A 144,179-nucleotide genomic window follows, 5' to 3' on the forward strand; every position below is an offset into this window, starting at 1 on the left:
TGTTACCAGAATTTGTGTATCTTTTACCAAACAGTAATAAAAAGAATAATGCAAAGTGATATTCTTCCTCTCTCCAGACTTCATGGCATCTCACACATTCTCCCAGGCCAAACTCAAGTGCCATTTCTCAACAAATCTTGCCTAAATATCTGCATATGATCTCTCCGTCCCATTTCCATTTTCTATCTGGGTGGAACTTAGCACCTTAGCCTGTACAATCTCCTTATTCAGTGTTGGTCACTTCCCCTTCTATTCAGTTAGTTCCTTTAAGGCAATTTCTACTTGTGATTCACCTTTTCTCCTTCACAACTTTGAGTGTGATGCTTTGCATCTGTTGAGAAATGATACAAAGTACTAGTTAAGAAATTATAAAAAAAATAAAATCCAACAAGGAATTTTAAATATTTTTTTAACAAAGAATGTTTGAAGCAAAGCAAGATATTCAGATTTTCTAAATCTCTGCTGTGATTGCCTGACAACAAAATTAATGTTTTCTCACTGTAAATTATAGAAAAACATACTGAATTTATATACACTGATGTATTATTCATATATATATATATAAACACACACACAGACATACATATATATTTGCTTTCAGTTGAATGTTCTGATATTTTGAGGGTAAGAAGTGTGTATTTTCATCATGTTTTCCCACATGATAGCGATTACAAGAAAGATAATAATCACATCACATCTCTTCTGCCTTTAAAGCCCACACTGAAACTGACTGGTGTCATTTCAGGGGTACTCCAAAGAGCCCTGGTACCATAGTCCTTTATGTCTCAGTGAAGAGAATAATTCAGTGAAAACAAAGTGATAGATAAGAAGTGATTTATTAAAATAGGATGCTTGTGAGACTTACAAGTGAACGGGTGAGAAATGCCACACTCTGAGATCTTAGTGGTCTACACTTTTATAATCAAAGGAAAAGGAGGAAAACACCTTGTTCTTGAGTAGACGTCATGATTTTGTCTTCAGCTTCTCCTCCAGGTTGAGCAGGAGAGTTTTCTTGTCCCTACATGGTCAAGCTAGATCCACAAATTGTTTTTCTGATGTGTGCAGAGAGCATGTCCGACAGACCATTAACTTACTGAGCTCACTTGGCAGGATGTAGCTCTTGTGCCACCACTGTTTTAGGGCATGTCCCATGCCTTTTTTCCCTGCTTTTGTTGCTAAAGAAGTCTGCTTGCATTTGCTGGTTAAGCAAACCTGTATTCTCAAGTAATTATTAACTTACAGGGGTTTCCTATGTTTTTCTACTTACCCCTAGTGGCATTAACTATTGAATTACCTATTGTGTCCCTTCCTTCTGTCCCTATCAACACCTGGCCTCCTCTCCAGTGTCCCCCACTCTCCAATCTACTCCACTACTAGATGGATCTTCTTAATATTCTAATTTCTCTACACTGTGATTCTACTCAAAACCTTGAGAGTCACTCAAAGTGACTCTCTGTTGACCATAATATAAAGCAAAACTCCTTGAGAGCATGGCCCTTCAGTCCAGATTTAATATGAATGACACCCATTGCCTGCTTCTTTTCTACAGGAAACATTACTTCTATCAAATTGACCGACCTATTATCTCACACATGTCCCTTGCATTTCTCTGCTGCTTTTCTCATCCATGGGATAGAATACATGTAAATCTTCCATAGTCTTCATGGGAAAAATCAAAGCCATGCTTTTCTTAACATGCTGGTCAAGAATGTTGCCCCTATTCTCACATTTTCCCCTGTGGTGTCATGCTAGGTTTATTTTATTCCATGTTATTCTTCTTACCTGAGGTGGGATTGTGATGTGTATTGAAATGTTTGCACTCCACTAAATGTCATCTTTCGAAGATTTCCCTCAGGAACTATTCCAATAATCCTCACATCATTTGAAGTATTTCAAGGGCTCTTCCCTGGTAATAGCAGCGCCAGCTTTGCTAGAGACCTCACCATTTTATTTTACAAGCTCTCCTGGCCTCTGTAAAAGAAAAAATATGGCCCAACCTGGCCATCCATCCTTTTTCTCAAAATCAATTTCCAATGATTTTTTTGTTCGTTTTTTTAAAAGTACTTTCTTTCAGAGGGAAGAAATTGACCACAATTGAGGAATCCTAAAAAATGCACCATGGGTCATAAAAGCATATAGTCCTTGCCATGATAAAAAAGAAAACCTTTTCCTTAGATTAATTGATAGAAATAAATAAAGGTCAGGTCTATGAGCATTTACATTAGTAACCAGAAGTTCCAGTCACCCTGTAGAGTCCTTTAGGGTTCGTTTCCATCACTTTGGGCAGTGACTTAGGCCATGGTTTTCCCATTAAAACTTTTTTCCAGCTGGCATGACATGAAAAATTAAACTATTTTGTCATATTTCAGACTGTGCTATAATAAGAGGGCATACTCCATTGCCTGAAATGGCAGACAAATGTGCTTGCAAATTCTTTCTCTGTGGCCAGAAAAGCAATGGAGACTTTTACCATGGAGAGATTGACTATGAATTTCCTCAGTATTTCTGCTACTTCTAAAGGCATCAGCTGCATTAAATATATTAATGTTTTACATCTGTGTATATGTGGATGTAAGACCACTGTCAAGTACATCTTCAGACAGAAGATTAGTGATGGTACATCTGCATTAAATAAAACCTAACTACATTGCCTTTCTCAGAAAGTCTGTGGGAAGATAATATGCTTCTACCACAATTTTCATTTGGTTTCATTTGTGGAAATGAGTGTTTTCCAGCTTTTAGATGATCTCTAACACTACAGAAGCCAAAAGTACAAGTTTAGAAAATTTTCAGCAAGAACTCACTGAATTTTCCATGAAATTTTACTGAATAAAATCTAACAAAAATTCTTTTTTTTTTTTTTTGGTTACTTCTGATTTTCCAAAGAAAATATCTTAATTTTATCCATCATTTCTTTTTCTTTTAATCTATTTGTTACCATAGAAAGAGCTTTAATGAAATCCTTTATGACTCCTGCATCCTATATTCCCAAAATTATTGATATAAAGAAATTATAATGAGAGTTTAGGAAATTGTTTAAAAATCATTAAGGAGATGCAAAATTTTGTGTGTTTTATTTTGATATGTTTTTCTTCATAGCAGGCTGTCACTCTTTACACTCTTACCATACATTATTTCTTCACTACACATCAGTTCATTTCAGTTCAGTGACTCAGTCATATCTGACTCTGCAACCCCATTAATTGCAGCATGCCAGGCCTCCCTGTCCATCACCAACTCCTGGAGTTCACCCAGACTCACGTCCATCGAGTCAGTGATGCCATCCAGCCATCTCATCCTCTGTCATCCCCTTCTCCTCCTGCCCCCTATCTCTCCCAGCGTCAGAGTCTTTTCCAATGAGTCAGCTCTTCGCATCAGGTGGCCAAAGTACTGGAGCTTCAGCTTTAGCATCATTCCTTCCGAAGAAATCCCAGGGTTGATCTCCTTCAGAATGGACTGGTTGGATCTCCTTGCAGTCCAAGGGACTCTCAAGAGTCTTCTCCAACACTACACTTCAAAAGCATCAATTCTTCAGCTCTCAGCCTTCTTCACAGTCCAACTCTCACATCCATACATGACCACAGGAAAAACCATAGCCTTGACTAGGCAGATCTTAGTCCGCAAAGTAATGTCTCTGCTTTTGAATATGCTATCTAGGTTGCTCATAACTTTTCTTCCAAGGAGTAAGCGTCTTTTAATTTCATGGCTGCAATCACCATCTGCAGTGATTTTGGAGCCCAAAAATATAAAGTCTGACACTGTTTCCACTGTTTCCCCATCTATTTCCCATGAAGTGAATGGACCAGATGCCATGATCTTTGCTTTCTGAATGTTGAGCTTTAAGCCAACTTTTTCATTCTCCTCTTTCACTTTCATCAAGAGGCTTTTTAGCTCCTCTTCACTTTCTTCCATAAGGGTGGTGCCATCTGCATATCTGAGGTTATTGATATTTCTCCCTGCAATCTTGATTCCAGCTTGTGCTTCTTCCAGTCCAGCGTTTCTCATAATGTACTCTGCATAGAAGTTAAACAAGCAGGATGACAATATACAGCCTTGACATACTCCTTTTCCTATTTGGAACCAGTCTGTTGTTCCATGTCCAGTTCTAACTGTTGCTTCCTGACCTGCATACAGATTTCTCAAGAGGCAGGTCAGGTGGTCTGGTATTCCCATCTCTTTCAGAATTTTCCACGGTTTATTGTGATCCACACAGTCAAAGGCTTTGACATAGTCAATAAAGCAGAAATGGATATTTTTCTGGAACTCTGGCTATTTCGATGATCCAGCGGATGTTGGCAATTTGATCTCTAGTTCCTCTGCCTTTTCTGAAACCAGCTTGAATATCTGGAAGTTCACAGTTCCCATATTGCTGAAGGCTGGCTTGGAGAATTTTGGGCATTATTTTACTAGTGTGTGAGATGAGTGCAATTGTGCAGTAGTTTGAGCACTCTTTGGCATTGCCTTTCTTTGGGATTGGAATGAAAACTGACCTTTTCCAGTCCTGTGGCCACTGCTGAGTTTTCCAAATTTGCTGACATATTGAGTGCAGCACTTTCACAGCACTTACTAACCTGATTTTATATTCTTTTGTTCTATCTGCTGATAGTCATGTATTATCTAGTTACACTCTTTTGTTCTGTCTGCTGATAGTTACCTGTTATCTAGTTATCTATGCCTCACTAGGATATAAGGAAGCCCCATGAGTGCAGGGAGTTTCTCTTCCTCATTGTGATATTTCTAGCACCAGGAGCAGTATATGTAGGTCCTCACTAAATATTTACTAAATGTAGAGATGATTTAATTTTCAGTAAGTCCTAACTGACATTAATTTGTACAGCATATCAGAAACTGGGCTGTAGTCTTGTAACAGGGGCTCATAACTGTTTATCCCTAATTTTATACAGCAACATTTGTATATATGCATTTCATGATTTGTCATAACATTCTCTCAATAGATCATAAACCCCAAAGGGACAGAGGATTTTTGTTTTAGAGGGGGGAAATGAGAAATTATCAGTTATGCCAGGAAACACGTGGAATTGAGACAATGGAGAGAAACAACCATGGAGCTATAGGACATAGGAAAGAGCCATTTTGCATTCTGTCTGAATTTTCCCCAGTGACGTTTTTCTGGAGATTCAGGACCAGAATAGAAAACGCCATCATGATGGAGACACATAGATGTGAATTATAAAATGGTAGAAGATAGTTTTATATGCTCAAATGAGTTCCCTGTATTTATCTGTCTCTGACATACTCACTGAAATACTGACAACAGCTTATACATTGTCATCTGGAGCCCCAAATCCTCAACTTTAGAATCTTGAAGATAAGTTTACGTTAACTATTTATCTATTTCATACCACAGTATAATTCATTTAGTGTTTTCTGGGACTTTTGACCTTATGTCTTTAAAGGTTGAAATTTGTTTGGGCCAGTATGCTACTGGAGGAGTTTGGCAAATGTTAACAAGAAAAATAAATCATAAGGTGTTAGTTTGAAAATGAATCTGTAATCCTATGTAAGCAATAAAAACTGGAAAAAAAAAATCATATTCAGTACCCAGAAGAGAAATTACTCATTCAAGCAGTGCAAGTAGTGAAATTTAGCTATTCTTTTTAAACAAATTAAAGCATCACCTCAGTTAAATTCAAACCAAAATTTATACATTCTCAACAAGATTACACGTTCTCTCAAAAATTACATTCTCAAAAAGAATCCAAACTTACATATTAGTTCATAAAGCAAGATGTTAATCCAGTACAACCACAGTATGGCTTTTAGCACTTACTATAAATTACCTTGGTGCACACCGAACCCTGGCTCAGGGAAGACTATGGTTTGTTAGATTTATTCAAGCATTATCTCATTTCCTTTGCCAATAGTTTACTGAATTTACTCTTTTTTTAAGTGGGTTTCCTTCTTTTTGGTTGTTTTTTCTCTTTCCCTTGTAATGTCATTTCATTGGATATTTGGGCTAGTAACAGAAGACCCTTAAGTCAGCTTTAAAGAACAAAAGCATCTTTCATTTCACCTTTTACTTACCTAATAAGTAAAGCAATCTTTCATGCTTGTTTGATTAAGCACTTGGATAGCATTGTCAAGGACCCAGGTATTTTCTATCTTTCCATAGGAAGATCATCAGTGTTGGCTTAGCAAGATACCCAGGATAATTACAAATGCTGTATGCAAGCATGACAATTTCAAGAAGAGATAAGAATACTCTGAAGAGAAACTTCCCAGATTACCAATAGCAGGTTCATCCTTGTATTTTTGATGCACTGATTAAGTCGTATTTCTGATCTAACTACACACACCATCTTCTCCTGGTTATGATCGTTATTTTTATTATTGTCAGTTTTTGTTTTCTCATATAGTTTTAATATCTTAATTAGTATTAATAAAAGTGATAGCACTTAGCCTTCAAACTGCAGACCTTTAAATATTTCTAATGTTTGTGAGGAAATACCAGCAAGGTTTAAAAAATATATATCCTCTCTCAGCACAGCTATAGAAAAGCAACTATTATTTTGCATTATAATGTCCATGTTAAATTTAATTTTAATAAGAAAAGTTTTTACAATAGCTGAACTTCAACAATGGTTATATATTATTGTAAAAAAAGACCCTTTAACTTCTAAAGTACTTGTAATTCTGATTGGCTTATTTCATGTTGTCCAGATAATGGTATCAAATTGACGTCACTGTATTCTAAAATGTATAAAAGTTCCTGAGTTTCTTAGGCCACAAGAGAATTAATTGACATTTTCAGGCTTTCCAGGTGGTGCTAGTGGTGAACCCATCTCCAATGCAGGAGACATAAGAGGCATGGGTTCGACCCCTGAGTGGGGAAGATTCCTTTGAAGAATGGTAAAAGGTTGTTGTTGAAACATGAAAGACTCCAGGATTCTTGTCCTCTGGAGGAGAATTCAATCCGGGGCCAGAGACGAGGCTTGATCGCTCAGAGCTTTTGTGTAATAGGGTTTTATTACAGTATAAAAGTGATAGAGAAAGCTTCTGACATAGACGTCAGAAGTGGGCAGAAAGAGTACCCCATTGCTAGTGTTATCAATGCAGTTATGTACCTTTTAATTAGTTATTACAATGAATCAAAAGAACGTCTCAAGTTTGTGAAAATTTACTAGACCTCTCCTATAATATACATTCTAAGATATCAGGAATAGTCAGAAGGCTTTCATGAAGGAGAAACTGTCCTCCAGCAGGATGCATTGTTGTCATGCAATCCCTAGTACAGAGTTTAAACTGAGTTGTGTAATTGACTAAGACATGAAATTAAAAGATGCTTACTCCTTGGAAGGACAGTTATGACCAACCTAGACAGCATATTAAAAAGCAGAGATGTTACTTTGCCAACAAAGGTCCATCTAGTCAAGGCTATGGTTTTTCCAGTGGTCATGTATGGATGTGAGAGTTGGACTGTGAAGAAAGCTGAGCACCAAAGAATTGATGCTTTTGAACTGTGGTGTTAGAGAAGACTCTTGAGAGTCCCTTGGACTGCAAGGAGATCCAACCAGTCCATCCTAAAAGAGATCGGTCCTGGGTGTTCATTGGAAGGTCTGATGCTAAAGCTGAAACTCCAGTACTTTGGCCACCTCTTGCGAAGAGTTGGACTCATTGGAAAAGACCCTGATGCTGGGAGGGACTGGGGGCAGGAGGAGAAGAGGACAACAGAGGATGAGATGGCTGGATGGCATCACTGACTCGATGGACATGAGTTTGGATGAACTCTGGGAGTTGGTGATGGACAGAGAGGCCTGGTGTGTTGCGATCCATGGGGTTGCAAAGAGTCAGACATGACTGAGTGACTGAACTGAACTGAACTATATATATGCTCCTTATGAAAAATAAACATATATAAAAGGACTCAGAAACATATGCTCTACAAGCTCATACCAAAAGAAAACTGATTTTGCTATACCAATATCACACAAGATCTACTTTAAAGCAAGAAATATTCCTAGAAATGAAAGAAATCTTTAATAATAATAAAAGAGTCCATCTACTAGGAAGATATAAAAATTCATTTGTATACACCTACTAATACAATTTCACAATATGTAAAGCAAAATTGACAGGCTTAAAAAGAGGAATTTACAAATCCACAATCAGAGAGGCAGAATTTAACACATCTTTTGGATGTTTCAAAGCAAACATCCAAAAATGCTGTGAAGCTATAGTAAATCTGAACAACACTATTAATAAAATAATAACATTGTTTCATTAAAATGCATAAGAGAATGGCACCATACACAATTTTGGCTAGTATATATATATAGAACATTTACAAAATAGACCATATTTGGGGCCAAAAAGCCGAACTCAAAAAATTTAAAAGAACAAAAGCATCTTTCATTTCACCTTTTACTTACCTAGTAAGTAAGGCAATTTTCATGCTTGTTTGATTAAGCACTTGGATAGTATTGTCAAGAACCCAGGTATTTTCTGTCTTTCCATAGGAAGATCATCAGTGTTGGTTAGCAAGATACCCAGGATAATTACAAACGCTGTATGCAAGCATGACAATTTCAAGAAGAACAAACTAAATGTATTATTTGATCATATTAGAATAAAAGTAGAAATCAATAACTAAAAGAGAAATAAAGTCCTCAAACATCTAGAAGTTAAACAGTATGTTTCTATGTAACTAATGAGTTTAAGATGAAATTATAAAATACCTGAAATGAATAATGACTGAAATAAAATACTTTGAGACATCTAGTTGAGCCATCACTGAGCTTAGAGAGAAATCTATAATTTAAATTCATGTCTGAGGAAAGTAAAAAGTCCAAATACAATTGTTTAGATATTCATCTCAAGAAATAAAAGATACCAAATTAAACTCAAAAAAGGGAAAAATAAATATGAGTAAGGATAAATAATGATAAAAATAATAAAAAGTAAAGGACAAAAATAAGAAACATAGCTGCAAGAAAAAAATCAGTAAGTTAAAAAGCTGATTCTTGGAAAGACTAATGAATTGATGATTGATTTCCTAGCAAGACTTAACATAAATAAATAAATATATATATATTTGTGATATATATCACAAATAATATATATCAAGAGATGTAAGAAGTAAAAAAAAAAGAAAAAGTAAGACCATGGAAGGTGGCAGAAATAAACCTCTAGGCAAGCTAGGAATAAAAAGATTTTCTATTAAAAAAAATTACTGAAAAATGCAAATCAATAAAAGGGAATTACCTTAAACTAACAGAATATTTATTGAATATTTTAGAGCTATCACAAAAGTATACTTAAGTATGAAATATTGAAAACTGACCTCTAATTTTGGGAATGGATGGGAAAATATTGTCCACTATCAGCCTTTGTATTTGACATTGTACTGCAAATAATATCCAGAATCATAAATAGATTATTGTTTGATAGCATCAATAGTTGAATGGATGACTAAATGGTGATATATATTCACACCCCAGAGAAGGGAATGGGAACCCACCCCAGTATTCTTGCATGGGGAATCCCATGGACAGAGGATCCTGGGTGGCCACAGTCCATGGGATTGCAAAGACTCAGACACAACTGAGTAACACACACATATAATCATACAGTGGAATACTGTGCTGCAATGAAAAATAATAAACTATGGCTACACTAAACAATATGAATAAATCTCATAAATAAGGTGATGAACTAAAGAAACCAGACAAAGACAGGTGTACACTGTATTATTTCATTTATATAAAAGTAAAAAATATGTAAAAATAAATTGTTGCTAAATAGAAATAAAGATAATAGTTAACTTTGTGGCAATAATCACTAGGAAGCAGAAAACTGGGACTTCTGGGCTACTTCATTGGTGCTGTGTTTCTTGATCTGAGTATTTGATTACATGGGTTTGCACTTTTAGTTTGTGCTCCTTCTCTCTGTGCGTCTCTCTGATAGTTTTAATGAAAGATTTATTTAGAAACAAAAATGCTTAATACTTATTAGGTGTTCTTGGTTCTTTCCGGATTGTGTGTGTGTGGGCATGCGTATGCATGTATGCATACTCACCTGCTCAGTCGTGTTCAACTCTCTTGGCCCCATGAGCTGTAGCCCACCAGGCTCCTCCATCTGTGGGATTTGCCAGGCAAGAGTACTGGAGTGTGTTGCCATTTCCTACTCCAGGGGATCTTCTCAACTCAGGGATTGAACCTATGTCTCTTCTATCTCCTGCGTTGGTAGGCAGATTCTTTACCACTAGCACCACCTGAAATCCCATGAAAATATGTTTGTTGTGGAAGGCAGATTAAATTTTGTGAGACAACCTATTGAGTTACCATTTGCTTTATATACCTTTTATAATTATATTTTAGAAAGAACATTTCATGTTCATTATTATACATATACAATCACCATTTACTAATAGCTGAAATATAGAATGACCAATCTAGACAGCACATTCAAAAACTGAGACATTACTTTGCCAACAAAGGTCCGTCTAGTCAAGGCTATGATTTCTCCAGCAGTCATGTATGGATGTGAGAGTTGGACTATAAAGAAATCTGAGTACCAAAGAATTGATGCTTTTGAACTGTGGCATTGGAGAAGACTCTTGAGAGTCCCTTAGACTGCAAGGAGATCCAGCCAGGCCATCCTAAAGGAGATTAGTCCTGGGTGTTCATTGGAAGGACAATGGTGAAGCTGAAACTCCAATACTTTGGCCACCTGCTGTGAAGAGCTGACTCATTTGAAAAGACCCTGATTCTGGGAAAGATTGAGGGCAGGAGGAGAAGGGGACAACAGAGAATGAGATGGTTGGATGGCATCACCAACTCAATGGACGTGAGTTTGGTTAGGCTCTGGGAGTTTGTGATGGACAAGGAGGCCTGGCGTGCTGCAGTTCATGGGCTGGCAAAGAGTTGGACACAACTGAGCAACTGAACTTAACTGAAATATAGAAAATAGAGAAAAATTATAAATTCTGTTACAAATTATGTTAAATAACCTTTTAAGCTTTCACTATCACTTCTCACACTAAGAGTCTGGTCTTTAAAATATGCTAGAAAGGATTTTTTCTAGTAGTGAGAAGAAAAGATGTAAAGTTTAGATCCATTATCTGGTGGAGGCAACAGAAATCTTTCAAGTATGAATAAGCTGAGCTAAGCTATTTGCCTAATGAGTACCTCAGTGCTGTTTCAGTAATCTCATTTTATCTTTTTTTGAATGCAGCTTCCACTACCATGTATATATTTATGTAGTTGATGCATAATCTCTTATATATTATACATGTACAATACAGTGATTCACAATTTTTAAAGGTTATATACCAAAGAGCGCAATGAAATAGCAGTCCTCCAGACACTGTTTAGTTATGACAGTGAATACTCTTTTTTTTTTAATAAATAGAATTATTAAAAGTCTTCTTTCCCTCTACTTTTCTATTTTGATGGAGATTCATGTAGGTTGTGGAAAGTCTGTGGAGGCTTGTGGGATGAGTAGAAAGTGTGAGAACTGCTGATTTCTATTGAAGCAGTTGAGGTCTTAAGATGAATGGGGTTTCTGATCTACCACATTACATCACTTCTGGTTGTATCAAATTTACATCTACTAAGCAGCGCAAAATTTTTGTGGCAGACTTCTTTTGCCCACAGTCTAACACAAGAACATATGAAAATTGAGTTAAATATTTTATTTGACTCTAAGCATAATACACACAGAAAAATGAAGCATGAACATATATATAAAAATATGAGCTTTTTTCACAAATCTGTTTCTCAGAAGAAAAAAATCTTATAATAAAATATTTTTGTGCTATAATAAAAGACTTCCTCTCTCTTTGCTTTTCTCTCCTCTGATCTCTCTGTCTTTCTCAGTCTCTCTTGTACACACCCAAACAAAGTCTGATTTTACAAAAAGCAGAAATGCAATTTAGATGGCATGGGAAAACAATAGATAAATGATATCATAAATTTAGAGGATGCTATTGGAAAAATGTCTGGTATAAACAAATAAGGAAGCTGCAATGTATCAAATTAGGCAATTAAGCTCTTGCTTCTCTAAAGCAAAGGGATATCAGAGTGAGGAAAAACAGTAAGTTCTTAGAAATTGAACCACAATAAACATCACCCATAAATATTCATACCATAAGTTCCCTTTAGGACAAAAATGTTTAGAATTTAAACAGAATTTTAAAGGGAACTTGTTTTTAATGCTAAAACCTCTGGAAGGTTTTTGTTGGATGGTTAATCGGTGGTTGAGTAAGTAATACAATAAATAATAGTCTTGAGTCACAACAAACCTTAATAGGCTTTTTCAGTAATCAAATATTAAAATGACTTCAATAAACATTCATATGTTATATACAATGATATATTACTTATTTTTTCTTTAGTCAATTATCTTTTAGTGTAATCAAAATAAGAAAAATGAATTGTATATTTGCTTTCATTTTTACTATTTCCAACATTTTTTTTCTTTGTATAGACACAGGTTTCTATATGATAACATATTCCTTCTACCTAAAATACTTTTTAACATTTCTTATAGTGAAATTTTGCTGATAATGAATTCTTTTGTCTTTCCTTGTCTATAAAACCTTTATTTCTCTCTCATTTTTCAGCGATGGATTAACTGGGCACTGATTTCTGAGGTAATTGGTTTTTTCTCTTTCAGTGCTATAAAGATGCTCCTCCATCATCGTCAGGCTTAGACAGCTTCTAATAAGAAGTCTATTATAACTCTTAGCTTTGTTGTCCTTGTGTGTCTTTTTTGCACTGGTTGCTGTCTAGATTTTATCTTGGTCTTTAGCATTGGTGAGTCTAGGTGTTTTCTTCCTTTCTCTTATGTACTTATCCTCCCTTCCTTACCCTCCCTCCTTTCTTTCCAGTATTTCTTCTTTGGGTGTTCTATGAGCTTTTCAAGTCTGTGATTAAAATCTTTCACTATTTGAGAGGAATGTTTAGCCGTTATATTTTCAAATATATCTTCTCCCCCTTCCCTCTTCTTATTTCGGAATTTCAGTTGTCCCACAGTTCTTGGACCTACTGGCCTTTTTTTCCCTCTTTGTGTTTGAATTTTTTATTTTTGACTGATCTTGATCTTTGTTATTATATCTTTATTTCTGGCATTTCCATTTCATACTTTCTTTGTTTCCATTTCTATGCTAAAATTTTCTATATGTTCTTGTATGTTATAATTCTTTTATACTAGAACCTTTAACACATTACTCAAAGTTTTCTCTTTTAAATATCATGCCTAATATCTCCCACATCTGGGTCCTTCAGATTGTATTGTCTCTTGGTAAAAAGTTACTTTACCTTGAATTTTTGTGAATCACATCATTCTTGGTTGAAAGCTGGATGTCACATTTAGACCAGTAAAGACTGAGTTAGATATAGATTATAGATATATGCCTAGAATTGGGCACATGTCTTTTTCTACTATACAATGGAGAGTTGAGTCAACCTAGTCAAAAATTGGGGGATTCCTGGTGGCTCAGATGGTAAAGTGCCTGCCCGCAATGTGGGAGACCCAGGTTCAATCCAGGGTTGGGAAGATCCCCTGGAGAAGGAAATGGCCACCCACTCCAGTATTCTTGCGTAGAATATCCTATGGATGGAGGAACCTGGTGGGCTACAGCCCATGGGGTCGCGAAGAGTCAGACACGACTGAGCAACTTCATGGAGACAAAAGTTGAGTAGACTTTGGGTTTTGTTAAGCTCAGTGTTTACCTTCTGCATACTATTGACTTCAGATTCCTCTAGAATCACCTTGTACTTAACGGGGAAGTTGAGTTTCCAGAGAACAATTTTTAGCGTTCCATTTCCACTCTCAAGTTTAGTCTTCTTCTGTGAACGTAACCTCAAAGACGGTTTCTCATTTCTTGCCTCTCCTCCAATGATAGACTGCTGTTACTTGTTATTCGGTGTTAGCAAGCCTGGTGGTGGAGGTGGGGGAATATTCTCTGTTTTGCCCTTTATCCTCTCTTAGGCAAGACCTCTTCTCACAGAAAGGGATTTTTTGGTGATTATGCCCCTTGGCTACTTGTAGTTGACCTCTAATAGTCTGGGCCAAGGGGAATTCCTTCCCTTCCCTCGGGAGTTAAAGGTGGTTTTTTGTTTTTGTTTTTGTTTTTTTCTGCTCCCTCCCCTATTTCCAGTGGGTCTCCAATTATGTCTGGGAAAGACAGTATTTGCTGCCAGTCCCCCAGAGGCTTAACGTTTTTATACCATAGAACAAATAGAAGAAATGATCCAGGCACGGGTTTCTATATCCCTCACTGCTGTTCCCCTACCTGAGTCCTGCATTGCCAGGGGTCTCTTTCTGGTCTACTGCCCCAATCTATCTCATGGGAAACCAGTGAAGACCATGGAAAAGAGTCTGGAAGTGGGTACAAAATGCCTTTGTGTCTGTCATTTCAGGTGTTCTACATTAAGGCCAAGAAAATTGGTTTGTGGGCTAAGCACCTGTTTTTGTAAATAAATATTCAATGGAGTGTTCAGTTCAGTTCAGTCGCTCAGTCATGTCCGACTCTTCGCAACCCCATGAATCGCAGCACGCTAGGCCTCCCTGTCCATCCCCAACTCCCTGAGGTCACTCAGACTCGCATCCATTGAGTCAGTGATGCCATCCAGCCATCTCATCCTCTGTCGTCCCCTTTTTCTCCTGCTCCCAATCCCTGCCAGCATCAGTCTTTTCCAATGAGTCAACTCTTCGCATGAGGTGGCCAGAGTATTGGAGTTTCAGCTTTAGCATCATTCCTTCCAAAGAAATCCTGGGGCTGATCTCCTTTAGAAAGGACTGGTTGGATCTCCTTGCAGTCCAACGGACTCTCAAGAGTCTTCTCCAACACCACACTTCAAAAGCATCAATTCTTCGGCGCTCAGCCTTCTTCACAGTCCAACTCTCACATCCATACATGACTACTGGAAAAACCATAGCCTTGACTAGATGGACCTTAGTCAGCAAAGTAATGTCTCTGCTTTTGAATATACTATCTAGGTTGGTCATAACTTTTCTTCCAAAGAGTAAGAGTCTTTTAATTTCATGGCTGCAGTCACCATCTACAGTGATTTTGAAGCCCCTCAAAATAAAGTCTGACACTGTTTCCACCGTTTCCCCATCTATTTCCCATGAAGTGATGGGACCAGATGCCATGATCTTCGTTTTCTGAATGTTGAGCTTTAAGCCAACTTTTTCACTCTCTTCTTTCACTTTCATCAAGAAAGGCTCTTTAGTTCCTCTTCACTTTCTGCCATAAGGGTGGGGTCATCTGCATATCTGAGGTTATTGATATTTCTCCTGGCAATCTTGACTCCAGCTTGTGTTTCTTCCAGTCCAGAGCTTCTCATGATGTACTCTGCATATAAGTTAAATAAGCAGGGTGACAATATACAGCCTTGACGTACTCCTTTTCCTATTTGGAACCAGTCTGTTGTTCCATGTCCAGTTCTAACAATGGAGTGTACTCATACCCAATCATTTGCATAATGTCTATAGTTGCTTTTGTATTATAAACACAGAGTTGAGTAGTTGCAGCAGATACCTTGTGGCCCACAAAGCCTAAAATACTTATTATTTGACCTTTATATATAAGTTTTCCAATCAATGTTCTATACTCTTACACTAACCTAAAGTTAGCCTTTAGCAATTCATTTAAAATTTAGGTAATTTCTACTTACCTACTTTTTGATAGACCCATTTTCTTCCCATGCTCTATCCCAAGTAAACTCACTTCCCCATATTTTAATAAAGCCACCTATCTTTTCTTAGTTTTCAGGTTGCTTGTTAGCCTATGAAACTCAATTCTCTGATTGAAGAAATGTTATAATTTTGTGACAGTGCTGGTGTTTTATGGATTTTTTTTTTTTTTAGGTTTCTCTTACTGTTATGTTGGAAGTGATGCTTCTTTCAGTTTTTTTGTTTTGTTTTGTTTTGTTTTGTTTTTTTAACATTCTAGCTGAAGCCCCTCAGTGAAATTTTAGTTTGGTATGCTATATATATATTTTTTCCCAGTCCTGTGTAAGGTCTGGCAGCTCTATGGTGGGGTTAAAGGTGACCTCCTCCAAAAAGGCTTATGCCATATTCCAGTCTGCTGCACCCAGAGCCCCATCCCGGTGGCAGTCCACTGCTGACCCATACCTCCACAGGAAATGCTCAAACACAGTTCTGTCTCAGTCTCTGTGGGGTCCCTGGGTCCTGGTGTGCAGTTTGTCTGAGCCCTCTTAGCATCTCTGGTAAGAATGGGGTTTGATTCTAAAGGTGAATTTGCCCCTCCTACCATCTTGCTGGGGCTTCTCCTTTGCCTTTGGATGTGGGGTATCTTCTCACAGTCAGTAAAGCAAAGCACAGCTGCCACTCCTGACCTTGGACATGGAGTATCTCCTCTTGGCCACTTGCCAGCTCCAACACCACGCAGTCACCACTTGCTGCTCTTGGAGGACACAAACAGAACCTTGTGCACCAGGACCCAGGAGAAAGAAGCCGCGACCCCACAAGAGACTGAACTAGACTTGCCCATGAGTGTCCAGGCGTCTCCAGTGGAGGCGTGGGTTGGTGGTGGCCTGCTGCAGGGTTGGGGCACTGAGTGTAGCAGTACATGTATAGGATGTTTTGAAGGAGATCGCCATTATCTTCATTACCTCCACCATAGTTTGACTTCACATAAATAGCAGGGAGGGAACACAGCTCCACCCATCAACAGAAAATTGGATTAAAGGTTTACTGAGCATGGCCCTGCCTCTCAGAACTAGACCCAGTTTCCCCTTTAGTCAGTCTCACCCATCAGGAAGCTTCTTCCATAAGCCTCTTAATCCTTGTCCACCAGAGGGCGGACAGACTGGAAATGACAATCAAGCAGAAAACTAACCAATCTAATCACATGAACCTCAGCATTGTCTAACTCAGTGAAACTACGAGCCATGCTATGTAGGGCCACGCAAGACAGACAGGTCATGGTGGAGGGTTCTGACAAAACGTGGTCACTAGAGAAGGGAATGGGAAGCCTCTTCAGTATTCTTGCCTTGAGAACCCCATGAACAGTATGAAAAGATAAAAAGATAGGACACTGAAAGATAAACTCCCCAGGTCTATAAGTGCCCATGCTACTGGAGATCAGTGGAAAAATAACTCCAGAAAGAATGAAGAGATGGAGCCAAAGCAAAAACAACACCCAGTTGTGGGTGTGACTGGTGATAGAAGCAAGTTCTGATGTTATAAAGAGAAATACAGCATAGGACCTGGAATGTTGGGCCCTGAGTCAAGGCAAATTGGAAGTGGTCAAACAGGAGATGACAAGCATGAACGTCGACATTTTAGGAATCAGCGAACTAAAATGGACTGGAATGGGTGAATTTAACTCCGAAATGGAGTAGCCATCATAGCCAACAAAAGAGTCCAAAATGCAGTACTTGGATGCAATCTCAAAAACAACAAAGTGATCTCTGTTCATTTCCAAGGCCAACCATTCAATAGTAGGGTAACCCAAGTCTATGCCCCAATCAGTAATGCTGAAGAAGATGAAGTTGAATGGTTTTATGAAGACCTACAAGACCTTTTAGAACTAACACCCAAAAAATGCAAAAGTAGGAAGTCAAGAAACACCTGGAGTAACAGGAAAATTGGGCCTTCAAGTAAAGAATGAAGCAGAGCAAAGGCTAATAGAGTTTTGCCAAGAGAACACACTGGTCATAGCAAACACCCTCTTCCAACAACACAAGAGAAGACTCTACACATGGATATCACCAGATGGCCAACACAAAAATCAGATTTATTATATTCTTTGCAGCCAAAGATGGAGAAGCTCTATACAGCCAGCAAAAACAAGACCAGGAGCTGACTATGGCTCAGATCATGAACTCCTTATTCCCAAATTCAGACTTAAATTGAAGAAAGTAGGGAAAACCACTAGACCATTCAGGTATGACCTAAATCAAATACCTTATGACTATACAGTGGAAGTGAGAAATAGATTTAAGGGACTAGATCTGATAGACAGAGTGCCTAATGAACGACGGTGGTTCGTGACATTGTACAGAAGAGAGGGATCAAGACTTTCCCTAAGAGAAAGAAATGCAAAAAAGTAAAATGGCTGTCTGGGGAGGCCTTACAAATAGCTGTGAAAAGAAGAGAAGCAAAAAGCAACGGAGAAAAGGAAAGATATACCCATTTGAATGCAGAGTTCCAAAGAATAGCAAGGAGAGATAAGAAAGCCTTCCTCAGTGATCAATACCTAGAAATTGAAGAAAACAATAAAATGGGAAAGACTAGAGATCTCTTCAAGAAAATTAGAGACATCAAGGGAACATTTCATGCAAAGGTGGGCACAATAAAGGACAGAAATGGTATGGACCTAACAGAAGCAGAAGATATTAAGAAGAGGCAGCAAAAATACAAAGAAGAATTGTACAAAAAAGATCTTCATGACCCAGATAATCATGATGGTGTGATCACTCACCTAGAGCCAGACATCTTGGAATGTGAAGTCAAGTGGGCCTTAGGAAGCATCACTACAAACAAAACTAGTGGAGGCAATGGAATTCCAGTTGAGCTATTCCAAATCCTAAAAGATAATGTTGTGAAAGTGCTGCAATCAATATGCCAGCAAGTTTGGAAAACTCAGCAGTGGCCACAGGACTGGAAAAGGTCAGTTTTCATTCCAATCCAAAAGAAAGGCAATGCCAAAGAATGCTCAGACTACTGCACAGTTGTTCTCAATTTTATGTCAGAAAGTGAAGAACTAAAGAGCCTCTTGATGAAGGTGAAAGGAGAGTGGAAAAGTTGGCTTAAAACTCAACATTCATAAAACAAAGATCATGACTTCCAGGCCCATCACTTCATGGCAAATAGATGGGGATACAGTGGAAACACTGGCTGACTTTATATTTTGGGGCTCCAAAATCACTGCAGATGTTGACTGTAGCCATGAAATTAAAAGACACTTACTCCTTGGAAGGAAAGTTATGACCAACCTAGACAGCATATTAAAAAAGCAGAGACATTACTTTGTCAACAAAGTTTGGTCTAGTCATAGCTATGGTTTTTCCTGTGGTCATGTATAGATGTGAGAGTTGGTCTATAAAGAAAGCTGAGCACTAAAGAACTGATGCTTTTGAAATGTGGTGTTGGAGAGAACTCTTGAGAGTTCCTTGGACTGCAAGGAGGTCAAACCAGTCCATCATAAAGGAGATCAGTCCTGAGTGTTCATTGGAAGGACAGATGTTGGAGCTGAAACTCCAATACTTTGGCCACCTGATGCAAAGAACTGACTCGTTTGAAAATAGCCTGATGCTGGGAAAGATTGAGGGCAGGTGGAGAAGGGGACAACAAAGGATTAGATGGTTGAATGGCATCACTGACTCAATGGACATTAGTTTGAATAAACTGGGAGTTGGTGATGGACAGGGAGGCCTGGCGTGCTGCAGTCTGGGGGAGGGGTGGGGGTGGGGTGTCGCAAAAAGTCAGACATGACTGAGTGACTAAACTGATATTTTTTTTATTTAATTATCAAAAGTTGGTAATCAATGTGTCGTATAGATAGGACACATTGATAGGACAAAAAGTAGGACATCAGGAGCTTCTTTAAAAACTTGAGGACAAGTTTAGAGATGACACAACCTGAAACTCATGTAAAAATGGAACAGGTTGGCCGTGGGAGATGGTTTGTATAGCACTGTCAAGCGTGGTAACTATAATCAAAGCATATAATTCTTAAAATGCTACAGGATGTGTGTTACAGTTCCAAACCCTGCTATATAGTTTCTCCATTTTCAAGAGAAATTTTAAAATATTTTGAACTAAATTAAAATGAAACACAATTTATCAAAATTTGTGGGATGTACCATAATCATTACATAGAGAAATTTGTAATGTTGAATGTACTTATTAGGATAGAAGAAAGACATAAAATCAGTAATATCAATTTCCACCTGAGAAAACCAGAAAGAGAATGCTACTAAGTCCAAGCTCAGTTTCCTCACATGATAGGCCAATTAACTAAGAGAGAAGGGTTATTCAGAAAGCTGGCTGACAAAGAAGATGGTGGGCTAATGTCTCAAAATAACCTTCTTATTGGGGTCTGGATGCTAGGTTCTTTTATAGGACAGAGAAGGGGAGGAGTTTAAAGCGGAGACTATTATCTTGCAAATATCTCCTGGAATGGCCAACCTCAGGGAATGGGTGTGTTAATTCTTCAAGCAGAGGGTCAGGGATCCCCGAAGCAGGTAATTATGTACGATTATAATAACAAAGCAATAAAAAATAAAGATTAAAGTCAAAGAAACAGATCCATCATGGAGTCAGTATTGCTCTTTCCTGCAACAAAAAGAGTAAATTAAATCCAAAGTGAGTAAAACAAAATGAATACTAGGAATTAAAGCAGAAATCCATTAGGCTGGAAGTAAGAAATCAGTAGAGAAATCAACAAAACAAAAAGTTAATTCCTTGAGATAAACACATCAATACATCTTTAGGTGGGCTAACTAAGAAAAAATGAAAAAAGAGGATACAAATTACCAGTATCAGAAATGAAAGAGAGCCATCACTATGGATCCCATGAACACTGTAAAGATAACAGAGGAATAGTATGACAACTTTTGAGTCACAAATTTGATAATCTAGATGAATTGAACCAAATCCTTGAAAGACCTAATCTGCTAAAACTCAATAAGAAATGATCTAAATAGGCCTACATATATTAAAGAAATTTTTTAAAATACTTAATAAACTTCCAATAGGGAAAGCATTAGTACCAGATGGCTTCACTCATGAATTCTATCGAATATTTAAGGAACAAATTATACCAATTCTCTAAAATCTCTTTTAGAGGATAAAAGTAGAAGGAAAACTTCCTAACTCATGCTATGAGATAGCATTATCCTAATGACAAAACAGAAAACAAATTATAAGGAAATAAAACTACAGACCAATATCTCTCATGAACATACTTGCAAAAATCATCAACAAATTTTAGGCTGTTGAATTCAACAAAAAGAGTTTTACCCCACAATCAAGTAGGATTTATTCCAGATCTGCAAGCTTGCTTCATCATTCAAAAATCAGCGTAATCCACCACAATAACAGACTAAAAATAACACATCAATTGATACAGAAAAATATTTGACAAACCCAAATACCCATTCATGATAAAAACTCTCAGTAACCTAGAATATTTCCTCACATTAATAAAACATAGCTACAAAACCTACAGCTAATATTGCACCTAAAAATGAGAAATTGAAAGCTTTCCCTCTAAGATCAGATACAAAACAAAGATATCTCCTCTTACCACTCCTTTTCAACATGTTGCTGAAAGTTCTATCCAAAACAATGGGATAATAAAAGGAAATTATTTGTATACAGATTTAAAAGGAAAAAATAAAGCTCTTTGTTCATAGATAACACAGTCACCTTTGTAGAGAATCCAAAAAATTGACCCCCCCCCAAAAAAAATCTTTCAGATAATAAGTAATTATAGCAAGGTTGTAGGATACAAGGTTAATACACAAAAGTAAAGTGCTTCCCTATATACTAGCAATGGCTGAATGGAATTTAACATTAAAAGTATGGTATCATTTAGTTAGCACCTAAATGGCAAACCACTTCACTATTCTTGCCTTGAGAACGCCATGAACAGTATGAAAAGGCAAAAAGATATGACACTGGAAGATGAGCTCCACCTCCCCCAGGTCAGTGGGTGTCTGATATGCTACCAGGGAAGAGTGGGGAAATAACTCCGGAAAGAAGGATGATGCCCAGTTGTGGATGTGTCTGGTAGTGAAAGCAAAGTCTGATGCTGTAAAGAACAATATTGCCTAGGAACCTGTAATGTTAGGTCCATGAATCAAAACAAATACTTAGGTATCAGTCAGTTCAGTTCAGTCGCTCAGTGGTGTCCAACTCTTTGCAATCCCATGAACTGCAGCATGCCAGGTTTCCCTGTCCATCACCAACTCACAAAGCTTGCTCAAACTCATGTCCATCGAGTCGGTGATGCCATCCAAACATCTCATCCTCTGTCATCCCCTTCTCCTCCCGCCTTCACTCTTTCCCAACATCGAGGTCTTTTCCGAGTCAATTATTCTCATCAGGTGGCCAAAGTATTGGAATTTCAGCTTCAACATCAGTCCTTCCAATGAGTATTCAGGACTTATTTCTTTTACGATAGACTGGTTGGATCTCCTTGCAGTCCAAAGGACTCTAAAGAGTCTTCTCCAAAACTACAACTCAAAAGCATCAATTATTCAGTGCTCAGCTTTCCTTATAGTCCAACTCTCACATCCATACATGACTACTGGAAAAACCATAGCTTTGACAAGACAGACCTTTGTTGGCAAAGTAATGTCTCTGCTTTTTAATATACTGTCTAGGTTGGTCATAGCTTTTCTTCCAAGGAGAAAGCGTCTTTTAATTTTATGGCTACTGTCACCATCTGCAGTGATTTTGGAGCTCCCGAAAATAGTCTGCCATTGTTTCCATTGTTTCCCCATCTATTTGCCATAAAGTGATGGGACTGGATGCCATAATCTTAGTTTTTGAACATTGAGTTTTAAGCCAAATTTTTCACTCTCCTTTTTCACTTTCATCAAGAGGCTCTTTAGTTCTTCTCCACTTTCTGCCATGAGGGGTGGTGTCATCTGCCTATCTGAGGTTATCCAGCAATCTTAATTCCAGCTTGTGCTTCATCCAGCCTGGCATTTTGCATGATATACTCTGCATATAAGTATGTATGCAGAGTGTACTTAGGTATAGACCCAACAAAATATGAACAAAATCTATACAAGGAGAACTATAAAACTGATTAACAAAATCAGAGAACTAAATAAATTGAAAGATATTTCAGTTTAGGGATAGAAAGACTCAACATTGTCAAGGTTTTTTCTTTCAATCTGATTTATAGATTCAATGCAATCCTAATAAAATTCCCCAGCAAGTGTGTAGATATTGACAAACAGGTTCTAAAGTTTATAGAAGAGGCAAAAGATCTAGAATAGCCTATATAATATTGAAGGAGAGGACAAGTTTGGAGGACTGACATTACACAACTGCAAGACTTACTATTAATATAAAGCTGCAATAGTCAAAACAGTGTAATATTAATGAAAAAAAGACAAATAGATCAATATAAGCCTAGAAATAACAACTGGATATACATATGCAAAAAATAAAAATAAAGAAAATAATCTAGACACATATTGTACCCTTCACAAAAATTACCTCAGAATGGATCACAGACCAAAATGTAAAGTGCAAAATTAAAGAACTCCTAGAAAATAACTTAGAAGAAGGTATAGATGCCCTTGTATATGGGTGTGACTTTTTAAATATTAATATAGCACCAAGCATAATGGGTAAGATGGGCTTATCAAAATTTAAAACTTCCGTTCTTAAAAAGTAATGTTAGAGAAGAGAATATGAGTCACATATTGGGAAAAATAGTTGCAAAAAACAGCTAATAAAGAACCAAAACTATACAAAATATACAAAACTTAAAACTTAGCAATAAGAAAACAAGCAACCTAATTAAATAATGACCCAAAGACCTTAAGAGACATGTCACCAAAGAAACATAGATGGCAAATAAGCATATGAAAAGATGTTTCACATCATACACGGCAAGGGAAATGCGAAGCAAAATAACAATAAGATATCACTGTAAATCTATTAGAGTAGCTTTGGCCAACAAAGGTTTTGGACAACACCAATGCCAACCAGGAAGGGGAGCAACAGGAACTCTTATTCATTGTTGATGGGAACATAAAATGCTATGCTGAAAGGTGATTTGGTGGTTTCTTACAAAATTAAACATGTTCTTACCATACCAGCCTCGGTGTTTACCTTGGTATTTACCCAAAGGAGTTAAAAACTTCCTGTATTTCCAAACAGAATCCTGCACATGAATGTTTATAATAGCTTTATTCATAACTACCAAAACTTGGAAGGAACCAAGATAACCTTCAATAGGCAAATGGCTAAATCAACTGTTGTACATCCAGATAATGGAATTGTATTCAGCACACACAAAAAAGCTATCAAGCCATGAAGAGACATGGAGGAAGCTTAAATCCATTTTACCAAATGAAGTAATCAATCTGAAAAAGCAACATATGTATGATTCCAACTATATAGCATTCTTGAAAAGACAGAACTATGGATTCAGTAAAAGGATCAGTGATTGGAGAAATAGAAATAAGGATGAATAGGAAGAGTGTAAAATATTTTCAGAGCAGAGAAAATATTCTGCATGATAATCTGATAGAGGATACATGTCATTATACATTTGTCCAGACGCATAGAATATACAACATCAGTAGTTAAGTAAACTACAGACTTTGGGTAATAATGATGTGCCAGGATAGGTCTATTAATTGTAACAAATACACCACTCTGATGGGAGATGTTGATTTAATGGGAGAGTGTATGCATATATGGGCACAAGGAGTACATGGAAAATCTCTAGCTTCTCAACATTTTTTGTGAACCTGTAACTGTGGTTTAAAAAATAGTATTTTAAAAATCATCCTAAATACCAAAATAAATGCCAAGAAAAAAAAAAACAATTCTACACACTACAAGTATGTGTGTCTTACATATACTTCTATATACAGAAACATATGCATAGAATAAATATAAAATAGCATGATTAAACTGAGCCAAAGGTATTGGTTATTTAATTAAATGCGAATAGGATATCATACCTATGAAAATTTCATATGGGCAGTCAAAACAAGTACAACTCTTCCCAAAAAAGACTCAGAAAGATGATGATGCAGATTCAGTTCAGTTCAGTTCAGTTCAGTCGCTCAGTCGTGTCCGACTCTTTGAGACCCCATGAATTGCAGCACGCCAGGCCTCCCTGTCCATCACCAACTCCCAGAGTTCACCCAAACCCACGTCCATCGAGTCGGTGATGCCATCCAGCCATCTCATCCTCTGTCGTCCCCTTCTCCTCCTGCCCCCAATCCCTCCCAGCATCAGTCTTTTCCAACGAGTCAACTCTTCGCATGAGGGGAGCTTCAGCTTTAGCATCATTCAGATTGGATGATGGCAAACAAAAATGTACATGCATACATAAATAAATAGAAGGAATCAGAATCTTGATTTCAAATAAGGCATAATTTAGCCTCCAAAATATAAAATGAGACCAAAAAGTATACTTCATACATTTTTCATTATGCTAAGGACCAAAATGCATAATGAAAAATTTTATTAATATTTATACATAAAATAGCATAGTAGCTACTTTATAAAGCAGAAATTAAGGAGATAAAGAGACAAAAACTAATAGACTAATGTAACTGTCTTAAATTTAGTAAAATCAAGTGGGAAAAATTAGAAAATATCAGAGCTCTAAATAACACCATAGGGTAGAACATATGGAAAAATCCATGTTAAATTCTGTGCCACAATGAAAGAGAACATCCTTTTTATTCAAATGGACATGCAACATTTGTGATACCTAAGTCTACAACAAAGCCTATTTTAAATTTTTAAAAATAGGTGTAGTATCATGATCATTTCAAAACATATTCACAAATTCTTTCATATTTCTAAAATTCAGGAATAGAGTCTATATACCCTACCCCTGAACCAGAGCAGGCCTTTGTGACTGCATTTGAAATTGTTAGGCCTTTAGAAACAGCCTTTGTGTCTGGATGATAAGGCATTGTAATGTCCTGATAAATGTGGGACAAATCATTTTAACATGCAGCATCACTTCTGTGCCTTTTATACTGTCCTCGGGGGTCATAGGACTGGAAGCTTGAGAACGACATTTTCCATGGAGCTTTCCTACTAGAATTTATTAAAGCTAGCAAATGAGAGGCAATGGTGACACTCAACAGGTGTACTCTTGCTACAGAAATACCGTGGTAGACCAGCAGTCATTTGCTGAAGCTACCTCAGACTGCACACATTTCTCTCATCCTCTCCCATCTGTCAGCTGTGAGGTGGCTGTGGCTTCATATTAGCTTCCTGTACTTCCTTATGATCTCTCTTTGCCCCGCCCCTATAATTTCTTAAGTGCTGACATTAAATTTCTTTCTACTTGAAACATTTAAAGTAGTTTTGTTTTCATGACTCTACCCTGACAAATACACCTGAGAGAAATCACGAGGGTTCCTTTCCTAGCATATCAGTCTTGTATAGTCCATTCTTGTTGAGCCAGAAAGAACTAATTCAGCATCTGGGAACCCAACTTCTGAGATACACTTTTCTATTTTATACCAACACTAAGTGAGGAAATAAAGAAAACATTGCTGTCCTAAACTCTCCCCTGTCTTGAGGTTCTGGAACTAAAAGGAGGTAAATATTTTCAACAAATTCTATATGTGATTGAATGCCAGGTTATTACAAACAGAAGCAAAGCCATGAGTTTATAGAGAGAGGAGAATTGTGCCATGAGTCTCCCCTGCTGCTAAGTCATTTCAGTCATGTCCGACTCTGTGCAACCCCATAGAAGGCAGCCCACCAGGCTCCCCCATCCCTGGGATTCTCCAGGAAAGAGTATTGGAGTGGGCTGCCATTGCCTTCTCTGAGAGTCTCCCCTCGAGAGAGATGTCAAAATCATGATTCAAGCATTTCCATGTCCCCTAGCCAAATGCTATCTAGGAGTGTCCCAGATCAGTAATTTAATTCTCACAGAGTTGAGGTCATTGTTTTGTTGTCATAGTAAAAGAATGGTAGTTGTCACTGTGTTTGGACTAAAGGAGGAGGGATATATCTGTGTATTTCTAAGTTCTGTCCAAGAGAGAGCATGCCTGTGACAACTGGTATTGATTTTCTACATAAAAATATGCTTAGGAGGATGCTTCATTTCAATGATAATATAAACTTAGGGGAGGAAAGCATATTTCCTTTACTTTTTCTATGTATTTAGCTTACGATTTGAATATCTGAGTGGACCACCTACCAGAACAGAGGGCCCTTACTCTTCAGACAAATAAATCAATAGGTAACCTAAGATGGAGGCCCGGAAGAAAACACACTTGTCTTGTGTGGTAAGACAAACAGAAATGACCATTGTGAAGGATGGAGATTTATCCTCACAGATCCCTAGAAGCAGGAGATGCCGCACACCATATTCAAGGGACCCACATGAGGAAGCACCAGAGTCAATCCAGGATCTAAGGACATGAGCAGAAAGCAGGGGCAAAACCCTTTGTTGTGGTTTTTGTGAGAAGGAAGAGGCAAGGCAGGGGAAGCCAGGATAAGCAGGTTTAAAATTGCATTGTGTCCTCTGAATAATTTTAGCAGGCGCTGGAGTGTAGGGGCTGTCCTGAGTTGTTGGGCACCTTACCTGGGGTGATTAAGGCAGAGGAACATTGGTCTGGAGTGTAAGATGTAAGTATAAGAGTCTAACACTGGAGGGTTTGGGGTGGGGTTGGGGGAGGCCTCTGGACCGGTTGTTTGCAATCAGAGATGTACTCCCAGGCAAGGTGCTTGCTTTCTCTAGGAACTTAGTAACCTGGGAACTATAATCTCTTCAAAGTCAGTGAGGTCTCAGATGCCAGAGCATCAAGATTACAGAAAATAAGAAAGTTAATAAAAATTCACAGTGAGATTCTTTTCCATCAGTCCCCAGCCATACACCCCAGCATTAATTCTAGAATTTCTACATAGATCTGACCTAGACCAGGGATGACAATCTAGGAAGAGACAGAGTAACTTGGGTTCTCCATTCTTATGGATAAACAAGTGGCTTAAATGAGGATTTATTAAAAGGCTATAAAGCTACCTCATAGAAATGAAGCTGGGCTTCTTGGGGGCAGGAGCTGGGATCTAGGAACCACTGAAGTTGCAAGAAGTTTCTCCTGCACTCTAGTGCTCTCTCTCTTTCTCTAAGAATGGAGAATTCTAGTTACTTTTGTCATGCAGAAATTCTGGAACTCTTTAGAACCACATATAATCCTATATCCCATTTATTCCATTCATCTTCCCTGATGTTTGGCTACACAGCCCAATTTCTCATTGACTTATTTAGAACTGTGATCCTGTCTGAAAATGCCTGCCATAGGCCCAACTCTATAGAAACTTTTAAATCATAGACTCCTCACTATTTCGATTATAAACTCTGTGACTCAGAAAATATGTTTGGTGACAGGTTAGCCAGCAGATTGGCATCCAGTAGGTGTCAATCCCGAGTTCAGTTTGTCAAGGGGAAAGGTGATTACATGTACAAACATGACCAGAGAAACCCATCTCATCAGCAAGGGGTAAGCATGAAGCACAGTGTCCAGAGAAGGGAAGAGGAAACAGGCCCCCTGAAAGTGCCAACTACAATCCTATATCCTACTGCCAAGAGTTTTCCAACTATCTCCATTGTTTAAGGGGATTCGTTTTTCTTGGCACTTAAGAAGATGCTAAAACTCTGGTAGGACTTCTGGCTATTTATTCAGGGAGAAAAGTGGTAGCAATGAATTCTTCTCACTGAATATTTCCAACACTCTGCCTTCTAGGCACAAAGTATATTTTCTCTTTCTGGCTCCCATTGGTTGGTTGAGGACATGTAGTCATTCTGGCCTAAAAGTACAGATAATGTGTGCCACTTTCTGGCTGAACATGAATTTCTTGGTGTGATATCCTTGGAGCTCTCTTCTGTCCCTTTCATGACAGCATGTTCCTGATAGTAACTACTCTATCAGCCTGGGTCCCATATGGGCTCATAGCATGGGCTACAGCAAGAGCAAGAACAATATTCACTCCAACACTTTAAAACAGAGCTAACTGGAACTTCCCTGGTGGTCCAGCGGTTAGGATTCTGCACTTCCACTGCAGGGGGCATAGTGTTCAGTCCTTGGTCAGGGAACAAAGATCCTGCAAATTGGCATCGTGGCCAAGAAATAAATACATAAAACAATATAGAGCTTAACTGTCCAAGTGAATTTTCTGTTTTTGGCAATGACTCCACAGCACATGGATGTATTCTAGCAGAAAAGCAGGTTGTTGTTGAGAGCATGTGTGTATTTGAGTAGTATTAGACTTGATGGCTGCTGAGGTCTCTTTCAGGTTTAAAAGTGGCAATGAAACTTATAGAGAAAACTGAGCTCTCTCCCCAGCGTTCTTAGCTCCTACATAGACACAGGGCCTTCTGAAGCCTACATGCAGACCCATTAAGAAGGCCTGAGTTTTATGGCATTGTTATTCTAGTTAATTCCTGCCCAAAAGCTCAGTGAGGTGTCCTGTGACATGAGAGGCAGATGCATGAACCTTCAGGAGCAGTACCAGGGAGAAGGAATGGAGGGGAAGTTCGTTCTTAAGGCCAAAGTTGTTCCTTCTGTCTCCTAGACCACAGGATGAAGAGGATGTCCCTAGAATTAAGAAGCCTAGGGCTCTAGTCAGGACTTTGGTTCTAACAGACAGTTAACCCTGGGCAAGTATCTTCCACTCTAAGTTCTGCCCCTCAGCCATGAAATGGAGCAGCTTGACCAGATGATTCTCAAGGTCCCTTGAATAGTCTATGTCCCCTTTCTACTAGAAGATGAGCATAGGACAGGGCTTAAAGTCTTGTGTTTAGAGCAGAGGAAGGTCAAAGCTGCACATGTGGCTTACATTTTTAGTGATTTATTTGTTTAATTTAAATAAAAAATATCACCATGTGCTTAAATACTTGAACAGTACAAAAAATTGCATCATAATAATAAAAAAAATTATTCTTCCAACTCTGCCTTCCCCATACCCTGGATTCTTTCCTAGAGGCCATTAGAGATATGCACACATTATGATATCTCCCCCTTTTTTTTAACCGCAAATGGTAGCAAGATATAGGCATTAATATCCTCCTGGCTTAAACAATGAGTAACTTGGAATAAATTCCAGATCAGTACACATCCATCTTCTTCATTCTCTTTAAAGGTCACATATTATTAATATTCTATTACATGTGAGTGAGTGAGTGAGTGAGTGAGTGAAGTCACTCAGTTGTGTCCAACTCTTTGCAACCCAGGGACTATAGCCTACCAAGTTTCTCTGTCCATGGGATTTTCTGGGAAAGAATACTGGAGTGGGTTGCCATGATATAAACAATAAAATTATCCCCCTATTAATGGATACTTGCACTTATATTTACATATATATTTGCATTTATATATATAAAGTAACCAGCCTTCTGCAATCGGAATCAATGCTTTGTACTGATGAACCTTGTAGAGGGAGGAAAATTTTGGTTTTCTAGGGATTCTCAGATTCTTCATAAAACAGGTAAAAAGAAGTAGTATGTTTTTGTCTAAAAGAGTAGATTAAATTCTCATTTAGAGAACTATTTAATCTATGTGCCTAGGACAATGAGATTTTTTTTGCTTTAGGAAAACAAACAAACAAAAAAAAGAACCCACAATTTATCATAAATTTTTAAAGGTCATAACATGTTTCCAAAATTCTCTTTGGGAAGCTCCTTGTCTGTCATTGGTGGGCTGTTGTCAGCCAAATCGTACTAACAGGTTTGACAGGAAACAAATAACAGACAGATTCTTCCAAAAGTGTTAACCAGACTTTATAAAAGAATGTATATCCTCAGGATATATCAGCCTGAAAGATGTTGGCTTATTTTATAGAGAAAACAAGAATTTCATCTTTTTTTCCTTGGAACAACTACAACAAATAGTTTTGTTCATCCTAAACACTTTCCAACAAATAAACTAAGACTCAGAAGCTAATTTTAAACTGTGTTGGGCCAAGAAGCCAACGTGGTTAATAGCCCATGTGAGTCATTTTTTTCCCTCTGATTACTTGCTTTATAACATCTTGTAGCTTAATCAAACAACATACCACAGAGGCTAAAATTTCAAGAGATGGTGTCGATACAAATCAATACACAGCATAGCTTGTTTCCTTTGCTTAAGAGACTGTGGTAGGGAACAGAAGGAAGGACATTGCACTGTTTGTTATAGGTCTGTAACTTGAATAGTCCCAGACCTTACCAGTTCGTGTTTATAAATGGGGTCACATTTACATACTCATTGACTCTAGCCCTTCTTATATAAAACATGTATTTCATGAATCATGTCCACCCCCAATAAAATTCCTGCCCCCAAGCTCAGAAAAATGGCCTTGAATTCTCAGGGAATGCCTTAAATATATTCAGATGTGTCCTTCTGGAGCCTATTGTCATTGTTTATACTGCCTGAGGAGAACTGGTTAGGCTGCAGCAGAGGACATGACTGTGCTAATCCCTGGATCTGTACATACCACTGCCAAAAACCTAAGCAAACCCTTCAGGAATCCAAGAAGTTCTCAGATAACCCCAGTCATGCCCCATTCACACAGTAATTCCTGCAAAACTCTCACTGAGCTCTGAGTTAGAGTTGGGTCATCTGAGCGTCGCATCATCTCCTCATAAACACTGACTTAACATCCTTTACCTGGAGCTCTGTTTTCTGTAACTCATACGACCAAGGACCAACTGGAGCATCCGATACAGACAGATACCAAGCTGTCTTCCCCACCCTACCCTACTACTCACTGGAACTGCTCTGTCTACTAATCACATATGCAGTCTTATTCCTCCACCAAATGCCTTTTGTGACAGCAATTCATCAACCCTATTCAAAGTAGTCTGAATCCTAGTTCAGAAAAGGCTGAGACCACCCCCACTCCACCTCTACCACATACATACTTCTCCAACCCGCCCTTCCAAATCTTTTCAGCCATCACATAATATATCCGATGGCTTTATTTCACTCAGGATTCAGTTCAGTTCAGTTCAGTTCAGTCGCTCAGTCGTGTCTGACTCTTTGCAACCCCATGAAATTGCAGCACACCAGGCCTCCCTGTGGAGAAGGCAATGGCACTCCACTCTAGGACTCTTGCCTGGCAAATCCCATGGACAGAAGAGCCTGGTGAGCCTGCAGTCCATGGGGTCACTTGGAGTTGGACACAACTGAGTGACTTCACTTTGACTTTTCACTTTCATGCATTGGAGAAGGAAATGGCAACCCACTCCAGTGTTCTTGCCTGGAGAATCCCAGGGACAGGGGAGGCTGGTGGGCTGCCATCCATGGGGTCGCACAGAGTTGGACATGACTGAAGCAACTTAGCAGCAGCAGCAACAGCAACAGCAGCAGCAGCAGGCCTCCCTGTCCATCACCAACTCCCAGAGTTCACTCAAACTCATGTCCATCAAGTCAGTGATGCCATCCAGCCATCTCATCCTCTGTCATCCCCTTCTCCTCCTGCCCTCAATCGCTCCCAGCATCAGGGTCTTTTCCAATGAGTCAACACTTCGCATGACGTGGCCAAATTATTGGAGCTCCGGCTTTAGCATCAGTCCTTCCAAAGAACATCCAGGACTGATCTCCTTTAGAATTGACTGGTTGGATCTTCTTGCAGTCCAAGGGACTCTCAAGAGTCTTCTCCAACACCACAGTTCAAAAGCATCAATTCTTCGGCACTCAGCTTTCTTCACAGACCAACTCTCACATCCATACATGACCACAGGAAAAACCATAGCCTTGACTAGACGGACCTTTGTTGGCAAAGTCATGTCTCTGCTTTTGAATATGCTGTCTAGGTTGGTCATAACTTTTCTTCCAAGGAGTAAGCGTCTTTTATTTTCATGGCTGCAATCACCATCTGCACTGATTTTGGAGTCCAAAAAAATAAAGTCTGACACTGTTTCCACTGTTTCCCCATCTATTTGCCATGAAGTGATGGGACCAGATGCCACGATCTTCATTTTCTGAATGTTGAGCTTTAAGCCAACTTTTTGACTCTCCTCTTTCACTTTCATCAAGAGGCTTTTTAGTTCCTCTTCACTTTCTGCCATAAGGGTGGTGTCATCTGCTTTGGTCAAATAAAGCATTTTCCTATGTTTCTGCAATAAGTTAAGAAATGTTTCTAAATGCCCAAAATTATCTGTACAACAAAAACCACTGACTTCTAAAATTTTCAGGTTTTTCCTGGAATTTCCATGTATCAGGTATTCTCCCAGTAGTTGTTTTCTAGCACACTAGTCCCTGTACAGTGTTTGTTCGTGGTTTTACAATAGTCATGAACTTCAGGTTCTTATAGCATTTTTATTCTAAACTCTCAGCAATCAAATATTTTGTTTCGTAGATTCTCAATGTGCATGTGATACCACGATCTGGGGGAACATCACTGTGGGTCTATCAGTCACCATTGACTGAAAATATTCTGCCTTCAGCTACATGTTTACAGTTTCACATGTGTTGGCAAAATACATTAATTAGTAGTTTTGTTTTTCCTTCTTTAATTATTCTTCTAGCCAGCCTAGAAGGCTCCTTCTATCTTGTGACTGTGATTAGCCCAAAGAACCTAGAAGTTGAATTGTTTAATTTAATTGACTTATTCTTCTTAGCAGAATAGAAGCTATCTTTTTCCATTGGATTGGGTTCCTGTAAGTGAAGCCTGAAGGCTTTTCTCATGCCTCATATCATTTTTAAATGAAACTGGGCCAACAATGACTTCATCATTGCATTCCTAAAATTCAGGAGGCTAGAAACATGTGACTATATATAAAGACTGTACATGAAAAATAGAATCTGTCCCCTGGAAATCTCCAAAACTCTTCCTAACAGACCCATTCTGTCTCAGAATGACATCACATGGGTCATGAGTCAGAAGGACACTCTACCAGAGATGACACATTTTCTGGGTTCTGCCAGAGCATGCCAAACATTGTCACTGGCAAACTCTAGGATCTCATGACCTGCCCAGGCCATTTTCTGCCTCAAGTGGCAGGAAAAATATTTATTCATGTGACCTATTTTTCAAGGTAATATGACAGCAATTATTAAACTCCAGAAGTATATAAAGAATATGTGGTTGGAAGCCTCTTAGGTGGGCATTACCTACATGTGTAACATTTCATTCTATTTTTTTCCTGTCAAGGCTGGTAATTCCTATAGAAGCCTTCCTTTGCAAGATTATAAATCACTGAAGTCTGTCTGTCTGTCTCTCTCTCTCTCTCTTACTCTGTCTCTGTCTTTGGCTCCTTCTCTTAATCTATTGAAACTGAGTAGAAGCAAACTCTTGAGAGTCCCTTGGACTGTAAGGAGTCCATTCTGAAGGAGATCAGCCCTGGGTGTTCTTTGGAAGGAATGATGCTAAAGCTGAAACTCCAGTACTTTTGCCACCTCATGTGAAGAGTTGACTCATTGGAAAAGACTTTGATGCTGGGAGGGATTGGGGGCAGGAGGAGAAAGGGACAACAGAGGATTAGATGGCTGGATGGCATCACTGACTCGATGGACACAAGTCTGAGTGAACTCCGGGAATTGGTGATGGACAGGGAGGCCTGGCGTGCTGCGATTCATGGGGTCGCAAAGAGTCAGACACGACTGAGCAACTGAACTGAACTGAACTGAGAAGCAAATAATAAAATATAGCTCGTGGAAATCTATAACTTAGGGATGGAGGAAGGAAGAGAGTAAGGAAAAAAAAGAAGTGAAGAAAGAAAAGCTATAGTCTAACCATTAAATAGGTCTCTAAAATGCAAATAATATACTGAAGAGGTATTAATATTAAACTCAGGGGAGAATGTTTAAACTTAGTAATATAGAGAGAAGTTTTAGCAAGTAAAGATCTCAGTCTAGGGGAGTATCACTATTTTCACACAGGGAAACTAAGGAATGCACTCACTCTTCATGGATTAGAATTCCTTCAGAAACAGGATAAATATAGGGTTTAGATGAATTCTTTCCAGATAGATCTGAGTCTGTCCAGAAAGAGATTAATAAAACCTTTAAAGCCAGCTAGCTAATGTTTCTTTCTCTTACATGTTAAGGAATCTGAGTCACCCCAAGAACTTAAGATCCTCTCTTCATCCTCCCTCTCCCCTCATCCTACCATTGTATTGGCCTCATTCATTTATGCATTAAACAAATATGTGTTTTCTCCCCAAATCCTCACTCTACCCCTCTCTCTAAAAGCATTTCCAGTGCCATTTGTGTAAGATGACTGTAGAATTTATTGTCCAAACTGGGATATTTTAGCTAGGACAAATGGCAAACCAAAGGAGATCCCAGGGCATTAAGTGTAAATCATGACTAGTCCATGAAATTGCTAGGTATTTTGAGAGAGAGAGACCACATTCATATAACTTTCATTACAGTATATTGTTATAATTGTTTTGTCTTATTTTGGGGAGTAGTGGTTTAATCACTATATCATGTCCAACTCTTTGTGACCCTATGGACTGAAGCCTACCAGGCTCCTTTGGCCATAGAATTTTCCAGGCAAGAATACTGGAGTGGGTTGCCATTTCCTTCTCCAGAGGATCTTCCTGACCTAGGGATTGAACCTGCATCTCCTGCATTGGCAGCAAAATTTTTTACTACTGAACCACCTGGCAAGACCTTATTTTATTATTAGCTGTTGTTCATCTCTTACTGTGCCTAATTTATAAATGAAACTTTATCACAGGCATATACATATAGGAAAAAAACATACTATACATAAGGTTCAGTACTATCTGCACTTTCAGACACTTACTGAGGGTCTTGGAACATATCCCCTGTGGATAAGGAGAGACTACTGTAGTTTTTAAGAACCTGTGGTAGGAATTTGTCATAATTGATATTACAGTGTTTTAACACGATGTGGAAAATTCTTAGTTCAATTTTTCAATTATCAAGAGAAAACTTAACAATTAAAGTGATACAATACAGGCATGATCTTATATAGAGAGATAAGCATAGCAGCATAGAGATAAGCATAGCATATACTAGGTAAATGAGAAGAAACCAAATGAAAAGAAAAAGATGCATCTCTTTGTCATTGACTTCTTAGAAAATACTAAAAGTAAAATGGATAAGAATAATTTCCAAAATAATTAATGCAAATTTTATGTAGATACAAGACTATACCCAAGAAAATGTAGTTTTTTTCTTCTCATCTTAATCCAATTTACCAAAACTGATCATACGTTTGAAGGAAAACATCAGAGTCACAAAAACAGAAAAACAATGGAACCTCTGACCTATAGTAGTGTTCTCTGACAGAAATGCCATATAATCCTGCAGTATTTCTAGCAGTATAGGCATGGGGATGGGATTGGTGAGCTGATTGGATTGATACAGGGCAAGAGTCCACAAAGAAGGTGCATTATAGAGAAAAGGTTTCATTTCTCTTTAAATCAAACCTATTTCACCTATCATTTATAATTATTCCCCCCCCCAAAAAAAATCTTTGAAAAGAGCTACAAGTTGTTGTTCAGTCACACATTTGTGTCTAACTCTTTGCCACCCCATGGACTGCAGCACCCCAGGCTTCACTGTCCTTCACCATCTCCTGGAACTTGCTCAACCTCATGTCCATTGAGTTGGTGATGCCATCCAACCATCTCATCCTCTGTTGTCCCCTTCCCCTCCTGCCTTCAATCTTTGGCAGCATTAGGGTCTTTTCCAATGAGTCAGCTCTTTTTATCAGGTGGGCAAAGTATTGGAGATTCAGCTTCAGCATCAGTCCTTCTGATGAATATTAAGGATTGATTTTCTTTAGGATTGACTGGTTTGATCTCTGTGCAGTTCAAAGGACTCTCAAGAGTCTTCTCCAGCACCACAGTTCAAAAGCATCAATTCTTCAGTGCTCAAACTTCTTTATAGTCCAGCTCTCATGTCCATACACGACTACTGGAAAAACCTAGATGGATCTTTGTTGGCAAAGTAATGTCTCTGCTTTTTAATAAGCTGTCTAGGTTGGTCATAGCTTTTCTTCCAAGGAGCAAGTGTCTTTTAATTTCATGGCTGTAGTCACCATCCGCAGTGATTTTGGAGCCCCCAAAAATAAAGTCTGTCACTGTTTCCATTGTTTCCCCATCTATTTGCCATGAAGTAGTGGGATCAGATGCCCTGATCTTAGTTTTTTTAATATTGAGTTTGAACTTTAAACAAGAGGATGTTTAAAATTGTAGAAGAACTAGGTAACAAAGAATATTGTAGAGGAGAATAATTGTGGGATGGAGATATCCAAATATTCCAAACAACTGAAAGACATAAACAATGTCCTCATTGATAACTGACTTAACAGAGTGGAAATTCTGAAATCTTTGCGCCTGCAGAGGAGGATGCTTGTGAATTGTGAGTCAGTTTTCACAGCATTCCAGGATTGAACAGGGTTAGGTTCCCAGGGTCAGGGTGAAAAACAAAGATAACAGTAGCCCTGCTCAAGAGTCTTAGTAAGGAACAATTGGACCCACAGATCTCCTATCTCAGCTAATATGTTCTAATTATTGCATCTCATATACCCCATGTGGAAGACACAGATATATGCAACCCAGATCCTCCTTCAACGAAGCGCTTTTTATCCCCACTATTGGGAGGACTTAGTGGACATCTTCGAGCTCTCAGCAACTTACGGGTTAGCCTCAGCTGCAAAGAGAGTCCTCAAATAAGGCATGCTTCTCCCAAAAGAAGACCACATTCAGTGATACACATGAGGGAATAAGTGTCAGGTGTTGGTACAAGTCCATCATGAGATACCAACCCCAGGATCACATGCAGGGATGAGGAATCATATTAAAACGGCACATATACTCTAATGCATGATTAGTACATGACTCTATGTCACTAATTTAAAAATCATGGATTCTAGCGCTAAAGGCTACACATAGGAGTGGTCCCTCTTTCCATCACACCCAGTGATCCCCTTGAATAATGTGTGTGTTTGTTCCCTTTAAATCTGGGCTTTGTGGGTTTGGATCCTGTGATTCCTACAGGTGAGTGTACACACAAGAAGACACAGCAAAAGTCCCAATCAACTGCAAGTTCAGCTCCACTGGGGCACCTGACATGATAAGAGAACAAAAAGAGAGAAGTCACTAAACTGGCAAGAACAATTCAATCTGATGAGATAGACATGCTTTTCTATAGTAGAGAAATTTTGTGGTTGATCTCCATGGAGTCCAGTAGCACACCTCTTCTGTGGACAATAAGGAAACAGACTGAACCACCAGCTATGAGAAAGACATTGTGACTGAGCTCAGATACCTGAGGGGTAGGTAAGCCACTTAGACCAGCCCAGGTCTAAATTCAATAAAATTGAAGCAGATCTTGAATGTCTGGTAGAAGAGGAGTATGATTAGCATTGGTTACATCCTTGAGAATAACCTGCTCCAGAAATGAACCACGCTTTCACGAGGAATGAGTTTAATCAGCCAGCAGGCCTCAGCTGGGTTCCACTGTAAGCCTAGCCCTTGGTTATGAGATTGCCCAAGCTTATTAACTCTTACCCAAGCAGCCTTTATTTAATAACTGACTCATGCAGTTATGAAGTACCATGTCATTTACCTTCTCACTAAAGAACATCTTTAACTATTATGGGAACCAAAATAGTTCCCACAATTATTGTTTATCTAACAAAGTTTTTATATCCCCTTTTGAGGAATAATTTCAAAAGGGACAAAATTCTTGGTTCATGTACCTCTTTTCCCAATATTTTATTTCATTCCATTCTTTTCTTGTTTGCATGGCTTCTGAAGAGAAGTCTGATGTGACTCTTATCTTTGCTTCACTATAGATAACATGGGGTTTTTTTCCCTCTAGTTTCTTTCAAGATTTTTTTTTTTTTAATAAAATACCTACTGTTGTTTTTCTTTGGAATTTATACAGCTTCATGTTTTCTGAACTTCCTGGATGGGTGGTTTGGTGTCTGACATTAATTTAGGAAAATTCTATTATTATTGTTTCAAGTGTTTCTTCTGTACCGTTCTCTCTCTCCTTCTGGAAGTGCCATTTCTCTTAAGTTACACTTTTTTGAGGTTGTCTTTGGGTAGTCTATTTGGGTTTGTCGGGGTGGGGATTTGTTGTTGTTTGGGGGATTTTGTTTTTTCAGCCTTTGTTCTGTTTACTTTTCAGTTTAGGGGGTTTCTACTGAGATACCTTCAAACTGAGAAATTCTTTCCTCAGCCATGTCCAGGCTACTAATAAGCCCACCAAAGACATTCTTTACTTCTTTTACAGTATTTTTTTAAATCTCTAGCCTTTTTGTGTTTTTTGTAGGATTTTCTGCTCTCTGTTTACATTGCCCTCATCTGTCTTTGTATATTTTATTCATCAGAACCCTTAACATAGTAATCATAGTTGTTTTAAATTCCTACATCCCTGCCCTGTTTGACTCTGGTTCTAATGCTTGATCTTTGTCTTTAAGTTGTGTTTTTCACCTTTAGTATGTCTTATAATTTTATTTTGGTAGCTAGGCATAATGTGCTGAGTAGAAGAAACTGTTGTTAAGTAGGCCTTTAGTAATGTGGCAAGGGAAAGGAAAGTATTCTATACTATAATTATATCTCAGTCTTTTAGGGAGGCTGTGCCTCTGGACTGTGAGCTCCACATTTGCTTATCAGTTCCTACAGAGCCCTTAGACGGGACAGGATGTCTATAGCAGACTAGAATTTGGTATTTCCTTTCCTGTGCCTGGAAGGAAGGCCAGAACCAGCTGGAGTTGCACATCTCCCTTCCCCCAGGTCAGTTAGGCTCTGATAAAATCCCAGCAGATTAGCCTCTGGTTAGTTTCTCCTGGGGACAAACCTTGTTAAACACAGAATGTTCCAGTGTATTTTGAAGTGGTTCCTTTCCTCCTCCCCCTGTCCGAAGCAAAAGGGGATTTTTTCCCCAATATTTACTGTGAGAACTCACTTGAAATCCTAGAGGTAAAACTTATAAAACTGTGAGGGGTTCCTGATGACCAAGTCCCCTTGGAATTTTAATCTCTCATTTTTTTCTTCGATAAGCCTCCAACAACTTGTCAGTTACAGTTCATTTTATTTTACTGCAACACCATCTCCAAAGACATTTCAGCTCATGAGCTTATGCTCCAAGAAACTGTAATTCTCCATATTTGCCTGGCAGTCACTCCAGTTTGGGAGGCAGTGGTTTGCCCTATGACCTCACTTTGCTTTCATATGGAAGAGTTGTCGATTGTTCAGGTTTTAACTTGTCATTAGAATGGAGTGGCAACTTCCAAGCTTCTTATATACAGGACTGGACACTACTTTAGTTCATTCTTTTATTCATTATTTCATTTAACAACACATGTTTCAACCCCCAGCTCCATCCAAAGCCTTGTGCTAGGATATGTAAGAAAGAGAGATCATTAAGATAAAGACCACATCCTCTGGTCTGAGTAGTAGAAAAGATCAGTAAAAGGAAAGCCTACTAATGATACAACATTGAATGTGTTAGAGGCCATTAAAGAGGCAAATCCAAGTGCCCTTTGAGGATGGATCATTTGTACTCTTATTTCTGGAGCAATCAGAAGCATTCAGTTTTTAATCTGATGTTGCAGAGAGTGTGTGCTGTTATTTCAGTGGTGTCTGACTCTTTGCAACCCTATGGACTTTAGCCCAGCAGGCTCCTCTGTCCATGGAATTCTCCAGGCAAGAATACTGGAGTGGGTTGCCATGCCCTCCTCCAGAGGATCATCCCAACCCAGGGATCAAACTGGCATCTCATGTTTCCTGCATTGGCAGGTGGGTTCTTTACCACTAGTGCCACCTGGGACAGGATGACACTAAGCAGGGGCCTCAAATCAGAGGAAGACCATGTGCAAAGGCACAGAGATGAAAAGGTATGCTCTGTGGCTGTGGATGGCAAGAGCCATGGATATGTGAGGGGGAGTGTGTGCTAAGGGTAGTGGAAGAAGTTCAGTTCAGTTCAGTCGCTCAGTGCTGTCTGACTCTTTGTGACCCCATGAATCGCAGCACACCAGGCCTCCCTGTCCATCACCAATTCCCGGAGTTCACTCAAACTCATGTCCATCGAGTCAGTGATGCCATCCAGCCATCTCATCCTCTGTCGTCCCTTTCTCCTCCTACCCCCAATCCCTCCCAGCATCAAGGTCTTTCCCAATGAGTCAACTCTTCGCATGAGGTGGCCAAAGTATTGGAGTTTCAGCTTTAGCATCATTCCTTCCAAAGAAATCCCAGGGCTGATCTCCTTGCAGTCCAAGGGACTCTCAAGAGTCTTCTCCAACATCACAGTTCAAAAGCATCAATTCTTTGGTGCTCAGCTTTCCTTACAGTCCAACTCTCACATCCATACATGACCACAGGAAAAACCATAGCCCAGACTGCAAAAGTGAGCAGAGCCCTACATGCCCCCTTTAGGGAGCAAGTTATTCAGTAGGCAGTGAGGACTTAGAATGGGGCTTCCCTGGTGGCTCAGCAGTAAACAATCCACCTACCAATGGAGGAGGCATGGGTTCAATCCCTGGATCCAGAAGATCCCCTGGGAAATTCCATGGACAGAGGAGCCTGGTGGGCTATAATCTATGGGGTCACAAAGAGTCAGACACAACTGAGCACACACAGGCACAGTAGGAAGATCAGAGCCTGCCCAGGAAATTTTGACTGGCCGATGAGTATACAGTATTATCATTTTAAAAGACCTGTAGGAGTTTCCTCAACTGGTTTGAATTTAACTTTCTGTGGCCACGGGTTTATCCTCAAACTTCAAAACTCCTCCTTTTTGATTTAGCTAAAGTTCATTTCACAGAAAAAACTGGGTGCTTTTTTCCCAGATTTAATATCAGGAGCAGAGGAACAGCAGCTCCAGCCTCTTGATCATGTGGGGCAGCTTCCATGCAGCAATATGCAGTCTGTCGTTGCTCTCATCCCTTATGTTCCAGGTCAATTCCTATTTTTAGTTTTCATTTTTTAATCTAAATAATGGTTTGAGAATTTTGACAATTTTAGTAGCTACTGCTTCAGCATCATAAAGTTTACCTAAATTAGAATTAATGAGTTTAATAATAAAAACTCAAGAAAAATTGTCTTCTTTAACATTAATTTTGTTAGAATTCAGATTATATGAGTTTTGATTATAAAAACATAAAGTAAACCTGCTGAAATAAAGACAAGTGAATTTAATGAAATAAATAGAATTTAATTTTTATACATGTCTTTATTTTATTCATAGTAAAATTACTGAATCGTCTACAAAACATTTAGACGTAACCTTAATAATTTATTTTTCGTATATATATGTATATTTTTTTAAGTGAAGTACAGTTGATTTATAATGTTTTAGTTTCAGGTATATAGCAAGGTGATTCATTCATATACGTATATATGTTTGTCCATATTTTTTTCCCTTAAAGGCTATTATAAAACTTCGAGTATACGTCTTTGTACCATACAGTAGGTCATTGTTGGCTATTTTATACATAGTAGTGTGTTTACATCAAGCCCAAACTCCTAATCTACTCCCCCCAGCCCCGGTAACCTTAAGTTTGTCCTCTATGTCTATGGGTCTCTCTTGTTCTGTATATAAGTTCATCTGCATGATTTTTTTTTTTTTTTTAGATTCCACATAGAAGTGCTATCATCCAGTATTTTTCTCTGGGTTACAGCACTCAATATGATCATCTCTAGGCCCATCCTTGTTTCTACAAATCATGTTATTTCATTCCTTTTTATGGATGAATAATATTCCATTGTATAAATATATCACATATTCTTTGTTCATTATTCAGTTGATGAATATTTAATTTGCTTTCATGTCTTTCAGTTCAGTTTCAGTTCAGTCCCTCAGTCGTGTCTGACTCTTTGCAACCCCATGAATCACACCACGCCAGGCCTCCCTGTCCATCACCATCTCCTGGAGTTCACTCAGACTCATGTCCATTGAATCCGTGATGCCATCCAGCCATCTCATCCTTGGTCATCCCCTTCTCCTCCTGCCCCCAATCCCTCCCAGCATCACAGTCTTTTCCAATGAGTCAACTCTTCACATGAGGTGGCCAAAGTATTGGAGTTTCAGCTTTAGTATCATTCCTTCCAAAGAAATCCCAGGGTTGATCTCCTTCAGAATGGACTGGTTGGATCTCCTTGCAGTCCAAGGGACTCTCAAGAGTCTTCTCCAGCACCACACTTCAAAGGCATCAGTTCTTCAGCGCTCAGCCTTCTTCACAGTCCAACTCTCACATCCATACATGACCACAGGAAAAACCATAGCCTTGACTAGATGGACCTTAGTCGGCAAAGTAATGTCTCTGCTTTTGAATATACTACCTAGGTTGGTCATAACTTTTCTTCCAAGGAGTAAGCGTCTTTTAATTTCATGGCTGCAGTCACCATCTGCAGTGATTTTGGAGCCCAAAAAAATAAAGTCTGACACTGTTTCCTCATCTATTTCCCATGAAGTGATGGGACCGGATGCCATTATCTTTGTTTTCTGAATGTTGAGCTTTAAGCCAACTTTTTCACTCTCCTCTTTCACTTTCATCAAGAGGCTTTTTAGCTCCTCTTCACTTTCTGCCATAAGGGTGGTGTCATCTGCATATCTGAGGTTATTGATATTTCTCCTGGCAATCTTGATTCAAGCTTGTGTTTCTTCCAGTCCAGCGTTTCTCATGATGTACTCTGCATATAAGTTAAGTAAGAAGGGTGACAATATACAGCCTTGACGTACTCCTTTTCCTATTTGGAACCAGTCTGTTGTTCCATGTCCAGTTCTAACTGTTGCTTCCTGGCCTGCATACAGATTTCTCAAGGGGCAGGTCAGGTGGTCTGGTATTCCCATCTCTTTCAGAATTTTCCACAGTTTATTGGGATCCACACAGTCAAAGTCTTTGGCATAGTCAATAAAGCAGAAATTCATGTCTTAACTATTGTAAATAGTGCTGCAATGAACATTGGGGGACATGTATTTTTTCAAATTGTAATTTTCTCCAAATATATGCCTCGGAGGAAGATTGAAGGGTAATATGGTAGCTCTACTTTTAGTTTCCTAGAGAATCTCCATAGTGTTCTCCATATAGGCTGTACAAATCTGCATTTCCACCAACAATATTCTTGTTTTTGTTCAGTCACTAAGTCACGTCCAAGTCTTTGCAACCCCATAGACTGTAGCACACCTGGCTCCTCTGTCCTCCACTATTTCCCGGAGTTTGCTCAAGTTCATGTCTATTGAGTCGGTGATGCTATCTAACCATCTCCTCCTCTGCCTCTCACTTCCCCTTTGCTTTCAGTCTTTTTCAGCATCAGGGTCTTTTCTAATGAGTTAGCTTTTCACATCAGGTGGCCAAAGTATTGGAGCTTCAGATTCAGCATCAATCCTTCCAATGAATACTCAGGATTGATTTTCTTTAGGATTGACTGTTTTGATCTTCTTGCTGTCTAGCGGACTCCCAAGAGTCTTCTCTATCACTACAACTCAAAAGCATCAATTCTTTGGTGCTCAGCCTTCTTTATGGTCCAAGTCTCTCATCCATTCCCTCATAGCTCAGTTGGTAAAGAATACACCTGCAATGCAGGAGATCCCAGTTCGATACCTGGGTCAGGAAGATCTGCTGGAGAAAGGATAGGCTACCCATTCCAGTATTCTTGGGCTTCCCTTGTGGCTCAGCTAGTAAAGAACCTTCCTGTAATGTGGGAGACCTGAGTTTGATCCCCACCCACTCCAGTATTCTGGCCTGGAGAATTCCACAGACTACACAGTCCATGCGGTCATAGTCAGTCAGTGAGTGACTTTCACTTTCTCTCATCTATACACGACTACTGGGAAAATCATACCTTTGACTATATGGATGTTTGTTGGCAAAATGATGTCTCTACTTTTTAATATGCTGTCTAGGTTTGTCATAGCTTTCCTTCCAAGGGCAAGCATCCTTTAATTTCATGGCTGCAGTCACCATCTGCAGTGATTTTGGAGCCCAAGAAAAGAAAATGTTTGCCGTGAAGTGATGGGACCAGATGCCATGATCTTCGTTTTTTGAATGTTGAGTTTTAAGTAAGTTTTTTCACTCTCTTCTCTCACCCTCATCAAGATGCTTTTTATTTCCTCTTTGCTTTCTGCCATAAGGGTGGTGTCATCTGCATATCTGAGGTTATTGATATTTCTCCCAGCAAACTTGATTCCAGCTTATGATTCATCCAGTCCAGCATTTCACATGATTTACTCTGCACTTAGTTAAATAAGCAAAGTGACAATATATAGGCTTGTCATACTCTTTTCCCAATTTTGAACAAGTCCCTTGTTTCATGTCCTGTTCTAATTGTTGCTTCTTGACCTGCATACGGGTTTCTGGTTCCTTTCTCTTCACACCCTCTCTAGCATTTATTACTTGTAGACTTTTTGATAATGGCCATTTTGACCAGGGTAAGGTGATACCTCATTGTAGTTTTGATTGCATTTCTCTGATAATTAGCAAAGTTGAACATCTTTTCATATGTCTTTTGGTCATCTATATGTCTTCTTTGCAGAAATGTCTATTTAGATCTTCTGCCCAGTTTTTGCTTGGCTTGTTTGTTTTTATATTGAGCTGTATGAGCTGTTTATATGTTTTGGAGATTAATCCCTTGTCAGTTGTATTGTTTGAAAATATTTTCCGTCATTCTGTAGGTTGTCTTTTCATTTTGCTTATGGTTTCCTTTGCTGTGCAAAAGCCTTTAAGTTTAATTAAATCCGGCTTATTTATTTATTATCTCCATTACTCCAGAAGAGTTGTGATTTATGTCAAAGAATGTTCTGCCTCTATTTTTCCTGTAGGAGTTTTATAGTATCCGGTCTTACATTTAGGTCTCTAATCCATTTTGAGTTTATTTTTATATATGGTATTAGGGAATGTTCTAATTTCATTCTTTTACATGTAGCTGTCCAGATTTCCCAGTGCTACCTATTGAAGAGACTGTCTTTTCTCCATTGCATATTCTTGCTACCTTTGTGATAGATTAGTTAACCATAAGTATGTGGGTTCGTTTCTTGACTTTCTATCCTGTTCCATTGATCTGTGCATCTGTTTTTATGCCAGTACCATGCTGTTTGGCTCCCCTAATGGCTCAGTTGCAGTTTGCGTGCAAAGTGGGAGATCTGGGTTCAATCCTTGGGTTAGGATGATCCCTTGGAAGAGGGCATGGCAACCCACTCCAGTATTCTTGCCTGGAGAATCCCCATGGATAAAAGAGCCTGGTGGGAAAGAGTCAGGCATAAGTGAGTAACTAAGCACAGCACACAGCACCATACTCTTTTGATTACTATAGCTTTGCAGTATAGTCTGAAGTCAGCAAGGCTGATATTCCCCAGTTGTTTTTCTTTCTCAAGATTGCTTTGGCTAAATCATCCTTAATATGTTGCTAATTTCACTTATATATAAACTATAGATTTATACATAATTTTCTATTTTGTATATGAAGGTATATTTATAATACTTTCATGTCTGTTCAGTCACATGAAAATTATAGCTTTGCACATATTTTATAAGATTATGGCTATGAAAGTATACTTATTTCTCATAAATTAGGGCTGGAATAGGAGCTGGAGATAAAGCTTAAGAAGCCATCAGTGGGAGTCGTAGATCTAGATGAATCATAAAACTGAGGGACTGTTTAGAAAGTACATGGTTTAAATTTCCTCTTAGCAATTATGCTGGATAGAATTATCACCTTGTCAAAAATCAACACAACTTGTTTGAATCACAGCTAAAACTAAAATTCCCAGTTTTTTCAGGTGTTTTCAGATATTTTAATATAGGCTCTAAATTTATAACAACTATCATTAAATTACAAGAAGGTGGCTTCATAAATATTTAAATAGTAAATATAAAATCCCCTAATTCTACACTTTTTTCATGAGAAATGGATATCTCATCAACAAATATGCCTTCAGGTTTCATCTAAAATGGACAGTTTTACAGAGACCAGCAAAATGGCTAAAGTAAGAGCAGGCAAATCCTATAAAAATTTTCTTTGTACTGTCCAGCTCCTTCTAAATTGTGTGTGTGTGTGTGTGTGTGCACATAGATGGCCCTGATCTAAGACATCTTTATATCTTTATATTAAGATATTAATAATACTAAGGTTGAAATTAGTTATTTTCCTTGATAAATGATGAATGTTTCCTCAAGCTAAAATAATTCATTCCCAAAGAAAATACAGTATAATAAGATATTTCTGAGGGTTGTGGCCAAGATGGCAGACCAGGAAGCCCCTAAGCTCTCTTCCTCCTGCAGTCACACCAAAATTGCCACTACTTACAGAAGAGCTATGACCAACCTGCATGTTAAAAAGCAGAGACATTACTTTGCCAACAAAAGTCCATCTAGTCAAGGCTATGATTTTTCCAGTAGTCATTAATTTGTGAGAGTTGGACAATAAAGAAAGCTGAGCTCTGAAGAATTGATGCTTTTGAACTGTTTCATTGGAAAAGACTCTTGAGAGTCCCTTGGACTGCAAGGTGATCAAACCAGTCAATCCTAAAGGAAATCAGTCCTGAATATGCATTGGAAGGACTGATGCTGAATCTGAATCTCCAATACTTTGGCCACCTGATGCAAAGAACTGACTCATTGGAAAAGACCCTGATGCTAGGAAAGATTGAAGGCAGGAGAAGAGGACAACAACTGGTTGGATGGCATCACCAACTCAATGGACATAAGTTTGAGCAAGTTCCAGGAGTTGGTGAAGGATAGAGAAGCTTGGTGTGCTGCGGTCCATGGGTCACAAAGAGTCAGACATGACTGAGCAACTGAAGTGAATTGAACTGACAGAGCAACTATTTATAAGGACAACCTGAAGACTAGCAGAAGAGGTTTTTCACAGATATTGGTATAAGGAAGAAACCACAACAAAATAGGTAGGAAGGACAGAGATGGTATGATCAGGACCCATACTCCTGGGTCAGCAAGAATAAACAGGAGGAATATCACAACTGTAGAGGTTCTTCCCAAGGAGTAAAGGGACTGAGCCCCACCCCACCTCACACTTCCTAGCTTAAGGGCTCTAGACCAGGAAGATGAGTCCTAGGACATCTGGCTTTGAAAATGAACAAGGCCTTATGTTTGTGAGAACTGTAACGCAATAAGAAACAGGCTCTAATTTTAAAAGGCATGCACAAAATCTCACATGCTGTGAGTCCCAGCACAGAGGTAATAGTTTAACAGAAAACTGGGTCAGACCTGCTTGCTGATATTGGAGCACCTCCTGCAAAGGCAGGAGACAGTTGGGACTCCCCTTGCATATTGAGATGCTAGCTGCTGTTGGGAGGCTCAGTACCTCAAAGATACTTTCACTGACAAGCACCATTTTACAATTCACCCTCTATCTTATTGGCATTGAAGGCTTGCCCTACCCAATAGCAAGTCTGAAGCAGTTGCACATCCCCAGGCCAAACAGCCAGCCACAAGGGGACCCAACCCACTAATGGGGTTCATGGCTACCACACAAGCAAAGACTTCATATCCAGCTGATTCAGAGTGCAGCCTCACCTACCATCATGCCCACAGTAGTCACCTCTACCACAACGGAAGGGAAAATGCAACCCACAACCCACAAATGAATAGCTCTTGTGACCGTAGAGGAATGTGCTGCTGGGCCCCGCAAGATGTCTATTTACAAAAGACCACTTCTCCAAGATCAGAGATGTAACTGACCTTCCTAATACATAGAAATAAAGATAGAGAATTAGGCAAAATGAGAAGATAGAGGCATATTCTTCCTTAAAAAGGACAAGACAAAAATCTCAAGAAAAGAAGTAAATGGAGATAAGCAATCTACCTAATAAAGAGTTCAAAGTAATGATCATAAAGATATTCACCAAACTGGGAAGTAGAATGGATGAACACAATGAACATTTTAAAAGTTAGAAAACATAAAAAGAACCAAACAAAACTGGAAAAACACAACAAAAGATTAAAAATATGGAAAGCATCAACAGTAGATTGGAAGATACAGAGGAATGAATCAGTGATCTGGAAGACAAAGTAGTGGAAATTACCCAAATTGAACCAAAACAAAATTTTTAATGGGGATAGTTTAAGAGACCTCTGAGTCAATATCATTTGCATTACACATGGTCCCAGGAGAACAGAAAGGAAAAGGGGCAGAGAAATTATTTGATATAATAATAGCTGGAAATTTCCCTAACCTGGAGAATAAAATAGACATTCAGGTCTAAGAAGCACAGAGTCCAAAACAAGAGCAAACCAAAGAGGTCTACACTAAGACACACTGCAATTTAAATGGTAAAAATTAAAGGTGGATCTTAAAAGCAGCAAAGGAAGAACAACTAGTCACACACCAGGGAAATCCCATAAGGTTATTAAATAACTTTGCAACAGAAATTTTGCAGTCTAGAAGAGAGGGGCACAATATATACAAAGTTCTAAAAGGGAAAAACAGACCTAAAACCAAGAATATTCTTTCCAACAAGGCTATCATTCACATTGGAAATAGAGACAGAATTTCACAGAAAACCAAAAGCTAAAAGAGTTTAGCACTGAACTGGTATTATAAGAAATATCAAAGGGTCTTTTCTAAGTGGAAATGAAAAGGGCACAACTAGAAATACAAAGTTAGCAAAGGAAAAAAAACTCTCATTAGTAAATGCAAACGTACAGTACAGACAATGGATCAACCAAACATGCATGCTGCTGCATATATCAGACTCACCTCATATCTAAATAGACACAGACTGAAAGTAAATGTATAGAAAAATGCATTTCATGAAAATAGAAATAAAAAGAAAGTCAAGGAAACATACTTAGAAAAAATTGACTTTAAAACAAAGTCTGTATAAGAGACAAAGACATTGAATAATGATAATAAATCCATTTAATAAGAGATACAGTGATTTCAAAATATATGCACCCACTATATGAACACCTAAATATATAAAAAAGCAAACATTAACAAATATAAAGGGTGAAATTGACAGTGATACAATAATACGTCAGTTCAGTTCAGTCACTCAGTCGTGTCTGACTCTTTGCTACCCCATGAACCACAGCAGACCAGGCCTCCCTGTCCATCACCAACTCCCGGAGTCCACTCAAACCCATGTCCATTGAGTCGGTGATGACATCCAACCATCTCATCATATGTCATCCCCTTCTCCTCCTGCCCTCAATCTTTCCCAGTATAAGGGTCTTTTCAAATGAGTCAGCTCTTTGCATGAGGTGGCCAAAGTATTGGAGTTTCAGCTTCAATATCAGTCCTTCCAAAGAACACCCAGGACCAATCTCCTTTAGGATGGACTGGTTGGATCACCTTGCAGTCCAAGGGACTCTCAAGAGTCTTCTCCAACACCACAGTTCAAAAGCATCAATTCTTCGATGCTGAGCTTTCTTTATAATCCAACTCTCACATCCATACATGACCACTGGAAAAACCATAGCCTTTGTTGACAAAGACCAACAAAAACCAGAACCTTTGTTGACAAAGTAATGTCTCTGCTTTTGAATATGCTATCTAGGTTGTTCATAACTTTCCTTCCAAGGAGTAAGTGTCTTTTAATTTCATGGCTGCAGTCACCATCTTCAATTATTTTGGAGCCCAGAAAAATAAAGTCTGACACTGTTTCCCATCTATTTGCCAGAAGTGATGGGACTGGATGCCATGATCTTCATTTTCTGAATGTTGAGCTTTAAGCCAACTTTTTCACTCTCCTCTTTCACTTTCATCAAGAGGCTTTTTAGTTCCTCTTCACTTTCTTCCATAAGGGTGGTGTCATCTGCATATCTGAGGTTATTGATATTTCTCCTGACAATCTTGATTCCAGCTTGTGTTTCTTCCAGCCCAGCATTTCTCATGATGTACTCTGCATATAAGTTAAATAAACAGGGTGACAATATACAGCCTTGATGTACTCCTTTTCCTATTTGGAACCAGTCTGTTGTTCCATCTCCAGTTCTAACTGTTGCTTCCTGACCTGCATACAGATTTCTCAAGAGGCAGGTCAGGTGGTTTGGTATTCCCATCTCTCTCAGAATTTTCCACAGTTTATTGGGATCCACATAGTCAAAGGCTTTGGCATAGTCAATAAAGCAGAAATAGATGTTTTTCTGGAACTCTCTTGCTTTTTCCATGATCCAACAGATGTTGGCAATTTGACCTCTGGTTCCTCTGCCTTTTCTAAAACCAGCTTGAACATCTGGAAGTTCACAGTTCATGTATTGCTGAAGCCTGGCTTGCAGAATTTTAAGCATTACTTTACTAGCGTGTGAGATGAGTGCAATTGTGTGGTAGTTTGATCATTCTTTGGCATTGCCTTTCTTTGGGTTGGAATGAAAACTGACCTTTTCCAGTCCTGTGGCCACTGCTGAGTTTTCCAAATTTGCTGGCATATTGAGTGCAGCACTTTCACAGCATCCTTTTCAGGATTTGAAATCACTCAACTGGAATTCCATCACCTCATTGACATAAGGGTGTCAATTCTCAGATCAGACAGAAAATCAATAAGGAAATTCTGGCCTTAAATGACACATTAGACCAGATAAAATTAATAAATAGATACAGTACGTTCCATCCAAAACCAGCAGAACTTTTAAATTGCTAATGAAATATTCTCCACAGTGGATCAGATGCTAGGCTCAATAAATTTAAGATGTCTGAAATCATATCAAATATCTCTTCCAACCACAAAGGCAAGAGATTAGAAACAACCACAAGAAAAAACTTTGAAAATCAAAAACATGTGGTTGCTAAACAATAGGATACTAAACAACGAATGGGTCATTGAAGAAATCAAAGAGGAAATGGAAAATTGCCTGGAGATAGATGGAAACAAAGGCACAACCATCCAACATTTGTGGGATACAGCAAAAGCGGTTCTAAGAGAAAAATTTATAGCTACACCAGCCTACCTCAGGAAATAAGAAAAACCTCAAATAAACTATCTAACCTTATACTTAAGGTTCTAGAAAAAGAACAAACAACAGCCAAAGGTAGCAGAAGGAAGAAAATAACAAAGATCAATGGAGATAAATGAAATAGAAAATAAAAATTAATAGAAAATATCAGTGAAATTAAGATCTGGTTCTTGAAGATATAAATAAAATTAATAAATCTTTAACCAGACTCATCAAGAATTATCATACTAAGTGAAGTAAGTCAGAAAGAGACAAATATCATATGATTAGCTTATATGCAGAATCTTTAAAAAAGGATACAAATGAACTTACTTACAGAACAAACAGACGCATAGACTTAGAAAATGTGCTTATGGTTACCAGGGTATAGGTTGGGGTGTGGGCAGGGATAGATTGGGAATTTGGAAGTGACATGTACACACTGATATATTTAAAATAGATAACCAACAAGGACCTACTGTATGGCACATGGAGCTCTGCTCAGTATTCTGTAACAACCTAAATGGGAAAAGAATTCAAAAGGAATAGATACATGTATACATATAACTGCATCACTTTGCTGTACATCTGAAACTAACACATTATTAATCAACTATGCTCCAATATAAAATTAAAATTAAAAAATATAGAATAAAGGAGAGCAGGCCCCCTGCCAAAATAAAATGAGAAAGAAAAGTTACAACCAACTCCACAAAAATACATAGGATCATAAGATCACCAGAATTATACCCTCAAAAAATTAAACAATCTAGAAGAAACAAACAAATTCCTAGAAACATGCCATCTCCTAAAAATGAATCAGGAAGAAATAGAAAATATGGACAGATCAATTATCAGTAGCGAAATTGATTCAGTATTTTTTAAATTGCCAACAAGCAGAAGTCCGTGACCAGATGGCTTCAAAAGTGAATTCTACCAAACATTTAACAAAGATTTAACACCTATTCTGGTCAAACTAAGATAAGCTTCTAAACTCATTCTACAAGACCAGCATCATCCTAATTCCAAAACCAGACAAAGACACCACAAAATAAGTAGTAAAATAATAGGCCAATATCACTGAAGAAAAAGGATGCAAAAATACTCAACAAAATATTGGCAAATTATATTCAATAATACATTTAAAAGATCATGCACATGATCAGGTGAGATTTATCCCAGGGATGTAAGGATGACTCAATGTTCACAAAACAATCAATGTGATATGTCACACTGATAAATTAAAAGATTAAAACCTATGATTATCTTAATAGATGCAGAAAAAGCTTTAGACAAAAATCAACATAGATTAATGATAAGAACTCTCAACAAAGTGAGTATAGAAGGAACGTATCTCAACATAGCACACACTATATATGACAAACAAATAGCCAACATCATACTCAACAGTGAAATAGTGAAAACATATCTTTTAAGATCAGGAGCAACACAGGGATGCCAACTCTTGCGGTTTTATTCAACATAGCATTGCAAGTCCTAGCCATAGCAATCAGACATGAAAAATAAAGAATGCATACTGGAAAGGAAGAAAAGGTTAAAATGTCATAGTTTGCATATGACATGATACTTTATATAGAAAATCCTAAAGATGCCACCAAAACCTATGAGAATTAATAAATGAATTCAGTGGTATACAAAGTTAATATACAGAATCTGCGGTGTTTCTAAGCATTAATAAAAACTATCAGAAAGAAAAATAGAGATACTATTCTATTTACAATTATATAAAAAAGAATAAATTACCTAGGAGTAAATCTAACCAAGGAGGTGAAAGAGGTGTACCCTGAAAATAAGACATTGATGAAATAAACTGAAGATACAAATGGAAAGATATACATGAAAACAAAAGCAAAAATAAACAATTGGGACTATAAAAATCTAAAAAGCTTTTGCACAGCAAAAGGAACTATCAACAAAATGAATAGGTAGCCTAGTGAGTGGGAGAAGATATTTTCAAATGATGTGCCTCATAGGGGTTACTATTCAAAATATACAAAGAACTCATGAAGCTCAACAATGAAAAGCAAAGAAACCAATTAGAAAATGAGTGAGTCCAGGCAAGAGTACTAGAGTGGGGTCCCATTGCCTTCTCCCGGAAAATGAGCAGAAGGTCTGAAAAAAATTTTTTCCAAAGAAGACATACAGATGGCCAACAGACACATGAAAAGATTCTCAATATGACTAACCATCAAGAAAATGCATGTCCAAACCACAATGAGATATTATTTCACACCAGTCAAAATGAGTGTAATCAAAATAACAACAAACAATTGTTGACAAGAAAGTGGAGAAAAAGGAGTCCTCATGCAATGTTGGTAGGAATGTAAATTGGTACAGCCACTATGGAAAACAGTATGAAGTTACATCAAAAAATTAAAAATAGAACTGTCATATTATCTAGCAGTTTCACTTCTGAGTATTAACCTGAAGAAACATAAACACTAATTTGAAAATATTATGCACTTTAATGTTCATTCTCCAGGCCAGAATACTGGAGTGGATAGCCTTTCCCTTCTCCAGGGGATCTTCCAACCCAGGGATCGAACCCAGGTCTCCCTCATTGCAGGCAGAATCTTTACCAATTGAGCCACAAGGGAAGCCCTTAATGTTCATAGCAGTATTATTTATAGTAGCCAGTGGAATAACCTAAGTGTCCATCATAGATGAATGGATAAAGAAGATGTGGTATAAACATATAATAGAATATTAGTCATTAAAAAAAATAAAATCTTGCATTGACATAGAAACACCAAGAGAGTATTACACTAAATGAAAAAAGTCAGAGAGAGAAAGATAAATACCAAAACAAAATGAAAACAGATCATAGATACAGAGGACAAACAAGTGTTATCAGAAAGGAGAAGGATAGAAGGCTGGAAAAAATAGATAAAAGGATTAAAAGGTAGAAATGTCCAGTTATAAAATAAATAAGCCACAGGGATGTAATAACATAAGGAATATGATAAATAATGTAATAAGTTGGTATGGGGACCGATGGTTAATAGACTTATCATGGGATCACTTTGTAATGTATGCAAATGTCAAATCACTGGGTAGTACACCTGAAACTAACATAATAAGTCAACTATATTTTAATAAACATAAATAGTTTCAGTATTAAAAAAATAAGGTACCACTCAGCTCATCACAGGCTCATAATTATGCATAAAAGGTAGCTGCTGCTAAGCTGCTAAGTTGCTTCAGTCATGTCCGACTCTGCGTGACCCCATAGACGGCAGCCCACCAGGCTCCCCCGTCGCTGGGATTCTCCAGGCAAGAACACTGGAGTGGGGTGCCATTTCCTTCTCCATAAAAGGTAGCTAACTTTTGCATTTAAAGGAATAAAAGAGATGTTATCCATTACACAGCAAGTTACTCTGCTATCCAAAAATCTATTCTTAATCTCTGGTTGCTGGTGGGGTGTGAGTTTGTATGACAGGACCTAGTTAAACCTGGTAACACACAAGCAAAGTGGGCAATCTTGGGTCTAGGTTTTAGGGACCAGACTGAGTCATGCAGGACTATTAGCTGAAGGGTGTAGGCAAGTCCATTCCAAGGAGAAGTCAAGTATGAGCACAAAAGGTGCAGCAGCAGACCTGAGATTTAAGGCGCCTTTTAGCTCAGTCAGTAAAGAATCTGCCTGCAATGCAGGAGACCGGGTTCGATTCCTGGGTCAGAAAGATCCCCTGGAGAAGGAAATGGCAACCCACTCCAGTATTCTTGCCTGGAGAATCCCACGGACAGAGGAGCCTGGTGAGCTACAGTCTATGGGGTCGTAAGAGTCTGACAGGACTAAGCACACATCACATGAAATAAGAGACAGCAGACCAGGCAAGAGGTCAGGAACCAAGAACAGGAACAAATCAGGAAATGGACTACTCCAGGAAGGAAAAAAATGACAAGAACTCTAGAGTCCACGGCTACTACTATATTTGGTACTGGCCATAAGAAATCAGAGATATTAGATTGGCTGAGTTAATGGCTCAGGGCATGGTCAGACAGTGGAAATGCCAACAAACACATAAAGCAAAATCTAAAAACTTCCCTTTTAAAAAATCAGGTTTCTTACTATATCTAGGAAAAGATTTAGTTGGCAGCCGTATGGCCTATCCCCTTTCTCAACAATCAGCCCCTGAAAAAAGGAACATTTTATGTGAAGAGTTGACTCATTGGAAAAGACCCTGATGATGGGAGGGATTGGGGGCAGAAGGAGAAAGGGACAACAGAGGATGAGATGGCTGGATGGCATCACTGACTCGATGGACGTGAGTCTGAGTGAACTCCGGGAGTTGGTGATGGACAGGGAGGCCTGGCGTGCTGTGTGATTCATGGGGTCGCAAAGAGTCGGACATGACTGAGCAACTGAACTGAACTGAACTAAGTAGTCATTATGAAACTAAATCCTCTAAGAATTATCTTCGCCAAGTTGGACACTTTCCTTCACCATATCCCAAGGAAACCTCGTATGCCCTCTTTCTTGTACAACAAAGTTCTTGGAATTTGTTTGTTTTATATTGGCATGTGAACAGTAATACTTTAAAATTCTCAGTTAAAGATTATCAAAGATACTCTAGAAACATTAATTGTCATAATTTCAACTCCTTAATAGCAAATAGAAATGAAATCCAAATGTTTGACCACATAAAATTCAGGAGAAAAATGTTCACTATGCCTGAGATGTTAATAAAGAAATCAAATGGAACATGATTTTATTTGACCTGAGGTAAAACTTTAAGGTTTGTATAATTCCATGAGTATTCATTTTTCTCTTACTATTTAGTAAGGCCAAAATATAAGGCAAATGGTTAATGAGGTACTACAAAATCACTTTTTCTCTTCTCTTTACTGCTAATTTTTTTCTTAATTTTATTTTTATATTTAATTATTACAGTTTCTCAATTCAAAGATTCCTAGTATTTTATACTTTGGCTTTTCTGAAATCAGAGTCTTTCTTACAATCCACATGTACATTTATTGCAAATATTCTTTTTCCTTAGAAGCTGTTACTAATTTGAAATTGCTTCTTAGAAGTGAATTCAGAAACTACAGCATTAAAAATTTTATTAATAGTCTTATAAAAAAAGAAATTTAAGAAGACATATCTAGATTAGTGCATAAATCCTAAATTTTGCTGCAGAGAATCTGCTGATGTGCAGCTTTAGGTAGTTGTTTGGATAGTAGATTGAGTACATACATTTATTTTCTCTGACTCCCTGGATTTCATTAAAATCATATCAAAGTGAAAAAAAACCCTGGTCCAGGGAATCTTCCTGACTCAAGTGTCAAACCTGGGTGTCCTATATTGCAGGCAGATTCTTTACCTTCTGAACCACCAGGGAATCCCTCTAAGAAGCATATCAAATCATTTCTTGACCTCTTGGCTCATATCGAGTGTAAAAAGCATATCACCAAAGGGAAAAGGAAAAAAAAAATGTGAATCACAAAATTTCAGAAGCAGGAAAAGAGATGGATAAGTAATAACTGACTTAGCAGTAGCAAAACTGAATCATAAAAGCTAACTCTTAAGCCAGGTAGGAAAAATAAAGAAATAAAATTCACATTGCAAAACCTTAAAGGCATAGGAATTGAAGACATCATCAGGTTCTTTTAGAGGAAAAAGATCAAGAGTAAAACTGAAGGGTGATTTAGTTAAAGAGGAAAAAAGCAAACAAGCAAACAAAAATTACAGACATTTTATAAAAGAATAAACAATAGGATGCCTGAAAAAAATGTCTTGGAATTAAAACCTTGATAAGTATAGGGAAAACAAAGCTTAGGAAGTATCCCATGAATTAAAACAGAAAGATTAAGAGCTGGAAAATAAGATAAAATAAGTGAGAAAATTAGAGGATTAGCCCAGAAGTTCTGACATCTAAATAATAGGAGCTTCAGTAAAAGAGACAATAGAGGGAAAATATTATGGCTAAAGTAATTCAAGAAAATTCTAAGAAGTAAAGTGTAAAGTAAAGTGAAGTAGCTCAGTCACGTCTGACTCTCTGCAAAACCATGGACTGTATTGTGACCCCATGGACTGTAGCCTGCCAGGCTCTTCTGTCCATGGGGTTTTCCAGGCAAAAACACTGGAGTGGGTTGCCATACTGAATGACAAAAATTTTTTTTCAGATTGAAAGTACACACATAGTGCCTAATATAATGAGTAAAGTGATCATCATAAACTTCCAGAACACTAAAATCAAATGCTGGAGAGGGTGTGGAGAAAAGGGAACCCTCCTACACTGTTGGTGGGAATGCAAACTAGTACAGCCACTATGGAGAACGGTGTGGAGATTCCTTAAAAAATTGCAAATAGAACTACCTTATGACCCAGCAATCCCACTTCTGGGCATACACACCGAGGAAACCAGAATTGAAAGAGACACATGTACCCCAATGTTCATCGCAGCACTGTTTATAATAGCCAGGACATGGAAACAACCTAGATGTCCATCAGCAGATGAATGGATAAGAAAGCTGTGGTACATATACACAATGGAGTATTACTCAGCCATTAAAAAGAATTCATTTGAATCAGTTCTGATGAGATGGATGAAACTGGAGCCGATTATACAGAGAGAAGTAAGCCAGAAAGAAAAACACCAATACAGTATACTAACACATATATATGGAATTTAGGAAGATGGCAATGACAACCCTGTATGCAAGACAGGGAAAGAGACACAGATGTGTATAACGGACTTTTGGACTCAGAGGGAGAGGGAGAGGGTGGGATGATTTGGGAGAATGACATTCTAACATGTATACTATCATGTGAATTGAATTGCCAGTCTATGTCTGACGCAGGATGCAGCATGCTTGGGGCTGGTGCATGGGGATGACCCAGAAAGTTGTTATGGGGAGGGAGGTGGGAGGGGGGTTCATGTTTGGGAATGCATGTAAGAATTAAAGATTTTAAAATTTAAAAAATAAAAAACTAAAATTAAAAAAATAATAAAAATAAAAAATAAATAAAATAAAATATAAAACCCTAAAATCTTGAAGAAAAAAATTGAAAAGTCACATATTTTTCCAGTTACTGGTGTCATGCAACAAATTCTCCCAAAGCTTGGTGACTTAAACAACAATGTTATTATGCATTTTGATTTTGTAGGTCAGTAAATTGGACAGGGTACCATAGAAATGATTGTTTCTTCTCTGCAACATCTGCAACTTCAGCTGGAAAAACTCACAGATAACCTAACAGATGGATGGAATCATCTGAAGTCTCATTCACTCACATATTTAACATTTGATGCTGTCAGCAGGAACCTAGCTGGGGCTGTTGACAGAAACACTGTGGCCTCTCTCTTTGCCCTGATTTCCTTAGAGATAAGTGTCTAGAGTATTCAGACTCTTGTTTTTTTACATTTTTTATTTTTAAAAAATTTAGTGAGGTATAGTCAATGTACAACATTACATGTGTGTGGTAGTATATAAAAGAGAATGACATCCTTTTTCCATGGTGGAAGTTAATTTAAAAATGCATAAAAGTGAAAAATTCTGAAGAAGCAATTTAAGCATGTTATTTAGAATGTGAAGAGAAGAATCAGCCAAAAAATTTAAAGGAAATGTTTCTGCAGAGTGGGAAAGGGGAGACAGAGGATTTCTGCTTTTGTAATAAAACTTCAGGAACAATTTATATGCACATATAATATTGCCAGAACAGATAGAACATAAGCAAGAAAGAAGGGGCTTAGAAATTTCTCAGTTAAATATGTCTCTGAGGGTTTTCAGAGTCTTTCGTTTGTATGGTTGCTGGCAACTGTGGTGGGGTTTTGCTGTGTTGGGTGATAGTGTTTTTTAGTAGGGGAACTTTTTGTACTAGCCTGGCTAAACATTAGAATCACCCCATTCTTGAGGCTCACCCCTAGATATTTTGGCTAATGATTCAGAGTGGGAGATAGTCCTAGGAATGTTTCTAAAGCTTCCAGGTTGAGAACTACTGCGCTTAAAGTGGGTCTGCAAGATTTTTCTGGAAAGAGCCAGGTAATTACTTAGATTTTGGCACATATGGCCTCTATCACAGGTTCCTCTGTGTCTTTGTTTTGGGGTTTGTTTGTTTTTGTTTTGCTTTATAACCCTTTAAAAATGTAAAAACCAGGCTTAGCTCATGGGCCATACAAAAACAGGCCATGGGTCAGATTTGGCCAGCAGGCGGTAATTTTGCTAACCATGGCGCAAGAGATCCCTGCCTTGTTGTCCTTCAGCACCAAGTACTCTGCTTCCTTCTTGTTCATGGCTATTTCAATTAAACATTATATATTCTCCAAATAAGTTTGTTTTTCTTTCCCTCTGGAAAGCTTATGACAGTAAAGTATTTGAACAGGTACAAATATAAAGGCGAAGGTGAGAAAGGTGAGGTGATGGCAGCAGATGAAGAGTATCAATAAATCACTGGAAAAGAAAAACAACTAGCAAGTAGTTGGAAACTGGCACCTGACCAAGCAAAGTGGGGAAAGCTAACATGTGGGCCACTTACTAAGAGGATTACAAATGTGAATTAAGCCAAAATGCTCTCTGGAAACTTATTACAGCCGCAGGACCTGAAGGCACAGCAGAAAACGGGCTAAAGCCACATGTAAGGGTGATAAACGGAGAAGGCAATGGCAGCCCACTCCAGTACTCTTGCCTAGAGAATCCCTTGGACAGAGGAGCCTGGTGGGACACAGCCTGACATGACTGAAGTGACTCAGCATGGCTGCATGCATTGGAGAAGGAAATGACAACCCACTCCAGTATTCTTGCCTAGAGAATCCCAGGGACAGAGGAGTCTGGTGGGCTGCTGTCTATGGGGTCGCACAGAGTCAGACAAGACTGAAGTGACTTAGCAGCAAGGGTGGTAAAAGAGAGCCTATCCCTAACTCCCTCAAAGCTCCAAGGCAGAGGATTATAGGATTTTTCACTGTGAAACTGAACAGCTCAAGAGAATATACTTCATATTTCCTGTAATAAGACCACCTTGTTGCCTTTTTTCTGTCCTACAATGAAGTCTGCTAGCCGACTGTGCTTGCACTTCATGATTCCATTTGCTTCTTAGCATCTCCTTCTAAATATGAGTCAGGAGCCAAGCATTGCCATATACTTGAGAAAGATCTCTAATACAAGAAGAGGCCAAAAACAACAGGAATGGAAGCCAAAGAAAACAAAGCATATGCAAGGAAAAAATTAGATAATATATTTCAATCATGAAATAATAACAGTTTATTTAAAAGGAACCAAGTAAGAAAGCAGTTAAACATAGAATAACTAAAATAAAAATTCAATAGGAAATCTTGAGGATAAAGTAGAAATTTCTAAAAAAACTAGACTAAAAAGACAAATGGAAAATTGTTTTTCAAGTTAAAAAACTTAGAGGATTAGTATAGCAGGCCCAACACCTCAAATGATAGAAGTTCAAGAATGAAAACTCAAAGAAAATAAAGAAAAAATCATTATAGAAGTATTTAATAATATAAGACAGTTTCCAGAATCAAAAGACAAAAATCTCCAGATGGGAAGGGTTTATCTCACTTGTAGTGCATATAGTATATATATCATCATATATGAATGATAACACAACACAATGAAATTTTAGAACCCCAGGATATAAAACAAAGAGCCCCTCCCCATGCCCTACCCCGTAACAAACCTTTTAGGAAGAGAAAACATCTCATTGAATAGAGAAACAGAAAATCAAATAGCAAGACTTTCCACAGCAAGACTAAAATTTAGGGAAAGGGAATATACAGAGCCATGCTTTTTAAATTTTCTGTGAAAAAATGGTTTTTGATTTAAAAGTTTTACTACACCAAATTGTTGGGAGTTGACTCTGTATCTTTAGTTCTGAAATGAGTCTCTTATAAGTAGGATATACAGGGATCTTGGTTTTTTAATCCAATCAGCCATCTTGACTGAGCACATTTGACAAGTATTCAGTCCATTGACATACAAAGTGATTATTGGTAGGTATGTCCTTATTGCCATTTTGTTATTCCTTTTCTGGTTGTTTTTGTAACTCTTCTCTGTTGACTTCTGCCTTTATTCCCTTATGGGTTGATGGTTTCTCTTTAGCAGTAAGCTTGCATTCCTATTCCTAGTTTTTGTGTAGGTTTCTGATTTGTGGTTACCATGGAATTTGTATATGTTGACCTATAACTATATCTACTTGTTTTAAATTTATAGTCATTTAAATTCAAACACATAATAAAAGATCTATAATTTTTACTTCCCTCTCCTTTATTTTGTGTTTTTGATGTCATATTTTACATCTGCATGTTTATCCCTTTACTGATTATTATAGTTATAGTTGATTTTGCATTTTTTGTCTTTTAATTTTTGTAATAGCTTACTTACATTGTTGATTCTCAGTCTTTACTATAAATCTGCTACACTAGTGGGATTTTTCCTTTTCTATAGATACTTACTTTTTGTTATAACCTTTTCTTTCCCATTTAGAGAAGATCTTTCAACATTTCTTTTAGGATCAGTTTAATATTTATGAGCTCTTTTGATATTTGCTTATATGACAGGTTCTTTGTATCTCTTCAATTATAAATAATAATGTTGCTGGTAAGAGTGTCTCATGTTTCAGCACTTTGTATATATCATGCCACTCTTTTTTGGCCTACAAAGTTTCTGCAGAAAAATCAGCTGATTACTTTATGGGGTTCCCTTCTTTATGACTCTTTACTTTTCGCTTGCTACCATTAGAATTATCTATCTTTAATTTTTATCATTTTAATTATGAAATATCTTGGCATAGATCTGTTTGTGTTCATCTTTTTTAGGACCTTCTGTGCCAGAGATCTCTTCAAGAAAATTAGAGATACCAAGGGAAACTTTCATGCAAAGATGGGCTCGATAAAGGACAGAAATGGTATGGACCTAACAGAAGGAGAAGATATTAAGAAGAGGTGGCAAGAATACACAGAAGAACTGTACAAAAAAGATCTTCATGACCCAGATAATCATGATGGTGTGATCACTCATCTAGAGCCAGACATCCTGGAATGTGAAGTCAAGTGGGCCTTAGAAAGCGTCACTATGAACAAAGCTAGTGGAGGTGATGGAATTCCAGTGGAGCTATTTCAAATCCTGAAAGATGATGCTGTGAAAGTGCTGCACTCAATATGCCAGCAAAGTTGGAAAACTCAGCAGTGGCCACAGGACTGGAAAAAGTCAGTTTTCATTCCAATCCCAAAGAAACACAATGCCAAAGAATGATCAAACTACCGCACAATTGCACTATTCTCACACGCTAGTAGAGTAATGCTCAACATTCTCCAAGCCAGGCTTCAGCAATACGTGAACCGTGAACTCCCTGATGTTCAAGCTGGTTTTAGAAAAGGCAGAGGAACCAGACATCAAATTGCCAACATCCACTGGAGCATCGGAAAAGCAAAAGAGTTCCAGAAAAACATCTGTTTCTGCTTTACTGACTATGCCAAAGCCTTTGACTGTGTGGATCACAATAAACTGTGGAAAATTCTTCAAGAGATGGGAATACCAGACCACCTGACCTGCCTCTTGAGAAATCTGTATGCAGGTCAAGAAGCAACAGTTAGAACTGGACATGGAACAACAGACTGGTTCCAAATAGGAAAAGGAGTAGGTCAAGGCTGTATATTGTCACCCTGTTTATTTAACTTATATGCAGAGTACATCATGAGAAATGCTGGGCTGCAAGAAACACAAGCTGGAGGCAAGATTGCCAGGAGAAATATCAATAACCTCAGATATGCAGATGACACCACCCTTATGGAAGAAAGTGAAGAGGAACTAAAAAGCCTCTTGATAAAAGTGAAAGAGGAGAGTGAAAAAGTTGGCTTAAAGCTCAACATTCAGAAAATGAAGATCATGGCATCCGGTCCCATCACTTCATGGGAAATAGATGGGGAAACAGTGGAAACAGTGTCAGACTTTATTTGGGGGGGCTCCAAAATCACTGCAGATGGTGACTGAAGCCATGAAATTAAAAGACGCTTACTCCTTGGAAGAAAAGTTATAACCAACCTAGATAGCATATTCAAAAGCAGAGACATTACTTTGCTGACTAAGGTCCGTCTAGTCAAGGCTATGGTTTTTCCTATGGTCATGTATGGATGTGAGAGTTGGACTGTGAAGACAGCTGAGTGCCGAAGAACTGATGCCTTTGAACTGTGGTGTTGGAGAAGACTCTTGAGAGTCCCTTGGACTGCAAGGAGATCCAACCAGTCTGTTCTAAAGGAGATCAGCCCTGGGATTCCTTTGGAAGGAATGATGCTAAAGCTGAAACTCCAGTACTTTGGCCACCTCATGTGAAGAGTTGACTCATTGGAAAAGACTTTGATGCTGGGAGGGATTGGGGGCAGGAAGAGAAGGGGACGACAGAGGATGAGATGGCTGGATGGCATCACTGACTCAATGGACATGAATCTGAGTGAACTCTGGGAGTTGGTGATGGACAGAGAGGCCTGGCGTGCTGCAATCTATGGGGTCGCAAAGAGTAGGACACGACTGAGCGACTGAACTGAACTGTGCTTCCTATACCTAAATATCTGTTTCCTTCTTCAGGTTTGGAAAGTTTCAGCCATAATTTTATTAAATACATTTTTGACCCCCTTCTCCCTCTCCTTCTGTTTCTGGGACCCCTATAATGTGTTGGTATGGAAATCCCTTGAACTATTTTCAGTTTTCTATTTGCTTTTCTTTTTGCTGTCCTAATTGGATGATTTCCATCATTATATATTCCAAGTCTTTATCACTTAGTCTGCTGTTCATTTCTTCTAGTGTCTTTCATTTCAGTTATTTTATTCTTCAGTTCTGACTAGTTCCTTTTTTATATTTTCTAGTTCCTTGTTAAAATTCTCAATCTGTCATCCTTAATTTTCCCTTAATAACATTTTTATTACCAGTATTTTAAAGTCTTTCTGGTAAATTATTTCTGTTTTGTCCATTATTTTGTCAGGTTTTCCTTGCTCTTTCAGTTGAAACAAATTCCTCTGATTCTCATTTCACTCATCTTTTTCTATCTCTGTAAAATTACATGAACAGCTTTCTGTGCAGTCTTGAAGGCATTTTTCTTGTGTGGGAGTGTTTCTATACAGTCTGGCTGTGCCCTGTGGCTTTGATGGGAGAGCTGGATCTGACATAAACACGAGTCACATCTTTCCCCAGGGTGTGCTGGCAACTCTCAACTTGGTGGGAGATGGGGCTTGAGATGAAGAGCCAGAGCCAGGTGTGAGCTAGGGCTTCTCCTCTGCTCAGTGGCTGTCATTGTTCAGTCTGGTGTGGGAGCAGGTTTCAAGTTTCTGGAGCAAAAGATCTGAGGGTCAAGTTTGAGACTCCCTTTAAGTGTGTTCTCCCCTCTCCCAGTACTGGCATCCTCTCCCTAGAGGTGAACAATGCTGGAGTAAGAGGGGCTGGTACAAGCACTTGGTGTGAGTCTGAACACAGGCTGCCTCAGCGTCAGCTTTAGTCGGCAACTAGAACCACGTCTGATGTGCTGTCTCGTAGGCACCAGTAGTGGCCAGGTCAGAGTCACCTTTGTGCCTCACAGCCAAGCTCTTCCCTTGCACGCAACAGCCCTCGCCACAGTGTGGCGCTGTGACACGAGACAGGTGCAGCCAGAGCAGTCACTAGGCTCAGAGACTGGTACAAGCTGACTGGTCATGGGAAATGTTAGGCGTCGGTCAGCATTAGACATAGTTTCAACACACTTTTCCTGCCCTGTTTCAGGAGTAAACTGGCATGTGTGCGCTCCTCACAAATGGAGTCCAAGCTTCTCACAGTTCTCCTGTTAGTCTTACCAGCTCTCTAATCAGTCAAAGATATTCATCTTCCCAGTGTCAGACCCCAGGGCTGGGATGCCCAACATGTAGCTCAAAGCGCTCACTCCCTAGAGAGGATCTCTACCTATGTAATCTCCTTCCTCTTTTAAGTCCCGTCCCAGGGCACAAATCTTGACCTAATCACTTTTCTTCCCTTCCTATCTGTATCTTTCTTACAGCCTTGGCTGTAAGGAGTCTTTCTGCCAGTATCCAGTTAGTTTTCAGTGAGAATTGTTCCACATATTGATGTGTTCATTGGGGAAGATGAGTTCCACAAGCTCCTGCTCCACCGTCTTGATCTCTTCCATCTTAATCAAAATTCGTATATAATTAGATTGGAAGATTGCAGTAGGGGAATTAGTAGAAGAGGGACTGTGTAAAATGAGGCTAACCATTTCTTTTTAACAAAAACAATATCAATAGATGACATCTAGGATTGGTGAAATAAAATGTAATTTTAAGATGAGCATATTGTCTGGAAACAGAGTGGTACATACTTAAAAAATTAGCTAAAAATGTAAAAATATATGGATTCTAGATAGTAAGGGAAAATATGCATAAATATCTTCAATAAAAAGTATTATTTCAACAAGTATGTAATACAAATTTCAAAGCACTAGTAGCTTAAATACTTACTCCTTAAAAGGATATGTTTTAACAGGATTAAAGTAGGATTAGTTTTAAGAACCCGATGAGAAACCTATAAGCAGTTTCTCTTGCGTAAATTCTAACTATAAATATTTCTGTGCTTATTTTATTTTTAAATATTCAAGTTATTTTGTCAGTGAAAAAAAGCAAGGAACAGGAATATGCACAAATGATTCCCAAACTTTTAGAAGAATATAATGCAGGTTATATATTTTAAGAAAACTATGCATGCATATAAATTTATGTGAAGGATAACTTTGCAAGGATGCAGCTGATATTGGGAATGATGGTTACCTATGAGGAAGAGAAATGTAGTCTGGAGATCAGAAATGATAGGAAAATTTGCTTTTATCTACATAAATTTTTGTATTTATTTTAAAATATCCTTATGAATGAATTTGATTATATTAGAGGAAGGGAGATTTTTACCATGATGAAAAAACCCAGCAAATTAATTACAGTGTGTGCATTTTATAGCATGTTAAATATTATATATAAATAAAACAAATATTTGCATGCATTTCATAATTCTGACATAAGATATACAAGAAAAGGAGAAGTTTGCAGCATGGAAATGTAAAATGTGGATTTCTTTTGGAATTTGCTGAGTTTAGTGCCAATGTGATACCCAGAATCTGGAGTTCATTTGAGCCATTTGAGCTAAAGGTAGTGCTGTGAAAGCCATAAGATCATCCAGGGAACATCTAAAGAATGAAAGGAGTTGGTCAAAGCAATAGTAACTTAAAGGACAGCACAGGAAAAGAGATTGAGATGAAGCCAAAGAATATGTTAAGAATGTCCGTCACAGTTGCTTTCACATACTCTGCCCTTTCTAGGGAAGCTGCCCTGCTTAACGGACTGTCATAAATAATAGCGCTTAACTCTCATTGGCCTCCAGTTCCTCTCCCCTCCATAGCTGATTGGTTCAACATGGCCACCAGACCTCCATCCATCCATCCACCCATCCATTCACACACACACACACACACACACACACACACACATTCTACTTTCTGCTTGAGAGGTAAGAGAGGGGGAAACAGCCATGAATTTCAGAAGAGGGTATGAGGAGATATTAGAAACATGAAGTAATAAGGGAATATAAACACTTTGCAAAAAAAGAACTAAGGCGTATACACAGAGAGAAAAGTCAAAATTAGTAAAAATAGAGAATATAAAATGAGAAATCTCCTCCTCCTTAAAGAAGAGTGTCAACTTTAATGAATGCACAGCTGTGAGGAAATCTCTAAAAGTACTCACATAATGTATTTAAATCCCTCCTATATTGTTATAAGAAAACTGAATTTGTGACCTAGTAAATAAAACAAAGAACTTTGGTGAGCTAACTAATCTCATTAACATAAAGTTCTAAAGTATGATTATATAGACTCAACTCAGCCTTGTATCATTGTAGATATTTTTTAGCCTCCCATTCACTGTAAAGACATTCTGTCTAAAAAAGTTGTTCTGCTTTAGCAGATGTCCGAGTTTCTGATGTGAGGTTCATAAAACATATTTTGAATAATTTTAGAAAATCCAAAATGTGACTGATATTAGAGAACTGACAGTTTGTGAATGTTAATTACTGCTTATCTGTCCATGCTGTGCTTAGTCACTCACTCATATTCGACTCTTTACAACACACAGACTGCAGCCTAACAGGCTCCTCTGCTCATGGGGATTCTGCAGGCAAGAATACTGGAATGGGTTGCCATGCCCTCTTCCAGGGGATCTTCCCAACCCAGGGATCAAACCCAGGTCTCCCACATTGCAGGCAGATTATTTACCGACTGAGCCACCAGGAAAGCTTATTGTGTCAGATATAAATAGTTTTAAAATGTACCCCAGGTGTTCTGAGGGTCTGGGTTTTTTTTCAGTCTTAAACCGAATCATTTCTTCTGTGCACATTATGAAAAACTGCAGCATGATTCCCACTGTCTAGAACCAGAATCCCTCTGCTGTCTCCCCTCTACAGTGGTTCAAATCATTTTTTTCTGATAATCACACTTAAAATGTAGAGCATTGTTCAGGATTTTAAGAGTAAAGAACTGAGAAGATCTTCTGAAAGAAACTGAATTAATAGTGAATTTTCAGTATGTATCTGCAAAGCTTTTTTGCCACAAAAGATAGCATATTTACATGTTATTGGGATTAAGCTGTGGACATTTTGGGAGCCTATGGCAACAGTTTGTGAGGATGTGAAGCAACTGGAAGTCTCATATATTGCTGTGGAAGTGTAAATTAGTAAACATTGTGGGCAATGTCTAGCACCTATGAATGCCAAACAGTTGCCTGCCTCTGAGCCAGTAATAACACTCTAGATATAAGTGTAGGAGAAGACAGGAGAAGTAAGTACATTTGTCCACCAAAAGACATTGAATAAGAATGTTCATATCAGTACTATTCATAGTCATTCCAAATTGTAAAATACCCAGATGCTATCAAAAGTAGAATGGATAACTAAAGCAAGTGTATTCACACAATGAAGTACAATACACTAATGAGAATGGATGATCTACAAATACACATAATACGTTGGATACATATCACAAAAATAATGTCATGCAAAAGAAGCCAGACACAAGAATACATACTGTATGATCCCATTCATAAAAAAGGTGAAAAATTAATATATTATCTTAATTCAGATGATCAGAAGAGAATAAGGGATCAGAAGCGATGGTAATGTTCTATTTTTTGATCTGGTGTTGGTTACACACATATTCAATTTCTGAAAATCTATTGAGCTGTTTTATTATAGGAAATATACAATTCTGTGTTTATATACATTAAAAAATTTTAAACTATGCTGCTTTATTGTTGCAGATGGGATTTCTTTGTACAAATTCATTGAGTACTATGCTTATGATGTGTACATTTATTTTTAAAAAGTCTTCCTCACTTCCACCCCAAATAATGATACTAGAGACACACAGTATAGGAAGAGGAGACTTATTTGTGTCTCTGCGGCTGGGGCTAACAGGTTCTGCCAGAGACTCCTCACTCCAAGTTCCCTCACTGCTCCTCTCCACCCATGGATAGATGTGAGCTAGATAAGTTGCTCGACTCTTTGTGACCCAATGGACTGTAGCCTGCCAGGCCCCTCTGACCATGGGGATTCTCCAAGCAAGATTACTGGACTGGGTTTTGCCACACCCTCCTTCAGGGGATCTTCCCAACCAGGGGATCAAACCCACGTTTCTTATGTCTCCTGTACTGGCAGGCAGGTTCTTTACCATTAGTGCCAACTGGGAAGCCCCCATGCACTTCAGTTCAGTTCAGTTGCTCAGTCATGCCCGACTCTTTGCAACCCAATGGACTGCAGCATGCCAGGCCTCCCTGTCCATCACCAATTCCTAGAGCTTACTCAAACTAATGTCCATCAAGTTGGTGATGCCATCCAACCATCTAATTCTCTGTTGTTCCCTTCTCCTCCCCCCTTCAATCTTTCCCAGCATCAGGGTCTTTTCTAGTGAGTCAGTTCTTCACATCAGGTGGCCAAATATTGGAGTTTCAGCTTCAGGACTCATTTCCCTTAGGATAGACTGGTTGGCTCTCCTTGCAATCCAAGGGACTCTCAAGAGTCTTCTCCAAAACCACAGTTCAAAAGCATCAATTCTTCAGCACTCAGCATTCTTTACAGTCAAACTCTCAAGTCCATACAAGACTACTGGAAAAACCATAGCTTTGACTATACAGACATTTGTTGGCAAAGCAATGTCTCTGCTTATTAATATGCTGTGTAGGTTGATGATAGCTTACCTTCCAAGGAGCAAGCATCTTTTAATTTCATGGCTGCACTTCACTTTCACCTTTCACTTTCATGCATTGGAGAAGGAAATGGCAACCCACTCCAGTGTTCTTGCCTGGAGAATCCCAGGGACAGGGAAGCCTGGTGGGCTGCCATCTATGGGGTTGCACAGAGTCGGACACGACTGAAGTGACTTAGCAGCAGCAGCAGCAGTCACTATCTGCAGTGATTTTGGAGCCCCAAAAAAATAGTCTATCACTGTTTCCATTGTTTCCCATCTATTTGTCATGAAGTGATAGCATTGGATGCCATGATCTCAGTTTTCTGAATGTTGAGTTTTAAGGCAACATTTTCACTCTTCTCTTTCACTTTCATCAAGAGGCTCTTTTGTTCTTTTTTGCTTCCTGACTTAAGGGTGCTGTCATCTGCGTATCTGAGGTTATTGATATTTCTCCTGGCAGTCTTGATTCCAGTTTGTGTTTCATCCAGCTGGGCATTTCTCATGATGTACTCTGCATAGAAGTTAAATAAGCAGGGTGACAATATGCAGCCTTGACGTACTCCTTTCCAGTTTTGGAACCAGTCTGTCGTTTCATGTCCATTTCTAACTGCTGCTTCCTGACCTGCACACAGATTTCTCCAGAGCCAGGTTAGGTGGTCTGGTAGTCCCATCTCTTGAAGAACTTTCCACAGTTTATTGTGATCCACACAGTCAAACACTTTGGCATAGTCAATAAACCAGAAATAGATGTTTTTCTGGAACTCTCTTGCTTTTTCAACGATCCAATGGATGTTGGCAATTTGATCTCTGGTTCCTCTGCCTTTTCTAAATCCAGCTTGAACATATGGAAGTTCACAGTTCACGTACTGTTGAAGCCTGGCTTGAAGAATTTTGAGCATTACTTTGCTAGTATATGAGATGAGTGGCAGAAGCGTGGCAGCTGTAACAGACCTCACAGAAATGCAGCGGCTGTGACGGACTGCACAGATGCGCAGCGGAGAGGAGCTGCCCCACGTTGGAGGTCAGGGGCAGAGGCCGAGAGGAACAACCCCACATCCAAGGAGGGGCGGCTACATGGGCACAGGAGGGCCAAGAGGAGCTACTCCATGTTCAAGGTCAGGAGGGGCAACCTTGTTCCAAGGTAAGGAACAGCGGCTGTGCTTTGCTGGAGCAGCCGTGAAGCGATACCCCACGTCCAAGGTAAGAGAAACCCAAGTAAGATGGTAGGTGTTGCAAAACGGCATCAGAAGGCAGACACACTGAAACCATAATCACAGAAAACTAGCCAATCTGATCACATGGACCACAGCCTTGTCTAACTCAATGAAACTAAGCCATGCTCTGTGGGGCCACCCAAGACGGGCAGGTCATGGTAGAGAGGTCTGACAGAATGTGGTTCACTGGAGAAGGGAATGGCAAACCACTTCAGTATTCTTGCCTTGAGAACCCCATGAACAGTATGAAAAGGCAAAATAATAGGATACTGAAAGAGGAACTCCCCAGGTAGGTAGGTGCCCAATATGCTACAGGAGACCAGTGGAGAAATAACTCCAGAAAAAATGAAAGGATGGAGCCAAAGCAAAAATAGTACCCAGTTGTGAGTGTGACTGGTGATAAAAGCAAGGTCTGATGCTGTAAAGAGCAACATTGCATAGGAACCTGGAATGTTAGGCCAATGAATCAAGGTAAATTGAAAGTGGTCAAAAGGGGATGTCAAGAGGGAACATCGACATTCTAGGAATCAGTGAACTAAAATGGACTGGAATGGGTGAATTTAACTCAGATGACCATTATATCTACTACTGCAGCAGGAATCCCTCAGAAGAAATGGAGTAGCCATCATGATCAACAAAACAGTCAGAAATACAGTACTTGGATGCAGTCTCAAAAAGAACATAATGATCTCTGATCAATTCCAAGACAAACCATTCAATATCATGATGATCCAAGCCTATGCCCCAAACAGTAACACTGAAGAAGCTGAAGTTGAATGGTTCTATGAAGACCTACAAGACCTTTTAGAACTAACACCCCCCAAAATGTCCTTTTCTTATAGGGAAATGGAATGCAAAAGTAGGAAGTCAAGAAACACCTGGAGTAACAGGAAAATTTGGCCTTGGAATACGGAATGAAGCAGGGCAAGGGCTAATAGAATTTTGCATAGAGAATGCACTGGTCATAAAAACACCCTCTTCCAAAAACACAAGAGAAGACTACACATGGACATCACGATATGGCCAACACTGAAATCAGATTGATTATATTCTTTAAAGCCAAAGATGGAGAAGCTCTATACAGTCAGCAAAAACAAGACTGGGAGATATCTGTGGCTCAGATCATGAACTCCTTATTGCCAAATCCAGACTTAAATTGAAGAAAGTAGGGAAAACCACTAGACCATTCAGGTATGACCTAAATCAAATCCCTTATGATTATACAGTGGAAGTGACAAATAGAGTCAAGGGATTAGATCTGATAGAGTACCTGAAGAACTATGGACTGAGGTTCGTGACATTGTACAGGAGACAGGGATCAAGACCATCCCCATGGAAAAGAAATGCAAACCCAAAATGGCTGTCTGAGGAGGCCTTACAAATAGCTGTGAAAAGAAGAGAAGTGAAATGCAAAGTAGTAAAGGAAAGATCAGTTCAGTTCAGTTCAATTCGGTCACTCAGTCGTGTCCAACTCTTTGTGACCCCATGAATCGCAGCACTTCAGGCCTTCCTGTCCATCACCAACTCCCGCAGTTCACTCAGATCCACAAAGGAAAGATATACCCATTTGAATGCAGAGTTCCAAAGAATAGCAAGGACAAATAAGAAAGCCTTCCTCAGTAATCAAAGCAAAGAAACAGAGGAAAAGAACAGAATGGGAAAGACTAGAGATCTATTCAAAAAAATTAGAGATACTAAGGGAACATTTCATGCAAAGACGGGCTCGGTAAAGGACAGAAATGGTATGGATCTAACAGAAGCAGAAGATATTAAGAAGAGGTGGCAAGAATACACAGAAGAACTGTAAAAAAAAAAAAGAAAAAGAAAAGATCTTCATGACCCAGATAATCATGATAGTGTGATCACTCACCTAGAGCCAGGAATCCTGGAATGTGAAGTCAAGTGGGCCTTAGGAAGTATCACTACGAACAAAGCTGGTGGAGGTGACAGAATTCCAGTTGACCCATTTCAAATTCTGAAAGATGATGCTGTGAAAGTGCTGAACTCAATATGCCAGCAAAGTTGGAAAATTCAGCAGTGGCCACAGGACTGGAAAAGGTCAGTTTTATTCCAATCCCAAAGAAACACAATGCCAAAGAATACTCAAACTATGGCACAATTGCACTCATCTCACACGCTAGTAATGTTACAAATTCTCCAAGCCAGGCTTCAGCAATACATGAACCGTGAACTTCCTGATGTTCAAGCTGGCTTTAAAAAAGACAGAGGAACCAGAGATCAAATTGCCAACATCCACTGCAGCATCGAAAAAGCAAGAGAATTCCAGAAAAACATCTATTTCTGCTTTATTGACTATGCCAAAGCCTTTGACTGTGTGTATCACAACAAACTGTGGAAAATTCTGAAAGAGATGGGAATTCCAGACCACCTGACCTGCCTCTTGAGAAACCTATATGCAGGTCAGGAAGCAACAGTTAGAACTGGACATGGAACAACAAACTGGTTCCAAATAGGAAAAGGAGTAGGTCAAGGCTGTATATTGTCACCCTGTTTATTTAACTTATATGCAGAGTATGAGAAGGCTGGGCTAGAAGAAGCACAGGCTAGAATCAAAATTGCCAGGAGAAATATCAATAACCTCAGATATGCAGATGACACCATCCTTATGGCAGAAAGTGAAGAGGAACTAAAAAGCCTCTTGATGAAGGTGAAAGAGGAGAGTGAAAAAGTTGGCTTAAAGCTCAACGTTCAGAAAATGAAGATCATGGCATCCAGTCCCATCACTTCATGGGAACTAGATGGGGAAACAGTGGAAACAGTGTCAGACTTTATTTGGGGGGGGGCTCCAAAATCACTGCAGATGGTGACTGAAGCCATGAAATTAAAAGACGCTTACTCCTTGGAAGAAAAGTTATAACCAACCTAGATAGCATATTCAAAAGCAGAGACATTACTTTGCTGACTAAGGTCCGTCTAGTCAAGGCTATGATTTTTCCAGTGGTCATGTATGGATGTGAGAGTTGGACTGTGAAGAAGGCTGAGCACTGAAGAATTGATGCTTTTGAAGTGTGGTGCTGGAGAAGACTCTTGAGAGTCCCTTGGACTGCAAGGAGATCCAACCAGTCCATCTTAAAGAAGATCAGTCCTGGGTGTTCATTGGAAGGTCTGATGCTGAGGCTGAAAATCCAATACTTTGGCCACTTCATGAGAAGAGTTGACTCATTTGAAAAGGCCCTGATGCTGGGAGGGATTTGGGGCAGGAGGAGAAGGAGACGACAGAGGATGAGATGGCTGGATGGCATCACCGACTCAATGCACGTGAGTTTGAGTGAACACCGGGAGTTGGTGATGGGCAGAGAGGCTGGGCATGCTATGATTCATGGGGTTGCAAAGAGTCGGACTCTACTGAGTGACTGAACTGACTGAACTGATATGAGTTGAGTGCAATTGTGCAGTAGTTTGAGCGTTCTTTAGCATTGCCTTTTTGGGGGACTTTAATGAAAACTGACCTTTACCAGTCCTGTGGCCACTATGAGTTTTCCAAATTTGCTGGCATATTGAGTTTCAGCACTTTCCCAGTATCATCTTTTAGGCTTTGAAATAACTTAACTGGAATTCCATCACCTCCACTAGCTTTGTTCATAGTGATGCTCCCTAAGGCCCACTTGACTTCACATTCCAGGATGTCTGGCTCTAGGAGAATGATCACACCATCATGGTTATCTGGGTCATGATGATCTTTTTTGTATAGTCTGTGTATTCTTGCCACCCTTCTTAATATCTTCTGCTTCTGTTAGGTCCATACCAATTCTGTTCTTTATTGTGCCCATCTTTGCATGAAATATACCCTTGGTATTTTCTTGAGGAGATCTCTAGTCTTTCCCATTGTTTTGTTTTTCTCTTTTTTTTTTTTTTTTTTGCACTGATCACTGAGGAAGACTCTCTTATCTCTCCTTGCTATTCTTTGGAACTCTTCATTCAAATAGGTATATCTTTCCTTTTCTCCTTGCTTTTCATTTCTCTTATATTCATAGCTATTTGTAAGGCCTCTACAGACAACCATTTTGCCTTTTTGCATTTCTTTTTCTTAGAGATGGTCTTGATCCCTGCCTCCTGTACAATGTCACAAACTTCCATCCATAGTTCTTCAGGTACTCTATCAGATCTAATCTCTTGAATCTATTTGTTACTTCCATGTATGATCGTAAGGGATTTGATTTAGGTGATACCTAAATGGTCAGGTGGTTTCCCCTACTTTCTTCAATTTAAGACTAAATTGGCAATAAGGAGTTCATGATCTGAGCCACAGTAAGCTCCTATTCTTGCTTTGGCTGACTATATAAAGCTTCTTCATCTGCGACTGCAAAGAACATAATCAGTCTGATTTTGGTTGACCATCTGATGATGTCCATGTGTAGAGTCTTCTCTTGTGTTGTTGGAAGAGAATGTTTGCTATGACCAGTGCATTCTCTTGGCAAAACTCTGTTAGCTTTTGCCCTACTTCATTTTTTACTCCAAAATCAAATTTTCCTGTTACTTCAGGTGTCTCTTGACTTCCTACTTTTGTATTCCATCCCCTATAATGAAAAGGACATCTTTTGGGGGTGTTAGTTCTAAAAGGTCTTGTAGGTCTTCATAGAACTGTTCAACTTCAGCTTCTTCAGCATTACTGGTCAGGGCGTAGACTTGGATTACTGTGATTGTGAACTGTTTGCCTTGGAAACAAACAGAGATATTCTGTTCTTTTTGAGATTGCATCCAAGTACTGCATTTCAGACTCCTTTGTTGACTATGATGGCTGCTCCATTTCTTCTAAGGAATTCTTGCCCACAGTAGTAGATATAATGGTCATATGAGTTAAATTCACCCATTCCAGTCCACTTTAGTTCAGTTCAGTTCAGTTCAGTCGCTCAGTCGTTTCCATCTCTTTGTGACCCCATGAATCACAGCACGCCAGGCCTCCCTGCCCATCACCAACTCCTGGTGTTCACTCAAACTCATGTGCATCGAGTCGGTGATGCCATCCAGCCATCTCATCCTCTGTCGTCCCCTTCTCCTCCTGCCCCCAATCCCTTCCAGCATCAGGGTCTTTTCCAATGAGTCAACTCTTCACATGAGGGGCCAAAGTACTGGAGTTTCAGCCTCAGCAATCAGTCCTTCTAATGAACACCCAAGACTGGTCTCCTTTAGGATGGACTGGTTGGATCTCCATGCAGTCCAAGGGACTCTCAAGAGTCTTCTCCAACACCACACTTCAAAAGCATCAATTCTTTGGCACTCAGCTTCCTTCACAGTCCAACTCTCACATCCATACATGACCACTGGAAAAACCACAGCCTTGACTAGATGGACCCTTGTTGGCAAAGTAATATCTCTGCTTTTTAATATGTTATCTAGGTTGGTCATAACTTTCCTTTCAAGGAGTAAGCATCTTTTAATTTCATGGCTGCAATCACCATCTGCAGTGATTTTGGAGCCCAAAAATATAAAGTCTGACACTGTTTCCATGGTTTCTCCATCTATTTCCCATGAAGTAATGGGACTGGATGCCATGATCTTCGTTTTCTGAATGTTGAGTGTTAAGCCAACTTTTCCACTCTCCTCTTTCACTTTCATCAAGAGGCTTTTTAGTTCCTCTTCACTTTCTCCCATAAGGGTTGTGTTATCTGCATATCTGAGGTTATTGATATTTCTCCCGGCAATCTTGATTCCAGCTTGTGTTTCTTCCAGCGCAGTGTTCTCATGATGTACTCTGCATATAAGTTACATAAGCATGGTGACAACATACAGCCCTGATGTACTCCTTTTCCTATTTGGAACCAGTCTGTTGTTCCATCTCCAGTTCTAACTGTTGCTTCCTGACCTGCATATAGATTTCTCAAGAGGCAGGTCAGGTGGTCTGGTATTCCCATCTCTTTCAGAATTTTTCACAGTTTATTGTGATCCTCACAGTCAAAGGCTTTGGCATAGTCAATAAAGCAGAAATAGATGTTTTTCTGGAACTCTCTTGCTTTTTTGATGCTCCAGTGGATGTTGGAAACTTGATCTCTGGTTGCTCTGTGTTTTCTAAAACCAGCTTTGAACATTTGGAAGTTCACAGTTCATGTATTGCTGAAGCCTGGCTTGGAGAATTTGGGGCATTACTTTACTAGTGTGTGACATGGGTGCAATTGTGCGGTAGTTTGAGCATTCTTTGGCATTGCGTTTCTTTGGGATTGGAACGAAAACTGACCTTTTCCAGTCATGTAGCCACTGCTGAATTTTCCAACTTTGCTGGCATATTGAGTTCAGCACTTTCACAGCATCAGCTTTCAGGATTTGAAATATCTCAGCTGGAATTCCATCACCTCCACTAACTTTGTTCATAGTGATGAACAAAGGCCCACTTGACTTCACCTTCTAGGATGTCTGGCTCTAGGTGGGTGATCACATCATCATGATTATCTGGGTCATGAAGATCTTTTTTGTAAAGTTCTTCTGTGTATTCTTGAAACTTCTTCTTAATATCTTCTGCTTCTGTTAGGTCCATACCATTTCTGTCCTTTATCAAGCCCATCTTTGCATGAAATCCCTTGGTATCTCTAATTTTTTTGAAGAGATCTCTAGTTTTTCCCATTCTTTTGTTTTCCTCTATTTCTTTGCATTCCTAAAATATCGATGTTCACTCTTGCCATCTCCTCCTTGACTACTTGCAATTTACTTTGATTCATGTACCTAACATCCCAGATTCCTATGCAATATTGCTCTTTACACCATGGACTTTACTTCCATCACCATTCCATAGTTACATGATAAGTGGATAAAAGGCTGTTGCAATCAACTTAGTTGAAAGGATTACAACATGGGAATCATCAAGAATTTCTTCTCATTATCTAAGAACTGGAGAAACTACCAGTTAGGTATTGGGGGAGGATATGTGTTAGATTATGATTTATTTTGATGAAATGAGTTTCATGTGATTGTTATACATTATTCAGTTCAGTTCAGTTCAGTCACTCAGTCGTGTCCAACTCTTTGCAACCCCATGAATCGCAGCATGCCAGGCCTCCCTGTCCATCACCAACTCCCAGAGTTCACTCACACTCACGTCCATTGAGTCAGTGATGCCATCCAGCCATCTCATCCTCTGTCGTCCCCTTCTCCTCCTGCCCCCAATCCCTCACAGCATCAGAGTCTTTTCCAATGAGTCAAGTCTTCACATGAGGTGGCCAAAGTACTGGAGTTGCAGCTTTAGCATCATTCCCTCCAAAGAAATCCCAGGGCTGATCTCCTTCAGGATGGACTGGTTGGATCTCCTTGCAGTCCAAGGGACTCTCAAGAGTCTTCTCCAACACCACAGTTCAAAAGCATCAATTCTTTGGTGCTCAGCCTTCTTCACAGTCCAACTCTCACATCCATACATGACCATAGGAAAAACCATAGCCTTGACTAGACGGACCCTGTTGGCAAAGTAATGTCTCTGCTTTTGAATATGCTATCTAGGTTGGTCATAACTTTTCTTCCAAGGAGTAGGCGTCTTTTAATTTCATGGCTGCAATCACCATCTGCAGTGATTTTGGAGCCCAGAAAAACAGTCTGACACTGCTTCCACTGTTTCCCCATCTATTTCCCATGGAGTGATGGGACCGGATGCCATGATCTTCATTTTCTGAATGTTGCCAACTTTAAGCCAACTTTTTCACTCTCCACTTTCACTTTCATCAAGAGGCTTTTTAGTTCCTCTTCACTTTCTGCCATAAGGGTGGTGTCATCTGCATATCTGAGGTTATTGATACTTCTCCCAGCAGTCTTGATTCCAGCTTGTGTTTCTTCCAGCCCAGCATTTCTCATAATGTACTCTGCATATAAGTTAAATAAGCAGGGTGACAATATACAGCCTTGACATACACCTTTTCCTATTTGAAACCAGTCTGTTGTTCCATGTCCAGTTATACATTATTACTGCATCTCAATTTCTTTAATTATAAAAATAGGGATAATATGTGCCCTGCTTACCATCTAGACTTTGGAAAGGAGTTGACTATGTGAACGCATTCTAAGCCCAAAAGTGTGAAAATATTCCAGAGCAAAACCAACTCTGATTCTCTGATTTTTCAGGTAGAGGGATTTTTCTAGGCAGCAATCTCATGCTCCATCTTTAGCATACTAACTTCCAGGTGGAGTGAATTTACCTAGTTGAAGAGCTCAAAATAAGGTATCAGGCAGGCTACCCCCCTTCTTTTGAGAGCAGACATGAGGAGGTTCACATTTTGAGTCTCCTTCAAGGTTACAGAAGCAAGTCTCCATCAAAGACCTTCAGTTTTGAGGACGGCTTATGACTTCTGTAGTCTCATATGAACTCAAATGGGAAAAGGTAGGAATTAAGTCCCTAATTCTATGGATCTGTACTAGCAGACACACAACTATGTCCCTTTCTAATAGCCAAGAAGCTGACTTTTATCTTGTATCTGCCTTACAGTCCGCATCTGTGTTCAGTCATAATCCCTTCTCTTTCCTTGAATCATTGCTATCTGTGAAATAACTATAATGGTTTTCAGAGTCCAAGATTTAACTTGCATTTTTTTAATCATGTGGCATGTAAACTCAATTAAGCAAACATTTTTATGTGGCTACTAAGTATCTGAAAAGCGTTAGACTTGAGGGATCAAAAGAATAGTGTTCTTAAAACAACGCTTGTATCCTGGTTGTTTTTTTTTTATCAAATTTTGTTTGTGGGAACTCGTTTTATGTTCTGATGTCAGCAATGTTAATGGGGGAAAACAGCATCAAAGGCCTGCTGATTGTGTTTGTTTAATATAAGACCTAGATATTCTTTTCTTGCTACAAAATCTTTATGGTTTCCATTTGGTCCAAGCCTCAGGAGAGTGCTCCAAGGTGGTTAAAAAGCCGCCAAGTGGCTGCAGAGAGGGGTCTTCAGGCAGAAGTCCTTACACCAGAAGGACTCCTCAAAGGCCCCTGGGCTCCAAGCCTCTTAGTTGTGGTTGTGGGTGAGGCTTTAGAAGAGATTCTTGCAGTCTGCGGAGGTTGGTCAGTACCTCCTCACCTAGGAAGTGGCTCTCCAGGAAGTCACAGAGGTGGGGAGTCTGTATGGGCAGAACTCAGGCCATGCAGATCCCAAAGGGCCTGCTTCAGGTTCTTCTCCAGGAGAAGAGAGGTTTCCATAGTATCCTGTTTTACCCCACGCATCTTGAGATGGCTTCTGCGTGTCATGGGACAGGGTGCAGCCGCTGTGCTGGTTTTGCATTTTCAAGAGACTTTGGGTGCCCTCATGCTCCTCCTCATCCAATTCATGGAAAAAGTGTCCCACACCCTACACAGCCACATTGTCAAGGTTGAAATAGAAGCCCAAAGAGAGGGAGGTGTAGGAGGCCTGCAGATGCATGTTGACAAGGCGGTTATGACAGTGGCCTCTACCTTCTTGGTGTAATAATTCTAATGAATCTGGGGGCTCATGGTTGGTCAGTAATAAGGATTTAAGCTCAAAAAATGGTGTTGACTTGTCCTGGTGATTGAGGACAGCTGAGTGGCTAATTCTGAAAGTTGCTACTAGAAGAATAGTTAGAGGATAATCAGAGGCTGGAGTAAGGGGTGTCCCTGGGTATGTCCCATCCAAGCACTGTTGAAGCAAGAGACAGATCCACAGGATCTCTGAGTGCATTGTCTTTTTTTTTGTTTTTTTCACCTTTATATTCCTGTGTATAATCCAAAGATTTAGATTTCTTATTCCAATTAGGCTGTAATCTTAAAGTTTCTTTTACTATTACTTGCTTGTGAAATGAGATATCTAATCATTAGTAATCATTATAATATCAATATTTAAGTGAGAGAGAATAAAAACAAAATGAAATAAACAAGCAAACAAAAACAGTTCAGGTTCTTTTCATTAAGAAATTGGTATCAGGTGGTCTTTTTATTTTGGTAGCACTGCATGTCATGTGGGATCTTATTTCCCCAATCAGGGATTTAACCCACACTCCCTTCAGGGGAAGCATGGAGTCTTAACAGCTGGACCACCAGGGCTTTTTTCTTTTTTTATGATAGATATAATTGACATATATCATTATATTAGGCTCAAGTGTACAACATTCAATATTTGTGTAATATTGTGAAATGACTGCCACAATAAGTCTAGTTAATGTATGTCCATCACTACATATAGTTACACATTTCTTTCTTTTTTGTGATGAGAATTTTTTAAATTTATTCTTAGCGTACCAACTTTCAAATGTGCAATACAGTATCATTAACTATAGTAACCATGCTGTAAATTACATCTCTGGAATATTTTATAACTGGAAGTGTGTACCTTTTGACTCCCTTCACCCGCCACATAATGGCAACCACCAGTCCCTTCTTTGAAACTGTAAACTTTTTCATTATTGTTTTTTTAAGATTTCACACATGAGACATACAGTATTCATCTTTCTCTGACTTATTTCACTTATCATAATGCTCTTAATTTCCATTGATTCTTTTGCAAATGGCAAGATTTCATTCTATTTATGGCTGTATAATATTCCATTGTGTGTATACATATACCACATCTTTATCCATTTATGTGTGTGTGTATACATATATGTAAATATTTGATTTCTCATTCCAAAAACACACACTATACATATATGGCCTGCCCAAGTGGTATGGGCTGCCCAGATGGCTCAGTGGTAAAGAATCCACTTGCTAAACAGGAGATGCAGGTTTAATCCTTGGATCAGGAAGATCCCCTGGAGAAGGAAATGGCAACCCACTCTAGTATTCTTGCCTGGGAAATCCCAGAGATAGAGGAGCCTGGTGGGCTATAGTACATGGGGCTGCAAAAGAATTGGACATGATTTAGCGACTAAACAACTATACATATATATATACACACACACCACATCTTCTTTATCCATCAGTGGACACCTAAATTTTTCTGTATCTTGGCTCTGTTGCAATGAACATGAAAGTGTAGATAAGTTTTCCAGCTGATGTTTTTATTTTCTTTGGATAAATACCCCAACGTGGAATTGCTGGATTGTATGGTAGTTCTAATTTTACTTTTTTGAGGAACCTCGATACTGTTCTCCATGGCGGCTACACCAGTTTGTATTCCCACCAACAGTGCATGAGAGTTGCCTTTTCTCCACATCCTTACCAATGCTTAACATTTCTTACCCTTTTGATAATAGCCTTTCTAATGTGTGAGGTGATATCTCATTGTGGTTTTGATTTGCCTTTCTCTAATGATTAGTGATGTTGAACATCTTTTTATGTACATGTTGGCCATCTGTATGTCTTCTTTGGAAAAAAAGTGTCTATTCAGATCCTCTTCCAGTTTTTCAATTAGATTATTTGGGGTTTTTTGCCAAGGAGTTATGTGAGTTCTTTATATAGTAAATATTTGACATAAGAAGCCCTTATCTGATACATGATTTGCAAATATTTTCTCCCATTTATAGTTTGCTTTTTAGTTTTGTTGATAGTTTTCTTTGCTGTGCAGGGGCATCTTAGTTTCTTGCAGCTGCACTTGCTTATTTTTATTTTTGCTGTCTTTGGTGTCAAATCCAAAAAAAAAAAAAATCATCATCAAGACCAGTGTCGAGTGGCTCACTGCTTTGTTTTCTCCTGGAAGTTTTATGATTCCATGGTTTACATTCAAGTCTCTAAACATTTGAGTTAATTTTTGTGAATGGTGTAAAATATTGTCCAGTTTCTTTCTTTGACAGATAGCTGTCTGGTTTTCCCAGCACTATTTATTGAAGAGGCTTTCTGCCCATTTTATATTCTTGCCTCCTTTGTCATACATAAATTTCTCATAACTATGTGGTTTATTTTTGGACTCTCTTTCATTGATCTGTGTGTCTATTTTTATGCCAATATCACTCTGTTTTGATTACCATAGTCTGTAACAGTATTAGAAATCAGGGAGCATGATGCCTCCAGTTTTGTTTTTTCTCAAGATTTCTTTGGTTATTGGGGGATCTTCTGTGGTTCAAAGCAAATTTTAGAATTGTTTGTCCTATTTCTGTGAAAAAATGCCATTGAAATTTTGATAAGGATTGTGTTAAAATCTGTAGGTTGCTTTGATTAGTATGGACATTTGAACAGTATTCTTCCAATCAATGATCATGGAATCTTTCCACTTGTTTGTCTCCTCTCTAATTTCTTCATTAATGTTTTGTAGTTTTCAGTATATAGATCTTTCAACTTTCTGGTTAATTTCATGCCTAGGTATTTTATCCTTTTTAAGGCAATGTAAATGAGATTCATTTCCTAGTTTCTCTTTTTAATAGTTCATTTTTAGTGTATTCAACTGCTTTTTGTATGCCTTTTGTTGCTGAGTTCATTTATTCTAATAGTTTTTTGGTGGGGTTTTTAGGGTTTTCTATAATTTGTCATCCAAAAATAGTGACAGTTTTACTTTTTCCTTTTCAATTTGAGTGACTTTTCCTTTTCTTGTCTGATTTATGTGGCTAGGATTTCCAATACTATGTTGAAAAAGACTGATAAGAGGCAGCATCCTTGTCTTGTTACTGATCTTAGAAGAAAAGATTTCAGCTTATCACTGTCAAGTATATTATTAGCTGTGGGTCTGTCATATATGGCCTTTATTCTATTGAGGTACATCCCCTCTTTAACTGGTTTGTCAAAGTTTTTATTATAAATAGATGCAAATTCTGTAAAAATACTTTTCTGCATCTGTTGAGATGATTGTGTGATCTTTATCTTACATTTTGTTAATGTGGCATATCACATTGATTTTTGTGAGAATTGAGCCATTACTGCATCCCTAGAATAAATCTCAGTTGACCATGGGGTATGGTCCTTTTATTATTGAATTTGGCCTGCTAATATTTTGTTGAGCATGTTTCAATTCAGTTCAGTAGTTCAGTCATGTCCAACTCTTTGCAACCCCATGGACTTCAGCACACCAGGCACCCCATCCATCACCAACTCCTGAAGTTTCCCAAACTCATGACCATCAAGTCAATGATGCCATCCACCATCTCATCCTCTGTCATCCCCTTCTCCTCCTGCCTTCAGTCTTTCCCAGCATCAGGGTCTTTTCAAATGAGTCAGCTCTTCGCATCAGGTGGCCAAAGTATTGGATTTCAGCTTCAACATCAGTCCTTCCAATGAACACTCAGGACTGATCTCCTTTAGGATGGACTGGTTGGACCTCCTTGCAGTCCAAGGTACTCTCAAGAGTCTTCCCCAAAACCACAGTTCAAAAGTATCAATTCTTCGGGGCTCTGCTTTCTTTACAATCAACTCTCACATCCGTACATGACCACTGGAAAAACTATAGCCTTGACTAGATGGACCTTTGTTGGCAAAGTAAGTTCTCTGCTTTTTAATATGCTATCTAGGTTGGTCATAACTTTCCTTCCAAGGAGTAAGCGTCTTTTAATTTCATGGCTGCAGTCACCATCTGCAGTGATTTTGGAGCCCCCAAAATTAAAGTCAGCCGCTATTTCCACTGTTTCCTCATCTATTTCCCATGAAGTAATGGGAATGGATGCCATGATCTTAGTTTTCTGAATTTTGAGCTTTAAGCCAACTTCTTCACTCTCCTCTTTCACTTTCATCAAGAGGGTCTTTAATTCTTCTTCACTTTCTGCATAAGGATGGTGTCATCTGCATATCTGAGGTTATTGATATTTCTCCTGGTAATCTTCATACCAGCTAGTGCTTCATCCATCCCAGGGTCCTCATGATGTACTCTGAATATAAGTTAAATAAGCACAGTGACAATATACAGCCATAACATACTCCTTTCCAGTTTTGGAACCAGTCTGTTGTTCCATGTCCAATTCCAACTATTGCTTCCTGACCTGCATACAGATTTCTCAGGAAGCAGGTCAGGTAGTCTGGTATCCCCATCTCTTTCAGAATTCCCCACAGTTTATTGTGATCCACACAGTCAAAGGCTTTGGCATAGTCAATAAAGCAGAAATAGATATTTTTCTGGAGCTCTCTTGCTTTTTTGATGATCCAGCAGATGTTGGCAATTTGATGTCTGGTTCCTCTGCCTTTTCTAAAACCAGCTTGAATATCTGCAAGTTCACGGTTCACATATTGCTGAAACCTGGCTTGGAGAATTTTGAGCATTTCTTTACTAGCGTGTGAGATGAGTGCAATTGTACAGTAGTTTGAGCATTTTTTGGCATTGTGTTTCTTTGGGATTGGAGTGAAAACTGACCTTTTTCATTCCTGTGGCCATGCTGAGTTTTCCAAATTTGCTGGCATATTGAGTGCAGCACTTTCACAGCCTCATCTTTTAAGATTCGAAATAGCTCAACTAGAATTCCATCACCTCCACAAGCTTTTTTCTTAGAGATGCTTCCTAAGGCCCATTTGACTTCACATTCAGGATGTCTGGCTCTAGGTGAGTGATCACATCATCATGATTATCTGGGTCCTGAAGATCTTTTTTGTACAGTTCTTCTGTGCATTCTTGCCACCTCTTCTTAATATCTTCTGCTTCTGTTAGGTCCATACCATTTCTGTTCTTTATCAAGGCCATCTTTGCATGAAATGTTCCCTTGGTATCTCTAATTTTCTTGGAGAGATCTCCAGTCTTTCCCATTCTATTGTTTTCCTCTTGTTTCTTTGCACTGATCACTGAGGAAGGCTCTCTTATCCCTCCTTGCTAGTCTTTGGAACTCTGCATTCAAATGGGTATATCTTTCCTTTTCTCCTTTGCTTTTCACTTCTCTTCTTTCACAGCTATTTGTAAGGCCTCCTCAGACAACCATTTTGCCTTTTTGCATTTCTTTTTCTTCAGGATGGTCTTGGTCCCTCTCTCCTGTACAATGTCACGTACAGTGTCATAGTTCATCAGTCACTTTATCAGATCTACTCCCTTAAATCTATTTCTAACTTCCACTGTATAATCTTATGGCATTTGATTTAGGTCATACCTGATTTGTCTAGTGGTTTTCCCACTTTCTTCAATTTAAGTCTGAGTTTGGCAATAATGAGTTCATGATCTGAGCCACAGTCAGCTCTCGGTCTTGTTTTTGCTGACTGTATAGAGCTTCTCCATCTTTGGCTGCAAAGCGTAGAATCAGTCTGATTTCAGTGTTGACCATCTGGTGATATCCATGTGTAGAGTCTTCTCTTGTGTTGTTAGGAAAGGGTGTTTGCTATGACCAGTGCGTTCTCCTAGCAAAACTCTATTAGCCTTTGTCTTGCTTCATTCTGTACTCCAAGGCCAAATTTTCCTGTTACTCCAGGTGTTTCTTGACTTCCTACTTTTGCATTCCAGTCCCCTATAATGAAAAGGACATCTTTTGGGGCTGTTGTTCTAGAAGGTCTTGTAGGTCTTCATAGAACCCTTCAACTTCAACTTCTTAAGTGTTGCTGGTCAGGGCATAGACTGAATTACTGTGATATTGAATGGTTTGCCTTGGAAACGAACAGAGATCATTCTGTTGTTTTTGAGATTGCATCCAAGTACTGCCTTTTGGACTCTTTTGTTGACCATGATGGCTACTCCATTTCCTCTAAGGGATTCCTGCCCACAGTAGTAGATATAATGGTCATCTGAGTTAAATTCACCCATCCCAGTCTATCTTAATTCGTTGATTCCTAGAATGTCGATGTTCACTCTAGCCGTCTCCTGTTTGACCACTCCCAATTTGCCTTGATTCATGGACCTAATATTCCAGGTTCTAATGCAATAATGCTCTTTACAGCATGTTTACATCTATGTTAACCAGGGATATTGACCTGCAACTTTCTTTTCTTTTGGGGTCCTTATCTGGTTTTTGTTTCTGAGTCATGTTGGCCTCATAAAATTAGTTTTAGATTGGATCATTCTTTTCTATTTTTTGAAAGAACTTGAGAAGAATTCATATTAATTTTTCTTGAAATATTTGTTAGAATTCACCAGTGAAGCCATCATGTCGTGGGTATTTGTTGAGAGATGTTTTGACTACTGATTCAATATCCTTACTAGAGATTGGTAAACAACAACAACAAAAGAAGAAATAGACAACAATATTAAAGGATTTAATAGTCCATCTTTCTTTAATGAATAGACCATGTAGACCAAAAAAAAAGATCAATAAGAAAATATTGGTCTTAATAACATGTTATACAAGATACACTCAAAAGACATATACAAAAAATTCTGTTTGAAAGCAACAGAATACACATCTTCTCAAGAGCATATTGGAGAAGGCAATGGCAACCCACTCCAGTACTCTTGCCTGGAAAATCCCATGGACAGAGGAGCCTGGTGGGCTGCAGTCCATGAGGTCACTAAGAGTCAGACACGACTGAGCGACTTCCCTTTCACTTTTCACTTTCATGCATTGGAGGAAATGGCAACCCACTCCAGTGTTCTTGCCTGGAGAATCCCAGGGATGGGGGAGCCTGGTGGGCTGCCATCTATGGGGTCGCACAGAGTCGGACACGACTGAAGCAGCTTAGCAGCAGTAGCAGTAGCAGCAGAAATTGGTTTATTTAAACTTTCTATATTTCATGATTCTGTTTGGTAAGTTTCTGTTTCTAGGCTATTTTTAAATTTTTTTCTTCTAAGTTGTCCAGTTTGTTGGCATATAACGGTTCATAGTAATCTTTTATGATCCTTTATTGTATCCTCTGTAGTATCAGTGATAATGTCCCTCTTTCACTTTGGTTTTATGAGTCCTGCCTCTGTTTCTCAGTGAATCTAGCTAAGGTTTGTCTATTTTGTTTAGCTTTTTAAACAGCCAGTTCTTAATTTTATTGATTTTTTTAATCATGTTTTTAGTCTCTATTTCATTATTTTCACTCCACTTTTGTTTCTTTTTCTACTAACTTTTAGACTAGTTTTTCTTTTTCTAGTTCCCTGAGGTGTGAAGTTATGTGTTTATCTGAGATGTTTCTTGATGTAGGCATTTATCACTAGAAACTTGCCTGTTAAACTACTTTTGGTGCAGCCCATAATTTTGGTATATCATGTTTTCATTTGTCTCAAGTTATGGGTTTTTTTTATTTTTCTTTGACCCATTGGTTATTCACTAGCATGTTGTATAATCTTCACATATTTGTGAATTTTCCAGTTTTATCCTGGTAATTATTTTTAGTTTCATAATGTGGTCAAAAAAGATTATGATTTTAAATCTATTAAGATATTTTTGTGGCCTAAGATATAATTTATTCTGGAGAATGTACTATATATTCTTGCTGCTGCTGCTGCTGCTAAGTCACTGCAGTCATGTCTGATTCTGTGCAACCCCATGGACGGCAGCCCACCAGGCTCCCCCATCCCTGAGATTCTCCAGGCAAGAACACTGGAGTTGCCTGGAGAACTGGGTTGCCATTTCCTTCTCCAGTGCATGAAAGTGAAAAGTGAAAGTGAAGTCACTCAGTCGTGTCTGACTCTTAGTGACCTCATAGACTGCAGCCCACCAGGCTCCTCTGTCATGGGATTTTCTAGGCAATAGTACTGGAGTGGGGTGCCACTGCCTTCTCCAATATACCCTTGAGAAGATGTATATTCTGTTGCTTTTAAACATAATTTTTTGTGTATGTCTTTTGAGTGTACCTTGTATAACATGTTATTAAGACCAATATTTTCTTATTGATCTTTTTTTTCTTTTTTTTTGGTCTACATGGTCTATTCATTGAAGAAAGATGGACTAAAAATCCCTTAATATTGTTGTATTGTTGTCTATTTCTTCTTTTGTTGTTGTTGTTGTTCAGTCACCCAGTCATGTCTGACTCTTTGAGACCCCGTGGACTGCAGCACAATAGGCCTCCCTGTCCCTCACCATCTCCTGAAGTTTGCCCAAGTTCATGTCCTTTGCATCATGATGGTGATACCATCCAGCCATCTCATCCTCTGACACCTTCTCCTTCTGCCCTCAATCCTTTCCAGCATCAGGGCCTTTAAAAATGAGTCAGCTGTTGGCATCATTTCTCCCTTTAGGTCTGTTAATACTTGCTTTAATCTTTAAGTGCTCTGATTTTAGGTATAAATATTTACAAATCCTACAGCTTCTTGTTCAATTGACCTGTTTATTATTGAGTAAAGGCTTTTATTACAGTCTTTGTCTTAAAATCTATTTTTTCCTCTTTTTCTTCATTTTCCTTCTCTTTCTCATATATGCATGAGATAAAACAGTCTCTTATTAGTCTTTTTGTCTTAAATTCTTATTATTATAGTCTTTGTCTTAAAATCTATCTTTTCCTCTTTTTCTTCATTTTCCTTCTCTTTTCTCATATACACATTAGATAAAAATAACCACTTCCTCCAGCCTTGAAGGAGTAGCCTCATACAGGTGATCAGCCTTGTCCTAGCTCTTAATTGTCTCTCAAAGTTCTGATTACCCAAGAAGCCAACTTCATTCCTAATGGCTCCCCATAGTTGAAGGTGTGCAAAGACCTGTCAGTGTCCCAATGGGGAGGAGTTCAGTTGGCACCTAGATTCAAGCTGACTAGAAACCAGACTCTCACAGAGCAGGTTATAAAGTATGCAAATATGGCTTTAAGAGGTAAACCATGAAATGGCATGTCTGTCTCTTCCCACTGCATTGAGCTCTAGGGTAACAGTTAAGAACTGTTTTATTGTTTGTTACCATCCTGTTGAATCTGAGAACACAAAGTCCTACTAGCCACCAAATCTACGCTGTCAAGGGATGTGTCTTCTAGGTGGCAGCCACAAAAACCAGGACACCAGATATGTACACAAGTTCCTTTCTCAGAGATACCAACACCCTGGGTCAGGGCAAAGGGGGAGCACAAAGATCACACTCATCTGTCTCCCCAGTCTCTGGAGAGGATAGTACTAAGTCCTTCAATCTGTATTTAATTATAAACCATCAAGCCACATCTAGAAAGATAAGCTTTCACAGAAAGATTCAGAGTGTATTTTAGTCTACTATCTCTGTGCTGTGCTTAAAAACTGTTTCTCCACTGGCTACAGTGCTCTGGGACTTGCAAACATAGACCCTGCTGGCCACCAGAGCCAGGTGACCAACAGATGTTCCCTGGGTGGAAGCTGCAGAAAGGGGGCACCAGATGTGTGTACAAGTTCCTTCCTGAGATATATTGGTGATGGGCAGTGAGGCAGAAAAAGAAGATGAAGGTATTACCTACTCCCCAAGGTCCAAATGATCTCTGTTCATTTCCAAGGCAAACCATTCAATATCACAGTAATCCAAGTCTATGCCCCAACCAGTAACGCTGAAGAAGCTGAAGTTGAATGGTTCTATGAAGACCTACAACACCTTTTAGAACTAACACCCAAAAAAGGTGTCCTTTTCATTATAGGGGACTGGAATGCAAAAGTAGGAAGTCAAGAAACACCTGGAGTAACAGGCAAATTTGGCCTTGGAATGGGGAATGAAGCAGGGCAAAGACTAATAGAGTTTTGTCAAGAAAATGCACTGGTCATAGCAAACACCCTCTTCCAACGACACAAGAGAAGACTCCACACATGGACATCACCAGATGGTCAACACTGAAATCAGATTGATTATATTCTTTGCAGCCAAAGATGGAGAAGCTCTATACAGCCAACAAAAACAAGACCAGGAGCTGACTGTGGCTCAGATCATGAACTCCTGATTACCAAATTCAGACTTAAATTGAAGAAAACAGGGAAAACCACTAGATCATTCAGGTATGACCTGAATCAAATCCCTTTTGATTATACAGTGGAAGTGAGGAATAGATTTAAGGGCCCAGATCTGATAGATAGAGTGCCTGATGAACTATGCATGAAGGTTCATGACATTGTACAGGAGACAGGGATCAAGACCATCCCCATGCTAAAAATGCAAAATGCTAAAAATGCTAAAAATGCTAGAAGTGCTAAAAATGCTAAATGCTAAAATGCTAAATGCTAAAATGCTAAATGCTAAAAATGCTAAAAATGCTAGAAATGCTAAAAAGCAAAATGGCTGTCTGGGGAGGCCTTATAAATAGCTGTGAAAAGAAGAGAGGTGAAAAGCCAAGGAGAAAAGGAAAGATATAAGCATTTGAATGCAGAGTTCCAAAGAATAGCAAGAAGAGATAGAAAGCCGTCCTCAGTACATCAAGGCTGTGTATTGTCACCCTGCTTATTTAACTTATATGCAAAGTACATCATGAGAAACGCTGGACTGGAGGAAACACAAGCTGGAATCAAGATTGCCGGGAGAAATATCAATAACCTCAGATATGCAGATGACACCACCCTTATGGCAGAAAGTGAAGAGGAACTAAAAAGCCTCTTGATGAAAGTGAAAGAGGAGAGTGAAAAAGTTGGCTTAAAGCTCAACATTCAGAAAACAAAGATCATGGCATCCAGTCCCATCACTCCATGGGAAACAGATGGGGAAACAGTGGAAACAGTGTCAGACTTTATTTTGGGGGTCTCCAAAATCACTGCAGATGGTGATTGCAGCCATGAAATTAAAAGACACTTACTCCTTGGAAGAAAACTTATGACCAACCTAGAAAGCATATTCAAAAGCAGAGACATTACTTTGCCGACTAAGGTCTGTCTAGTCAAGACTATGGTTTTTCCAGTAGTCATGTATGGATGTGAGAGTTGGACTGTGAAGAAGGCTGAGCACCAAAGAATTGATGCTTTTGAACTGCGGTGTTGGAGAAGACTCTTGAGAGTCCTTTGGACTGCAAGGAGATCCAACCAGTCCATTCTAAGGGAGATCAACCCTGGGATTCCTTTGGAAGGAATGATGCTAAAGCTGCAACTCCAGTACTTTGGCCACCTCATGCGAAGAGTTGATTCATTGGAGAAGACTTTGATGCTAGGAGGGATTGGGGGCAGGAGGAGAAAGGGACGACCTAGGATGAGATGGCTGGATCGCGTCACTGACTCGATGGACATGAGTCTGAGTGAACTCCGGGAGTTGGTGATGGACAGGGAGGCCTGGCGTGCTGCGATTCATGGGGTCACAAAGAGTCAGGCACGACGAGTGACTGAACTGAACCGAAGGTCTTTGGAGAGGGTTATAGTAGGTCCTTACATGTATTTTTGGTTAGAAGTCTGCTCTCAGATCATAGTTATGAAGGTAAGCAAATAGAACTCTTTCACAGGAAGACAGAGCATTTTTCAATCAGCTGCCTCAGCTCTGGACCTTGGGAGTAGCCAAATAAGTCTGCGCAAGCCCTCAAAGAGTTGTTTCTCACTAGAGCCTTGTGGGGCTTGTGGACAGATTAGTTTTCAAAGCTAGATGTTTTGGGGACTCATCTCTTAGGATCAGGTCTTAAAGTTGGGATGCCTGATACAGAGTTCAAATCAGTAGCTCCTCAGGGAGAGACAGGGGCTTCCCTGATAGCTCAGTTGGTAAAGAATCCTCCTGCAATGCATGAGAGCTCGGTTCAGTTTCTGGGTCGAGCAGATCCTCTGGAGAAGGAATAGGCTATCCACTCCAGTATTCTTGGGCTTTCCTTGTGGCTCAGCTGGTAAAGAATCCACCTGCAATATGGGAGACCTGGGTTCGATCCCTGGGTTGGGAAGATCCCCTGGAAAAGGGAAAGACTACCCACTCCAGTATACTGGCCTGGAGAATTCCAACTGAGTGAATTTCACTTTCACTTTCTTTTCAGAGAAACACTGACTTGTGAGTTCCCTTCCACTTGTAGGTCTCCATGCCAGGGTGGGGATTACAATGAGACTGTATCTCAGCCTCTCCGACCTATTTAAGTGTGAGGGTTTCTCATTTGCCCAATGTGTAGGAATTGCTCACCTAGTTTTCAGGTTTCTTTCAGAGGAAATTTTTCTACATGTATCTGTAGAAGTGGCATGTCAGTAAGAAAATCAGTTTAGGATACTCCTACATGGCCATCTTGAACTACAACTGCTGGCACCAGGCTTTTTAAGTTTTATGTCATGATTATTAAATAAACAGTTCAGTCGCTCAGTCGTGTCCGACTCTTTGCGACCCCATGAATTGCAGCACACCAGGCCTCCCTATCCATCACCAACTCTGGGAGTTCACTCAGACTCACGTCCATCAAATCAGTGATGCCATCCAGCCATCTCATCCTCTATCGTCCCCTTCTTCTGCCCTCAATCTTTCCCAACATCAGGGTCTTTTCAAAGGAGTCAGCTTTTCACATCAGGTGGCCAAAGTATTGGAGTTTCAGCTTCAACATCAGTCCTTCCAATGTACACCCAGGACTGATCTCCTTTAGGATGGACAAGTTGGATCTCCTTGCAGTCCAAGGGACTCTCAAGAGTCTTCTCCAACACCACAGTTCAAAAGCATCAATTCTTCTGTGCTCAGCTTTCTTTATAGTCCAAATCTTGCACCCATATATGACTACTGGAAAAACCATAGCCTTGACTAGACGGACCTTTGTTGACAAAGTAATGTCTCCTCAATATGCTATCTAGGTTGGTTATAACTTTTCTTCTAAGGAGTAGGCATCTTTTAATTTCATGGCTGCAGTCACCATCTGCAGTGATTTTGGAGCCCAAAAAATAAAGTGTGACATTGTTTCCACTGTTTCTCCATCTATTTCCCATGAAGTGATAGGACCAGATGCCATGATCTTTGTTTTCTGAATGTTGAGCGTTAAGCAAGAAACAGTAAAACAAGCAATAATAGACTTCTGTGGTTTTTGTGCTTCTGGTGATCACAGAAGAGAAACATCACAGTTGTGAGCAACTTCTAACAGTATAAAATATTTTTTATTAGTTGTGTACCAGAATGAGCCTTTGACTCTGCCTCTGAAGATTAGCTGCAGGTCCTTCCAAAGACCTGGAATTAGATATAAACTTTGGCAACTATTAAAGATGTCATAAGCATCTGTCTCTGTTTACTCATAGGATCAGGAAAAATAGGGAGTAAATATTAGAGTTATTTGAAAACTAGGGCAGAAGAAATCATGAGAGAGATTCTAGTTGCTCTGGTTATTTCAAATCCCTTGGCCTGGCTCAGCTACATCTCAGGCAGGCAACATAGAGAATGTATGGTTGTAATTACTGAATCACTGTGGGTAATCATAGGGAAACCATGGAAAACAGGAGAGGTGCCAGGAGACTAAAGAATGGAAAGTGTTGCTCCAGTTTTCAGAAGAGGAAGTTAGATTTATTGAATTACAGAGAACGGGGCTGACAAAAATCCTAGAAGGGATATGTTTTTAAAAAGAATACCTGAACATTTAGAAAAGGAACATGAAGACCAGAATTAGAATGGCTTCATCAAGAACAGGTCACTGCAGACTAACATAAATTTCCCCACCACCCCCCAAACTATTTTACCAAAAAATATCTTTTATCCATCCAAAAATTTTCCTTGGGGGCTTTCCATAAAAAAAATGCATGGAAGTAGACCCAGTCAAGTATTGTCATTGAAAATAGTAAATGCTAGAATAGAAAATAAATTTCTCTAATTTTTTTGCTTTCTGAAATTTTACATTTTTTATTTTACAGTTATTTTACAGTTTATTTTATTTTAGTTATTTTTATTTATTTATTTATTTTATTGAAGGATAATTGCTTTATAGAATTTTGCTGTTTTCTGTCAAGCCTCGATATGAATCAGCCATGCTGCTGCTGCTAAGTCGCTTTAGTTGTGTCTGACTCTTAGCAACCCCATGGACTGCAGCCCACCAGGCTACTCCATCCTTGGGGTTCTCCAGGCAAGAGTACTGGAGTGGGCTGCTATTGCCTTCTGCATGAATCAGCCATAGGTATACATATATCCTCTCCCTTTTGAACCTCCCTCCCACCTCCCTCTCCCATCGCACCCCTCTAGGTTGATACAGAGCCCCTGTTTGAGTTTCCTGAGCCATACAGCAAATTCCTGTTGGCTTTCTTACATATGGTAATGTAAGTTTCCATGTTACTCTTTCCATATATCTCATCCTCTCCTCTGCCCATGTCCATAAGTCTGTTCTCTATGTCTGCTTCTCCACTGTTGCCCTGTAAATAAACTCTTCAGTACCATTTTTCTATATTCTATATATATGCATTAGAATATGGTATTTATCTTTCTCTTTCTGACTCACTTCACTCTGTAAAGTAGGTTCATCCACCTCATTAGAATGGACTCAAATATATTCCCTTTTATGGTCATGTATGGATGTGAGAGATGGACTGTCAAGAAAGCTGACAGCCGAAGAATTGATGTTTTTGTTTTTGTTTTGTTTTGTTTTGTTTGCCAGACAGGACAAATTTATTTAAAAATCCATGCTAAGATATATTGTTCATAAAACAAAAATAAAGAGGTTCTTAAAAACTTCCAAAAAGAAAAGGCATTGTCTGGAACCTTCTTACACTGTTGGTGGGAATGCAAACTAGTACAGCCCCTATGGAGAACAGTGTGGAGATTCCTTTAAAAACCTGGAAATAGAACTGCCTTATGACCCAGCAATTCCACTGCTGGGCATACACACCGAGGAAACCAGAATTGAGAGTGACACGTGTACCCCAATGTTCATTGCAGCACTGTTTATAATAGGCAGGACATGGAAGCAACCTAGATGTCTATCTTCAGATGAATGGATAAGAAAGCTGTGGTACATATACACAATGGAGTATTACTCAGCCATTAAAAAACTGATGCTTTTGAACTGTGGTGTTGGAGAAGACTCTTGAGAGTCCCTTGGACTGCAAGGAGATCCAACCAGTCCATCCTAAAGGAAATCAGTCCTGGGTGTTCTTTGGAAGGACTGATGCTAAAGCTGAAACTCCAGTACTTTGGCCACCTCGTGTGAAGAGTTGACTCATTGGAAAAGACTCTGATGCTGGGAAGGATTGGAAGCAGGAGGAAAAGGGGACAACAGAGGATAAGATGGCTGGATGGCATCACCAACTCGATGGACAAGAGTTTGCGTGAATTCCGGGAGTTGGTGATGGATAGGGAGGCCTGGCGTGCTGCAGTTCATGGGGTCGCAAAGAGTCAGACACAACTGAGAGACTGAACTGAACTGAACACTGCCGGGGTCCAGCGTGAGGAATTCCGCCCATGGCAAAGGTCATGAGGAAGGAGGCTTGGCATACGAAAAGGCGTGATCAAGCCTCAGGAAACCCCCTGTTCCCGAGCATCTAACCCCAAAACCAGAGTCTGTTTTATGCTCTCACCTACACCTCTGACTTTACGGGGGGCTCTCCCCCATAACCGTTTCTCTCGGAGAAGGAGTAAACGTGCAGCTCCAAGGCAATAAAAATTCTTGGGCGTGGCAAGAGTGTTTCAGCTTACGGACTCCTCTGAAGGTTATCTAGCCCGCCTGTATAGGTTCGTCCGGCCACATGTGATTGTTTACAGCCTCCCAACCTGAGAGGCACGAGATGTTTTAGACTTACTAAAGGCAAATTCTTTTGGGGAGTTAGAAATTATTAGTATAGTGTGTTGGTTAGGAATTATATTGGTGAAGGGTTCTTCATTTGTTGTGTCAATAATTGCTGCTAATTCCCTGCGCTGGGTGGGACAAGGATGTTTCAGGTCAAACCTCTCTGCTGACAGACTAGCTTGTGTGACAGGATTATCCATACTGCTGCCACATGATTGTTTACTACCTCTCAACCATAAACAGCACAGAGAGTTTTGGAGTATTTTGAGAGTCTTAATTAGCATAGGACTTTTTCTTCTTGTTGAGTCAATGATTGCCGCCAGGCCTCCATATCCTTAGGCACTTGGGAATATATTAATCAATGTATTTGGAATATAGCAAAGGAAATATAGTAGTTTTTGATGTTAGCAATACTAGACTTTTTGAGTTAATGGATTTTTCTCTTTTGTAATAGATCACTGTACTTTGTTATAAATCACTGTGTCCTTGCTATGTAAGAATGTAACTTTATCATATCTTAAGACTAAATAGATCTTAAGGGGAGCATTGGTGAAAGGATTTTCATTTGTTGGGCTGATGTTTGCTGCTAAATCTCCATGTTCCCTACCCTTATAATGAATATAACTAACATATAGGAGAAATAAGTATTAACCTTTAAGCATATAGGAGAAATAAGTATTAACCTTTAAGACTAATCATGTTAACCTTGGGTTAAATAAATTCCTTTCTTGATTGTAACTCACTACACCCTCACCCTATAGGAATGTAACTTTATTTGGAGGGTGGTGCCTGGTTTAAGAAAAAACACCCTTGGAAGAAATAAGTTTTTTTGGTTATCAGAAAGAAAGGATCATAAAATGTCAGCAGGTCTCACTCATGGCCAGAAGATGATGTAAAATCCCTAAGACCTTTTTTTTTATACATTTATGTGAAGCACCTGATTTTGATAAAGGTCAGGACTGCTGACCCCCACGTGACTCTGTATTCATCCCTATGTGTAACAAAAGGTATATAAGCAAACCCAAAAATAAAGAAATCGGATCAGTTTCCGGAAAGACTGATTCCCCCATGTCGCTTCTTTCTTGCTCCCGTTTTTCTGGCTGAATTCCCATCTGGAGCATGGATGCTATTCCACGTAATCCAAGTTATTCAGCCTCCTTTTCTCCACTAATCTTCCTACTACACTATCCGGTTCTAATCTCTCTCTACCTGTGATTAAACATGTATTTTTCCAAAGACGCCGACTCCGTCCCCCCACCTTCGAATCATCCTGGATCCACCGGGGCTGGACCTCGGCAGAACACCAGCTTTCTTTTGCTTCCTATTTGCATGGAATATATTTTTCCATCCTCTCACTTTCAGTCTATATGTGTCTTTAGGTCTGAACTGGGTCTCTTACAGACAGCATATATACGGGTCTTGTTTTTGTATACATTCAGCCAGTCTGTGTCTTTTGGTTGGAGCATTTGATCTACTTACATTCAAAGTAATTATTAATATATGTGTTCCTATTGCCATATTCCTAATTGTTTGGGGTTGATTTTGTAGATCTTTTTTCTTCTTTGGTATTTCTTGACTATGTAAGTCCCTTTAACATTTGTTGTAAATCTGGTTTGGTGGTATTGAATTCTCTTAACTTTTGCTTGTCTGAGGAGCTTTTTATTTACCCATCAACTTTGAAAGAGATGCTTGCTAGGTACAGTAATCTTGGTTGCAGATTTTTCCCTTTCAGTACTTTAAATATATCCTGCCATTCCCTTCTGTCCTGCAGAGTTTCTGCCAAAAGATCAACTGTTAAGCATATGGGGTTTCCCTTGTATGTTACCTGTTGCTTCTCCCTTACTGCTTTTAATATTCTTTCTTTGTGTTTAGTCTTTGTTATTTTGGTTAGTATGTGTCTTGGCGTGTTTCTCCTTGGGTTTATCCTGAATGGGACCCTTTGTGCCTCTTGGACTTGATTGACTATTTCTTTTTCCACAGTGAGGAAATTTTCAACCATAATCTCTTCAAAATTTTTCTCGTACCCTTTCTTTTTCTCTTCTTCTGGGACACCTAGAATTCGAATGTTGGTGCATTTGATATGGGCCCAGAGGTCTCTGAGATTGTCCTCAGCTCTTTTCATTCTTTATTTTATTCTGTTCTTCAGAAGTTATTTCCACCATTTTATCTTCCAGCTCACCGATTCATTCTTCTGCTTCAGATATTCTGCTATTGGTTCCTTCTAGAGTAGTTTTAATTTCAGTGATTGTGTTGTTTGTCTCTGTATGTTTATTCTTTAATTCTTCTAGGTCTTTGTTAATTGATTCTTACATTTTCTCCATTTTGTTTTCAAGGTTTCTGATCATCTTTACTATCATTATTCTGAACTCTTTGTCAGGTAATTTTCTGATTTCCTCTTCATTTATTTGGGCTTCTGTATTTCTAGTTTTTTCCTTCATTTGTGCAGTATTTCTTTGCCTTTTCATTTTTTTTTTTAAGTTATTGTGTTTGAGGTTTCCTTTTCCCAGACTTCCGGAAAAGTTGAATTCTTTGCTTGAATAAAGTTGAATTCTTTCTTCCTTTTGGTTTCTGCCCTCCTAAAGTTGGTCCGGTGGTTTGTGTGAGCTTCATTCATATAGGGTGAGATTTGTGCTGAGTTTTTGTTTGTTTGCTTGCTTGTTTTTCCTCTGTGGGTGAGGTGGTAATCCTCTCTGCTGATGACTGGGTTTGTGTTTTTGTTTTGTTTCTTGTTTAGATGAAGCATCCTACACAGGGTGTTACTGATAGATGGATGATGCCAGGTCTTGTATTCAAGTGGTTTCTTTTGTATGAGGTCTCACTATCTGATACTCCCTAGGGTTAGTTCTCTGGTAGTCTAGAGTCTTGGAGTCAGTGCTCCTACTCCAAAGGCTCAGGAACGAAGATTCCACAAGTGGTTTGTTATGGCACTGAGATTAAAACAAATATCCAAAAATAAGAAACCAAAGATGAACCCCAGACAAATGGCAGTTACAAAATTAGGCAAATAATAATTAAAATAATGGAATATACACATATACATATATACTCATGAGCAAAGTGAAAACAGCCCAACAAAAATAAAGTATAGTAGATTTATCTGGCAAACAAAGGAAATAACAAATTATATTTACCAGTTAAGAACAAAACTAACTTAAGCACAAATTGGAAAACAAAACTAAAGCAAGGCGCCAAGTTGGTGATAAAGCAGTGAAAACAAACTAACAAATATTTTGAGAGGAAAGGAAAGAAGAAAGAATAGATATGCAAAATTAAACAGAGGTAGATCAAGAAGATTTATATAAAGATTAACTGCAAGGGGAAAAGAACGGTAGGAAAGGCAAACAAAGGAATAAATGTAGAAAAATATAATAGGTTTTTAAAAATTAAAATTATAAAACAGAGAAAAGAGAAAAAAGAGAAAGAAGAATGAAAAAAGGGTACAGTTATTTTAATTCTCATTTTTGTAAGCAATGACATTTTATACAAATAGCTATGTGCCTTCTTCTAATATAAAAATTATTTTTTCTCCTCAGGTGGTTTATTACATCTCACACTTGTTTCTCTTATGTCCTGAAGCAGGCCATAAGAGAGAAAAAAAGCTGATAACCACAACCAGTACTAAACATAATTCTTAACTGTATCTTACATAAATGAGATACATAGATTTTTGCTTTTAAGTGTTGAACTTTATTGTGTTTATTTTTTAGCTTTATTGGGGTATAATTGACAAAATTGTAATATATTTAAAGGGTACAATGTGATAGTTTAATATATGTATACATTGTAAATTGATTCCCATAATCAAAGAATAAATATAATTTCTGTAGTTTTGGAATCTAGCCCTTACTAGGCCTGCTATTTTACAAAAGCTGTAAGACCCAGAATGGCAGTTCTTACAGTCTCAGCAATGAACATAATTTGCCTGTGTTGTAATGTTAAAGAAGCTGACTAACCATAATTTAAGAATTAGACAAAACTAGAAGGATAGTTACTATAATGTATTATAGAATTAAGACTTTAAACAGTCAACAGGTTGGAATAATAAGCCAAATTGAACAAAATGAATTTGAAAGGGGAAAATAAAAAAATAAAACTCCTTTTGATCATCTATTCAAATTGGGTACTTTGGATTCAACATCTCATTTAACAGGAACAAATGTTAAGCTTTATATTAGAATCAGACAGCAGATTTAAAATGGGGCTGGTGAAACTTCAGTTTTCAAGCATCTTATCTTCATAGACTCTTTCCAAGGCTGCCCCTTTGGGCCCCAATGTTAGTGTTGCCAAATAAATACACAATGTCCAGTTAAGTTTGAACTTCAGATAAATAGTGAATAATTTTTTGATTTGCCCCAAATATTGCAGGCATTCTATATTTTTATTGGGTTGGCCAAAAAGTTCATTTGGGTTTGTTTGAAATATCCAATATTTGCTAGTTAAATCCTACACAGGGAAGAATAACTACCCCAGACTGGGGAGCCATCCTCTCTGCCCTATTGGTAGTCTTGGATCCATAGATGAGGTTTTCAAGTTACCAGATCTACCTCAGCATCTTCCAAGCCCCAGTGATAATCCTGTCCCAGAAGGACCTCAAAGAGTTATTTAGGCTCTCTGATGCCAAGGAAAAGCACATGAATGAAATTCTGTCCTGATCCTCACTCGAGGCTTGTTGATAGATTTATGAGATCATGAAGGTACACCACATCCTCCCCTGCCCACAACAGGATTCGTGGAAGAGGTGTGACAGGAAACAGCAGTAGCTAGGACTTGGAGAACCTAGAAACTGAAGCTGCCAATGACATCCAGATTGAGATCAAATGCTCCAATCATCCGAGGATCTGCCCCGTTAAGTAGTGCCATCTCAGTGAAATTGGAGCTGGGGTTCCATGGGTAGCATTATCAGTCATGAGCTCTAAAACTGAAGGAAATGTCACTAAACCATCAATACTTTAAAAATAAACTTGACTGACCATCCTAAGGAAAGACTGGATTAGTTTTTTATTCTCTCCTTTGAAAACATTATGAAACTGCTGTGATAGGATATAGCAACCAAAGAATATACAACCAAAAAAGAAAAAAGTAGTTTAGAAGTATGTCAGGAGTTAATTTATTAAAATTATAATTAATTTTCTGGATTTGTGATATTTCTAAGATTTGTCCATCATTTATGTATTTGTAGTTTATTATAATTTTTAAAATTTAGATATAATTTTCAAATTAATATGTCTCTAATTTTTATTCACAATGTCATATGCTTTCCTCTTTTTTTTTTTTTTTAATTTTTAGTTTTTTATTTTTTAAATTTTAAAATCTTTAATTCTTACATGCATTCCCAAACATGAACCCCCCTCCCACCTCCCTCCCCAGAACATCTTTCTGGGTCATCCCCATGCACCAGCCCCAAGCATGTTGCATCCTGCGTCAGACATAGACTGGCGATTCAATTCACATGATAGTATACATGTTAGAATGTCATTCTCCCAAATCATCCCACCCTCTCCCTCTCCCTCTGAGTCCAAAAGTCCATTATACACATCTGTGTCTCTTTCCCTGTCTTGCATACAGGGTCATCATTGCCATCTTCCTAAATTCCATATATATGTGTTACACCGAGGAAACCAGAATTGAAAGAGACACATGTACCCCAATGTTCATCGCAGCACTGTTTATAATAGCCAGGACATGGAAACAACCTAGATGTCCATCAGCAGATGAATGGATAAGAAAGCTGTGGTACATATACACAATGGAGTATTACTCAGCCATTAAAAAGAATTCATTTGAATCAGTTCTGATGAGATGGATGAAACTGGAGCCAATTATACAGAGTGAAGTAAGCCAGAAAGAAAAACACCAATGCAGTATATGCTTTCCTCTTAAAAGGCCTTCAAAGTTATATAAGCTTTAAGCCCCACAAAAGTTGGGTCAGTCCTTGAATGGAATAAATTAACAGAGTAAAGCAAAATACTACAGCTAAAGGAGAGAATGAACAAAGTGAAAATGGATAACCAGCATCCAAGAGTCTATTAGTATGTTTCAAGTTCATTGCTAATAATGCTAACTGATAAGAGCTTTCTATGTGCAAGTACTATGTAAAGAGCTTAACTCACAGCATTTTTGCATTTCATCAGCGTGATACTGGGAGAAAAGCAGTCTATAAGTACAATCTCCAAGGTGGAGAGAAACTGAGGCTTAAAAATCAAGTAATTTTGTCAGGTTATACATCTATTCATTGCTGTAGATAAAATCCAAAGTGAGGTTACCAAAATAATACGCTTTCTTCTCTTCTGCTCATTCACCTTCCTTTCTTTTACACCAGAAAAAAAAAACAATTTTTTGAGCAATTAATACTGGGACATAAATATTCATGTGCTCCTTTATCAGTTAGCATTTCTATTGAGTATTTACCATGTAAAGTAACTCAGAAGTTACCTTAAACTCCAAAGTATTTACAGGCACATTTAAGTATCTTTTATTTCACTTGTATATAGCAAAGCCATTAGTCACTCTTCAAAAATGTATTGTCCCAGGAGAAATTCTGGGATTTTGTTTTTTCACTGGGAAGGACTGTCTTACAGCCATCTTTGATGAGAGAATTGCCTGTCTGAGAATGGAGGCAGTATGATGATTAAGTGAGCCAAAAGAGGGGTGAATCCAGCTCCCAGTGGTGTCCTCTGGGCTATTCAAGCTAAGTGAGATGAAAATGTTCCTATTTGCCTGATCCAGGTTGGAATGGATTTTCTGTCATTTACATCTAGAAGAATTCTGACAGATACAAGTTTCCTAAGAGGAAAATGACTATTCTGGAATCAGTAGTGGTTTTTACAGCCAGTGGAATAGAGTGAAGCTAGCTATTTTTGTGTTTAAATCTTTTCTACAAATTTTAAAACTTAGATCAGATCTGTACAGTTTAGGTCAGGTCAACAAAAGCAAATTCAGTGACTTAATACTGGTCACTCACTCGCTGTCACCTTCGCACATGCTTGGATGGAGATGACACCTGGAAAGCACATGCATCTTCCATGAAGCACCTGATGCAAAGGCAGAAGGAAGGGCTTTCAGTAGGGATTGGGTGATGGGGACGAGGCATAATCTCATTAGAGATAGCCAGAATGATGAGAATGAAAGAAAGGAAAGGAACACTGAACTAAATCTGGAAGCAAATATTTCTGAAAAGGGAAAAACACATGAGAACGATTAAGAACATCAAGGAAAGAAATGACACTTTTTTGTTTTAGTAGTAGAGGACCTAGAAGACCCTAAAGAACTTATACAGGAAAAAAAAAAAAAAGAAAGAAATTTACAGATAAACCATAGATCAGAAATTACAGGAAGAGGCTAAACTTCAACTGAAAAAGAAAATTTGCAGTAATTATAAAATCTATGAAGTAGATGCTATGAAGAATCATGCAGACTTCAGGGTTTTAAAAGATACTAAACAATTAAAAATAACACAATATGGGGGCTTCCCTGGTGGCTCACAGATTAAAAATCCATCAGCCAATGCAGGAGACGTGGATTCCATCCGTGACCAGGGAAGATCCCACATGCCTCGGAACAACTAAGCCTATGTGCCACAGCTATAGAGCCTGTGCTCTGAGGTCGAGGAACCACAACTACTGGGCCCACGTGCTGCAACTACTGAAGCCTGAGCACCTAGATCCCATGCTCAGCTACATGAGAAACCTGTGCATTGCAACTAGAGAGTGGCCCCCAGCTGCCACAATTAAAGAAAGCCCAGGCACAGCAATGAAGACCCAGCATAGACAAAAATTAACTAAATAAGAATTTTAAAAATAACAAGTGAAGCATATCTATATTATATCAAGATTGTTTGAAGAATTAGTTTGAAATAATTGTATTTCAGTCTAAATTGACAATTGCATGAAAATTACCTGGCTCAGAGGTAAAGAATATACCTGCCAATGCAGGAGATGTGGGTTTGACTCCTGAGTTGGTAAGATCCCCTGGAGAAGAAAATGGCAACCCACTCCAGTATTCTTGCCTGGAAAATCCAAGGCACAGAGGAGACTGTGGGCTATAGCTCACAGGGTTGCAAAAGAGCCAGACATTATTTAGTGACTAAACAATCAAACAAACAAAAACCCAGTTCATTGACAGGGTTACACAATTTGGGAAAAAGAAACAAGAAAGGCAAAGTGAGCCAAACAAGAAAGCCATGGATTGCAGAGCAAGGGGTTAGTGGCTGGTCAAGGGTTTGGGGCCAGATAATCTGAAAGACCAAGGATTTCTTGAAAAAGAACAAGATTTTCAGACATTTCATTTTCTAATGCCTTCGCTCTGCTGTCTAATCCCTTCAGCATGTAGCTTAAACTTTTTCCTTTGAGTTTTGCCAAATATTACATTCAGAACTATTGTGGTCATATGCTAGACATTTTATTCCTTAACACTGAAGTGCTCAAGTGACAAGGGGTCTTGGAGCAACAAAGGGTTAAATTGATCTTGCAGGAAGAATGTTGTAATCCCAAGATATCTTCCCCCAGGTGTATATGCTCTGTATCATCTGCTTCCCTATTGGCTCGGTGGTAAAGAATCAGCCTGCCGATGCGGAAGATGGAGAAGAGGGGATGTGGGTTTGATACCTGATCTGGGAGTAGGAAATGGCAACCCACTCCATATTCTTGCCTGCAGAATTCCATGGGCAGAGGAGCCTTGTGGGCCCCAGTCTATGGGGTTACAAAGAATCAGACTTGACTGAGCAACTAACACAGATTCATCCCCTTTTCTTGATAGTCAGTGAGACAGTGGCTATGACTGAAACAGCTACAATCTGGCTACTTTATATTTTAAAAGATGAAAGAGATTTTTCAGATATAATCAAATCCCAAACCAGCTTGAGTTCTTTAACAGGGAGATTATCTTTGGTAGGTTTGACCTAATCAGATGAGCTTTTAAAAAGGTTGGGTTCTTCCTGAAGAAGGGGGTTAGAAGGGTGAGAGAGTCATGTGGTATCTCAATGTGTGGAGGGAGCCATGTGGCAGGGACATGAGAACAACACCAGGAACTAGGAGAGGTCCCCAGTCAATAGCCAGCAAGAAAACTGAGTCTTGTGTCCTACAACTTCAAAGAACTAAGTTCTACCAGCAATCTGAATGGTGTTGGAAGCAGATGTCTTCCCGAGCCAGCTTCTACATGAAAATGCAGCTGACTGACACCTTGATTCCAGCCCTTATGAGGCCCTTGTGAGTATCTGGCTAAAATGTGCCAGACTGCTCCTGACCAACAAGTTGTGAAATAATAGATTTGTGTTATTGTTCTTAAGCAGCTGAGTTTGTGGTAATTTCTTTCACAGCTACAGAAAACAGATACAATTAGGAAATTTGGCTACTACTGTATTTTTTTTTTTAATCTTGTTTTACTTGTGTTTATCTGTAGCTGCTGGGGTTACTAAATTGGGACTCAAACATATAATATGGATGTATATGAGCCATGTTCTCTAGTGGAGTCTTAGTTGTCCCTCTCTGAACTACATAAAAATATGTCAGGAAAAGCTGTATATAATAAGCATATGTGATGTGCTCCTAGAAATGCAATGTTTGTTTTGTTTTTGTTCAGTTGCTCAGTCATGTCCAACTCTGCGACTCCAAGGACTGCAGCACAACAGGCTTTCCTGTAATTCACCATCACTCCGAGTTTGCTCAAATTCATGTCCATTGGATTGATCATGCCACCCAACCATCTCATCCTCTCATCCTTCTCCTCCTGCCTTCAATCTTCCAGCATCAGGGTCTTTCCCAATGAGCCAGCTCTTTGCACCAGGTGGCCAAATATTTGAGCTTCAGCTTCAGCATCAGTCCTTCCAAATCAGGAATTCAGGATTGATTTCCTTTAGAATTGACTGGTTTGATCTCCTTGCAGTACAAGAGACTCTCAAAAGTCTTCTCTAGCACCACAATTTGAAAGTATCAGTTCTTCAGTTCTCAGCCTTCTTTATGGCCCAACTCTCACATCTATATATGATGACTGGAAAAACTGTAACTTTGACTATATGAATGTCAGCAAAGTGATGTCTGTGCTTTTGAGTACACTGTCTAGGGTTGTCACAGCTTTCCCTCCAAGGAGCATCTTTTAATTTCATGGTTGTAGTCACCATCCACAGTGATTTTAAAGTCCAAGAAAAGGAAATCTGTCACTGCTTCTAGCTTTCTCCCCATCTATTTGCCATGAAGTGATGGGACCAGATGCCATCATCTCAGTTTTTGAACGTTGATTTTTAAGCCAGCTTTTTACTCTCCTCTTTCACCCTCATCAAAAGGATCTTTAGTTTCTCTTCACTTTCTGCCATTAGAGTGGTATCAACCTATCTGAGGTTGTTGATATTTCTCCTAACCTTCTTGATTCCAGCTTGGGATTCATCCAGCCTAGCATTTCACATGATGCACTCTGCATAGAAATTAAATAAACAGAGTGTCAATATATAGCCTTGCCATACTCTTTTCCCAATCTGGAACCAGTGTATTGTTTCACATCTGGTTCTAACTGTTGCTTCTTGACCTGCATACAGGTTTCTCAGGAGGCAGGTAAGATGGTCTGGTGCTCCATCTCTTTAAGAATTTCCCACAGTTTGTTGGAAACATAGTTAAAGGCTTTAGCATAGTCAATGAAGCAGAACTGACTACTTCTTTATTTCAGTTGTTATCAAATTCCCTTGCTTTTTCTATTATCCATCTGATGGTGGCAATTTGATCTCTGGTTCCTCTTCCTTTTCTAAATCCAACTTATACATCTAGAAGTTCTCAGTTCAGGTACTGTTGAAGCCTAGCTTGAAGAATTTTGCACATTACATTGCTAGCATGTGAAATGAGCACAACTGTACCATAGTTTGAGCATTCTTTGGTATTGCCTTTCTTTGGGCGTGGAATGAAAACTGACTTTTCCAGTCCTGTGGCCACTGCTGAGTTTTCCAAATTTGCTGGCATATTGAGGTCAACACTTTCACAGCATCATCTTTTAGGATTTGAAATAGCTCATCTAGAATTCCATCACCTCCATTAGATTTGTTTGTAATAATGTTTCCTAAGGCCCACTTGGCTTCACACTCCAGGATGTCTGGCTCTAGGTGAGTGACCACATCATCATGGTTACCTGGGTCATTAAGACCTTTTTTGTACAGTTCTTCTGTGTATTCTTGCCACCTCTTCCTAATCCCTTCTGCTTCTGTTAGGTTCTTACCATTTCTGACCTTTATGTGCCCATCTTAGAATGATATGTTTCCTTGGTATCTCTAATTTTCTTAAGAGATCTCTAGTCTCCCATTCTATTGCTTTTTGACAATGAGGGTGAATCCATTTCTTCTAAGGGATTCTTGCCCACAATAGAAGATATAATGGTCATCTGAATTAAATTCACTGAATCCTGTCCATTTTAGTTCAGTTGACTTCAAAAATGTCGATGTTCACTCTTGCCATCTCATGGTTGACCACATCCAATTTACCTTGATACAGGGACCTAATATTCCAGGTTCCTATGCAATATTGTTCTTTACAACATCAGACTTTACTTGCACCACTAGACTCATCCACAACTGGGTATCATTTCTGCTTTGACTCAGCCTCATCATTCTTTCTGGAGCTTTTTCTCCACTCTTCCCCAGTAGGATATTGAACACCTGCCCACCTGGTGGGGAGGCTCATCTTCCAGTGTCATATCTATTTGCCTTTTCATACTGTTCATGGTTTTCTCAAGTCAATAATACTGAAGTAGTTTGCCATTCCCTTCTCCAGGGGACCACGTCTTATCAGAACTCTCTACCTTGATGCCTCCATCTTGGATGGCCCTGAACAGCATGGCTCACAGTTTCACTGAGTTACACAAGGCTGTGATCCATGTGATCATTTTGGTTAGTTTCTATGCCTGTGATTTTCATTCTGTCTGCCCTCTGATGGATGAGGATCAGAGGCTTGTGGAAGCTTCCTGAAGGGATTGGCTGTAGGGAAAACTGGGTCCTACTCTGGTGGGTGAGGCCATGCTTAGTAAACTTTAATCCAATTTTTTTCTGACAGGTAGAGCTCTGCTCCTTCCCTGTAGTTTGGCCTGAGGTGGCCCATTCCTTGAGTCTTCAGTCTCCATGATAGTGCTAATGGCACCTCCCCAAGAGGACTTATGCCAACATGCCACACCTCCCAGGACCGCTGCTACCAGTGCCCCTGATCCTAGAGCAGGCCATTGTCGACCCACACCTCTGCAGGAGACTTCCAAACACTCAGAGGTAGCTCTGGCTCAGTCTCTTGTGGGATCGCTTCCCCTTTTTCTTGGATCCTGGAGTCCAGAAGGTTTTGTTTGTGCCTTCCAAGAGTCTCTGCTGCCCCCAGCTCTGTGGAAGTTCTGTAATCAAATATGCTGACCTTCCAACCTGGAGATTCCCAGTCCCTTTACCAGATCCCCAAGTTGGGAAGTCTGAAATGGGTTCTAGAACCTTCACAATAGTGCTTTGGTATAATTCTTCTCCAGTTTGTTGGTCACCCACCTAGCAGTTCTGTGGTATGACTCCAGGATCAATGGTAGTGCTAATGGTGACCTCCTCCAAAAAGACTTATCCCAACACACCATACCTCTCAAGATGGTTGCTGCCAGTGCCCCTGTCCCCATGGCAGGCCACTGCTGACCTGTGCCTTCACAGGAGGCCCTTAAACACTACAGGCATTTCTGGCTCAGTCTCTTGTTGGGGGAGAATGCTCCTTTCCCTTAGGTCCTAGTGTGCACAAGGCTTTTTTTGTGCCCTCCAAGAGTCTCTGGTGGGTTTGCATTTGACTTTAATATGATTGCACCCCTCCTACCATCTCGTTGTGGCTTCTCCTTTATCCTTCAAAGTGGGCTATCTCTTTTTTTGGTGGGTTCCAACATCTTCCTGTCAATGGTTGTTCAGCAGCTAGTTGCAAGTTTGGTATTCTTGCAGAAGAAGATGAGTGAATGTCCTTCTACTCTGCCATATCGAAATAGGATCCAAAAGTCTACAAGCAATAAATGCTGGAGAGGGTGTGGAGAAAAGGGAACCCTCTTACACTGTTGGTGGGAATGCAAACTAGTACGGCCACTATGGAGAACAATGTGAAAATTCCTTAAAAAACTGGAAATTGAACTGCCTTATGACCCAGCAATCCCACTACTGGGCATACACACTGAGGAAACCAGAATTGAAAGAGACAACATGTACCCCAACATTCATTGGAGCACTGTTTATAATAGCCAGGACATGGAAGCAACCTAGAGGTCCATCAGCAGATGAATGGATAAGAAAGCTGTGGTACACATACACAATGGAGTATTACTCAGCCATTAAAAAGGATACATTTGAATCAGTTCTATTGAGGTGGATGAAACTGGAGCCTATTATACAGAGTGAAGTAAGCCAGAAAGAAAAGCACCAATACAGTAAACTAATGCATATATATGGAATTTAGAAAGATGGTAAGGAGATGCTGTCTCCTGTGTGCAAGACAGCAAAAGAGACACAGATGTATAGAACAGTCTTTTGGACTCTGTGGGAGAGGGAGAGGGTGGAATGATTTGGGAGAATGGCATTGAAACATGTATAATATCATATATGAAATGAATTGCCAGTCTAGGTTTGATGTATGATATAGGATGCTTGGGGCTGGTGCACTGGGATGACCCAGAGGGATGGTACAGGGAGGGAGGTGGGAGGGGGGTTCAGGATGGGGAACACGTGTATACTTGTGGTGGATTCATGTTGATGTATGGCAAACCAATACAATATTGTAAAGTAATTAGCCTTCAATTAAAATAAATAAATTTATATTAAAAATAAATAAAAATTTTAAAAAAGAAAAAAAAGGATTGAAAGGGTTTCATCTTAAAGTGGAATGCTGCTGCTGCTGCTAAGTCGCTTCGGTCGTGTCCGACTCTGTGCAACCCCATAGACGGCAGCCCACCAGGCTCCCCCAGCCCTAGGATTCACTAGGCAAGAACACTGGAGTGGGTTGCCATTTCCTTCTCCAATGCATGCAAGTGAAAAGTGAAAGTGAAGTTGCTCAGTCATGTCCAACTCTTAGTGACCTCATGAACTTAAGCCTACCAGGCTCCTCCATCCATGGGATTTTCCAGGCAAGAGTACTGGAGTGGGGTGCCATCACCTTCTCCGTGTATGTATTGGATAATTTGGGCTTTCACGGTGGCTCAGATGGTAAAGAATGTGCCTGCAATGCAGGAGACTTGGATTTGATCCCTGAGTTGGGAAGATCCCCTGGAGAAGGGCACGGCAACCCACTCCAGTATTCTTGTCTGGGGAATCCCTACGGACAGAGGAGCCTGGCGGTCTATAGTCCATGGGGTTGCAAAGAGTCAGACATGACTGAGCGGCTAAGCACACAGCACAGATCAGATAATTCATACATAATTCACGTCTCAGCAGATGTGTGTGACTCATGATAAGGCTCTTATTGTGTCTGATGTGTGATATATTGCTAAAAATAGGCCCATTAAGATTTGTAAGATTGGGGAGGAGATTCAAGACAGAGGGGACATAGGTATACCTATGGCTGATTCATGTTGATCTTTGGCAGAAACCAACATAATACCATAAAGCAATTATCCTTCAATTAAAAATAAATTTTTGAAAAGATTTGTAAGATTAAGTAAATGCGTAGTAAAGAACCAAAATTTCATCATGATGAAATGTTTGATGGAGCTGGGAGATCAATGAATGTATGGTTATTTTTATTAATGGGTGTGATTTTCGAATGTTGGTCATTATGGTTCTTGTAGTTGAATAACAATGATGGTTTTCATATCATTAGCCATGGTTAAATTCCATGAAAGAATAATGATAACATACATTATATTTAGTTTAAGTACTATTTTTGTGATTGGTTTTGTGTGGTTTTCTTCAAAACCTTCACCTGTTTATGGAGGGCTTGGGTTAACTGTAAGTGGTGGTGTTGGTTGTGGTATTGTATTGGATTTTGGGGAGTCTTTTTTATGATTAATGGTATTCCTGATTTATTTAGGTGGGATGTTAGTGGTATTTGGTTATACAATGACTATGGCTACTGAGCAATATCCTGAGGTTTGGGTTTCTGAGAAGACTGTCTTAGGAATATTTCTTTCTGGCTTAGTTATGGAATTTTCAATGGCTTTTCTATACATTGAAGGCTGAGAAGTAGAGGTTGTATTTAAGAACAAATAATTTCAAGATTTGTATGGAAATACAAAAAACCTCGAATAGCCAAAGCAATCTTGAGAAAGAAGAATGGAACTGGAGGAATCAACTTGCCTGACTTCAGGCTCTACTACAAAGCTACAGTCATCAAGACAGTATGGTACTGGCACAAAGACAGACATATAGATCAATGGAACAAAATAGAAAGCCCAGAGATAAATCCACATACATATGGACACCTTATCTTTGACAAAGGAGGCAAGAATATACAATGGAGTAAAGACAATCTCTTTAACAAGTGGTGCTGGGAAAACTGGTCAACCACTTGTAAAAGAATGAAATTAGATCACTTTCTAACACCGCACACAAAAATAAACTCAAAATGGATTAAAGATCTAAATGTAAGATCAGAAACTATAAAACTCCTAGAGGAGAACATAGGCAAAACACTCTCAGACATAAATCACAGCAGGATCCTCTGTGATCCATCTCCCAGAATTCTGGAAATAAAAGCAAAAATAAACAAATGGGATCTAATTAAAATTAAAAGCTTCTGCACAACAAAGGAAAATATAAGCAAGGTGAAAAGACAGCCTTCTGAATGGGAGAAAATAATAGCAAATGAAGCAACTGACAAACAACTGATCTCAAAAATATACAAGCAACTTATGCAGCTCAATTCCAGAAAAATAAACGACCCAATTAAAAAATGGGCCAAAGAACTAAATGTACATTTCTCCAAAGAAGACATACGAATGGCTAACAAACACATGAAAAGATGCTCAACATCACTCATTATTAGAGAAATGCAAATCAAAACCACAATGAGGTACCACTTCACACCAGTCAGAATGGCTGCGATCCAAAAATCTGCAAGCAATAAATGCTGGAGAGGGTGTGGAGAAAAGGGAACCTTCCTACACTTTTGGTGGGAATGCAAACTAGTACAGCCACTATGGAGAACAGTGTGGAGATTCCTTAAAAAATTGCAAATAGAACTACCTTATGACCCAGCAATCCCACTTCTGGGCATACACACCAAGGAAACCAGAATGGAAAGAGACACATGTACCCCAATGTTCATCGCAGCACTGTTTATAATAGCCAGGACATGGAAACAACCTAGATGTCTATCTTCAGATGAATGGATAAGAAAGCTATGGTACATATACACAATGGAGTATTACTCAGCCATTAAAAAGAATTCATTTGAATCAGTTCTGATGAGATGGATGAAACTGGAGCCGATTATACAGAGTGAAGTAAGCCAGAAAGAAAAACACCAATACAGTATACTAACACATATATATGGAATTTAGGAAGATGGCAATGACGACCCCGTATGCAAGACAGGAAAAAAGACACAGATGTGTATAACAGACTTTTGGACTCAGACGGAGAGGGAGAGGGTGGGATGATTTGGGAGAATGCTATCAGAAAATGTATACTATCATGTAAGAATTGAATCGCCAGTCTATGTCTGACACAGGATACAGCATGCTTGGGGCTGGTGCATGGGGATGACCCAGAGAGATGTTATGGGGAGGGAGGTGGGAGGGGGGTTCATGTTTGGGAACGCATGTAAGAATTAAAGATTTTAAAATTAAAAAAATAAAAAACTAAAAAATAAATAAATAAATAAATTTAATGGTCCAGGAGACTGAGTAATTTATGATACAGGAGATTCTGGATTTTTTAGTGAGGAGGCCATAGGGATTGCAGCATTGAATAGCTATAGTACTTGATTAGTGATTGTGACTGGTTGATCATTATTGATCAGTGTTGTGGTTATTATGGAAGTTACTTGTGGAAATTAAATAAGATTATGCAATGAGCAAAGTAATGAGGAAAGAAAGTATTAATTGATTAATCCTTTTTAGTCTGATACTAATGTATGTTTTTATCTGAATAAGGGAGGTGGTTTTTGGTAAATGTTCTCTAATCAGATTAAGTCTAAGAGAGAAGAAGCTGATTTTTGGCTTGTTGTTAAGTTTAAATAAGGGGTTAGGTGGTGTATAATAGTGGGAAATACCTTAGGAGGCTGGAGAACTTGAATGCTTGATGAACAGTTGAACTTCAAGTTCTGTGCCACGTTACTAATTTTGAGTGCCAGAATAAAGCTTAATATAATTACAGCTAGGGCGGTTGGTTTGAGGTGACAGGGTATAGTTATTTGGGGGACTGTTGTTTGGGGAATATTGTTCGAGATATTAAAACCAGTGAAAATACTTCCAATTAGTAGATGTTTAACAGAATTAACTAGGAAGGCGTTGTTCTCAAAAATGATTGATGTAGAAAATCAAGGCTGTCCTTGAGGACATAAATAATATGGGTTTGAAAAAGGTGTGAGTATAGATGTGGAGGAATGCTAGGTAAGGTTGGTTGATGCCAATTGTTACTATTATTAGGCCTAATTGACTGGAGGTAGAGAAAGCAATGATTTTTTGGATATCATTTTGGGTGAGGGCACATATTGCTGTGAATAACGTAGTGATAGCTCCTAAGCACAATATAACTGAATAAATGTATTATTTTTTGTTGAAGGATAGAAGCGAATGAGTAGGATGATGTCTGCTAATACTATTGTGCTTGAGTGGAGTAGGGAAGAGATGGGTGTGGGACCGTCTATTGCTGAGGGTAGCCAGGGGTGTAGACCAAATTGGGCAAATTTTCTGGCTGTGGCTAGCACAAGACCCAGTAGAAGTAAGCTTGAATTATCTATTTGGAGTATAAAGATTTGTTGACATCTCAAGCATTAAAGTTGGGTAAGAAGCACACTATTATTATAATAAAACTAATATCACCAACATGGTTATATAAGATTGCTTATAGGGCTTCTGTGTTTGCATCTGCCTGTCCATATCCTTACCCAGTAAGTAGGAAGGATATCATTCTTACTCCTTCTCAGTAGATTAATAATTGGAAGAGGTTATTAGTGATGACAAGAACTAGTACTGTGATGAAAAAAAGGAGTGACTAGTTAAAGAATCAGTTAATATTGGGATCTAAGTGCATATATCATACTGAGAGTTCTATAACTGATCATGTGACAAGTAGCACTACTGTACAAATATCATTGAGAAATAGTCTATTTTGAAACTGATTGATAGCTTGCAAGTTTGAACTGTAATTCAGTGCCAGTTTGAGATAATTATTTTTTGGCATATATAAACGAATATTATTGTTGTATTAAACTGATGAAGGCATATGAAATAGTTTTTACATACAGTGGATATGTGGTTTTGCAGCTGTTAGTGTCTGCTATTATAATAGGTATTGTTAGTATAAGTAGGGTGGCTAGGGTGAACGAGGAGAATAAGTTTATTATTTGGTTCCTAAGACCAATGGATAGCTACTATCCTTAAAAGTTTGAAAAAGACACATTCTTAGTCATGGGAACAGAATTAACAGTTCTTGCATAATTTTTCAATAAATAAGGCACAGTCTTCTGTTACTAGATTCACAATCTAGTGTTTTTTCTAAGCTATATTTAAGGTAAAAAAAGACCTGGAATGATTTTTGAGTCTAAGGATAGCAGAAGGGGTGCCATCTATGGGGTCGCACAGAGTCGGACACCGCTGAAGCGACTTAGCAGCAGCAGCAACAGCAGAAGGGGTAAAATGTGTAATGATATGAGGGCATTTTCTTGTGTAAAAGATGGAAAGATATTGTTAATACAGTGTGTGTGCTTTGCTCACTGTGTTGTAATTAGTATATATAAAGACAATAGGGCACTGACTACTATATTAACTCCTATTAAAATAATTGTAATATTTGATCATGAGAAAGATAATATTACTCCAAATAGTTCTCCAATTGAGTTAATAGTTGGGGGTAGGGCTAGGTTTGTAAAGCTTGATACAGTGGAAGTGACAGACTGAAGGGACTAGATCTGATAAACAGTGCCTGAAGAACTTTGGACAGAGTTTCCTAACACCGTATAGGAGGCTCTAACCAAAACCATTCCCAAGAAAAAGAAATGCAAAAAGGCAAAATGATTGTCTGAGGAGGCCTTACAAATAGCTGAGAAAAGAAGAGACTCAAAAGGCAAAAGAGAAAAGGAAAGATATACCTATCTGAATGTAGACTTCCAAAGAATAGCAAGTAGAGATTAAAAAAGCCTTGATCAATGCAAAGAAATAGGGGAAAACAATAGAACGGGAGAGACTAGAGATCTCCTCAAGAAAATTAGATACCAAGGGAACATTTCATGCAAAGATGGGCACAATAAAGGACAGAAACAGTAAGGACATAATGGAAGCAGAAGATATTAAGAGGTGGCAAGAATACACAGAAGAATTATACAAAAAAGATCTTCACGACCCAGATAATTACAATGGTGTGATCACTCACCAAGAGCCAGACATCCTGGAATGTGAAGCCAAGTATTACTTGCATACATTACTTCTGAAGAAGTATTACTACAACGAAAGCTAGTGGAGGTGATGGAATTCCAGTTGAGCTATTTCAAATCCTAAAAGATGATGCTGTGAAAGTGCTGACCTCAATATGCCAGCAAATTTGGAAAACTCAGCAGTGCTTACAAGATGAGAAAAGGTCAGTTTTCATTCCAATCCCAAAGAAGGACAATGCCAAAGAATGTTCAAACTACCACAGATTGTGAACTCATTTCCCATTCTAGCAAGGTAATGCTCAAATTCCTTCAAGTTAAGCTCCAACAGTACATGAACCAAGAACTTCCAGATGTACGAACTGGATTTAGCAAAGTCAGAGGAACAAGAGATCATATTGCCAACATCCACTGGATCATAGAAAAAGCAAAGGAATTCCAGAAAAACATCTACTTCTGTTTCATTAACTATGTCAAAGCCTGTGACTGTGTAGATCAAAATAAACTGTGGAAAATTCTTCAAGAGATGAGAATACCAGAACACCTTACCTGCCTCCTGAGAAATCTGTATGCAGGTCAAGAAGCAACAGTTAGAACTGGACATGGGACAACAGACTGATTCCAAATCAGGAAAGCAGTACATCAAGGCTGTATATTGTCACCCTGCTTATTTAACTTGCATACAGAGTACATGACGTAAAATGCTGGGCTACATGAAGCTCAAGCTGTAATCAAGATTGCTGGGAGGAATACCAATAACCTCAGATATGCAGATGATACCACCCTAATGGCGAAAAGTGAAGAGGAACTAAAAAGCCTCTTAATGAGGGTGAAAGAAGAGAGTGAAAAAGCTGGCTTGAAACACAACATTCAAAAAACCAAGATTGTGGCATCTGGTCCCATTACATCGTGGCAAATAGATGGCAAAAAAATGGAAAGAGTGACAGACTTATTTTCTTGGGCTCCAAAATCACTGCAGATGGTGACTGCAGCCATGAAATTAAAACATGCTTGCTCCTTGGAAGGAAAGCTAGGATGAATTTACCATATTAAAAAGCAGAGATGTTACTTTGCCAACAAAAGTCTGTATAGTCAAAGCTATGGTTTTTCCAGTAGTCATGTGTGTAGGATGTGCGAGCTGGACCATAAAGAAGGCTGAGCACCAAAGAATTGATGCTTTTGAACTGTGGTGTTGAAGAAGACTCTTGAGAGTCCCTTGGATGTAAGGAGATCAAATCAGTCCTAAAGGAAATCAACCCTGAGTACTCATTGGAAGGACTGATGTTGAAGTTGAAGCTCCAATACTTTGGCCACCTGATGTGAAGAACAGACACATTGGAAAAGACCCTGATGCTCATCATGATTGAGGGCAGGAGGAGAAGGGGACGACAGAGGATGAGATTGTTGGATTGTATCACTGACTCAATGGACATGAATTTGAGCAAACTCTGGGAGACAGTGAAGGGCAGAGAAGGCATACTGTAGTCAATGGGATCACAAAGATTCAGACACAACTAAGTGACTGAACAACAAGCGTAGTCTTCAGGTTGCTATAGTGGAAGAAACGTTGGTAGGCCTCAATAATTCAGCTAGAATTATTGTTCAGCTGTGGATTCACATGTAGTTTGAATTTTTCAGGCAAAATAATATTAGATGATATAAGGCCATGGGCAATTATTAGGGCAGTGTCTCCTATATAGCTTCAGGATGTTTGGATAAGAATAGCTATAATGACAAGTGCCGTATGGCTGACAGAAGAATATGCAATAAGTGATCTTAGGTCTGCCTGACATAAGCAAATTAAGCTAGTTAGAATTATGCCCCATAAGGACAGTATAATGAATGGATATCCTATGAAGTATGTTTGTGAGCTTAGAATTATTTTAATCCATCATGTACCATAGCCTCCAAGTTTTAGCAATACTGCTGCAAGTACTGTGGAACCTGCAATATGGGCTTCTACACGTGTGTTAGGTAATCAAAGGTAGAGGCCATAAATTGGTAGTTTTACTCTACAGGCCACTGTGCATGCTAGACCTGGATGTTGGTTGAGCTGGATATTGGTTGAGCTCAGTATTGGAGTATTAGGAAATTTAAGGATCCTACTGAATTTTGAATAGTGTTACTAAGAGTGTTATATAAAATAAGGTGAGGTCTGCATTAAGGTGTTCTGTTTGGGTCCCCATCGAATAATGATAAAGAGGATTGGAATTAGTGTGTTTCAAACAGGATATAGAAGAGAATTAATTCTATGGCAGTAAATGTTATAATTAAAAATAGTTGTAATATAATTAATATGTGTGTTAGTCACTCAGTCGTGTCTGACTCTCTGAGACCACGTGGACTGCAGCCCCCCAGGCTCCTCTGTCCATGGAATTCTCTAGGAAGAATATTGGAATGGGTTGTCATTTCCTTCTCCAGGAGATCTTCCTGACCCAGGAATCAAACCCTGGTCTCCGGCATTTCAGGCAGACTCTTTACTGACTGAGCCATGAGCGAAGCACATAACTAACATAGTAATATACAATTTTGGGGGGTTTAGGGATTCTTTTGGAGAAGGCAATGGCACCCCACTCCAGTACTCTTGCCTAGAAAATCCCATGGATGGAGGAGCCTGGTGGGCTGCAGTCCATGGGGTCGCTAAGAGTTGGACACGACTGAATTGACTTAGCAGCAGCAGGGATTCTTTTAGTAAATGGTGTGGGCTTGCCATTAGCATAAGGGGTAGTAATTATGTAGTTAAAATCAACAGTGGAGTTGACAAGGAGTCAGAGGAAAAAAGCTAATGAGAAATTAAGGTTATTGTCATTGAACTGATTAAAAAGAAGAAGTCATGTGATTCTAATTAGTAAGCCGTGAGTGGTGGTGTTGGTCCAGATTATGTTATTTTCTGATAATCAGATTAGGGGTATTAGTATAATTAATAGGAATAATGATTTTTAGCATTGGAGTAGATTGAGATTCTGTGTGTAATCAGTGCCATACATGTTTGATACTATTAATTACTAGTAGAGACAATCTGAGCACTACTTTGCAGGCTGCAAATACTAATAACACAATGGGCATTATATTAGCTAGGGTGAAATGTGTGTTGAGGATTACTAGGGTTGCCATTTAAATAAGGATAACATTATTCTTTCTAATCATAGTAAGGATGATATTAAATGGGATTGATATATTAGCCTATAAGGGATACTGTGAATGCTATGATAATATTGATATATACTAAACACACTTGGTAATTATGAATTTAATGACAATCTAATGAGTCAAAATCATTTGTTTAAACTAAAAACCCTATTCAGTTCTCTCTAATCCTTTTTGAGTTCATTCATAGGCCAGGCTTGCTGCTAATAATATTAGAAAAAAGGCTGTAATAAGTATGGTATTAAGTTATTTGTTTGTGATGCTCAGAGAAGTGGCAGGAGGAGTGCAATTTCTAGATCAAAAAGAAGGAATGTAATGGCTACTAGAAAAAATTTTATGGAGAAGAGAAGATGGCCTGATATTATGGGGTCAAATCTGCACCCCCTAAGGGCTTGTTTTTCCTGAGTAGACATTCAATTGGGGGAGCCAAAATGCAGTAATAACAAGCAGTGTGTCTAGAATTAGATTTGTTAGTAGTGTCAATATTAGGTTTATTATTCTTTTTGGCTATACTAAAACTAATTGATTGGAAGTCAGTTGTGCTATTTAATACTAAAAGAACATGAGCTCCATCAATAGATAGATACATAGAGGCATCGTCATACTATATCTATGAAGTGTCAGTATTATGCGGTGGCTTGAAAGCCAAAGTGATGATTGGATGTAAAAGGAAATCTTAATAAACATAAAAAATAAACAACAAGGAAAGTTGATCCAATAACTACATGTAATCCATGAAATCCTGTGGCTACAAAGAAAGTTGAGCCATAGAATCCATCTGATATGGTAAATGATATTTTGCAGTACTCTGAGGCTTGTAAGTGTGTGAAATAAATGCCCAGGGCAATTGTGATAAAAAGAGCTTGAAGTATGTGATTTTGATTTCCTTCTGTGAGGTTGTGATGGGCTCAGGTGACTGATACTCTAGAGGCTAGTAGTACAGAGGTATTCAAGAGCAGGACTTCTAAGGATTTAGAGGACAAAAGCTTGTAGTAGGTCAGCCTCCATCCAGCTCAGGTGCTGGAGTGAGACTTGAATGATAAAAAGCTCAAAAGAACCCAGCAAGAAATAAGACCTCTGAGAAGATTAAAAAAAAAAAAATCCACAGCAAAGTCCTTTTTGAACAGTTGGTGTATAGTGACACTGAAAGGCACTTTCTTGAATATCTCGTCTCATTGATATATTGTAAGGGTATTTGTTAATAAGCCAAGTAGAAATGGTGTTGTTGAGTTAAAATGGAATAATATAACTAGACCAGATGTTATTAAAAGGACTGAGAGTGGTCAGGGGCTAAGGTTTACTATATGGTAGGCATGGGTTTGGTGGGTCTCACACACACACACACACACACACACACACTCTTTTATGTATCATCATGTAAATAAAGGCTTACTAATAGTGTGAATATTTAGGCTTGAATTATGGCCATGGCAAATTCAAGAATGGTGAGTAAAATTAGGACAAAAAAATGTAAAAGGGCTGTGGTGGTGCTGATGCTTCTTAATGCCAGTTTAATTCCAATTAAGTGAATTAGCAAGCGTCCTGCTGTAATGCTGGCCGTTAGCCCTACGGCTATTGGTTGAATAAAAAGGCTAATAGTTTCGATAATAACTAGAATAGTGATTAGGGGACTGGTGTCACTTGTAGAAAATTGGCAGATGATGCTTTAGTTTTATTGCAGAAGCCTATAACTACGGTTCCTGCTCATAGAGAGATTGCTATACGAGATTTATTGATAGTTGTGTGGCTGATGTAAATGAGTGTGGCAATAATCCTAATAAATTTGTTGACCCAATAAATAGAATAAGTGATATTAGTGTTCAAGTTTGTCCTTTACTGTTATGAACACCTATTATTTCATTGTTCATTGTTCATATTTTCACTGTTCGTTGTTTTGGTGAGTTGGACCAACCATTATTAAAGAGAGATTAAACGATTATTAACCAATTGGTCAGATGTTGCAAATAGTATGCTCTGGAATATAATAATTAGGATGACAATAGGGAGTCCTATAATTGTTGGGGTAATGAAAGAGGCAAATAAATTTTCATTTATTTTAGTGCTTAAGAGGTGTTCGTTTTTGTATTTTAGTAGATGTTGGTTCTAGATTTTAACAGTAATCATATTTTGAAATTTTTAGTTGAAATATAATAAATAAGATAAAACATTGATAAAATATTAATAAATCATGTTGATGTGTCTATCTGTGGCATATTATTAAAGGGAATTTAACTTCCAATGTCCAATTTAAAAGGCTAGTGCTAGCTTAGCTTAATGAATCTATAGCATTGATGCAAATCATTTTTCAAAGTGTTTTAGTGGTACCAACTTGACAATTGGTATAAAACTGTGATTTGATCCACAGATTTCTGAGCATTGTCCATAATATAAGCCTGGTCGTGTTAATAGGGTTGTTTGGTTTAGGTACCCTGGTTTAGGTCTTGAATGTAGCACATCTTCTGAGGAAATTACCTTTTGGATAGTTATTTCCATAGGCAGCACAACCTTATTATCTATTTTCAATAGTCACAACTCTCCTGATTTTAACTCTATTGTTAAGATTTTGTAGGCATCAAAATTTAAGTCTTCATAATCTGTATACTCAAAACTTTAGTACCAATTGTGTCCTATAGTGTTTACTGTAAGAGATGGATTGCTGATTTTGCCTATTATGTATAGAATTCATAGTGATGGAAGGGCAGTTAAGATTAAGATAATAGCCAGTAAGAGTGTTCAAACAGTCTCTACTTCTTGTGCATCTATTGTACTAGTGTAAGTTTTGTTGTTAATATAAGTGAAATAATATATAGAACCAGCAAGCTAATTTTACAAAATGATTATTAATGTGTGATTTTGAAAATGTAATAATTATTCTATAATGGATGTTGTTGCATCTTAAAAGCCTAGTTGTAGAGGATATGTCAATGAGATATACAGGCTTTTCACCTACGACTTCAACAAAATTATTTAATATTTTACTAATACCTTGTTAATCGACAAAGACATAATGGCTATGATGTTGGCTTGACACCAGTAGTTGGGGGGTTTGATTCCTTTCTTTCTTATCTATTTTAAATTGACATATGTAGGTTCTTCAAATGTGTGATATGGTGGAAGACATCCATTTAATCATTCTAAGCTTGTAGTAGTTAAGTCTACTGTCAAGACTTCTTGTTTTGTTGCAAATGCTCCTTAGATAGTAAAAACTATTACTATTACTGCTGTTAAGGAAATGAATGAACCTATAGATGAAGTTAGTATTTCAATAGAGATATTGGTCTGTAATTTTCATTTCTTGTAGTATTTTTGGGATCAGCATGATGCTGGCCTTCAAAAATAAGTTTGGTAGTGTTCCCTCCTTTTAGATTTTTAGGCAAATATGAGAAGAATTAACATTAATTCTTTAAATATTTGATAGAATTCACCAGTAAGACCATTTAGTCCTGGGCTTTCTGTGTTGAGAGGATTTTGAGTACTGACTCAATCTCCTTACTTGTTATCAGTCTGTTTAAATTTTCTCCTTATTCATGATAAGGTCTTAATATGTCATATGTATCTAGGAACTTACCGGTTTTTTCTATGCTATCCAATTTGTTGGCATATAATTTTTCATAGTAGTCTCTCATCTTTTGCACTTCTATGGTACCAATTGTAGTGTCTCCTCTTTCATTTTTGAGTTTATTTGGGTCCTCTCTTTTTATTAATTAATCTAAATAAAGGTTTATCAACTTTGCTTACCTTTTCAAAGAACCAGCTCTGAGTTTTGTTGATACCCTCTATTGTTTGTCTGGTCTCTTTTTATTTCTGCTCTGATCCTTATTATTTCCTTCTTTCTGCTAGTGTTAGTTCTTTAAGGTTGTAAAATGAGATTTGAGATCTTTCTTGTTTCCTACTATAAAAAGACTATAAGAAAACACACTTATCACTATGAATTTGCATCTCAGAACTGATTTTGCTGCATCTGGTATGTTTTGATATATTGTGCTTTCTTTTGTTTCATGATTTTTTTTATTTCCTTTTTGACTCTTTGTCCCATTGGTGTTCAGGAGTATATTGTTCAGTCACCACACATTGTGAATTTTCTAGCTTTCTTCGTAACTAATTTCTACTTTCAGACTGTTGTGGTTGGAAAAAGATATTTGGTGTTATTTCAGCCTTCTTAAATTTGCTAGTACATGTTTTGTGACATGTGTGATCTCTCCTGGAGAGGGTTCTATGTGCCCTTGAATGCATATTCTACTGTTATTGAATGGAATGCACTGTATATGTCTGTTAGGTTCAATTAAAGTGTCATTCAAGTCCATTATTTCCTTACTGATTTTCTCTCTGGATTATATTTCTCTCTGGATTATACTGTTGAAAGTCCCCTACTACTTTTGCATTGTTGGCATTTCTCCCCTCATATCTGTTAATAATTATTTAGTATACTCAGGTGCTACAAAATTGGGAGTATATACATCTGTAAGTATTGTATCTTCTTGATGAATTGACCTCTTTATCATTATATGATGACCTTCTTTGTCTCATCCCTGGTGGCTCAAATGGTAAAGAATCTGCCTGCAATGCAGAGACGCAGGTTCAGTCCCTGGTTCATCTTCATGTATATGAAGATCCCCTGGAGAAGGGAATGGCAACCCATTCCAGAATTCTTACCTGGAGAATCCCATGGACAGAGGAGCCTGGCGGGCTACAGTCCACAAGGTTGCAAACAGATACAACTGAACGACTAAATCTTTCACTTTTTCTTCATATCTATAATTGTATCTTCTTAATGAACTGACCCCTTTATCATTATATGATGACTTTCCTTGCCTTATAATTTTTTACTCAAAGTATGTTTTGTATGATATAAATATAGCTATCCCTGTTTTCTTTGGGTTTCCATCTGCTTGAAATAATTTTTCCATTCATTCATTTTCTGTCTAAGAGTGTCTTTTAATGTTTCAGTGAGTATTTTGTAGGAAGTATATAGAAAGGTCTTATTTTTTATTCATCAACCACTCTGTGTCTTTTAGTTGGCAAATTTAAACTATTTACACTAAAAATAACTGATAGGTAAAGACTTACTATTGACATTTTGTTCACTGTTGCCTAAATGTTTTGTGGCTCCTTAATTCCTTTCTAACTATCTTTTGTGTGTGTGAATTGATGATTTCTTGTAGTGGCTTGTTTTGATTATTTTTTCTTTATCATTTATGTATGTATTACAGGTTTTTGCTCTGTGGTTACCATGTGGTTTTCATAACACACCATTTAGTTAGAATTGTCTACTTCCAGTTGATAACAACTTAACTTCAATTGCATAAGAAAGCTCTACCCATTTGCTTGCCTGCCACTTATGCTTACTTCCTAACTTATATCTTTTTAAATTTTGTGTCTATTATTATAATTTTATAGTTATTTTCAACATTTTTGCCTCTGTATTTTAGATTTCAGAGAAATTTGCAAACCACCATGCAGTATTAGAGTATTTGATTAGATATTTACTTTTATATATTATATATTTACCTTTACCAGTGAATTTTATATTTTCATATGTTCTTATGTTACTAATTAGTGTCCTTCATTTTAGCTTAAAGAACTCCTTTTAGCATTTTCTGCAGGGCAGGCCTAGTGGTGATAAATTCCCTTAGTTTTTGTTTGTCTGGGAAAGTCTTACTTCATCTATGAATGGCAGCTTTTCTGGGTTAACTATTTATTCCTGGTTGGCGTTTTTTGTTTGTTTTGTTTTGTTTTTTCCCCTTTGAGCATGTTGAATATATCATCCCACTCTCTCCTGGCCCACAAGGTTTCTGCTGAGAAGTCTACTGATTACTTTATCAAGATTCCTTTGTATGTAACAATTCTTTTTTTCTCTTGCTGCTTTCAAGATCTCTCTTTGATTTCTGAGAGCTTGATATCATGTATCTCAGTGAAGATCTCTTTGAGTGATCTTACAGCTTCCTATGCCTGGATGGTCACATCTCTCTCCAGTTTGGGGACATTTTTAGTCTTTTTTTTTTTTAATAAGGCTTCTATCCCTTTTTCCTTCCCTTCTCCTTCTGGAACTCTCACAATGTGAATATTTTTTCTTTTAATCATGTCCCAGTTCACTTACATAATTTTAATGTAATTCCTTCTTAATTCTAGCTTTATTTTCCTCTGATTGGATAATATCAAGAGATCTATCTTCAAGCTAACAGGTTTGTTTTACCTGTTTGAGCCAGCTGCTGAAGCTGTCTATTACATTTTTCATTTTATCATTGTAATCTTCATCTCTAAAATTTGTTTGGTTCTTTTGTATGATTTCTATTTTTTATTAAATTTCTTGTTTTGTTCATTCTTCCTACATTCATCGTTTATTTATCTGTGTTCTTTAATCTCACTGAGCTTTCTTATATTATATTAAATTATTTTTCAAATAACTTACCTATCCATTTCTTTGGGGATGGTTACTGAAATGTTATTGTCTTCCTTTGGTGTATCATGTGTCCTTGTGTTTTTACGTTTCCGATAGATTTGCATTGTTTTCTATGCATTTGAGGGCACAGTTATCCTACTTTTTTCAGATTGGCTTTAGTAAGGAAAGATTTTCACCTTGAAATGGCTGTAAAGGTGCCAACCAGGTGGAATGCAGCATCTTTGGTTCCTGGAAAGGCACAGTGGTCCAATCTCATGCACTCCTTTCGTTGAGGCCAGACTCTGAGGGTCGGGTGTGAATGTGTGCAGATTTCCCGTGGAACTAATAATATCTGGGTCTCAGCTGACAAATGAGGGTAAGAGGTGGTATGAATACAGCAATGGTACAGGTCCTCAGATGAAAATGTGCAGCAGTGACTCGGAATCAGCAGACAAGACGCAACAGTAGTACAGCCTAGGGAGGGTGGGTTACAGTCCCAACTCCAGCCCCAGTGGGCATGCAGTCACAACAGTAGTATGGCTGCTGGTGGTCTATTTATGCCATGTGTTGGAACCTGGGCTCAGAGCAGTGACAGCACAACCCTGGCAATGACTGGTCAGAGTTGTGATGGGGGAAGTGGGATTCACGACACTAGGAGCACGGTCTCAGCACTGATGGATAAAAGATAAGATCTTCATCCAGGGACAGGGATCAGGGCAACAGCAATCCAGTCGTAGCAATGATGGACCAGAGCCACAACTGAGATGAGGGTGGGGTGGGGTTCAGGGCAGCATTAGCACCTCTGGAAATGATGGGTCAGGGCCATGACCTGGAAGAACCCAGGAGGTAGGATGAAGGGCAGCAGGAGGGCAGTCTCAGAAATGATGGTTCAGAGACTAGAATTAGGATGGGGGGATGGGTCCCAGAGCAGCATTAGTGCCTCTGGAAATGGCTATTCAGAGCTGCAACCTGGAACCTGGTGGGTGGGACTCAAGGGGAGGCAACATCATCAGATAATGACAGTCAAAGAGAGACTTTGGACTCTGGGTGCATGGCTCAGGGCAGTGGAGATTGGTAATGGTGGGAAGAAGCCCTAGCCTGGGGTCAGGAGTGGGCATAGAGCAATGGCAGCTCAAGATAGGCACATGGTAAGGTACTATGGCCCCTTATCCCTGAGAGTGGGGCACAACAGCAAATGGAGCCCTGAGAGCAAGTCTCACCTGAGCAATATCTCTAGCCTCTAAAAGTAGAAGAAGGAGGAGGCACTCCTCACTAATATATTAGCTAGGATCAGCATCTGTGAAGACTGAGAGACCTCTTTAGCAAAAGCTGCAAATGTCCACAATAGTGAAAATTACTGGGCTTCGCCTGTTCTCCAAGTGGTCAAAATTCCTCTGAAGGGATTCCTCTTACTGTCCAGCAGCTCCAGACTGACAGAATAGAATGATGTAGGCAAAATACTTCTGGTACTTTTTTATGGCCATCCTTAATTTTTAAGCTCCACAGGTCTTTTTGCTGTTACTCTATCATCTAAAATTCTCCTTGAACTGTTTTTTTGAGTTTTTAGTTGCTTATTTATTCTTGCTTTTTTGTCAGGGAGATGAGTGTTGGCATCTTCTAGCTCTCCATCCTGCTGACATTCCAACATATCTCTTCAGATATTATATTTGTCTTCTTTCTCTCTCTGGAACTTCTAGAATTCTGGTTAAATATGTTAGACCTTCTCATTCCTAACTTCACATCACAGATTCTCTTTTATGTTTCTTTCCATCATTTTGTCTCTTTATGCTGCATTCTGTACCATTTCTTCCAGTCTCCTAGTATATTAATTCTTTGTGTCCAATCTATCTTAATTTTTATTATATAGAAGTTCAATTTGGATCAGTTTCAAATCTATGTCACTTTGTATTGCTTGTTGTTCCTGCCAATATCTTTAAGCTTGCATTTTATTTTAATTATTTAAAGATAATAATTGTAGTTTGTTTATTGTCTGTGACTGGTATTTTTAACATTTGAAGATCTTAGGGGTCTGCTGCTGTACCTTCCGCTTGTGTCTTTTGGGTTTTGTGTTTTTTTTGAAAAAGCATTTTATTTTATTACTATTTTCCCAATTAAACATATAGATTTATATTTTAGACTTTAAAAATATTAATCTGAAGATATGAGTGAGTGAAGTCGCTCAGTCGTGTCCGACTCTTTGTGACCCCATGGACTGTAGCCTATCAGGCTCCTCCATCCATGGGATTTTCCAGGCAAGAGTGCTGGAGTGGATTGCCATTTCCATGGTTAAAAATGTCAGGACTGCAAATAAAGAGAACTAATATATACTACTATCTGGAAAGGAAACACAGTTTAAACATCATAACATCTATATTTATGTTTCAGTTATTCTATAAACAAAATTTTTATCATGAATTCAGCTTAGTAAAATAGTTCTCAAATAAGTATTTCATAGTTAAAATACATCACAGGCAATGAATAATAGCTTATAGAAAACCACAGCAGACAAAAAAGGTATATTTGTGTGGTGTATTTAGGTAATATAATTTGCATTCAGTTCAGTTCAGTGGCTCAGTCGTGTCCGACTCTTTGAGACCCCATGAATCGCAGCACACCAGGCCTCCCTGTCCATCACCAACTCCTGGAGTTTACCCAAACCCATGTCCATCGAGTCAGTAATGCCTTCCATTATGGCCAAGCTATTGCCTTATTAACTGTGTAGTCACATCCATGGTGCCTAATTCCTGGTCTTAATTTGATTCTTGAAATATTATTGCAACTTTCAGGGAAACTAAAAGGTTATCTAGTTAAACTGTCACTCAGTGAAAGACTCTTATACAATGGTAACTTGAATTTCCAGTATCTTTTTGTATACTTTTAGTGCAAGTAGATTCACTCCCTGGAAATGTGTCCAGTCTGCTTTAAGAGTTCCTGCCGGCGACGGAATGAAACACCAACACTGCAGAGTGGTTTAAATCTTTATATTTTTAACACTTGCTTCTTACAGCTGCTTTATTTTATATCCCTTGCACAACAACCTACAGGGCAAGCGGCCAAGCACTATGATTCAGAGACTATACAGTGTGCAGGCACAGGGCGAGATAACCTTTTCCTTGGCTTATTTACTGCAGCTAAGACTTTGTTTGGGGGAACTTCCTTATCAACTTAGAATCCGTTTTGTCCCAAGGTCTGTTCCTTTTGGGGAATCAGAGAAACATCCTTGTGTGCAAGCAATGTTCTTTTCCCATGGGAACAAACAGGATTCTTAGCTGAACATCTCGTTTGCAAGAATGTTCAGCTCAGGTTGAGAGTCTCGTCTGCAAGCACTTCTCAACCTTCCTTAAACCTAGTTCCCTGCACTGGGCAGAACATCTCGTTTGCAAGAAGGTTCAGCCCTGGTTGAGAGTCTCATTTGCAAGCACGTCTCAACCTTCTTTAAACCTAGTTCCCTACACTGGGCAGAACATCTCGTTTGCAAAAATGTTCAGCCCTGGTTGAGAGTCTCGTTTGCAAGCACGTCTCAACCTTCTTTATACCTTGTTCCCTACAAGTTCCAATTAATGTTTCCTTTTATTGGATCAAAATTGGGGGATTAGAATTGACAAGACTATACATATACACTACCATGTCAATGTACCAGTTCAGTTCACTTGCTCAGGCATGTCCGACTCTTTGCAACCCAATGAACCACAGCATGCGAGGCCTCCCTGTCCATCACCAACTCCCAGAGTCCACCCAAACACATGTTCATTAGGTCAGTGATACCATCCAACCTTCTCATCCTCTATTGTCCCCTTCTCCTCCTGCCCTCAATCTTTCCCAGCATCAGGGTCTTTTCAAAGGAGTCAGGGCTTCACATCAGGTGGCCAAAGTATTGGAGTTTCAGCTTCAAAATCAGTCCTACCAATGAACACCCAGGACTTATCTCCTTTAGGATGGACAGGTTGGATCTTCTTGGAGTCCAAGGGACTCTTAAGAGTCTTCTCCAACACCACAGTTCAAAAGCATCAATTCTTTGGTGCTCAGTTTTCTTTATACTCCAACTCTCACATCCATACATGACCACCAGAAAAATCATAGCCTTGGCTAGTCAGACCTTGTTGACAAAGTAATGTCTCTGCTTTTTAATATGCTATCTAGGTTGGTCATAACTTTCCTTCCAAGGAGTAAGCATCTTTTAATTTCATGGCTGCAATCACCATCTGCAGTGATTTTAGAGCCCAGAAAAATAAAGTCTGACACTGTTTCCCCATCTATTTCCCATGAAGTGATGGACCAGATGCCATGATCTTAGTTTTCTGAATGTTGAGCTTTAAGCCAACTTTTTCACTTTCCTCTTTCACTTTCATCAAGAGGCTCTTTAGTCCTTCTTCACTTTCTGCCATAACGGTGGTGTCATCTGCATATCTGAGGTTACTGATATTTCTTCTGGCAATCTTGATTCCGGCTTGTGCTTCCTCCAGCCCAGTGTTTCTCATGATATACTCTGCATATAAGTTAAATAAGCAAGGTGACAATATACAATCCTGATGTACTCCTTTTCCTGTTTGGAACCAGTCTGTTGTTCCATGTCCAGCTTTAACTGTTGCTTCCTGACCTGCATATAGGTTTCTCAAGAGGCAGATCAGGTGGTCTGGTGTTCCTATCTCTTTCAGAATTTTCCAGTTTATTGTGATCCATCCACACTGTCAAAGGCTTTGGCATAGTCAATAAAGCAGAAATAAATGTCTTTCTGGAACTCTTTTGCTTTTTCCATGATCCAGCGGATGTTGGCAATTTGATCTCTGGTTCCTCTGCCTTTTCTAAAACCAGCTTGAACATCTGCAAGTTCATGGTTCATGTATTGCTGAAGCCTGGCTTGGAGAATTTTGAAGCGTTACTTTACTAGCATGTGAGATGAGTGCAATTGTGCGGTAATTTGAATATTCTTTTGCATTGCCTTTCTTTGGGACTGGAATGAAAACTGACCTTTTCCAGTCCTGTGGCCACTGCTGAGTTTTCCAAATTTGCTGGTATATTGAGTGCAGCACTTTCATAGAGTCATCTTCCAGGATTTGAAATAGCTCCACTGGAATTCCATCACCTCCACTAGCTTTGTTTGCAGTGATGTTGCCTAAGGCCCACTTGACTTCACTTTCCAGGATGTCTGGCTCTAGGTGAGTGATCACACTATTGTGTTTATCTGGGTCATGAATATCTCTTTTGTATAGTTCTTCTGTGTATTCTTGTCACCTGCTCTTAATATCTTCTGCTTCTGTTAGGTCCATACCATTTCTGTCCTTTATTGAGCCCATCTTTGCATGAAATGTTCCCTTGGTATCTCTAATTTTCTTGAAGAGATTGCTAGTCTTTCCTATTCTATTGTTTTCCTCTATTGCTTTACATTGATCGCTGAGGAAGGCTTTTTTATCTCTCCTTGCTATTCTTTGGAAATTTGCATTCAAATGGGTATATCTTTCCTTTTCTCCTTTGCTTTTCACTACCCTTCTTTTCACAGCTATTTATAAGGCCTCCTCAGACAGTGTATACTTTTATATATCTCTCACAGATAGATAGCTAGTGGGAACCTACTATAGCAAGGAGCACAGCTCAGTGTTCTGTGATGACCCAGATGGATGGGATGGGAGTGGGGTCCAAGGAGAGGATATATGTATACATACAGCTGATTCACATTGTTGTACAGCAGAAACTAACACAATATTATGAAGCAGCTATATCCCAATTTTTAAAACAGTGACCTCTTCCTGACTTCCTTTCAGAATCCATATATGTAGTTAAATCACAAAGAATAAGTTTCATCCATCTTCCATATATGATCCCTATTTAAATAGCTATTTAGCTATTTGAGTTACACAAGACTGTGGTCCATATGATCAGACTGGTTAGTTTTCTGTGATTGTGATTTTCAGTCTGTCTGCTCTCTGATGGAGAAGGACAAGAGGCTTATGGAAGCTTCCTGATGGGAGAGACTGCTGCTGCTGCTGCTGCTGCTGCTGCTGCTGCTGCTGCTGCTGCTGCTGAATTTCTTCAGTCGTGCCCGACTCTTTGCGACCCCATGAATCGCACCACGCCAGGCCTCCCTGTCCATCACCAACTCCTGGAGTTCACTCAGACTCACGTTCATCGAGTCAGTGATGCCATCCAGCCATTTCATCCTAGGTCGTCCCCTTCTCTTCCTGCCCCCAATCCCTCCCAGCATCAAAGTCTTTTCCAATGAGCCAACTCTTCACATCAGGTGGCCAACGTACTGGCATTTCAGCTTCAGCATCATTCCTTCCAAAGAAATCCCAGGGCTGATCTCCTTCAGAAAGGATTGGTTGGATCTCCTTGTAGTCCAAGGGACTCTCAAGAGTCTTCTCCAGCACCACACTCCAAAAGCATCAATTCTTCGGCGCTCAGCCTTTTTCACAGTCCAACTCTCACATCCATACATGACCACAGGAAAAACCACAGCCTTGACTAGATGGACCTTAGTTGGCAAAGTAATGTCTCTGCTTTTGAATATGCTATCTAGGTTGGTCATAACTTTTCTTCCAAGGAGTAAGCGTCTTTTAATTTCATGGGTGCAATCACCATCTTCAGTGATTTTGGAGCCCAAGAAAATAAAGTCTGACACTGTTTCCACTGTTTCCCCATCTAGTTCCCATGAAGTGATGGGACCGGATGCCATGATCTTCGTTTTCTGAATGTTGAGCTTTAAGCCAACTTTTTCACTCTCCTCTTTCACTTTCATCAAGAGGCTTTTTAGCTCCTCTTCACTTTCTGCCATAAGGGTGGTGTCATCTGCATATCTGAGGTTATTGATATTTCTCCTGGCAATCTTGATTCCAGCTTGTGTTTCTTCCAGTCCAGCGTTTCTCATGATGTAATCTGCATATAAGTTAAATAAGCAGGGTGACAATATACAGCCTTGACGTACTCCTTTTCCTATTTGAAACCAGTCTGTTGTTCCATGTCCAGTTCTAACTGTTGCTTCTTGACTTGCATACAGATTTCTCAAGAGGCAGGTCAGGTCATCTCTTTCCGAATTTTCCACAGTTTATTGTGATCCACACAGTCAAAGGCTTTGGCATAGTCAATAAAGCAGAAATAGACGTTTTTCTGAAACTCTCTTGCTTTTTCCATGATCCAGCAGATGTTGGCAATTTGATCTCTGGTTCCTCTGCCTTTTCTAAAACCAGCTTGAACATCAGGAAGTTCACGGTTCACGTATTGCTGAAGCCTGGCTTGGAGAATTTTGAGCATTACTTTACTAGCATGTGAGATGAGTGCAATTGTGTGGTAGTTTGAGCATTCTTTAGCGTTGCCTTTCTTTGGGATTGGAATGAAAACTGACCTTTTCCAGTCCTGTGGCCACTGCTGAGTTTTCCAAATTTGCTGGCATATTGAGTTCAGCACTTTCACAGCATCATCTTTCAGGATTTCAAAAGGTCCCATGCACACACTGCTATGCTCAGTGCCCTCAAGCTTGCAGCCGGCCACTGTCAACCCACACCTCCAGTGGAGACTCCTGGACACTCATGGGCAAATCTGGGTCAGTCCTTTGTGGGGTCACTGCTCCTTTCTCCTGGGTCCTGGTGCACACAAGGTTCTGTTTGTGCCCTCCAACAGTCTGTTTCCCAGTCCTGTGTAAGTTCTGACAGCTCTCTGGTGGGGTTAATGAACCTCAGCCTGGTTAAGGGCTTATGCCATACCCAGGTCTACTACACCCAGAGCCCTTCCCCTGCAGCAGTGCACTGCTGACACACACCTCCATAGGAGACACTCAAACACAGTTCTGTCTCAGTCTCTATGGGGTCTCTGGGTCCTGGTGTGCACAAGGTATGTTTGAACCCTCTAGCATCTCCAAGATGGACAGGTCATGGTGGAGAGTTCTGACAAAATGTTGTCCACTGAAGAAGGGAATGGCAAACCACTTCAGTATTCTTGCCTTGAGAACCCTATGAACAGTATGAAAAGGCAAACAGATAAGACATTGAAAGATGAACTCCCCAGGTAAGTAGGTTCCCAATAGGCTACTGGAGATTCAGTTCAGTTCAGTTCAGTTCAGTCGCTCAGTCGTGTCCGACTCTTTGCGACCCTATGAATCGCAACACACCAGGCCTCCTGTCCATCACCAACTCCAGGAGTTCACCCAGGTTCACATCCATCGAGTCAGTGATGCCATCCAGCCATCTCATCCTCTGTCGTCCACTTCTCCCCCTGCCCCCAATCCCTCTCAGCATCAAAGTCTTTTCCAATGAGTCAACTCTTCACATGAGGTGGCCAAAGTACTGGAGTTGCAGCTTCAGCATCATTCCTTCCAAAGTAATCCCAGGGCTGATCTCCTTAAAATGGACTTAGTGGAGAAACAACTCCAGAAAAAATAAAGAGACAGAGCCAAAGAAAAAACAACACCCAGTTGTGGGTGTGACTGGAAGTGGAACTAAAGTCCGTGCTGTAAAGAGCAATTTGCATAGGAACCTGGAATGTTAGGTCCATGAAACAAGGCAAATTGGAAATGATCAAACAGGAGATGGCAAGAGTGAATATTGACATTTTAGAAATCAGTGAACTAAAATGGACTGGAATGGGTGAATTTAACTCAACTCATCAAAGTTCATCTTTCAGTGTCCTATCTTTTTGCCTTTTCATACTGTTCATGGGGTTCTCAAGGCAAGAAAACTGAAGTGGTTTGCCATTCCCTTCTTCAGTGGACCATGTTTTGTCAGAATTCTCCACCATGACCTGTCCATGCTGGAGATGCTAGAGGGTTCAAACATATCTTGTGCACACCAGGACCCAGAGACCCCACAGAGACTGAGACAGAATTGTGTTTGAGTGTCTCCTGTGGAGGTACGGGTCAGCAGTGCACTGCTGATGACCATTATATCTACTACTGTGGGCAGGAACCCCTTAGAAGAAGTGGAGTAGCCATCATAGTCAACAAAAGAGTCCAAAACGAAGTGCTTGGATGCAGTCTGAAAAATGACAGAATGATCTCTGTTCGTTTCCAAGGCAAACCGTTCAATATCACAGTAATCCAATTCTATGCCCTGACCAGTAATGCTGAAGAAGTTGAAGTTGAAGGGTTCTATGAAGACCTACAAGACCTTCTAGAACTAACGCCCAAAACAGATGTCCTTTTCATTATAGGGGTCTGGAATGCAAAAGTAGGAAGTCAAGAAACACCTGGAGTAACAGGCAAATTTGGCCTTGGAATACGGAATGAAGCAGGGCAAAGGCTAATAGAATTTTGCCAAGAGAACACATTGATCATAGCAACCACTCTCTTCCAAAAACACAAGAGAAGACTCTGCACATGGACATCACCAGATGGTCAACACTGAAATCAGATTGATTATATTCTTTGCAGCCAAAGATGGAGAAGCTCTATACAGTCAGCAAAAACAAGACTGGGAGCTGACTGTGGCTCAGATCATGAACTCCTTATTGCCAAATTCAGACTTAAATTGAAGAAAGTAGGGAAAAATACTAGACCATTCATGTACGACCTAAATCAAATCCTTTACAGTAGAAGTGACAAATAGATTTGATAGACAGAGGGCCTGAAGAACTGTGGATGAAGGTTCATGACATTGTTCAGGATGATGAAGACCATCTCCAAGTTAAAAAAAAAAAATGCTAAAGACAAAATGGTTGCCTGAGGTGGCCTTACAAATAGCTCAGAAGAGAAGAGAAGCTAAATTCAAAGGAGAAAAGGAAAGGTATAACCATTTTAATGCAGAGTTCCAAAGAATAGCAAGGAGAGATAAGAAAGCCTTCCTCAGTGGTCAATGTAAAGAAATAGAGGAAAACAATAGAATGACTAAGACTAGAGAATCCTTCAAGAAAATTATAGATACCAAAGAAACATTTCATGCAAATATAGTCACAATAAAGGACAGAAATGGTAGGGACCTAACAGAAGCAGAAGATATTAAGAACAGGTGACAAGAATACACAGAAGAATTGTACAAAAAAGATCTTCATGACCAAGATAATCATGATGGTGTGATCACTCACCTAGAGCCAGACATCCTGGAATGTGAAGTCAAGTGGGCCTTAGAAAGCATCACTGCGAATAAAGCTAGTGGAAGTGATGGACTTTCAGTTGAGCTCTTTCAAACCCTAAAAGATGATACTGTGAGAGTGGTCCACTCAATATGCCAGCAAATTTGGAAAACTCAGCAGTGCTTACAAGATGGGAAAAGGTCAGTTTTCATTCTAATCCCAAAGAAACACAATGCCAAAGAATGCTCAAACTACCACACAATTGTACTGATCTCACACACTAGCAAAGTGATGTTCAAAATTCTCCAAACCAGGCTTCAATAGTACATGAACCGTGAACTTCCAGATGTTCAAGCTGGTTTTAGAAAAGGCACAGGAATCAGAGATCAAATTGCCAACATCTGCTGGATCATGGAAAAAGCAAGAGAGTTCCAGAAAGACATCTACTTCTGCTTTATTGACTATGCCAAAGCCTTTGACTGTGTGGATCACAACAAACTGTAAAATTCTTCAAGAGATGGGAATACTAGACCACCTTACCTGCCTCCTGAGAAATCTGCATGCAGGTCAGGAAGCAGCATGAGAACTAGACATGGAACGAGAGACTGGTTCCAAATAGGAAAAGGAGTATGTCAAGGCTGTATATTGTCACCCTGCTTGTTTAACGTCTATGCTGAGTACATCATGAGAAATGCTGGGCTGGGTGAAGCATCAGCTGGAATCAAGATTGCCAGGATAAATATCAATAACTTCAGATATGCAGATGACACCACATTTATGGCAGAAATCAAAGAAGAAATAAAAAGCCTCTTAATGAAAGTGAAAGAGGAGAGTGAAAATGTTGGCTTAAAACTCAACATTCAGAAAACTAGGATCATGGCATCTGGTCCCACCACTTTCTGGCAAATAGATGAGGAAACAGTGAGAGACTTTATTTTCTTGGGCTCCAAAATCACTGCAGATGGTGACTGCAGCCATGAAATTAAAACGTGCTTGCTCTTTGGAAGAAATGTTATGAACAATCTAGACAGCATATTAAAAAGCAAAGACATTACTTTGCCAACAAAGGTCCATCTAGTCAAAGCTATGGTTTTTTCCAGTAGTCATGTATGGGTGTGAGAGTTGAACTATAAAGAAAGCTGAGCACCAAAGAATTGACACCATGAACTGTGGAGTTGGAGAAGACCCTTGGACTGCAAGGAGATCCAGCCAGTCCATGCTAAAGAAAATCAGTTCTGAATATTCATTGGAAGGACTGATGTTGAAGCTGAAACTCCAATACTTTGGCCACCTGATGGGAAGAACTGACTCATTTGAAAAGACCCTGATGCTGGGAAAGATTGAAGGCAGGAGGAGAAGGGGACGACCGAGGATGAGATGGTTGGATGGCATCACCGACTCGATGGACATGAGTTCGAGTAAATTCCAGGAGTTAATGATGGACAGGGAGGCCTGGCATGCTGCAGTCCATGGGGCTGCAAAGAGTTGGACAGAACTGAGCCACTGAACTGAACTGATTAGCTATTCAGATAGCTAGGGCAGTTGTTTACACAAGCTGTTTGTTTTTGTTACTCCTACTGTGTTTCTTCCTACTGAGCCTGATTGTCTTTGACTGCATATTGTTCACTGTACTTGAATATTTACTTAAGAATTATTTGGAGGCTTATTATAAAGATTTATTTCTCCAGAGACGACTTGCCTTTCCATAGGAACTGTCAGTCCTGACCCTTTATTTTATGTTCAGGGTTAGAAATTTATTCCCTTGTAATGCAGTCTCAGGTTTCAAGGGCTTCTGAGGGCTCTTCTACTTATGATTTACTCTGAGTGATGCTGGAGTCCCAGTTTATTTTGGAGACAGTCGGCAGTTGGAGTCCCAATTCAACCAGACATGAGTATATAATTTCTGTTCCTCTTACTAAAGAGGTTTCAAAATGAAAGTTCAGATTTGCTAAGTCACAAAAGCCTTCAGGACAAAAGCAGTTCCCAGGCTTCCTTCTCTCTCCCTAGGGTCCTGTTTTCGTTTCAGTTTTTGCTGAGTACTTCCTTCCTATATTGTCAGTTCTTCATATTTTTTAAGAAGGATTGTTTTTAACAATTTATTTGAGCTTGTTAGCTCTTCTCAGCACTTCTCAGTACATCCAGATAACCAAGCCTACCAATACCGGAAGCTGAAGTCTTCCCATTTCAAGTCTCAAATATTTTAAAGCAATTTGGTAATGCTAATTTATAACTTTATAATAATTAAAATGGAAAATTGGGGCATTACATAAAACTAAATTGAAATAAATACGCTATACTCTGGATTTTTCTTTACTAAGGTCTAGCTGAAAAGAGGAGGTAAGGGGACTTCCCTGGCCATCCATCGGTTAAGAATGCACACTTCCACTGGGGGTGACAAAAGTTCAGTCCCTCACTGGGGAACTGAGATCCTGCATGCTGTTCCCCAAGGACAAAAAAAAAAAAAAAACAGCAGTGGGGGTGGCAAAATCTATAGAGACTGCTTTTGTTTATTTGTTTTTTAGTGGAGTTAAGGTCTTGGGAATACCATACCAAAATACCAGGCAAAGATTGACTGAAATACATGTTACTCCATCGATCCATTTCCCTACCCACCTTCCCTTCTACTTAAATCCATGACTGTGTCTAAACTGCTAGATAATTTATATTTTTAGATAAAAGCTTACTTACAGAATGTTATTTTTTCTCCTGAGTTTGTTTTTGTTGTTGCTATGAGAAACCTTCTGGCCAAGTCTACATACTCACACAATAAAAAAAACAAAACAAGACAAAACAAAATCTGATAAAACTTGTTGTTTGAAACTTTACAGATTAAAAAAAATTTCTGAACTTTTGGTTCCATGAGATATGGCTGTAGAGAGTCCTAAGTGTCGTATGAACACTTAGATAAGGCAGACAGCCACACATGCAGTCCTGCGGCTGGATCCATGAGGTACAGAGGAGGATCTATTAAGTAATTTCCCATTATCTTAAGCAGTGTTTGGGTTCATCACTCTTTATAGATATAATCTGGGACTTGACTCTTTGATTTAAAGTAGAGAAGAACTAAAGAGAAATATGTTGAGAAATAAATGCTGATGTTGTTATCAGTTATTGTGTAACTTTACTGGCAAGAGCAAAAGAGTTCTTTGACTGTTTGCTTTTCCAAAAACAATGTTAAAATGATATTTCTAAATTTATGTGAAAAGTTTGAATAAGCAGAAGTTTGTGAATCTGTACTTTCCTGATTGTTTTACCTACACACTCAGTGTTCTGATGAGGGCTTGACTGACCGTTGTTGAGACACAGATCTATTGATTATCATTTTGTGTTTGTTTTTCTAAAATTTCATCCATCTACCTACATCCTACACATTTCCGTCAAACCACTAACTCGGCATTTCTTAAAGGGATTGGCAGAGGTATTGTCATGACATTCCTAGATTTCAAATTTGAGAATATTCTATTTGTTGATGATTTGTGGTAGTTCCTTGTACCATTATTTAAAAATAAGCATTATTCAAAGTACATGACTTTCAATATCTCTAATCCTGGAAAGTGGGTATTAAGGATCCCTCTTTTACAGATGGATCTTAAAAATGGCTCAGAGAGGCCAATAGCTTGTTTCAGCTCACGAGTGAGCTGGAATTCAAAACCCAGCCTACGTAACAGAAGTACAGAAGACAGAGAAGCATCAGGCAAAGCTAAGAAGAAAACAGGAAGCATAGAAAACCTCAAATTGCCTCATGGGTCATCTCCATAGCTGTTAGCAGCCCTTGCATTTCTGGACAGTGACCTTTTTATTTTTCTATTAGCCACAAGCTTGTGATCAGATCAGCTCTTGCTGTTATGGTGGGAAATTATTCAGTTCAGTTCAGTCGCTCAGTTGTGTCCAACTCTTTGTATTCTTTTTCAAAATATCCATTCCCCTTTTTGAGGTGCCCATCTCAAAGAGTCAGACACAACTGATCATGCATGCATGGTCATGGGCTTTATGGGAAGATTATATATCTGTGCTTCCTTGAAACCAGCTTGGCCACATGACTTGTCTTGATCAGTGATATATGAGTGAAAGTGTCAGAGACAACGTTTAAGAGGCCACTTAAGATCTACTGTGATGTTTTTAATCACTGCCATGAGTCTGGCCGCAACCCTGATAGGAGCTGCTCCATAAGGCTGAGTAATAGGATATAGACAATGGCAAGTATACCTGCAAATGTGTTATGGACAAGGACTGTCCGTGACAGAGAATTCTTTGTTGAAACCACAAAGCTTTAGTGTCAATTATTATCACTTTTGCTTTTCTGAGTTTTGACTACTTCATCTGTTAAATGGATTAATAATGTCAATTTGTAGATATTTTGAACAATGGGAGAATTATCTAAGAAAATGAATTTAAAGAGCTAGACATATTGGCACATGCAATAGCTGGTAGTTATTATTCCCCACTCTGGTGCTGAATGCTATATTTATCTAAAAAAGTAATCAGCAGTGTCTGAGCTTTCTTATTTCTGGAGTGGACTGCCCTCTAACAAAATGAAGGTAACATCCCCATGTAAAATTTGGCCGCAAAAATTTCTTTGCAAGTCAAAATAATAAGAGCAAAATATACTAGTTCATTCCCCAGATATTAACTGACTATCAGGTATCAGACACTGTGTTTAGTGCTTGGAGGATACACAAACACATTCAGTTTTTTTCCTAAAGGGAAGATAATCTAGTGGATTTATTAAACTTTGATGAGATAAAGCTTTACGTATTAAAGAATAAACTAGGTGTTGGGATTAGATGTCTTATTTTAATACAGTTATATTACCATCTAGAAGAATAAATCAAACCATCAAGGTAGTATTCCTAAGTAGATACTTGATTGGATCTGCTACAATGGATAAGTAGAATTTATTAGTAATGAATAACAGCAGTAATATTAAAAAATAATGACGATTTTTAAATAATCATTTTCAAAAAGATAATCTAGTTCACATTTTACTTACACTACAGATTTCTTCCATTCAAAGTAAAAAGATTAAATTTCAATCCAGGTCTAAAGACACTAAGCTCTTCATCAATAAATTAGGAATTGATTATAACTTGCTGTTAAAAATAACATGGCAGTGAGCATATGTATTAAGCCCTTAGAAGTACATTCCTTTGCATGCAGGTTTCATTTTTTATTCTTTGGTTTTCACACCTCAGACACATGATGAAGTGAACCCCATCAGAAGCCACAGACTTGGAGTGAATGAGGCACTCTGTGTAGGCTGAACCACTTGGGTGCAGTGTGCAGAGATAAGAGAATCACCAGTGGGACCTGGGAGCCCAGGTACAGCATTTCATCTCTGTGGTTCTCAAGGAACCAAAAAGTATTTATTAAAATAAAAATATTAATCAGGCATTTACTATGAACACAACACGCTGGTTTGTAGGGAGCTTATAGAGTGCCACAGATACTGAAAGCATCTGACCTCCAAGAATGTAGCCAACTTAGTTCAACTGCATAAACTCTATTGTAATCCTTAATTGCTATTACTGAGAATTGGGTGGAAAAAAGCGAAATCATTTCTCTAGATCCTTGGAAAGATTTACTGTGTATTGCCACATGTTTTCTATTGCAGAACAGAATACACACAGTTCTCTGCCAGTGGCAAACTGACATCATTTAATTAAGTATTCTAAATGTATTCTTTCGCTGAGTTCTCTGTCAGCATTACCTTTTAGGAAAAGATCTACTGCGAGCACTGGCAAGCTTTTTGAAGTCAAATAAAATGAAGGAATTGTTTTGAGTATGTTTTGCTGCCAGACTCTCAACAAGATTAATAATTCAAGTGAAATACATAGCCAAAGGAATTGTACGCTTTCTCGCATTTGAACAAATGTTTAACTAATGATCTGCAGATGTGCAAGAAAGCCTGTATAAAAGTAAAATGTATCACTTGCTACCACTTTAAATGTAAATACATCCTGTGGCTCCCTTTTGCATGTTAAGGAATTTTTAAAGTAAACATTTGAGTGAAACATCTCTCCAAATAAAATACTGCTTAAAACAAATAATATGTGAGCCAAAACATCCATTTTAGTAGCCCATTCCTATACCACTGTTAGCCTCAACTGAGGATAACTGAGCTATTGGAATTGAAATAATCAGGATCTTCAGATCTAAGTAGACTTTTTGAAAATGCACAAAAGCAATAGTGAAGCATTTGGTCCATTGTGAGGGGAAAGTTGCACTTCCTTTTCTCCTGCCATGACCTGCTTATTCCATTTATGAACCAGCTACCTGGGCTTCCCTGGTAGCCCAGACCGTAAAGAATCTGGTGGCAGTGGGGGAGATCTGGCTTCAATTTGGGTCGGGAAGATCCCCTGGAGAAGGAAATGACAACCCACTCGAGCATTCTTGCCTGGAGAATTCCATGGACAGAGGAGCCTGGTGGGCTACAACCATGGAGTCGCAAAGAGTCGGACACGACTGAGCGACTTTCACTTTCACCTGCTTTTTAGCTCTTTTCCCATCAAAACCTGATTTATACCTGAATTTTTTATTTGAATGCTTACTCTTATAGCTTTATGTCCTAAACATTATGTGGCTAACTTGACTTCAGAGCAGCTGATGAGCTGTGTGGCCTTCAGATAATATCTACCTTGCTGAAAGCATGCATGCAAACCAGCAAGGGATTTGTTCTGTCTTTCAGGAGCAAGGATAGCTTCTATACTAGCCAAATAATCAAAGTATTTCATAAGTTCTTTACTATTATGGCATCATATAGATTTTGACACTAAAACTTAAATCATAGGCCAATACTGGCCAGTGGTATTATAGATGTAGGCAAAAATGGTAATAATCCACCAAACCTCAATACAAAGAAACTTTAAGATCAGAAGTAGAAGGTGAAACTTTGGTACTAATCAGCCTAGTGTAGATGTGGTAAGAAATGTTAATACATATATACACATGCATACATGTACAGACACAGTAAGAAATATCTAAACACAGTTCACTAATTTCCAGAAAATTACATGATTTGGTGGTTAAATATTCAGATTGTGAGTAATCCACAACCCTTGACTTGTGTCTCCTTCTTTTCTGGCTAAATGTCTTTTGACCATTTCACTCCTCAAGAATGTTTTCAACTGTGAAAATATTGAAGTCAGGGGGAATAAAAAAGGTGAATATCAAACAAGTCATTTGGCCTACTTGTCATTAGCTGTGAGGAAGTTATCTTGGGGATAACAGTGAAAATTACATTTGCAAGTTGTCAGCCTCAATAATATTTTCATTTTACTTCTGATTTTTCATGGGCATTGTAGAACTGGTGTTACTGCTCAAATACGACAAGTTCCAAGCTTGACTCATTTACATTGAATAAGGCATGAATATTCATTGATACTCATGGTCAGTCATATTCTTCGTCATAACACGTTTCATTCCAAAGGTCCTGTTTAGTTTTCGCATAATTCCATTGGTGCTGTTTTCATTTTGCAACTGACCTTCTGTATTATACAGGAATATATATAGGGTTTGGTATTTTGACCACAGAAAGTTTATCATTCTGCAACTTCTAAATTGCAGAGGCAGCAATTTTGGAGTAGCCTGTACTAAAACTATTATACTTGAGAATAAGTTTAACTTGAAAGAAAGAAAAAGAACACTTATGTATGTCTTAAACTGTGATGAAAAGTATGTCATTTCCATTTTCCAAGCAGACTTCAACATATGCATTGGTGTTTTTCGCTCGTATAATAGTGAGTAGCCAGACGAAGAGAATGTTCTTCCTCACAGCACACTGAGTGTGCTCCCAAACGACTTTTTCTATGCTCCTCAAAAACTTTGATATTGAATTACTAAAAGTACTAAGCCCTTTCCAGATAGCTGTTGAGAAACATGTGGAATATTTTACCCTGAAATGTGGTTGTAATTTAATGGCACTGCATTAAAGAAAATGTAATTGTTTAACTCTGCTGATTGTTTTGTTTTGCCAGCAAATACTGGCACACATGTTTTACAGAGGTGTGATATATTTCATATACTTTACAGAGGTGTGATATACTTCGTTACCATTGAGGTCCAAGAGAGTTGCCATTAATGTAAGCTGTATTTTCGACCGAATCTCTGAGCAAAAGGTAAACTTCCCAGTATTTCTAACATTAAGGGATTATTATCTTGTGAACATTAACCAAATGTAGTTACAGTCAAAATTTTATTATTAAATACTGAACCAAAGTAAAAAGATTTGTATTCTTGAATTATGTTTATTTGTTCATAAAATCACCCCCTCTTTTCCGTAAACAAAATCATCACTAAATAATATAGAGGATGGGAAAAGTACAAATTTTTGGTCACTTGAATTAGTAAGACTGCCTTTATGATTATTTTTTATACAGTTAACGCTATAATAGGAATCTGTAGTCTTCTCATTCAAGATTTGCCTAAGGTTTTTGAACATATCCACTTTCCTTCCATCCACCCCATCTTCCTCCCTAACTAGATAGAAAATTCTAGGTAAATCATTATTTCTTCTTCCTCTTTTTTTATTTCATAGACTATAGCATTTAAAGTTAAACTAGTGTTATATCAACCAAAATAACACTCTTGAGAATTTGGAATTCTGGGTCTTTTCCCCAAGGAATAAAAGTTTATAAGGTACTTTGGAGAAGGTGAGTTATAGTTGTGGAAACTTAAAGATACTAAACTAGAAATTTCTGTTTTCTTTTTTCATAAAATGTTTATTTATTAGACATTAGTAATAACTTAGGCTCAGAGCTACAATATAAATTCTGTCTCTCTTCTGTTTTCTGTCTCTCTTCTTTATAATGCTCCCTTAATTGTACCATGTTTTAGTCCCCTATTGCTATGTAACAAGTTACCTCGCAAAATGTAGTGGCTTAAAGCAGCACACATTTATCGTCCTAATAGTTTCTGGGACTCAGCTTTCAATAGCTGGGAGACTGACTCAGGGTCTCCCACTAGGTTGTGATGAATTGCTGAATGGAGCTGCATCATGTTAAAGGAGGCAGAATCTGACTGGTGTTGGAGGACCTGCTCCCAAATTCACTCTCACAGCTGTTGACGAGAGATTTTATTTCCAGTTTGAGAAACCT

The sequence above is a fragment of the Ovis canadensis genome, chromosome 1 (genome assembly GCF_042477335.2).
Source record: "Ovis canadensis isolate MfBH-ARS-UI-01 breed Bighorn chromosome 1, ARS-UI_OviCan_v2, whole genome shotgun sequence".
Classification (NCBI taxonomy): Eukaryota; Metazoa; Chordata; class Mammalia; order Artiodactyla; family Bovidae; genus Ovis; species Ovis canadensis.